This window comes from Triturus cristatus, chromosome 3_2 (genome assembly GCF_964204655.1).
Source record: "Triturus cristatus chromosome 3_2, aTriCri1.1, whole genome shotgun sequence".
Classification (NCBI taxonomy): Eukaryota; Metazoa; Chordata; class Amphibia; order Caudata; family Salamandridae; genus Triturus; species Triturus cristatus.
In genome coordinates, this window is record NC_140584.1 from 431395843 (window position 1) to 431540021 (window position 144179).

Below are 144179 nucleotides of genomic sequence, written 5' to 3' on the forward strand. Positions count from 1 at the left end.
AATGTATATCAATCTTGGCCAGTAACAACCTCTGTTCTTAAAGTACAGGGAAAAGTACTACACACAGCTCAAACAATGTCCCTCTGCCCTGACAAGTGCAGCATGGTTCAACATTCTCATCAGCTCAAGAGATAGGTGAGAGGTTCCCTTACCAACGCAGCTGGGGAGAACTGGCCTGTGACTGATAGGTTACCGGACCCGTGTGCAAGAACAAGTAGGTGTGCCATTAGGGGCACGGGTGAGGGTTCAGGGTTGTGACTCCCCTCATGGCTCATTCCTACTATGGTGTAAGGGGATGCAGGGGGCCTGCCCTCGTATCTGGAAAGCAATTTTAGAGAGCAATTGTGCACCCCTGAGTACTGTAGCTTGCTCTTTGTCATATCAACACTGAGGCCACACACTTGCTTTTCTGGCATCTGTGTTGAAATCCAAACTTCAGCAGAGGATGCAGGATAACATACCAGAAGGAATGGGAGCCTGAAATCGCTGTCTACCTATTTTTTACAATCACAGGCATCATCCCTTTGAGGCCTGCAGTGTAGATAGAAGCATGCTCGTAGCTGCTGACAATATAACTTCATCTTCTACGCACCTTTCTGACTGTCCGGACTCCAGAGCTAAAATGGTGTACAGCAACTCCAGCATTACCTCGTGCAGAACAGACACCACAAATCGAGTCTGCGCAGTGTGTCTTAAGTCATGATGACAAAGTGCACAGCCTCGCTAACTTGCCTTCCTGCATGCAAGTGTCTATGATTTGGGAAAGGGTGGTGTGTTGAGCCACCCGGCCACTGCAATACATTGTAGCGCAGCCAGCAACCTGGGCCGGGCGCGGACCAGGGAGTATATAATAAAAGGTGACGTCAGCGCACGTGGCTGACTGCACGAACCGAGCAACTGACTAGACGTCCTTTATTTGGCTCCGCCGTCAGCAGTTAGGTCTCCCCGGCCCCACACCCCTAGAAGTCGGTTGAAACCCTGGCCGCATGTCCTAGGGATTGCCCCGAGTCCCCCTTAGGTTAACCGAGTCCCTTGGGGGCATTACATTGGCGACGAGGTAAGAGCGGACCCCGCGGGCTGCCGCGGGGTGTGCACGGGGGCAGGCTTTTCACCTGTTGCTGGGCAGAAGTTGCCTGTGCCTACTTGGGAGGATGCGTGGCGTGGCCTAGCGCAGCCGAAGTGGCGTAGTTATCTTACCCCGCGGCCTGATCAGCGACTACTCCGGTGGGGTAGTGTGTTTTGGCTGGAGGCCAGGAGTTCCCAGCGGTGATGCCGGACTCTCTGGACAGAGTTGTTGCCTCGGGAGCGGGGGTGGCGGGAACCCGGCCTGGTCGCATCGCCGCGAAGGCCCTACCAGAATTCAGCCAATTGGCAGACCCCGCGACAGTGGCTCCGCGCTGGCGGATGTGTTTGGGGCAGCTCGAAAACTACTTGGTTGCCACGTGGAAGACAGATAATTCAGTAAAGCGGTCACTGCTGCTGTTGATGGGTGGCGATGAATTGTATGACCTGTTCCAGGATTTGCCCAACACTGGTGACCGTGATGACTATGAGAAGGCGATCTGGGCCCTGAATCAAGCAAAACAATGGGACGACGAGTCCATAGACATGTTCTTCACAAGGCTGAGGAAATTGGCCAGCACCTGTGTGGGTGTTGACCGTCAGTTCGAGCCTAGAGCCCAGCTGATAGTGGGGTGAAAATCCATAGAGCTCCGCAAGTTGATCCTGCAGCAGCCGGGGATCACGTTGGCTGATATTTTGGTTTTGGGACGGTCGCATGAGTTGGCTGACATGAGGACTGGTGAGATGGAAGTGGCGCTGGTGGAGAGGTAAAGGGGGGACCCAGCTGATGTTCCCGACGCCCGTCAAGGAAGAGAGTCGAGGTGCTTAAGAAGGGATATGGCCGAGATGTTGGAGTTAACGCTAAACGATAGGTGAGGCGCAAGAAGCGTGAATGTTGAAACTGTGGCATGGGAGCGCATGCACCGAGAGTGTGTCCTGCACAAGGGAGACAGTGCCTCAAATGAAACAAATATGGACACTTTGCCAAGGTGTGCCAGAGTGGGGCACAGCAGGGTGGAGGTAAGCCTCAGGGACGGAGGGCTCCCGAAGAGTGCAAAGGCGGTGACGGAGGAGGATGACCTGAGCGTCCTGTGTCAGCAGCTGCCAGTCACTGAGGATGATGAGGACAATGTGTTTGTCATTTCCCACATCAGGGGGATTAACACTGCCAAGAGATCACCCCTTACGTGCCAGGTGGGGATTGGGGAGTCGTGTGTTTGGGCCCTGATCGACACAGGAGCGTCAGTAAACATCCTGGATGCTGATCAATATAAGAGGCTCAATCCGAGGCTTCGGCTGATGCCGACCGCAGTTAGAATCCTCACGTACGGAGGAACCAATCCGATTCCGTTGCAGGGAGTTATTGATGCGGAGGTCAAGTACAAGGACAGGATCACCCACACTCGATTCTATGTCATCAGGCTGAGTCGCTGATAAGTTGCCACACAGCTGAGGATCTGGGGTTGGTGACGTTCGCGAGACACATCCACCAGTCGCAGGCTGACCGGATTCTTGCTGAGTTCCTCGAGCTCTTCCGGGGGTTGGGTTGCCTGAAGGGAGTGGAAGTTCGGCTGCATGTGGAGGAGACTGTTCTACCGGTGGCGCTTCGCCATCGAAGTGTGCCGTTCCATCTCCGACCACTGGTGGAAGCAGAGTTGAACCGCCTGGAACGGGACGGTGTGATCGAAAGGGTTTGAGGTCCCACTGGTTATAGCACCCAAACCCAAGCAGCCAGGGGCCATTAGGCTGTGCGTAGACATGAGACTACCCAACAAGGCCATCCGCAGGGAGAGGCACATCAACCCGACCATTGACGAGATTGTCACCGACCTCAATGGCACACAGTGGTTTTCAAAAGTGGACTTGAATTCTGGGTACCATCAACTGATGCTAGCAGAGGAAAGCTGATACATTACCACGTTTTCTACACACGTGGGGCTGCGACGGTTCAAGAGACTGAGTTTCGGGGTATCATCGGCGGCGGAATTGTTTCAAAAAGCAGAACGACAGGCGCTATTGGGCCTCGTGGGTGTTCTTAACGTCAGCGATGACATCCTGACATACTCGAAGTCGCTTGAGGAACACCGTGTGAGGTTGAGAGCGGCTCTTCAGAGACTGGGGGAACAAGGCTTAACCCTGCATCGCAACAAGTGTGATTTCTATGCTACGGAGGTCGAGTTCTTTGGCTATCGATTCTCAGCCCGAGGATTGCAGGTGGACCCGGCTAAGGAGGAGGCCATCAGGACAGCAGCGATTCCCCAAACGGCCTCCGAAGTGCAAAGTTTTCTGGGAATGGCCAACTACTGTGGCCGGTTCATTCCCCATCTGGCCACCATCTCGGAACCTCTCCGGTGGCTCTCCAAAAAGAATGTACCATGGCAGTGGTCCGACAAGGAAGCACAAGCGTTCGCCAACGTCAAGAAGGCTCTACTAAAAGGTGCAACGTGGCATATTTTCGGCCTGGAGCGGCCACCGAACTTATAGTGGATGCGAGCCCGGTAGGATTGGGAACCGTACTGCTACAGAGGACAGATCACGATGAGTGGGTGACTATAGCCTACGCCAGCCGGGCCCTCACAGTGGTGGAGACCCGTTATGCTCAGATTGAGAGAGAAGCCTTGGCCATAAGATGGGCGTGTCAACACTTCCACATATACCTGTGTGGGCATGAGTTCACTGTGGTGACAGATCACAAGCCGCTGGTACCTCTCTTCGCGGGCACGGCCAGGAATGGGCCTCCAGACATTGAGAGGTGGGCTGTCCAGAGCCAGCAATACCGTTTTGAAGTGGTTTACCACCCTGGGGCGAGCAACCCAGCTGATTATTTGTCACAGCACCCTCTAGTGCCGAGTTGTGTCCAGGGGCAAGAGGTGGATGAAGGAGCCGAGGTATTCGTAAGGCAATTGGTGGAGGAGGCACGCCCTCAAGCCATGCTCTTAGAGGACATCAAGGAAGCGTCGCTGCAGGATGAGTGTCTACAGGAGATTGCTCGCACACTACGTGACCATCAGTGGTAGTGGTTCCTAAGGGGAAATAACAGAAGAGCGGCCGACGACAAGGAGTATTGGGAAGGTCTCTGGAGGTGCCGAGGGGAGCTGAGTGCGTCAGGAGACGGCATCATCTTACGGGGCTCACGATTTATAATACCAGCAGCGCTGCAGGCCAGACCGTTGATCTGGTGCATCAGGGACACCAAGGAATAGAGAAGACCAAGGCCTGCCTGAGAGCGAAAGTATGGTTTCCGGGCATGGATCGGCTTGTAGAGGAGAAAGTACGGAAGTGCCATGCCTGCCTGGTGATGGGAGCTGACCCTCTCCGGAAGCGCCGATCATAATGGAAAGGCCGAGCCTATCGCCATGGGCGCGAGTACGTTTGGATTTTGGAAGCTTTCCAGATGGGCGGCAAATGGCCGTGTTTGTTGACAGTCATTCGAAGTTTCCGGTTGTGGAAGTGGTCATGTCGACGGCTTTTGAATACATCCAGCCGGTATGGGAGAAAACTTCTGCATTGCTTGGGAAGCCGGAGGAACTCCGAACAAACAATGGGCCGCCGTTCCATGGACAGGAGTTCTGTGATTTTCTCGCTAGGCATGGTAGACGACATCGGAAGATAACACCACAATGGTTCAAGGCGAATGGAGATGTGGAACGGGTTATGAGAACATTAAATAAAGCATTGAGGATTGGGGTAACTCAAGGCACCAACCTGGAATCCTGTTTGCACCAATTTCTAAGTGCCTACAGTCTGACGCCGCACTGCACGACTAAATGCGCGCCCATTAACCTCCTGATGAAAAGAGCAGTTAGGGATGGTATACCGAGCAGTGAAGCTTGGACTCCTGTGGTTCTGGACGTGGAGTGGTCCCAGGCTCGCCGACGAGTTAACAATGAGCGAGCCAGCAGGAAAAGAGGGGCTCGATGGGACGACATCCAGGTAGGTGACTATGTGTTGGGAAAAGACCGACACCCAGAATCTACGTTCCACACACCGTTGGAGCATGAGCTCTGGAAGGCAGTGAAGGTACAAGGAACTCTCATTGTGGCGGAGAAAGGAGATCAGCGGATTACCCGGAACATGTCCTGGTTCAAAAAGGCTTTTGGTCCTAGTGAGGCAGTGTCAGAGTCCGAGAGAGAGCTGTGGGACGAAGCAGATGCCAAAGTGCCGTTGGAAGGGAGCCCGTTGATCGAGGCCACCCCCGAAGGACAGGGAGGTGTGTCCGAACGAAGTACCTCTGACCACGGCGGTGACCGTCATCACCCGGAAGCCGAAAGCCGCGAGGACCAGAGCAGGCACACTCCCTATGGGTTGCGCAGCAATCCGGATCCGAGTTCCAGGTTGAGAGGCTTCCTATGCTAAGGGCGGCGGGATGAAACAGTGGACATTCGGATTGCCAGGAAGATGCCTCTTGATGCTGTTTATGTAAGTGACTTTAATGACTTCCTATGTTGTTTGGTTGGTCTACATTTATAGGTTGGATGGGATGTAGTGAGCCACCCGGCCACTGCAATACATTGTAGCGCAGTCAACTCCCTTGGCCGGGCGTGGACCAGGGAGTATATAATAAAAGGTGATGTCAGCTCACGTGGCTGACAGCACGAACCGAGCAACTGAGTAGACGTCCTTTATTTGGCTCCGCCATCAGTAGTTAGGCCTCCCCGGCCCCACACCCCTAGAAGTCGGTTGAAGCCCCGACCGCATGTCCTAGGGATTGCCCCGAGTCCCCCTTAGGTTAACCGAGTCCCTTGGGGGCATTACAGGTGGGACCACTAGGCTTTCGACTCCCTGAGTTATGTGGGGGCTTAGCACTACAGGTCTTGAGTTGAAAATGCCCTGGGCTAAGTTTACCTCTATGTCATCAGGGGGTGGAGACTGGTCCTTCATGTTTGGTCTTTGCCGAACTGATGACCTCACAGGTATCAGGGCGTTGAGATTGTCAACCCGGCAAACACCCTAGCCCTAGGGAGCAAGTAGGGTAAGCGAAAGTGCCGGCCTGTGTCGCGTCACACTGCACACGCTAGTTTCAACCTCACAGACAGGAACAACAGTTAGTCTGGTCGTGAGTGGCAGACAGTGCTCCTATGTTTTGCTTTTATTTTTACTGAGAATGTAAAGGGGGCGGAGCCCCGACGCCCTCCTGCAGAAACCACCCCTGCTCTTAGACCTTTCAGAACACTGTATAGGCCTTACAGGAATAGTCCATAGCTGCTTCTCCTCCTATTTCCTAAACAGATCTCAAAGAGTCAAGCTTAATGTCTCTTTATCTCAGTCCACGCCGATCACACTAGGGGTCCCACAGGGATCATCTCTTTCGCCCACCCTCTTCAACCGATTCATGGAACCCCTAAAAGAAATTCTGAGCTCATCAAACATCCATTACTACATGTACGTGGACGATACCCAGCTATACCTAAAAGTATCCTCTCCAGAACACAGCAGTTCCCTCAACAGAGCACTAATGGAAACTCAAAATTGGCTAGCAACCATTCACCTCAAACTAAATACAGAAAAAACTGAGCTCCTTCTAATCACACCACCCAGCTAGGCACTGGTCATCAAAGAATGGTTGAAATGGCTTACAGCCCCCAACTGCACTCCACAAATCATTGACTCTGTAAAATCACTGGGCGTGACTCTTGCTCTTGTCCAGAGTAACGCCTAGTGATTTTCAACATTCAGAAACACACCAGTGCCTCCACCAAAGCAGCAAATCACCAAATGAGTATTTTTAGAAAATTAAAACATTTCCTCCCCCCAATGACTTCAATCATGCAGTACAAGCCCCAGTGATTCCCAGGTTGGATTATGGTAATACAACCCTATCTGGACTTCCTAGGTCCAAACTTGCTCCTCTGAGGTCCTCGCTCAACTCTGCCACTAGACTCCTCACTGGCTCAAAAAGATACAACCATGTCACCCCGGATCTCAAATCCCTCAACTGGCTCCCTTACAAAGCAAGAATCCAGCTAAAAATTGCCTGCATGGTGCATGAAGCCCTCCACCACAATACCCCTAACTAGCTTGTCCAGAAGCTCAAACTCTCTCGTGGCTCCAGAGCACCCAGAAGCTCCAACACCTTTCTTCTCAAACCGGACAGATTCCACAAGAAGAAAACCTATAACCGTGCCATCTCTGGGATAGCCCCAAGAATCTGGAACTCTTTACCTCTTGAAATCATAACAGATCCCTCGATCATATAATTCAAGAAAGAAGCCATAGAATTCCTTATGACCAAATTTTCCCTAGATCCCATGACTCTAGTCTCCTCAGTAACTCACATGATTACTTATCTCTGGCTACCTAATGCGCTCTTCCGTGCAGTACCGACTTTACCCTCCTGCTTCTCAACACTGCCTCGTACTTGCATTGGTGTGAACTATGAGAATATCTTGCTGTTAATGATCCTCTCCAAACATTTTCTTATGCCTATACTCACCTCATAGTCCATGCTTTATCATAAAGTATGATTTGCATTTTCTGCATAAGCACAGCTCCTGGCCACCATCTTGGTATTCTATCTGGTCATAAATGCACATAATGGAATATAAACCTTTCATTGTCCAAAACTTCCACATGCTTTTAGCTCACAACCTCAGTGGTGAGTGCTGTTTTCCATGCTTATTAGTTTTTGCCACCCCCAACCCTGATAGGCTGATTCTGTAAAATCACTAAAAGTGAAAGAGACAGAAGACTTTTGTCTTCCTTACGGTTTGGGAGATGGGTACTCTGTCACAAACATGATGGCTATCCTGCCCGCCTTAGGACATAAGCAAATACGTCTCAAGTTTGTGACAGAGTACCCTTCTGTAAAATTCTAAACCAGACACTACGTCTGCTATGAAAAATTGTGAACATTTGATTTTCGACTAAAAATGGATGCTAAGCAAGGGAATCATTTCATGATAGCTCGTCAATTTAAAGAAGTAAACCAGCAAACCAGACTGAGGCAACATTACTTTGTGTTCAACAATACTAGTGTGCCCTGCTTGCACCCAAAGGCAAGGCGGCTTGATGTACTCTTTGAATTTAAGGACAAAATGTGATGCCTCCAATACTCGCATTATCTCAATTTCACTCCATGTTCCTTTAACAATACATTTTGCTCTAGTTGCGCTGGAGCATCACTATGGCAGAACACAAAAACACAGCTGCAGCTAGCAAAATGTGACTTGTAAAATAGAGGTGCCCTATATAAAGCGCGGCATGCTTTCCTTTAAGGTAAAGTCAGAGCAGCCATGCCGTTTCTTTTAATGTCCCTCAAAGCATTCACACAACTTTATATCACTGCCTCCTGGATAAAGTATTCTGAAGTTGTTTGCTAGACATGACATTGTCACTCAAGTAGGGACCCAATATCGCTAAGAGGACAGGCGCGAGGAAGACACCTTGCAGGATCCGAACCCGTGACCCTGGGTAGGACACAGACGGAGCAGCTGTTTATTAGCCAAATTAGCTATCGTTCCAGCATCTGAATGATGCAAGTGCTGGCGTTCTCTCTCGTGTCTTTGTGAATATCATTCCCTCCAGGTAGCGGGGAACCATCCAGGCATGGAGCGGCTTCAATTAAAACAGCAAACACCATATGCTCAAAGTACTCCCGATTCTCCACTTATTAACTGTGACAAATCCCCTGTACTCTTTGGATTTCAGAGTTTCTCCCATTTCTCCGAACATTATTGGGCTGCTGGAATACCGCTCTTTAGAATCGATGGAAGCTAATATCAGAACCTGTGGACGAGGCATTCTGCAGTGCATGAACTTCCAAGAGGTCTCTTTCTGCCCTTAACCTTGATAAAGTGTGCACAGGAGAGAGCCAGATTGCCTCCAGCACTGTGATTACCATTTGGGGCAGAGAAGGAGGAGGGGCTACCTTGTTAGCTCATCCTGCTTCCACTGCTCAGATGACCCCAGTAGGTGAGAATTCAACCCCTCCAAAGGGTGAGTCCCCTCCTTCTTAGTGCCCTGCCCAACTGCGTCCCTTTCCCCATCAATCATTCCAGTGACAAGATGGTATGGTGCAAAGAAAGGCCGCAGTTTATTAACCTTTATACATCTCGCAACTTTTGGATGGTTATTGATAGACATCCATGTAATGTGTATATCATGTATTATTCTGCAAGCTTGGCATTAGTCCTTTTGACAGCACTTTCTTAGCTCAAGGCGCCTCTTTCAAGCAAGGCCTTTGTGTTGTGCGGTTCCCGGCTTCCCTTTGCACCGAGTTGGGTGGGCGCCCGTTAGGACCGTCCGGGGCTGTAAGTGCCGTTCGCTTGCTCTGGACCCTTGCTGACCACTCGCCTGCTCCTCAGTGCCCCTGATGTGTGGCATCCCAAGGACCCTGTGTGAGCAGCTCATCTACCTCTAGTAATTTCCCCTTTTAGATCTGTTTCTGTGTTTCTTCTGTTCCCCCCTTTTCCCTTCGACCCCGCAGCTGCGGCGTCTGCTTCCTTTTGGCATGGGTGGGTAGGATTACGATATGATTGGGGGGTTCAGTGACTGTAGAGGGGACCTGCACCCCCTTTTAAGCTCCCCAGCCGCTTGCCCCTCTCGCCCGGATTGGGCGTCTAGCGGCTAGCTTGGGGGTGACCCTTCCGTTTGTCCCCTTTTTCACAGGCTTGCGGGGGGTTTCCATCTCCGGGAGGCGTTTGTCACGGGCCCCTATTGTGTCCAGCTTCACCTCCCCAGCCCATACTTCTTCTGCAGTTTAGTATTGCCAGCCCTGAAAACCTATCTTTGGAGGGAGAAGTTATACTGCTACAAAATTTGGATTTGTGTCTTAATGGCGGGCTTGCTATATAGCTTGATGCACACAAGAGGAAGGCTCCCATTTTGTTCAATCTTAGACAATTCCTCTCAAACTGCAATTGAATGCTGACATGATGTGTGATGACATCATGGTGGTATGCAGCTTTACCTAAGTGAATTGAGTGATGACAATTGCCCCACCATCACGATAAAACTTTAGAAGACATTTGTCTGCACTCTGATGAACTAGAAAATGTTTTCTTGAGGAAAATACAATATGTATGAAAGTTGAGATTTATATAATGAGCTATATATGTACTTTTTCTAATTCACCTATTACTTGCCTTAGCTTTCATAATATTGAAAGACAGTTCCACAAGGCTATCCACTGGGTGATCACAACTTGGATCATGAACTTGATTAATTAGTTTTCATTTAATTTGCTTGTTGTAAGAGGATGGCATTATGAGTTGAACTCTTGCTGTTAAAGAATGCACTTCCCTGAAGGTCGCAAGTTTTAATCCAGACAAGACAGATTTAGCTTTCAGTTCTTCGGAGGTTGGGAAATTGTGTAGCACTAAATTAGATAAATCTAACACACTAACCTAGAATATGGGCATCAGTATTAATGTGGTTTCTAGAACTATGTAAGGTCTTGCTTTGTTGTGAACTTGCACTTTCCACAGCACAGTTTAAAATAGTTTTTTACATTCTCCGAACATTACATCAGTTTAGTTTCCTGATACTGTGCTTAGATGTCCATTCAAAGAGATATTGCCCTTATTAAGTGTACAATGCTGATGTTAAATCAGTATGTTTGCTGTTTACAGTTATGTTAATAGTTACAGTATGTTACAGTAATATTTACAATTTGCTGTATTTAATTTGTTGTCTCGAGGAAGATCCTATGACACAAAAAAGATGTATACTATGGTAGACAGAATTATGATGTACTGCGTGATACTGTATGCCAGGTCTGTCAAATACAATGTATTGCATATTTGAGGCCATATCATAGAAAATCAAATTTTTGTTATGATGTCACTTCAAGGAGCACTGTGTTGGTTTACAATTTGTTCACCCTGCTATAAATGTAGTTATATTTTTGTATTGGGTTTATGTATGCTGTATATAAGTTATGAATAAATCATTCCATATATGGTAAATATATTGGAAGTACCTAGTTTACAGAGATATTTTGTTGTTTGGCCAACTTACATGAATATATTACAAGTCGTGATCCCCGTAGAGGCAACCTCTGTCATGTGGTGTACCTTTTTCACGCCCGGACTATAGAATAACCACATTAATCCCTGACCTGATGAGAGACAGGGCAACATTTACAATATGTAAGTGTGTCCCTATTGCAGTAGAAACTAAATCTGACAAGATATTTACTTCATCTGAGATATTCATGAAGCTAACCTCTGAAACGTTTGAGAATTTTTGGGTGCAACATTTTTCACAATACATCCCTATAGATGGTGCCCAAAGAAAATATCTTTTGGAAGACATATGCTCCTTAAACCAGCCTTCTACTTGCATTTTGCTCGATGGCAAAAGTGAATTTTGTCAAATTTAATGAAATGTTCACAAAATGTTCTGAATCAAATCACAATTTGGCACTCTCCTAGTACAAGATAGTTATTGCTAAATAGCTCTCTAGTACATAGCACTCCAAAGCCCTATCTCTTTTACAAACAAACGCCTCGATTGGCTTACATTTCCATTTCCCCATCCTTTTACCAGTTCCCAGAGCCTTTATAATGTTATCATTCTTAAACTCTATTTTGAGGCTTACATGTCTCCTTTCCTTCGCCTGGCTTATTGATCTTGTCTTCCTCCAAGCCTACTTCACAATGGCAAACCTGTCTACACCTGGACAAAGATACTGAACTTCCCAAATTAACTTTATATCAACATTCATAAATTCTAACTCAACTTCAGCTATGCCTGTTGTTTTCGTGGCTATGTTCCAGCTGCCCTTCACACACTTTTTTAATTGTACATAAGCAACATTCTACTTACATACCTTTGCCACAGGGTCTTGGAAAAACACTAAACATCCAGGTAAGGGTGGGATAGTGAGGTGAATGAATGCCAAGGAATGACAGGGTGGTGTTCACAAGCTTACATTTCAGTTCACTGGCTCTGCATGGCATTCGCTATCACAGTCTCCCCAGGAGCACCCAGCAATGAAGGACCCAGGAGGAGGCCTTTGGTGTGTCAGCTCTGCCCCACGTGCATTCGTCTGTCCAGCCTACAATACACCCCCAGCAAAAACAGTAGCACTATTGCACCGCAGATCACTGCTTAGAGCTCTTTGTAAAGAACGCGACCAAAGGAACAACTGAGATTGAAAAGCAAGCCTTGAACCACTTTTCTGAAACAGATGTTTGGCCCACCTGGAACTGTTTCACATTGCAGTGTGGCCATATACTGGAATCAATAATGACTTCAATTCTAAAAGTTACATTATATGCAGGGAAAGGCCTGTGACTGAGGAGCCAGCGTTTATTTGGAAGTCAGGGCACAAGTCGGGGGTACAAGTTGGTAGAGGGCGTCCACCCACTATTTTTACAGGGTGGATGCCGTCCTCCCTGCCAAGAAGTTGGACCTCACTGAAATATACTGAATGTGGCCCGGTGTAATGTTCCGACACTGGGGCACATTAAGCAGCGCCTGCACACTGACTGCTTTCCTCTCTGTGCAGCAACTTGCAGGTGACTTTATTATTTAAAACTGGATTGTGGCCAAAAACAAAGGCCGAAGTTAAGGGGCAATTAGGCCTCCTTTTGTTCGAGTATCCTGACTGGGAGCTCTCTGGAGCCTCACACCTAGATCTAAATGCAGTGGAGGGGAAACAGAGGCACACACCTTGTTATTATGTGACAAGTACTTAAGAGAGGCATGGTTTTGACTTTGTTCAGTCCCTGTATATAAGAGAAATGCATAAACTATAAGAATGTCAGATGTGTTTAACCTCTTCCATGTTCATGACGACTCCCGGCCGTCATGAGTCACAATGGGCGTGTGCGGACGACAGCCGGCAGACATCATGACCACGCCCGCGATTGGAATGTCCAGCACTGCGGCGGAATTTGCGCCACAGTGAAGAGGTTAACACATCTATTCTGGTATTTACACAAATAGCAATTTAAATGTCACAATTTTGTTTTATTTCTTTTATAGCGCTACTCATCCAAATGCAGTGGGAGCGCACTTTACAACATACCTACACATGTACATTGGCAATACATCATATGTGTGTAAACCAATGACCAGGATGTGTTACATAAGGCTTAGTGAGTGTCACAATGTGTAGGATTAAAGTCCTTCAAAGCTCACTGTGCTATATTAGAAGGATTACAATTTATGAACTGCAATTAACAAAAGGATCTCTGTTTTGAAAGCAGTAACCTACTTACCTATCTACATAAAATGAAAATCGGCCATCTGCATGTTAGATGATGTGCTTTGCAGGAGGCACCTTAAGCTTCTAAACTGGCCTAGATTATAGACAGATCTCTCCAGCACGTGTAAACCTTCAGACTTGTCTTACCATTATTATTGTTCCCTGCGATTTACTGGGCACACAAAGAAATCCACAGCAGGTGCCTTAACCCCAGAAGATATTTTAAAAATCAGACTTTGCAACCAATTACGTAGAACAGATTTACTGCCATGTATATATATAATATATAAATTGAGGCACAAATTTGTGTTGGAGTTGCATCACATTTTTTGGCACAACCCAAATGCAAAATCTCATTTGTTAACTCTCATAATGTGCTCAAATGTACTCATCGTAGACCTGATAAATATGTGTGGGTTATTAAGATCTCATGTCCCTTCTTGTGATATCACTTCCTGTGAGGTCATTCCTTGTGATGCTACTACCTGTGTTGTCACTTCCTATGATGTAGTGCCATGATGTCACACGACATGATGTTACTTGCATACTTCCTCACTTGGTTAGTCCCCCCACTTCTTTTTTTAAGACTTGTGCCCTATTGGAAGTGATCGGGGTTAAGACGTGGCAACACAAGTGGTGCCCTCCATTAAAATAAAGCAACTTTAAAACATGTTTCAACTTTCAAGACAGCTTTTGAAACATTTCAACCCGCCTTAGAAACACATTTTATTACCTTTCCAGATTTTATTAATGAAGAATGTTACCACCTTCAGAGAAGAGTTCGTAAACCAACAGGGAACCGGCAGCCAGCCAATCGGCATCAGCCAAAATCGACTCCTGGCCCCGAGTCAGCTGGGGAGGAGCCCTAGGGGATCTGATGCAACTGACCTAAGGAGCATTTGATCTATAAGGGTAATGACCAAGCTGACCCTGATTTGAATATACATTCATTTCACAATATAAAGTTGATCGTCCCTTTATACATAGCATTGCTATGCCATAGTCAAAATACACTTTAGCCAACGGCGGTATGCATCACAATTACCTAAAACAAATAACACCACACAGATTATGTTGGGGGATTTTTTGTTGTAGGTTTATTGAGCACGTGGTCTCAAGCAGTCGCCACCGGGCGCCCCTCCCCCATGCAAAAAGGCGCAAACACAATCAACCAAAGCAGTCTAATAGGCCCCTCGGCAGCGTCTGATCTGAAGAAGCGGGCTAAGCGGCGAACTCCTCAAAACACGTCTTCATTAAACCCTCCACCGACTCCCTGCCTGGCTGTCACCTGAAAGCACGAGCTGATGGCTTGGTTTAGCAATCACCTGCAGAAGAATGGACGTCCTGGGGAGCACTTAAGTGCCAAGCGCCATCACTCAGAGTTAATGCCATGTGACCCGCTGCCATTGCCTGCTACACCTCCCCTTATTTATGGGTCAGAGAGGAAGCCTTCTCCTTAGAGGTTGTGAAGCTGAAAAAGGTCATTAACCGCATGATGGTAAAATACTGCAAGCGCGGCACATAACATGGAAAGACATGTCTATTGCGAACAGCAGAGCGCCCGAACAACGGGGAGACTGTCCAATGGAACGCAAAGCGCGAGCCATGCTGCACACGTGGGCCTTCATTAGGAGTAGATGGGTGTTTTGTACAATATTTGTTGCTTCTGATAAATGACGATACGTGGTGCGATTTACTTATTCGGAGCCTCAAACAGACCGTATTACAAGTTTGCACTTGCTGCACCAAAATCTGGCTGTTCTGCTACCCAGCCCTGTTTTCACGATAAATATTGGCAGGTTTCACCTGCGGTAATTTATACTGGGATGCGATCTTTATCGCTCCCAGTATTTACTGGGTGTGATAAAATAACCCAAACTCTGAGGGGCAGATTTACAAGCCCCTTGTGACACTTTTACGCCGCCGTTGGGTCACAAAATGTCACTTTTGTGACGCAGCGGCGTCGTAAACAATGCGCCACGTTGCAACATGTTTACAACGTGACGCATCCAGGGAGATGCGTCATGTTGTAAAGCCCTGAATCACATTATACCTGTGTCAGGTATAATGTATGCAGGGTGGGCGTTCCGACGCAAGAAAGCCTCGTTGTAAGTGACGCAGTGAAATAAATAAGATTTCACCGCGTCATTTCTACGGCGCCACTGCGTCAAAATCTTACGCTTGCTTCAAGCAGGCGTAAGGTGTGATGCTGCACAATAGGAGTAGGTATTCCTCAGCATTGCTGGAGTTATGTTGTGCTTGCGACACAACTCCAGCAATGCGTTACCTTTACGCCAACAGATGCGTGACGCATCTGTTAATCCTTGCGCCACAGTGCGCTGCATTGTAAATGCGACGCATCCATGGTGGCACAAGGGTTTTTTGGCGTGACGCAATTAAATTGACGCATCTCTGCTAAAGATGCGTCAGTTCCTGTAAATCTGCCCCATAATTGCGATATGTGTAATAATATTTTTTTTCCGCACCTATCGTAATTCGTCGGGCCATTTGTAATCATTGTACAACCTCACTCAATACAATAAATGTTACCTACACAGGGGTACTGTGGGCCATAGAGCAGGTGCAGCAAATGAGCCCCCTGACTGCTACAGTCTTGAAACTGTGGATAGAAAAATACAACAATAACCAGGGTTCACGGGACCCTCAAGCCTATGGGCTCCTATGACACGGCACTTGCAACAGCATTGATATTCACTGAACCATTCCAGGGAAAGCGCTCCAATATCGCCTCAAGACACTTTCTAACTTAATTTTTCAGACTACTTAGCTGTTTAATCAAATATAGATAAACATAAAACATAAAACAAGCATTGGCAAAGTCAATAGATATGGCCTATGAGAGCACTTTTGGCTTTGGCAATTTTTTTTAGCCATGTTGTATACTAGAGTGGCTGCTGTTTGAGCATGGCTACAAGCTAGTGGTGTGGGGTACCGTAGAGTGGGGTGGCGGTGGAATTGGGTGGAGTAGAGTAGATTAGGGTGGGTTGTATTGTAGTGGGGTAGAATGTGGTAGAGTGGAGTGGGGTAGAGTGTGTTAGAGTGGAGTAAATTGAGGTTGACTGGGGTAGAGTGGAGTAGATTGGAGTGGGGTAGAATGGGGAAGAGTGTAGTTGGTTTGAGGGGGAGATGGGGTAGATTCTAGTGGAGTTGAGTGGGGTAGTTTGGAGTTGGGTAGATTGGAGTGGAGTGGAGAGGTGTAGATTGTAGTTGAGTGGGGTAAAATGGGATACATTGAGGTAGATTAAAGTGGAGTGGGGTAGATTGGAGTGGGCTACATTGGGGTGCAGTGGGGTAGACTGAGGTAGATTGGAGTGGAGTGGGGTAGATTGGTGTGGAGTGAAGTACAGTAGATTAGAGTGGAGTGGAGTAGAGTGGGGTAGATTTGGTAGATTGGGTGAAAAGGGCAAGGGTAGAGTGAGATAGATTGGGTTGGATTAGGGAAGAGTGGAATGGGGTAGATTGGAGTGGAGTGGGGTTGGTTTAAGTGGAGTGAGATGAATTGAAATGGAGTGGATTGGGGTAAATTGTGGTTGAGTGGGGTAGAGAGGACTGTGGTAGATTGGGATGGAAATGGGTGGGGTAGATTGAAGTGCGTAGATTGGGGTGAGTTTGAGTGGGGTAGATTGGAGTGGACTGAGGCAGATTGGAGTGGGGTAGATTGGAATGGGGTTCAATGGGGTGGGGTAGAGTGGGTAGGTAGATTGAGTGAGGTAGAGTGAGGTGAGGTAGATTAGAGTGGGGTGGAGGGAGGAAGATTGTATTGGGATTGAGGCAGATTGGGATTGATTAAAGTGCAGTGGGGTAGATTGGGGTGTAGTGTGGTAGAATGGAGTGTAGTGGGGTAGATTGGGATGGATTGGTGTGGAGTGGGGTAGAATGGAGGTTAGTGTGAGTGGGATGGATGATTGGGGTAGATTGGGATGGAGTAGTGTAGATTGGAGTGTTTATGTTTTAAACTGACACATACTTTGTATGCACAAGAGAAAAGGCACAGTCTACAAACATACACAGTCACACAGACAGCTTCAATATTCTATGTCATCTGTTTGGTGCTATAAATCAGTGGCGGCTCTTCCGCTAAGGCGGAGGAGCGACACCCACTGCTTTTTTTGCAGTGAAAGAAAAAGAAAAGAAGATGTTAATAACTCGCGTTATTATCATTTTATTTTCTCCAACTTTCACCCACAGCTTTGTGTGAGGGGGTAAGGGCAGGGGAGGAGTGGTTGCACCCTCTTAAAGTGTGCAATGACTGCTTGCACGGCCCTCTTGGGCGGCCCAAAAAAGTCATGCGCACTTCGCATGTTCTCCATGCAGGCTGCATCGCAGCCTACGTGGAGGACATGTCCAGGCATCCAGTTAGCGTCTGAGTGCCGACAAATGGTGCTTAAACCAATCACAATGCTGCTAAGGCAGCATTGTGATTGGCTGACTGGGAACCTGAGTGTGCTTTCTGTGGCTGATTCCGAGCGAGCGAGGACTACGAGGAGAGACTGATGAGGAAGTGGCAATAAGGTATGGTTTTAGTTTACATTTTTCTTAGCTGCATCCTTTGGATCCTTCCCACCTCCCGCATCTTACCCCCAACCTCACGCATCCTCCCCCCTCCAGCTCCCACCCATTACCTCAGTTCGGTGCCTGCCGAACCTGCTATAAATGAAAGCGCCAAACTGTAAAACAAAGTCATAAAGTGCTTTAATAGTCCATGCCATTTGTTTGGTGATGTAAAAGAAAGTGCTGAATTCTAAAACAAATTCAGGTAACAACAAACAAACCTTCAGGATGGAAGTTACAAGCAACCTAAATTGCAGCCTGGAAGTGGAAATGATGGCTAGAAAAATGAAAACATGTAACCCGAACCACAGCACAAGCAGCTGAAGGACACAAATCAAATGAAATCATTTAATACTTGGTTCATGCTCCGGGGAAAAAAAAGAAGTGATGTGAGGCATATGGTGGCAAATTAATTAATTAAGAGTCAGCTAAAAAGAATGACAATCAATCCAGCAAATGGTTAGTAATGGGCGGAATCCAAGCCTTTTATGGTATGCAATAACTCTAGCAGCAACAGCGCATGTGGGCTGCTTGGCAAGACCTAAAAATACTTAATTTAAAACCATATCACTTAGTCACTTTGATCAGTAAAACAATGTGACAGAGGAAGCTTATTTAAATAGGCTTCAAAAAGTCTCTCTGTGGTGTTAGGGGTGAATTAGTGCATGAACTCAGAAAAGCTGGCGGGGCTAGGTCCATGCGAACTGTTAGACCTGGCATTCTTGGTATGTTTCCCCTGACATTTTGCCTCTACCGCCTATGTTTTTGATGCTGTGCTGGATTTCGTTTTTGCTGGCTTAGATACTTTGGGCACTTTGCCACTGCTGTTCAGTGTCAAAGTGCAAGTGCTCCCTGTGTATATTATGGATGTGATTGGTTCTCCATGATTGGCATATTTGTTTTACCAGTAAGGACCCTAGTAAAGTGCACTGAGTGTGCCAGGGCTGGTAATCCAAGTGCTACTAGTGGGCTTGCAACACTGATTGTGCCACCCACATGAGTAGCCCTAAAGAGAGGTCTCAGGCCTGCCACTGCAGTGCCTGCATGCAGTTTGTTAGCTGCCATGTCACCCTGGCAAGTGCACCCACTTGCCAGGCCCTACCCTTCCCTTTCTGTGCACATAGGACACCCCTATAGTAGGCCCAAGGTACCCTTCTGGGCAGGGTGCACTGTATGTGAAAGGTAGGACATGTACTGATGTGTGTAACATGTCCTGATAGTGAAATACTGCCAATTTCGTTTTTCACTATTGAAAGACCATCTTGCCCATAGGACAGAATGGGGAATGTTGTGTAACATTTTACCAGCATACCTTCCCATAGGGATATGATGGATAGATGGAGTTTAGTATGCCTGAACTCAAAATTTAACAACACACCTTTTAGTGGAGGTGGTTTTTAAATTGCTTGTTAGAAAACAGCACTTTTAGAAAGTGGCTGTTTTTTTGTTCAACCTTCCTGTGGGCCTCTGCCTGTTTGGGGATTGACTGTTTGGCTTTGGAAGTGACAGGGGCTGGGGAAGTGCCATGGCCCGTGAGGCTGGGTGAGTCAACACTAGGCTGAATAGACCAATCTGCATTTGGAGTGGTGGGGGGAGTAGCACCTGTACCTCACTGGGGCTGTGCCTGCCCACCACAAAAGACTGGCCCCACCTCCTACGGTGTGTCTGAGGACCCAAGCCCTCACTGACAAAGGAAGAAGTTGTGTACTTGCAGAGTGTGCCCAGAACTGGTTTGGACCGGGTTCAGAACCCCTTATACAAAAAGAACAAAGACATTTTGGGGTATAAATATTGGAGCTGAAACTCCTGAATTTTAGATCATCCTGGAATAAAGAGGAACCTTTGCCAAGAAGAAGAGTGGGAAAAACTGAGAAGAAGGACTGCCCTTGCTGTGTGTTCTGGGGCTGACCTGCAGTTGCTATTCTGCTAAGGGAATGAGAAGGACTTTGCTGTGTGCTGTGTCCCCTGCTTGAAGAAGATCTCAGAGGGTCTGAGGAGAGCTGGCCTCATGTTGTGGAAACTCAGGAACACCAAAGTTTCCAAAATCCTCGTTAGGACGCTGTGTGCGTGTGTCTGGGCACAGTTTGTAACCTTTGTGAAGCCTACATTGCTCAAGAGTGCTTCGCTCCCCAAGATCGTCCCTATGACGCTGTGGGTGTGTGTCCACACATGGCTCGTCACCTCCGAGAAACTTGCATATCTTGAAATTGCTTTGTTACCCACAAGCAACTCTGTAAAGCTGTGCTTGGGTGTCGGTGCACAGCTTCCCAAAGGTACAGCTGCAAAGTGGCCTTTGTGAAGTTTGAAGAAGCCGCGATCCCGAGTCATCAGCAAGATCGTGATCGCCAGAAGAAGGAGCCGGGCAGAAGCATGATCAGCTGGGAGGCGGCGCCTGGCAACCGGGACACCTCCGACGCTCAGCCGCCCAGGAGGACGTCAACTTCGCCACCGAGTGTGCGAGGCTGCGCTCCAACCAGGAAGGAGCTGCCCCACTCCCCTGTGCAACATGGGGAGGATCGGCGAGCCGGAGTCCTGAGGAGCCTCAAGCCGGTGCCCATCTCGTCTCCCAGGTAATGCTCAGAGCTGCGCGCTCGAGCCGCCACGTGGGGTGCTGCTGGGGAATTGTTTGGGATCTTATCCTGATTATGGCCCGTACCGGCATAATGGAGAGTTGCGGTACTGGGGCCCCTTTTCTCCTGACACTGTTATTTGAGCATCTGGGGGCATATTTCTTTGGTAACTGACCCCAGAGTCGGCACGAACCGTCCGATAAACAGAGGGGGCACCGCACAGCGGTGGAAGGGAGATCGGTGCCTATGAGATTACAAATTGCTTAAGAAAATACGGAATCTACACGGTTATTTTTTTGCATAATAACCTTCTCAAAGACATTTTATGGAAAAACTCTAATGGTGTATGTTGGATGTATTTTGTCATTTGGGTCTTGTCAAGTTTAGATAAAGATACCTTTATTTTTCTAAACTGGTGTGGTGTCCATTTGTGTTGTTATCACTGTGCTACTGTGAGTGTTGGTACAAATACTTTACACATTGCCTTGGGGATAATCCTGTCTGCTCGTGACAAGCTACCAAGGGGTTGTGCAGGGGTTATCTAGAGTGTGTTTCCCCCTTACCCTGACTAGAAGCAAGGGTCCCTTTTTGGTCAAAGGTACCTACCTCTGCCAACTAGAGACCCCCAGTTCTAACACTAACCAACCGAAAAAGCCTGTCTTGATAAACAAAGGCAAATGACTCAATTCACAGGGAGATCCAAAGCAGAGCCCAAGAACTGATCTGGAGATGGATTTAGGCCCAGATCTCTGTACTGGGGTGAATGTATGACATTGTTCTGCATTCTGTCCATCATCAATTCTTTTTGCATTTGGCACCCCAAGTGGGGCGGGTATGCTCAGACGTGAGTCCTGTGCTCTCCATGCCACTGGAATCAAGCTATCCTGGCTGAAGAGGGGTAAAACCCTGAAACCGGTCCTAGGATGGTTGTTTCCTGTCCAGGGAGGACCTGGCCTGGCAGTTCGGGCTGCACTGTTCCCATGGGGCACAGGGTCAAGACTGATTTGCATATGGCTGGATCCAAACTGGAATGGCATGGTGGGCAAAAAAATGATGGATTTAGGCCCGGATTTCTGTACAGGGGTGAATGTATGACATTGTTCTGCATTCTGTCCATCAACAGTTCTTTTTGCATTTGTCACACCGAGTAGGACGGGTATGCTCAGACGTGAGTCCCGTGCTCTCCATGCCACTGGAATCAAACTATCCTGGCTGAAGAGGGGTGAAACCCCGAAACTGGTTCTAGGATGCTTGTTTCCAGTCCAGGGAGGAACTGGCCTGGCAGTTCGGGCTGGACTGTTCCCATAGGGCACAGGGTCAAGACTGATTTGCATATGGCTGGGTCCAAACTAGAATGGCATGGTGAGCATAAAAACAATGGATTTAGGCCCAGATCTCTGTACTGGGTGAATGTATGACAGTGTTCTGCATTCTGTCCATCAACAGTTCTTTTTGCTGGAGAAGCACTGGGCAGAACTATCAAAATAAATGTTGCAACTAAAGACATTTACAATTTTGATAGCTCTTTAAAATTCGAACAGGTATAATTTTGTAAACAATTGTTTTTTCAGTAGATTAGATTAATTTATTGCAGCATGGACATTTATTATACTCCTAAATATAAATACACAATGATTCAAGAATAATTCCCCCTCTCACAAAACTTTTACCAGCTTATTGAGTGCATGATATGCACAAGAACTGTGTACCATATAAAATGTTCATGAGCTAATAATATTGACTCAAGAAGTAACAACACCTATCATAATTGAATAGCAAAACATTCTCAAACTAATAAATAAACTACATTCATAGTAGTCTCTTTCATAGGGGCATATTTACAAGGAGGCGATAATAAATTATCGCCTCCTCCATTTAATGAGATGCAAAGTGGGCGTTCCTGACCTGACATGATAGTAGAAATGTCTATCATCAAGCCACACGCTATGAAGCATAGCGGCAGGAAAAGTAGCGCTACTTTCCTTACGCCTGCTACAGGACTGATTTAGTCATGATATCCTATGGAAGGTGGATATCATGGCTAAGTTTGTGAGTCCCTATCAACAAGCTAACGTGAGATTATCGCTGGGTTTCCAGCGATAATCTCACATTAGGCAGTTAGCGTGAGGATTTTTATCGCTTTTGAGATAAGCGTTGCTAATAGCACGCTATCTCAGCAATAAAAATCCACGCTAGCCGGCGATAATTATCCTAGCGCTAAGTGCGCTTAGAGATAATTATCGCCTGTTGTTGTTGATATGCCCCATAGTGTTTAAGGCAATATGATAATCTGTAATCTCATCTGTAAAGCCATTTATGACTGTTGGAATTGCATCTGTGACATCAAAGGGGAGGTCATGAGCTTTGCATTTGGTGTGCAAATTATAGTTTGCATGCCTGATGTGAGAGTTATGGATTGATGTCCTAACCTTTACTTGAGAATTTCAGCATTTCATTGATATATAGATTTATTTTCCTAACCCGCAATCCTATGTATAGGTTTATTCCTTCATCTAGGCAAATACAAGCAATTCCACAGTGTCAATATAACAACGTTTATAGATAGATAGACGGACAGACAGACAGACAGACAGACAGACAGACTGACTGACTGACTGACTGACTGACTAATGGTGTATGTACCTTGGTTGCTTTAAGAGATTTGCTTCTTCCCACTACCATGTTATTAAGCACTGTGACCTAAAACAAGAAAATAACACCTCCAGGCCACTGATACATTACACCAAAATGCATCCCGCATAGGATCACAGCAATACACAACATTCTTTCTACCATACACCCCACATAGTGTAGGTTGATTCCTGTGTGGATAAATGCTTCAGCTACCCACATAGGGAGTAGTAAAAGCCATAAAACTACTACAAGACAATAGACAAATACGTAGATCTATATGCACAAGTAAGTATATTCTGTGAAGTACATTCTGAACTGAAGCTAATCCCACATGTTACAATGAAGTAAAGGAGGGTACGGTGAAATTGAATTTCAGAAGCAAATACATGCTTTCTGATTGCATTTATGCCCACAGCAGTGGATATACTTCAGAAAGTGTTGAGTTACTTTGTTTTGCAACATGCGTTGTGGAGGTAAGTGATGACAGGCACATGGAGATCAAGACTTAGACCTGGGAATGTAATCGAGGGATAAACAGACATTCAATGGAAACAACCTTCCGCTCAGTAAAGACTCTAGTAAGTAAATAGAATTTCTTAAACTGTTGAAAGTGTTGGATCGCAAATACAGGCCAGTGAAGTGAATCATCATTTGCATTAAATAGAAAAACAACTTTTTGTTATTGGTGTAGTGTTCAAGCAACTTGTAGGCCAAAGGAATGTATTCTAAACTGAGCTACCATACCTTTTCCACTTCAGAGGGCAGATGGTAAAACCACAGGGCCTGATTCAAAAAGGTAAACCTTGACCAAAAGTCTAAGGGCCTGATTCAGGAAAGTAAACTTAGACCATAAATCTAAGCTTAGACCTAAACTCTAACTTTACTACTACTAAAGTAAGACTTTTGGTCTAAGTTTAGATCAAAAGTCTAACTTAGACCAAAAGTCTAACTTTGCTACTACTAAAGTTAGACTTTAGGTCTAAACTTGAACTTTAGGTCTTAACTTAGAATTTTGGTCTAAGTTTACCTTTGTGAATCAGGACCACAGATTTTACGTTGCTGTTGTTTAAAGAAAATGGCTTTTAGCACTGATGTGCCAAGACTATAAAGAAAATGCACTTGAGAGTTGAGTCTGAGCCAAGTTACCCTCCTGCTGATTTGACTCTAGGCCTTGATGGGTCATGTGGAAGGGGTTGCCTCACATATATAACTCTTGTGGCGTGAGAACCTCACAGATATTCCTAAAAAGCCAGTGCCGGTTTTTCCAGGCCCACTTCTTACCTCAGTGGTCAGAGTCAACAGCTCTGGACTAATTGACACTTGCATTACCTTCTTAGGCTCCCAATGTGATAGTGGCAGAAGGAGCTGTCTTTCCTTTCGGCACTGAGGGAGTAGTGTGGCATGCTGTGGATGCTTCATCTAATAGTCTCCAAAGAAGTGGTCAAGAACAGGACTGGTTTTTGATTACACCAATATGAGCTCCAATGTTTCTTTACTGATCAGGTTCTGGTAAGGTAGGGGAAGAAAGAAGCATACCCCTTTAATGTTTCAGAAAGGGGCCATTGACACAGGGACGTGTGTGCGAGTGAAGGTCTGAGGGAGAGCGTTCCATTATACAAAGGGAGAAATGTTTCATCAACAGCCCCACTAAAAATAAAGAGGGCTGTAAAGTACAGATTGAGTCACCCCCTTGAGGCATTGGCCTTTACATAGGCTTCCACTTTCAGAAGAGACATGAATAGGCAGCCGCCGATGAAGAAGGCCCTAAAGGGCCAGAGCCATAACCTGGTGGAGGCCCAGGACAAGTCAGGGGAAGAGACAGGGAAGACACTAAAATGGCACATGTACAGCGTGCCAAGAAGAGAATCCCTGGGACAGGGCGACGAGAATCCCTGGGACAGGGCCAATCTTGTGCTCACTCTTATTGGTGGTGAAAGTCACCACCAATGAGAGTGAGCACAAGATTGGCCAAGAGAGGTTGGCAACATAAAAATAAGCCAATCCCAAGGCAGGGTTGCAGATGAAGGGATCGCCAAAGGCAAACCCTGCATAAACGACCAGCGTGGCAGTTCCTAACCACCTCACTTTCCTGGAAGGAAATTGGTGAAGAAGATCGAGAACACACCAGAACCAGCAACTTGTAAACACTAGCTACTCTGTGATTGGTCATAAGAGTCAAAGGGGATGATACTCTCTGTAATTGGTCAGCTGTTGAAATCTTTAAATTGATCAATGGCAGTCTTATATTCTTTCGATATGTTGGATAAAGTCTGGATTCAAAGCAACCACTCCACCCCCTCTGTCTCATGAGAGAGCCTGAACAAACATGGAAGGTGAGCTCGGACAGGCAGACGTACTCTCAATCAACATAAATGACATGGACAGCTTCATACAGCTGGTCAAAGAAGGACAGCAGCAAGCTTTGAAGGGAACTCTCCCCACCCCTTCACTCCCCTCCCACCACCCACAGCCCAAGAAGCACAATCAAGCCTGGCACAAAGAGGGGATGCCAGGAAAATGCCTAATGGTGCTACAGAGAAGACAGCACAGGTGGAGGAGACAGAGGCCAGCAAGCCAAACAAGTATTGGCATAGCCAATTGGTCTTGGCTTTTGGACCTTATAAGTCTTTAGCCGTGTTGCATATTCTCCTGGGTGCTGTGCTGCCAAGGATTAAAGAGCTATACAATTACTGCACACTGGGTCATGCAGTGTGATTCAGGAATACATGCTTGCCTCAGGAAACATTTATGGACACATTCTAAGGCTTTTTAATGCACAGACAGAAAGACAAGTGCCTCGATGCAAGTCAACAGCGCTAGTGCATTCTGTGTGCGACTGCAACACTAGGAAGGAGGTGTGGCACAGCGGTCAGGGCAGCTGACTCCGGAACACAGGGGCTCCCGGTTCGATCGCTGACAGTAAGTCAGCCCAGCACCATGTGACTCTGGGCAATAGCTCGCTTAATCTTCCCGACGGCCCCCCACGACGCCTTCGGGTGATTGTTCTAGCTTTACGAATACTGCATTTACATTTATTTTATTTAACTGCCTGAAGAATCAGTGTCAGGTGAAAGTTATGCTTAACACAACAAGATGAAAGATTTAACACACCTTCTGATGTAAACTATGCACTGAGTTTACAAAAGTCCAATTGTTTGAGCAGTGCGTGAACCTTGCCATATATGCATTCACCTTATGCCAAAATGAAGAGGAAGTTAGAGGATAACCTGGGGTCATCCTCCTAACTAAATTTACATCAAAATATGGGAACCCAGCTTTTTGAAAAATCTGAAAAAACTCTCCACTTGATGAAAAATTGTGATTTTTCTTTGGAAAACCCTCACCCACCAGGGTTACCCCTTGGTGGCATGCTTCATCATCGGCTTCATCCCGCTCCACTATGGAAAGGAGCATGCTGTGACCTACGGAATTACGCGGGAGCACTTTGGTTGGCTATACAATTATAAAGAACTGGTGTTAAAAAGTGTGGGGCTGTGGTGCAGGAGTATATCTTTAAAAATACCTGGCTAGTAGGTGTACTCAATTTATTCTGACCTCTTGTCGGTATGGTTTAAAGAGGGGGAAGATTTAGGAAATAGATTTCAATGCTCCTAAATTCCTTAAGGGTCAACATGTTTCAAGCTGTACCCCTATTAGCAATGTAGCAAAAAAACCTTAGTGAAGAGTAAAGGCGTGTAAATGCAGGGCCGGACTGGGACAGAAAATAGGCCCAGGGCAACACATTTAAAGTGGTATCCATTAGCAAATTAGAGCAGTGTTTAGCTTGTTGAAGTGTTTTGCAATGTATGAACGACTGCATGGGGTTAAGCTTGCAGCAGGCACTGTTTGTGGTAATATATTTTGGGAAATTAACATTAGTCGCTATGTCTAGCGCTTCCATAGAAGCAAATGCAAATGATAAAAGCCAAATTAGTCATGACTGGGTATTCTAGATGGGCTAAATGCATTCTAGTTGAAAAGCTGCAGGCCTCCAAATGTAACACCAAAGAATGCTCTATCACTGGTAAAATCCAAAATATTCTCCAAAGAAAGACTTAAAACATCCTCATTTAAGCCAAAAGGCGAGCGCAACCTGAACCTCCCGGGCTGTCGAAAAACAATCAGGTCACATAATGACCGTAAGAACACAAAATGGTGCCCCCTACCCGATGCAGTCAAGGAGATGGCATTGGAGCTGTGATCAGATGGACGCTAGCAAAGCTACTCTGTGATTGGTCAAAAGAGGCAAAGGGGATGATCCTCTCTGTAATTGGTCAGCTGTTCAAACCTTTGAAATGATCAATGGCCGTCTAATATTCTTTCAATATGTTGGATAAAGTCTTATGCAAAATAGTTTCAGGCAGAGAGAAAACTAGAGCAAGTGGGACCATTTGACAATAAATCATGAAGTCCTAGGAAATAATGGTTCTTTTGGACAAACTGACTACTCATATCTGAATTGGTTCCCAAAATATGTTTAGGAATGAAAGCGAGCAGTAATGTTTCATGCCCCCCAGCAGCAGACTGTGCATGGGTTTAGCAGGGAGAAGGTGGGCCGTTGCGAGACAGGAGCTACATGTGAATAGGAACTTGCCATCTGCATTTGTGCCATGCTGAAGGGGCAAAGAGAGCAGAGGGCATGGCTTTCAGCCCGCACAGCCGTCGCACAATGTTATTGCGCTCAGAACAGCAAACAGATAAGGGAGCCAGTGAAACCAAGTGCTCTCATCAATAGCACTGTTATACAAAGATAAAAGGGTGCAGGTAATGGGGGGTGCTCATTGGGAGGGAATAACCAGTAGAAAAGCGGAACAAATATGAAAGATTAACCACTTGGAAGCAAGTGTTTTTTAAAGAGCATTCGAAGAAACAAATGAAAAGCAATGGGCTGGCTGTAAACCCACAAAGTATATACAACATGAATCGAAGGCTCGACCTAAAAAATGGAGATGCAAGCTAAAAGAAAAGGGGCTGCCAAAGGGAAGGAGCATGAAGAGAATGCCATGATGTCTGTAGCCAGCATGGTGATGGCTGTAACCAAATAGGTCTGGGCAAAATTTAAATTAAGCTGATATGTTTCACGTAATTTCAGGAATTTTGTGTTACACTTGTTACATGGATTTCCTATCTGTTAAGCCACTCTGCATAATAATGTGCAGTTCACTGTAATAGGTTATAGCAAAAGGGTCATATATGGTAAAAGTGTAGAGCTTGCACATGAACAACCGAACGTGGATGGCTTTTTTACACAGGGCTTTTTTTTAAATGCATCCTTTAGGCAAAATTGGTGCATGACACATTTTGCACTAAAATGATAGCTCAAAATTATGGATTTGCATATCACATAATTCTGCGTATTTTTGTGTAATTAAACCAAAGCAAATTATGCAAATTTTCCACAATCCCAAAATCCCAAAGATCAACATGCAAATGCTGAGCAAATAAGTACAATTCTTTTAGAAGTCACTTGGGGGACATTGGTTCGGGGGCACAAGGGAGAAGCCCAGGGGCAACCTGGAGATGGTATGCTTGCAAGGCAACAACACAAATACACAGGCCAGATTACCATTGCTTGCATCGGACCCCACCGAGCAAGCAGGCCTAGGTATGGGGACACTGGAGGCAACATCTCAGCTGCAACAGGTGCTCCAATTCTGCTAGGCAGAGCTTCTCACCAACAGGGGCAAACCCCACAGCATCATGGCAGGGTAACAGTGTACAAATTGCTCCACCGGGACCAACACAGACATGGCAAGGAAACACAAAGGCCAAACAAAAATGCAAGAGCTAACACAGCAATGGGGCTGCCCTATAGAACAGGACAATCACGGGAACAACATGCATGAGATCCTCGTTAGTCATCTATTGGGGGGGGGGGAAGGAAACATGTCTAGCACTGTCAGTGAAGGGACGAATATGGAAGAAAGAGTTCACTGACATCTTGCCACTACTCCACTCCAGTTAGTGGGTTTTTATTTATTGAACCTTGAAAAGAAAGAGGAGGAGGAAAAAAAGAAAGGAGGATGAGAAAAGAAAGATACATTGACAACTGGCTTAAACCTTCTGGTTAATGGCTTTTATAATTGTTGAGAAATTCCTGCTGTCTGCTGCACATCTTTGATTACATGAGTACAGGATACACGAGTTGCAGAGAATGTATGGGGGTAATGTATGGCTCCAATATGACCAGGGTTTCTACTTAAAAAAAAGCAGACATAGCCTACAATTGAATAGGATTAAAAGGATGGTGTGAGGTTTATGCATAAGGTGGCAGCGGCAAGTCTGACTAGTCCATTCACAACAAAAGAAAACAAAAAAGGTTTTAAGGGTTCAGCAAACAGAAATGGCCATGGGGGTGAGGAGCGCAAATAGAACAAACGGGTGAATGCCATTTGCTATAAATCTGAGAAGGGGAAATACTCATGGGAGCAGCCTGCAAGTTTTAGGTACAAACGTGAGGGGGGCACTCAGGAAGCGAGTGCTGTAAGGCAAACAGTAATTGAGAAATAAAATAATACAAGAAAGTAGGCACCAGAGCCACCCACCAAAAACAACTAATTATACTACACAGAAGCAAAAATGGTGCAGGATGGCAAAGATTCAAAATAGCAATGACACCGGTAGACAAGGTCAGATTGGGATAGCTTCTGAAAACTTTTCATTGAAGAAAAGAGATTAATGTAATTCTAGAGAGTTTTGATGAAAGTTTTCCCATTCCATTTGAAGCTCCCGCAAGGAGCAAGCACAGCTCCAACCTAAAATCAGCACAGGAACACATGACGATGGTCATGGAAAATGTTAACAAAGAGCTAACGCTAGATGGCCCCATTCATGGAGGTGCCCTTATCAAACTTTGGGGCATATTATCAAGGGCCATATCGCCGCTTTTCCGGCACTTTTTGTCGATAAAGCGGCGATATTTTCATCGCACTATTAGGAAGCCTGCGCTAACATGCGTTAGCGCAAGCTTTCAGACGTTAGCTTCCGCTTTTTCTATCGCCTTGCATGTCAGCAATATTTATCGCTAATGACATGCAAGGTAGGCGTTCCTAACCAGAATTACACGTTAAAAGTCGCTAAGATTACATCGCTGTATTATCAAAGTTGTGCCGCGATAAAAAAAGCCGCGTTAAGTCCCGCAGATCGCAGGATTTTAACACCTAATAAAAACCTTACTAACAATGGTGCTACATGGAGGTAGATAAGGCAGACTAGCCCTGATCTCCATCTGAGGATCCACAGGGACTAAAAACGTACAGGTTATGCTGCATTATTAGTCCCTTAGCATGTAGGTGCATGTAAACCAGCTACAGCGTATTTCTGCTAAGGTGCTGTTGTGTTGTGTTGTAAGGGGGTACATTGCACTACGAGAAACACAACACCCCATCACATCACAGGGGCTCACAATGTCATTCTCCCAGTGTCCCCGGTGTTCCCTGTGCAGAGTGGCCATGTTAACTGTGGGATTTGCAGACACTCCATGGGTCAGATTGCCGTTAGCTGAAATGATATCGCCGCTATCGCTCTTTTCCCAAGCTATTGCAGTAATGTGTACCGCATGTTCACGGGAGTTATCGCGTTCTTTCCCAGCCACTATCGCATGTTACTGATGTGTTGATAATACATCGATAACAATGCGATAAGTTTCCGGGAAAGCAGGGCCAGCTTTAGGGCGGTGCGACCGGTGCCACTGCACCGGGTGCTGACTTTTCATGGGGGCGCCTGTTTTCTAGTTTATATTCTGTTTAAAAGCACCCACTGCAGCGTTCCTGACGTCCAGCAAATTTCAACCCACAATAAAAATGCCAAGCCTACTCCCGTGATTGATGTTCTTCCTGGAAACAGAAAGAAGTTTTGTCTAGTGGAAGTTTTGAATGGGGGATGTTTTGATTCATCATAAGGTAGTGCAGAGGGTTAAAATGCCTGCTGCAAAGAATGTGTATCATGCAAATCGCGAAGTGAAAATAATGGAAATAGGTCAAGGGGTTACTGCTTTTGTCGAAGACTTTGTTTTGTTACTTGTAGTTAATAAGTTAAAATACTAATAAAAAACAGTGAGCTGTTAACTGTCATCAAATAACTGCAATGCAGACTTCAAGTATAGATTAGAGTGTATTGATTTTTTCCCCAGACTTTCAATATTCTAATGTTGTACAAAGTGTTGATTTGGGTGGAAAACAATTCCAATTACTATAATCTCCAACCATGGTCTTACGTTTTAAATTCGGAGTTTGTGTTTCTCCAGACCAAGCCCTCCTAAACTTTGCTACCTACCAGAATGGATGACATATAAATTCTACCAGTCTGTCTTATGTAAAGTTTCCTATACATTGACTTACACACATATGATTGAGTAACCTGTGTACAATGTAAAGTACTATGACACCCTTCACTTTTATGAGTGACACTATAAAACTAATTAAATGCATCTAAGTGAGAGTGGTTATGGTGACATAAGGGGTAGTGGTAGTGCGGGAATTAGTTGTGCAGGTGGTCATGTGGGGGCGCCAAAAACATTGTCGCACAGGGCGCCACCAGTGCTAAAGCCGGCCCTGCGGGAAAGTATGCGATACAAAAAATGACGATACCTTGCGAAGGCGATCTTTATCGCCATTACTAGATAATATGCCCCTTTGTTGTTTCCCCATCAAAAGTTTTCCCAAAAAAGGAACCAGGCCGTTTCAGGCTAATACATACCTGTCCTTCCCTGACAGCAACTCAGTAAATGATGGCCCAAAGCAAAGAACTGTTCTGTTGTTTGATGATGTAATAGATGTGGTGCAGTCGGCTTGCAAACGCTCCCTAAAGGCAGCAGCCAACACAGAATCAGCATTCAGGTTGCTGATGGTGCATCCAGTTTCAACCTGCAATCCTTCATATTTAAGAGACATTACTTTGTCAATAAATACATGCCCATGGGCTGCTCAGTCTCATGAGCCTATGCCAAGATGTTCAGAACCTTCCTTGACTGAACGGAATTAAAGACACACCCAGAAGGAGGGGTACTACATTAACTGGATTACTTCCTCCTAGTAGAAGAGCCAGGCTCACAACAATGCAAGGACATACTGAAGGCGTATACCAGCCTGACGAGCACACTGGAGGTCCCGCCGGCATAGAAAAAGACATAGGGCACAAAAAAACCGGGCCACTGTTCCTAGAAGGCTTTGCAGATTACCAGAGAAGGTCAACAAGCTGCACACATGCAAGACAACCTCTGTGTCAAAGAGAAAGCAACCTGGACCAGATAAAATAGCTGCTGGGAAACCTAATTCCACCATCAAGGCTCAAACGCTTAACCTTCAGAGAAAGAGCCTAGGGCCTTAATCGTTAAGCCACACATGCTTCTTAACTGCTGCTCAAAACATAAGTATAACATTTGAACCAAACAGTTCAATACATTGATAGTTTGCAATCTCGAACCAAACAGTTCAATACATTGATAGTTTGAAATCTCGAACCAAACAGTTCGATACATCGATAGTTTGAAATCTCAAACCAAACACTTCAATACATTGATATTTTGAAATCTCGAACCAAACAGTTCGATACATCGATAGTTTGAAATCCTTAATTGAAGAAACCATTACATTAAGAATCTGTCTCTGTCTGTCTTCCATCCCAAGACAGAAACACAGGAAGAGAGAGAGGGAACAAAAGTTATTTTAGCCTTCGGTTAATAGTATGTTTAAAATTATATATTTTTCGACAAATTGAAAAGAAAAATGTATTTCCCAATCCAAACTTACAAGATCATCATTCATTATTTAATTTAAAAATGTTTCTTATTTTAGCTGCCTAGAATTTGAAAATGCACATGACCATAGATCTCCAAGAAAACAAATCTCGACATTGAGAGTCTATGAGACTAACCACTAGGCCATACATTACCCTTAAGTGTTGACCTCAAAACATGAGTATAAAATACGAAGCAAACATTTTGATTTATTGACAGTTTGAAGTCCTTGATTTAACAAGCCATTGCATTGTGAATCTCTCTAGCTCCGTTCTTCCATCCCGTGTGATGGAATAGAGAGGGAGAGAGAGAGAGAAAGGAAGAGAGAGAGAGATTGAAAGAAAGAGAACGCGAGAGGGATCAACAGTTTTTTTAGCCTTTGGTGAATGCTCTACTTAAAATGAGATATTTTGGAAAAAGTGAAAAGAAAATATGGGGCATATTATCAAGAACGGCGTCAAAATTATCGCCACTTTAGCGGCAGGAAACTGCCGCTAAAGCGGCGATAATGGGCTCGATAATATCCCCTTGAGAATTCCAATAGAAGCCCATGTTCTGGTGTGAACATGGGCTTCTATTAGAATTCTCAAGGGCATATTATCAAGCTCATAATTGCCACTTTAGCGGCAATAATTTTAACGTCGTTCAATTACACGAAGACTCAAAGCACATCACTTCTTTCATCACTCCAGAAGGAGCTTTTCAATTTAAACGCATGCCATTTGGTTTGGCATCTGCTTCAGCTGTCTTCTAAAGAGTGATGCAATCTATTTTAACAGGTTTAAAAAATGTAGTTGTCTCTCAAGATGATGTGTTGGTGTGGGGGAGTGATGAAAACAATCATGATTTAATCCTGGAAGAGGTTCTCATCAGACTATCTGAAGCTGGTCTCACGATTGCCTTAGAAAAATGCAAATTCGGGGTCAATGAAGTGGAGTATCTTGGTCACACTTTGTCGTGCGAGGGAGTGAAACCAAAACGTAGTTTGGTTGAAGCCATTGAAAAGGCTCCTGCCCCAAGAGATAGAGATCAACTCTTATTCCACTATTGAAAAGGAGGCTCTAGCATGTTGGTGGGGCATACAGTATTTCAGAACATTTGTTTGGGGAACCAAGTTCCAGTTGCATACCGATCACAAGCCTTTGATCTAGTCTCCACAAGAGGTGCAAGCAAAGCCACTCCTAGAATTGCAAAATGGTTATACCGTCTGCAAGAATATGTCTTTGAGGTAAAATATATTCCAGGTGTAAGGAATGTAAATGCGGATTGCATATCTAGACTACCATTAGAAAGCACACACGAAGAGGAAGATGATGAATGGATGGTTGCTGAAATAAAGGATGTTTGTACTGCTATCAGCGAGGTTGAGTGGAAGGAAGCCATGGAAGAAGATGCTGTATTAAACAAAGTTATAAACGTTTTAAGTTGTGAACAAGGATGGAAATCGCACAAAGATTTAAATTCTTTCAAATTGATATGGTCTGAGTTGAACGTGATAGAAGGTCTACTTAGAAGAGGTAGCAGATTGGTGGTACCTGAGAAATTAAGAAATAGATTACTTAACATCATGCATGTAGGGCATGGTGGAATGTCAGCTATGAAAAGGAAGATCAGGGTGGATTTTTGGTGGCCCGGTATGGATGTTCAGATTGAGCGTTTTGTTCGAGATTGCATGGCTTGTGCATGTAGCGATAAGACTCACTCTTCTCAAGAAACTTTCATAAATTCCTCACCCATGCCTAAAGGTTCCTGGAATAAATTAGCCATCGATATATGTGGACCTTTTGATATTTAGAATGCATCGGAGAGATTTGCCATAGTTATGGTGGATTAATTTTCCAAGTGGCCAGAAGTTGCTTTTGTTAAGGAGGTTAAGTCTACAAGTGTTATTTCATTTTCAGAAGGGAAGGTTGCCCCACTGAAGTTGTTACTGATAATGGACCCCAATTCATATCTGATGAATTTGAGATTTTTCTGAGGATGTGGGGAATTAAACACACTACCACACCAGTTTATCATCCAAGGGGAAATGGGTTGGTGGAACGTTTCAACAGAGTATTGGTTGAATGCATCCAATTGGCATGCAGAAACAAGGAGATGTGGAGGCAGTGTGTCAAGGACATGTTGTGGTCGTACCGCACAACTCCACATTCGGTGACAAAGGAAACACCTTTTTCCTTACTTAAGGGAAGGATTCCTTGTTCTGTGGCTGTGCCACCATGGATAAATAGAGCTGGAATATACAATGCAAACTTAGAGGAGGTGCGGGATAGAGTAGAAAAATATCAAAAAGCTTATTGTGATCGCTTTAACAAAAACATTGTGAAGCCGAAACGCTGTTTCATGCAAGGTATGTTTGTGAGAGTATTTGTTGGAGATAAGGCAAAAAAAGGGTCATTCTAAATGGTCTCCTCTCAAAAAGATTATTGTGGTTAAGGGTAACAGTGTAAAGCTGGATGACGGGAATTGGTGGAACACTTGGAAGGTATCACCATGCTCTGACACTGAAGTTGCCATGTCTCCTAATATCCGACAAAATATTACTGCATGCAGAGTTAACTCTGATCCTGTTAGATTGCCTGTTGCTAAGGTCAGAACAAATTTGAAACGACAATGTACAGTGCCTACAAGATACAAAGATTACATATGTACATAGTTTTTTTATTTTTCATTCAATATTTTAATGGGGGAGATGTGTTGTATTCTGCATAGCTCACTTTGTTGTTAGTTACCATAGCTTTCTCATGATGACATGGAACACTGCGGTTCCTTGGCAACCATCTATCTGATTGTAAACTGGAACGTGGGAAGATGAGTTGTAGTTGGACCTGTGAGCAGTTGTGTCCCAGGGGTCTGTTCCTTACCACTGAATAAATTCCAGTTCTTCAGGAAGTGTGTGTTACCTTCTTCACAAAAATTTCTTTTCCGACATTAGCAAATATTCTACATGAGAACTACACACTCTAAAGTAAAGATTCTTCTGCATCAGCAGTGTTAAACGCAACATGTGCATGAATCATTATGACATGTAGGACTCGTGCAAAGTGTGCGTTCCTTTTGAGTCCCAGGTATCATTTGCATCTAGTTTTTAATGACATGTAAATAGTGGGCAGTTTTGAGCTGCATCAAAGACAGAGAGTGAGAGAGAGAGAGTGACAGGAAGAGAGAGATATAGAGAGAGAAGGTGAAAGAAAGAGTACAAACATTTTTCTTTATTCTTTGTTAAATTATATAATTAATATATTTCTGGACACAGTGAAAAAAAGTGTTTTTGCCAATCAAAAAGAATGCCATCACCATTCATTATATAACTTAAAAGTTCTAGTTTTTGTAACTGCCCAGAATTCGAAGAAACACATGGCCTCGCATGAATGTTGTGCTGCAAGATATAAGTATAACATTCAAACCAAACATTTTGATGTATTGATAGTTTGAAATCCTTGATTTGAGAAACCATTGTATTGTGTTAATCTCTCTCTCTCCCTCCCTCAGTTTTCCACCCCAGATTGGGACAGAAGTCAACGTTTTACTTTGTGTAGCTGCCCAGATTTTGAAAAAGCACATGTCTGTTGCAACCTCAATTCTCGAATCGTCAATTTTCAGATTGAGAGTCTAGGACCTGAACCGCAGCACCACTAATATGACTCTTTTAAGTTGCTCCTCATAACATAAGTGTAATATTCATAGCCAACATTTTTATACATTGGCAATTTAAAATGTTTGGTTTGAGAAATTATAGCATTGTGAATCTCTCTCCCTCTCTGTCTTCCATCCCAGAATGGGATGGAAGACCGAGAGAGAGAGATAGAAAGAGAGAGATTGACAGATAAATAAAGAGATACAGGAGAATCCCCAAGACCCAACTCTTAACCTCTGGAGTGAGAATCTAGAACTTACACCACTAAGCCACTCACAACTTTTAAGTGTAGCCTCTCAAAACATAAGTAGAACAATCAACCAAACATTTTGAAACATTGATATTTGAAAGCCTTTATTTGAGAAACTATTCCATTGTGAATCTCTCACTCTCTCTGCCTTCCATTCCAAAATGGAATTTAAGACAGGGAGAGAGAGACAGACAGACAGAGAGACAGAAAGATAGAAATTTTGAATGAGAGATAAAGAGCTAGAGAGCGAGAGAGAAGAAACACATTTTTAGCCTATGTTGAAAGATGTACATAAAATTAGGGAATTCTGGAGAAAGAGAAAAGACAAAAAAGTTTGCCGATCAAAAAGAACGAGGTCCCCCCATTCCTCATATAACGTAAAAGCTTTACTTTTTGTAGCTGCCCAGAAATTGTACATGACCATTGAGACTGCAAGACTGAAACCCTTAGCATTCAGAGTGAGAGCATAGGACTTTAACTACTAGACCTCACATGAAGATTGATTGATGTGCCTTAAAACATCTGCATTCCAAACATTTTGATACATTATTAGTTTTATATCCTTGATTTGAGAAGCCAATCCATAGTGAATCTCTCTCTCTCTCTGCCTGCCATCCCGAATGGGATGGAAGAGAGAGAGAGAAAGAAAGAAAGAGAGAACGAAAGAGAGAAAAACATATTTTTAGCTTTTGGTGAATGATATACATAAAATGAGATATTTTGGGACTAAATGTAATGAAAAATATATTTGTCAATCAAAAAAGAACAAGCTCACCATTCATTATTTAACTTAAAAGTTTAATTTTTTGTAGCTACTAAGAATTTGAAAAAGCGCACGATCATTGAGACCCCAATACGCAAATCCCTATCCATCAGAGACAGAGACTAGAACCTTAACCACTTGACCACACATTTCGGCTTTTCCTCAAAACATAAGTATAACATTTGAATCAAACATCTTGATACATTGATCGTTTGAAATCCTTGATTGGAGAAACCGTAGCATTGTGAATCAGAATGGGATGGAAGATAGACAGAGGGCAAGAGAGAGACATGAAGAGAGAGATTAAAAGAGAGATAAAGAAATAGAGAGAGATAGAGATTGAGAAGAAAAATTTTCTTAGCCTTTGGTTAAAGATATACAAAACATGAGATATTTTTTCGACGAAGGGAAAAAAGTATATTATTAAAAAGAATTAGATCACGATTCAATATATAACTTTTTTTATGTTTTACTTTTTGCAGCTGCCCAGAATTCGAAAATGCTCATGATCATTGAGACACCAAGATTAGAATTTTTAACTTAAGATTGAGAGCAAGGACCCTAACTACTAACCCACACATGACTTGTGTTTGCTTCTTCTCAAAACATAAATGTAAAATTCCAACCAAACATTTTGATACATTGTTAGATTGACATCCTTGATTTGCGAAATCATTGCATTGTGAATCTCTCTCTCTCTCCCTCTCTCTCTCTCTCTCTTACGTTCCATTAAGACAGTCAGAGAGAGAGAGAGGGAGGAATAGAGACATTGATAGAGAGATACAGAGATAGAAAACGGCGAGATAAGGAGAAAGAGAGTTTTTTTTAATCCTTTGGTGAAGGATATAATTAGAATGAGATATTTTTGGATAAAGTGGAAAGAAAAATGCATTTGCCAATCAAAAGATAAAAATCACCGTTCATTATATAACTTAAAAGTTTTTGTTTTTGAAGCCGCCTAGATTTAAAAAATGGATCTTGACATTAAGACAAAGACTCTAACCTTTCACCTTCAAAGTGAGAGTCTCAGACCTTAACCTCTAGGCCACACATAACTATTGCTCCTCCGAACATAAGTCTAACATTCAAACCAAACATTTTGATACATTAAGAGTTTGACATTCATGATTTGAGAAATCCTTGTATTGTGAATCTCTCTATCTCTCTGACTTCCATCCCAGAATGGGATGATAGACATTGAGAGAGAAACAGACATGAAGTGAGATTAAAAGAAAAGGAGCAAAAGAGAGAAAGAGAACAAAAATTAGATATATTTGAACAAAATGTAGCAAAAAATGTATTTGCTAATCAAAAAGAATTGTTGCATGGATTCTGCTCATGCACAGAACTCTGTGCAGGAAACCAGGACCTCAGTGAATTGCGGTGTACCAAAAACTCGCCTCAGTACCCAGAACCCCTATCCGACTAGCATCAGTGTCTCATTCGCTCTTCATATCATCTCGAAGCAACCAATGATTAGACAACCCAGAACATGCGACTTAGAGTACTCTCAGGAATGGTGGGAATCAGAAATACCTGTTCGTTATTATTCTCATATCAGTCCACAACAAGAGTAATAAGAGACACAGTAAAGTTTAAAACTTTATTTTATAAACTACGTGTCCTAAGATGCAGTACTTTGGCTAACATAAGCAGACAAATGATTGAAAACAAAACCATCAGCATTGTAACAATACCATAGAAAATGAAGGGAGAAATCATATTACAAATGATAGTGGAATACAACCACCCTCCTTTCGCTAGTAAGCTAGTATTATTAAACTAATAGAAGGTCTCTAGGTTTGAATGGGGAACCCCATACCGTAAATATCAGCTTAGGTGAATCAGCTTTGCTCTGTGCCTGGAAAAGTTCTTCTCCAGAATGTCTGTCTAATGCATGCAAACTGCAATATTAAAGGTGCTCGAGTTTCAAATATTTGCAGCTGTGTGCGTGTTATGGCTAGAGTGTGGGCCGATCAACCTGGATTCAAAAGCATACATTGTTTGTTGGCCCTGACTGTTTCTGCACACAATGTTCAGACCAAGGTCGCGGTGCACGTCTAGGGATGTGAACAACAGACCGTTCTCATGTGAAGAAAAGGCAGGCAAGCAGTTTTCATATAATAACATCGATCTGCAGTGTCGTGTGCAAAAGCAGCAAAAGTGGCAAGATGGCGTTTCTAACTTCTAAGACGCTTATGCTAACATAGCAATGTGTGCATCTAAAACTCCGTCTCCACTACAGAATAAGATCACCATTCACTATATTACTTAAAAGTTTCACTTTTTGTAGCTACCCAAAAGTTTAAAATGCACATGGCCATTTAGAAGGAGAGTCTAGTATGTTAGCTACTAGGCCACACCTTATGCATGTGTGCGGTTTCTCAAAAAATAAGTATAACGTTCAACCCAAAAATGTTGATTCATTGCTTGTTTGATAACCTTGATTTATAAAACCATTGCATTGTGAATTCCTCTCTCTCTGTCATCCATACCACAATGGAAGACAGAGACAGATAGCCACAGGAAGAGAGAGATTGAAAGAGATATAAAGAGACAGAGAGGGAGAGAGAGATAAAGAGATAGAGAACAAAAGTATTTTTATCCTTTGGTGAATGACATACTTAAAATTAGATATTTCTGAACAAAGTGAAAAGAAAAATGTATTTGCCAGTCAAAGGGAATGAGATCATTGTGACCCCCAAGAATAGAACGTTTAACCTTCAGAGTGAGAGATTAGGACCTTAACCAGAATGGGATGGAAAACAGAGAGAGAGAGACAGTAAGAGAGAGGATGAAAGAGAGATGGAAAGAGAAAGAGAACAACATGTCTTTTATCCTTTAGTGAATGATAGAATTGAAATGAGATATATTTGTACAAAGTGGAAAGAAAAAAATATTTGTCAATGAAAATGAACTAACTCACCATTTATTCAATAACTTAAAAGTTCTGGGTTTTGAAGTTTCCCAGAATTTAAAGATGCAAATGTCCATTAAGACCCCAAAACGCTAACCCTACACCTGCAGAAGGAGGGTATGGGACATTAACCACTAGGCCACACATGACTCACAATTGTGGTTTCTCAAAACAGATATATTACGTTCAAACACAGTACAGTAAAAGGCCAAGCGCGCTGATATTATTAGATCTTTCAGCAGCGTTTGATACTGTCAGCCATGCACTGCTCTTGGACAGGCTGGCTGGGTTTGGGATAGGAGGGCAGGCTCTTAAATGGCTCACAGCCTTCTTAACAAGAAGAACACAGAAGATCCAGTTGGCAGACCAGGTCTCAGAGGTGGGCATGTTAGTCTGTGGGGTTCCACAGGGGTCAGCACTTTCGCCACTTTTATTTAACCTCTATTTGCAACCACTGATAGAGTCATTGGCGAACATGAAGTGTAAAGTATTTAACTACGCCGACGACACTCAGCTATTGCTGAGTGTCGAAAATACACCTTCGGCGCAATCAGTGGCCCAAGACATCCTACGCTTTACAGTGAACTGGATGTCATCTAACCTGCTGAAGATTAATCCGGACAAAACGGAGGTCCTTGTCATTTCGACCTCTGTTTCCCCCTGGAGCGACTTGTTCTGGCCACAAGAACTAGGCCCTACCCCAAAGCCACGCCCCAATGTTAAGAGTCTGGGGATGAAAATCGATCAAGAACTTTCAATGGCCAATCAAGTCTCCGCTGTAGTCAGCTGCTGCACTAACCTGCTCAGGCAATTACGTAAACTCGCCCCCCTGCTCTCGAGGAACACGCTGCAAACCATTGTCTCAGCCACAATAGTGTCTCGAATAGACTATGGTAACGCGTTGTATCTCGGCCTTCCGAAGAATTCCATCAACCGTCTTCAGGTTATTCTAAATGATGCAGCACGCCTGATCTTTGGAGTGTCGAGGAGGACCCATGCTTCCCCCCTGCTCCATCGTCTACATTGGCTGCCCGCGGTACAGAGAGTGGAGTTTAAAAGCATGTGTATCTGCCACAAAGCAATCCACGGACAGGCGCCAGCCTATATAAAAGAAAGGCTTGAACTTTACGAACCAAAACGTATCCTGCGTTCATCTGGATCTTTTTTACTGTCTCAACCCCGTTTCAAGCTTACAACCAAAGGAGGCAGATCTTTCTCAGTGCAGGCCCCTATCGGTTGGAACAAACTACCAGAGGTGCTTCGTAGAGAGCCTAATCTTCTCCGCTTTCGGAAGTCTTTGAAGACTCTACTCTTCAAAGACGCTTTCCCGCTTCTATAGGCGACGGCTGTCCTGAGACCTATACACCTTCCTCCATCTTTGTTTCTGTACTTGGTCAGTAGCGCTTTGAGACCTGTCGGTGAGTTGGCGCGATATAAAACACAGTTACAATTACAATTACAATTACAACCAAACATTTTGACACATTGATAGTTTGAAATCCTTGTTTTGAGAAACCATTGTGTTGTAAGGTGGAATATTATGTGGAGAGGCCGTACTAGGCAATATTCTCACAATACACAGTGATGACCCTTGGATTCAACAGCAATAATCCTTAGCTCAGTCCTGGTTGTGTGGCAAAGAGCAGGGAGGCATTGCTGGAGGAACATATCTAAAGCATTTTATGGTACTGCGGTTCATACGTAATTGAGACGACTCAAAAGAAATCCAACACTAATTCATAAAAAATAGAGTTATTTTTATATGAATATAGACAACAAAATGAACTTTGTATCCTACATGCAACCGGAGTTGTGGCTTTTTAAAGAGTTAAATATAAATGAAGTAAATCTGTCAAACTGGCCACATTGAAATGAATGAGGGGAAATACAGGTGGCACTTATCACTTGCAGGGTGAATTCAAACATACCCTCTTGTGGATAAGGTCATGCACGTCCATAGACCAAGTTCCAACAGTCTTTACTTTGTACCTTGCCCAGGGAATCTGGGTGCGGAGGTGACTTGGCTGTCCTTGGGACTAAACAGGATCCGCTGGAGCTGTTAAACTTGCAGCACTTGACAAAACCACACTTGTAGATGGAGTTCCACTCTACCTACAGAAAGTAGAGGCCATTAGGGTCCTAGGACCCGGGTTCAACAGCAGGATTTCTTCTACCTTGCTCAGTGGCTCCAGGTGCCGAGGTAGCTGGCAGCTGTCAATCACCAAGGCAGGTCACCCCAAAGATCCTTTACCACACAATCTACAACTACACCTTCAGGATGCAGGGACATAGCAAGGGGTCGTTGCCAACGTTGGTCACTGTGAGGTGTTCTCAGGCTGGAGATGTCCTTCAAGGGGTTGATCACCCGACTGGAGATCACCCAGCATTGGCTGCGGCAAATGTAGTCCACGGTTACTTTGGCAGCTGGAGGTCCACAGGAGTGAAGTAGAAACTTGAAGCTTGGTGAAAGCTTAGCTACCACTCTGGGCTTGCAAAACACCACTTCTCTCCGGGCTCACTCTCGACAGGCACAGGAGGTTGCAATTCTTGTCATCGAGCACATCAATTTTCATGCGGCTTGCAGGAAACTTGTCCCACCAATCCCAGGGAGTCTGCTTTGGCTTCTGTTGTCCACTTGATTTCCTCTTCCTGGGAGCAAAGAGTTTTTTCCATGGACACACGTTGAACACTTGGTTCCAGTATATGGGCTCTTGAATGCACTTAAATGTCCTATCTTTGCACTGCGAAAGAGTCTAAAGTCCTGTCGTCGGTGACGGCGTCTTCTTGGTGCCTCTTTTCAGATTCAAAGTCAGAATGAGGTTCTAGTATCAGGGGAGCTTCTGAAATCTTAGTTTAGGGGGCATTAAGGGCGTGAGGATCAGTGACCAATGGGCTACTGGACCCTGCAGCTAGCTTACCCCTGAGGTGACAAAAATGCACATGACCATTGAGAACCAACCCTCAAACCATTAACATTCAGAGCAAGCCTCTAGGACCTTAACCACTAGGCTACACATGACTCCAAACTGTAGCCCCTCAAAACATATGTACAACATGCAAACCAAACAGTTTTTATACATTGACAGTTTGAAAACCTTAATTTGACAAACCACAGAATTTCAAACCTCCTTTCTCTGTCTTCCATCCTAGAAGAGAGAGAGAGATAGAAAGAAAGAGAGAGAGAGAGAGAGAGAGAGAGAGAGAGAGAGAGAGAGAGAGAGAAAGAGATTGAAAAAGAGTTAAAAAGATAGAGAGACACGGCAAGAGAGAGCAAGAACAAAAAGTTTTGTTACCCTTTGTTTAATGTTATACTTAACATTAGATATTTTTTAACAAAGTGAAAAGGAAAACGTATTTGACAATCAAAAAGAACGAGCGCTCCATGCATTTTTCTAACTTAAAGGTTTGATTTTTCGTAGCCTCCCAGAGTTTCAAAATTCATGAGACCATTGAGACCCCAATATTATGACATTTAACTTTCAGAGTCAGCGTCTCAGGACTTAACAATTAGACCACCCAAGACTTGAGACTGTATTTGCACAAAACATAAGTATAACATGCAAACTAAACATTTTGATACATTGATAGATTGAAATCCTGAATTTCATCAACCATTGCATTGTGAATCTCTCTCTCACTGTCCATCACAGCATGGGATGGGATGGAATGGAATGGAGTGGGATAGAAAACAGGGAGAGAGAGAGAAATAGGAAGAGAGAGGGAGAGGGAACAAAGTTTAAAAAAAAATCTTTTGGTGAAGGAGATACTTATACTGAGAAGTTATACTGGAAAGAAAAATCCAATTGCGATTCAAGAAGAATGAGATCACCATTCATTATATAACTTAAAAAATGTAGGTTTTGTGGCTCCCCAGAATTTGAAAATGCATGTGACCATTCAGAAGCCAAGACTCAAACTCTTCACTATCAGAGTGATAGGCTAGGACCTTAACCAATAGACAACACATGACTTCTATCTGTATCTCATCAAAACATAGGCATAACATGCGGACCAAACAATTTGATACCTTAATAGTTTGAAATCCTTGATTTAAGGAACCATTGCATTATGAATCTCTCTATCTCTGTCTTTCATCCCAGAATAGGATAGAAGACAGAGGAAGAGAGAGAGAGTGGCTGTGCGGAAGAGAACAAACATTTGTTTAATCCTTTTGTAAATGATATAATTAAAAAACGATAATTTTTGACAAAGTGGAAGGACAAATGTATTTGTTAATCAAAAGGAAAGAGATTACCATTCATTATTTAACTTAAAAGAGCTACTTTTTGTAGCTTCCCAGAATTTTGAAAGGGACATGACCATTGAGGCCCGAGACTCAAACCCTCATCTTTCTGCATTAAAGTTTAATACTTTACCCACTAGTCCACACATGGCCATTGAATGTTTTTCCTCAAAACATAAGTGAAACATTTGTAGCAAACATTTTCATACATTGCCAGTTTGAAATTCTTGATTTGAGAAACCATTGCATTTTACATCTCTCTCTCTCTCTCTCTCTCTGTCTTCTATACCAAAATTAATTGGAATACAGAGTGAGGTAGAGACAGGAACAGAAAGATTGAAAGAGAGATAGAGCGACAGATGGTGAGAGAAAGGGAGAGGACGAGAGCAGACTTTTTAATATCCTTTAGTGAATGATATACTTAAAATTAGAAATTTTTTAAGCAAATAAAAATGAATTTGCCAATTAAAAAGAACTAGATCACCATTCGTTAGATGATTTAAAAGTTTTCCTTTTATAGCTGCCCAAAATTTGAAAATGACTATCACTATTGAGACAACAGGGTTAGAATAACTAACCTCCAGAATGAGGGATTAGGACCTTAACCACTAGACAACAGGAGACTCAGGAGTGTAATTGTTCAAAACATAAGTATAACATTCAAACCAAAAATGTTGATACTTTCATAGTTTGAAATCCTTCATTTGAAAAACCATTGCTTTGTGAATCTTTTTTTCTGTATTCCATCCCAAAATGGGATGTACGACAGAGCGAGAGAGAGAGAGAGATAGAAAGAGAGATATGAATAAAGCGAGGCACAGAGAAAGAGAACATAAGTTTGTTTTTCAACCTTTTGGGAATGATATAATTAAAACGAGATATTTTTGGAAAAGTGGAAAGAAAAATGTATTTGCCAATCAAAAAGAACACAAACCCCATTCATTATATATCTCAAAATTATAACTTTTTGCTGCTGCCCAGAATTTGAAGACGCACATGATCATTGCGACCCAAAGACTAAAATCCTTATCATTCAGAGTGAGAGTGAGAGTCAAGGACCTCTATACATAAAATGAGATATTTTTGGACTGGGAGAAAAGAAAAATATATTAGCTACTCAAAAAGAGCTGCTCAGAATTTGAAAATACACAGGACCAATGACACCCCCAAGATTAAAACATTTGCCTTCCTACAGAGTGAGAATCGAAGACCTTAACCACTAGGCAACACATGACTTGTGACAGCTGCTTCTCAAAACATAAATGCAAAATTCAAACCAACCATTGATAGTTTGAAATCCTTGATTTGAGAAACCATTGCATTGTAAATCTCTATCTCTCTCTGTCTTCCATCCCAGAATGGGATGGGGGGAGCGAGAGGAAGAGAGAGAGAGAGAGAGAGAGAGAGAGAGAGAGAGAGAGAGAGAGAGAGAGAGAGAGAGAGAGAGAGAGAGAGACATTGAAAGAGATGGAGAGAGAGAGAGACATTGAAAGAGATGGAGAGAGAGAAGGTGAAAAAAGAGAACAATTGTTTTTTATCCTTTTGTGAATTATACATATAATTAAAATTTGATATTTTTGGACAAAGTGGAAATATCTCTGAATGGCATGGAAGACAGACAAAGAGAGAAAGAGACAGGAAAAGAGTGATAGAGAGCAAGAGATAGAGAGAAAAAAGGTTTTCTTAAACTTTTGTTAAAGTTATACATAAAATGACATATTTTTGGACACAGAGAACATTTTCCAATCGAAAGGAACAATATGATTATATAACTTAAAAGATGTACTTTTTGTCATTGCACAGAATTTGGAAATGCACATGAACATTGATACCCCAAGTCTCAAGGCCATAACGTTTAGAGTTTCAGTCTAAGACCTTAACAGCTAGCCTACACAGGAGTCCTGACTGCTGCTCTTCAAAACGCAACATGCAAACCAAACAGTTCCGCACACTGCAGTTTGAAATCATTGATTTGTCAAATGTTAGGAACCGGACTTCTATGGAGATGCCCCTGCCCCCACTTTTTGCCCCATTTTAGACTGCTAAATGCTGTTTTTTGACTCTGATAGTGCACTGTAACCTGCTAACCAGACCCCTGTGCAGGTGCTCTTTCCTCTGAAAGGGATGTGAGTTTGTGCACCCAATTGTCAAGGTGCTTTGCCCCCTGATAATTCCTTAGTATATGGTACAAGTGGTACCCAGGGTAAGGTTGGTAAAGGGGTCACCAGGGTTGCAGCACTGTATTGTGTCACCCTGGGTGACCCAAATAAAAGTGTGTCTGTAGGTCCGCCCTTACAGTCCTGCATGAGCAGATTGTATGCTCGAAAGTGACTCCTCAAACACCACGTGCTGCAGAGCCACACCACTAATAAGTAAGTCACTCTTAACATTATCCTGCTAGGTCCAGGAGGTAGGGTCTATTATATTAAAGGTATGGATATATATGTTTATACATTTATATGCCGACAGTAACCCTGTTAAGCAAGGAAGGTTTTACTGTAAGTGACTGGCGGCCAATAGAGAAATATGGGCTGGCTACCGAGAAAACTCAAGGTAGCCAGCTCCATTATCGAACTACCGAATTGTGGTGTGTTTGGTGATTTAACGCTGTGCTTTTTCACCCCAACATGATTCTCATGTTGAGGGTGAGCTGGCATGCACTGGGGTACCACCCTGCTTGGGTGGTTTCCCCAAGTTGATTGCCACCAAAGACAAGAGTTTGCCCTCCTGCTGGTCATTCTAGCAGGTCCACAGGATGGGAGGCAAAGAAACTGGGCAGGGCGACGGTCACACCACGACCCTCACGACCCTCCCAGAATGGGATGGAAGATAGACAGAGAGCAAGAGAGAGACATAAAGAGAGAGATTAAAAGAGAGATAAAGAAATAGAGCGAGATAGAGATTGAGAAGAAAAGTTCTCTTAGCCTTTGGTTAAAGATATACAAAACATGAGATTTTTCAACGAAGGGAAAGAAAATATATTATTAAAAAGAATTAGATCACGATTCAATATATAACAATTTTTATGTTTTACTTTTAGCAGCTGCCCAGAATTCGAAAATGCTCATGATCATTGAGAAACCAAGATTAGAACTTTTAACTTAAGATTGAGAGCAAGGACCCTAACTACTAACCCACACATGACTTGTGTTTGCTTCTTCTCAAAACATAAATGTAAAATTTAAACCAGACATTTAGATACATTGTTAGATTGACATCCTTGATATGAGAAATCATTGCATTGTGAATCTCTCTCTCTCACTCTCTTTCTCTCTCTCTCTCTCTCTCTTACGTTCCATTAAGACAGACAGAGAGAAAGAGAGGGAGGAATAGAGACATTGAAAGAGAGATACAGAGATAGACGGCGGCGAGATAAGGAGAAAGAGAGTTTTTAAAATCCTTTGGTGAAGGATATAATTAGAATTAGATATTTTTGGATAAAGTGGAAAGAAAAATGCATTTGCCAATCAAAAGATCAAAATCACCGTTCATTATATAACTTAAAAGTTTTATTTTTGAAGCCGCCTAGATTTTCAAAATGGATCTTCACATTAAGACAAAGACTCTAACCTTTTACCTTCAAAGTGAGAGTCTCAGACCTTAACCTCTAGGCCACACATAACTATGGCTCCTCCGAACATAAGTATAACATTCAAACCAAACATTTTGATACATTAAGAGTGATTTAACGCCGTGCTTTTTCACCCCAACATGATTCTCATGTTGAGGGTGAGCTGGCATGCACTGGGATACCACCCTGCTTGGGTGTTTTTTTCCAAGTTGATTGCCACCAAAGACAAGAGTTTGCCCTCCTGCTGGTCATTCTAGTAGGTCCACAGGATGGTAGGCAAAGGAACTGGGCAGGGCGACGGTCACACCATGACCCTCACAGGGTGGCTAGTGAAAGCGTAATCAAGGCAGTGAGCCTAAAAGGCTTCACCGTACTTGATATGCAACTAACTTGTCCCCTAATAGAGGACAAAGCCCTTCCCGCCCTGTCCAACCTGACAAGTGGGAAAATTAGTTATTAAGGAGTCATACACCTCCAAAAGGCTAGCCACACCATTAGAGTGGGCTATGAGGTCTGTACAGGCAAGGAAGGGTTCTGCCATGTTGGCAGACCCTGAAATAGAGGACGCTAGGCAAAAAGGTGATGTAGCCGCAGGGACCAGTAACCTCATGCCCTTAACACCTCCTAAACCTAGATTCTAGAGGCTCCCCTGGCATCAGAATCTCAGTTCTGACTTTGAATCTGAGAATAGCCATAAAGGAGATGCTGTCACCGACAACAGGACCGTGAACTCCGCCACAGTGTGAAGAAAGGACACTTAAGTGTCCAAAGAGACCATATACCAGAACCGTGTGTTCAACGTGTGTCTGTGGTGAAAACTCATTACTCTCTGCAAGAGCGACTCCAGTGGATGCCAGAAACCAAAGCAGACTCCCTTGGATTGGTGGGATCAGTCCCCTCTAAGCTGTAGTATAATCAACATGCGGCGTGACACCGCTAGGCCTGTAGATAGCGAGCCTGAAGAGAAATGGTGTCCTGCAAGACCAGAGTGGTAGCTAAACTTTCTCCGCGTTTTAAGCCGCTACTCCACTCCTGTTGACCTCCAGCTGCCAAAGTAACCGTGGACTATATTTGCCGCAGCCAAGGCTTTGTAATCGCCAGTTGGGTGAGCGAACCCTTAAAGGTCATCTTCAGCCTGAGAGCCCCTCACAGCAACAGCAACTGATGTCCTCAATGACCCCACTGCTGTTTTCCTGCATCCTGAAGTCTGAGTTGTCAAGTGCGTGGCAAAGCATCTGAGGTGCAACCTGCCCATGGTGATTGACAGGGTCCAGCTACCTCTGCATCCCGAGCCGCTGTGCAAGGTAGAAGAAATCCAACTGTTGAACTCAGGTCCGAGGACCCCAAAGGCCTCTATTCTCCGTGAGTAGAGTGGAACTCCACCTGCAAGAGTGGTTTTGTCAAGTGCTGCTAGTTTGACAGCTGCCGCAGATCCCATTTAGTGCCAAGGTCAGCCAAGTCACATCAGCATCCGGACTCCCTGGTCAAAGTAACGAAGTAGCAACTGTTGGAACTTGGTCTAGGGACTCTCATGATCTTATCCACAAGAGGGTTCATTGGAACTCACCCTGTAAGTGAACGAGTGTCACTTGTGTTTTCCCCCCATTGACTTTAATGGGACTAGTTTGAAAGATTTACCATGTTTATTTTTGAACACTGCAAAAATTCCCAACTCCGGTTGTATGTATGGTACAAAGTTTGTTTTGGTTCCTATATTAATATTGGAATACACTCTATTTTTATTAATTGGTGTCAAGGTTTATTTCAAGTCGTGTCACTTACTTATTGGCAATGTTGGTACAGTGAAATGCTTAACACATGTTCCTCTGGCTATGCCTGACTGCTCTGTGCCACCCTATCAGGACTGAACTAGGGCTGCTAGGGCTGAATCTGAGGTCCTCTTTTATGTATTGTGTTAGTATTACATGATAAGGCCCATCAGCCATATCACATAATGCTTCCACCTTACGTTAAGAAACCATTGCATTGTGAACCTCTCTCTCTCTCTGTCTTTTATCCCAGAATGGGATGGGAGACAGAGAGAGATAGAGACAGACAGGAAGAGAGAGATTGAAAGGGGGATAAAGAGATAGAGAGAGGGCAAGAGAGCGAGGTAGAACAAAATGTTTTATCCTTTAGTGAATGATATACTTAAAATGATATTTTTCTTAACAAAATGAAAAGAAAAATCCATTTCCAAGACAAAAAGAATGAAATCACCAATCATTATATAACAAACATTTTCTTTTCCACCATCCCAGGATGGCTAGTGAAAGAGTAATCAAGGCGGTGAGCATCAAAGACTTTACCGCCATTGATATATAAAGAACTTGTCCCCCAGTGGAGGACAAAGCCCTTCATGTGCCTCATGCACATTCACATGCAGGCAGGAGGGAAAAGAAGCCAGTAGGGAGGCATACACCCCTCAAAGGATTGTGATACCTTTATGGTGGGAAAATAAGTCTGTACAGCCAAGGAAGCGTTTTGCCATTTTGAAAAGCCCTGAAAGTAGAGAGTTCTGAGTAGAAAGGTGATGTAAACACACAGGAAGTTGTCACCGTAGGAACGGGCTAGTCACAGGGACTAGTAGGCCAAATTGTCACTGTCTTTCACACCCTTCACACCCCCTACACTAGGATTTAAGGGGCTCCCCTGGCACCAGAACCTTAGCTCTGCATAAGAACAAAGAAGGATGCCAAGAAGCAAGTGATCACCGACAACAGGATTTGAACTTAGCCGCAAATCTCGAGAGGGTTAATTAATTCCCTGTGGCATCATATACTGGAACTACGCAAATGACTTATGTCCATGACTGAAACTTGACTCTCCCTGCAGAGGGACTCCTGTGGACTGTAGAAATCAAGCTAGACTCCCCTGGAATGGTGGGACCAGTCCCGTGCAAACTGCAGGTACATCGACGTGCTCATTCAGAAGAATTGTCATCCACTGGGCCCGTCAAGAGATAACCCGAAGTGGTGAAATGCGTGTTGGGAGTTGTAGTTGAGGTAACACCAAGTTTCAAGCCACTTTCTCACTCCCTTGGACCTCTAATTGCCCAAAAAACTTTGGATTACCTTTGCGGCAACCATGGCTTGTTGTCACCAGTCCGGTAACCTTTCCCTTAAGTGACATCTACAGCAAGAAGGCACTTCACAGCACCTGCGACTCACATTGGCAACGACCCCGCAACTGTGTTTCTGCATCCTCAAACTGGGGAGGTCAACATTGTGGTAAAAGCATCTTAGGCTCAGTGACTGACAGCTGAAGCTACCTCTTCACCCGGAGTCACCAAGCAAGGTAGAAGAAATGCATCTGTTGAACCTGGGTCCTGGGACCCCAAAGACCTCTACTCTCCAAGGCTAGACTGTACTTCAACTCCTAAGTGACCGATTGTCAATTGTTGCATTTTTTACTGCTCTCATTCAAAGTGATTGACAGCTCGAAGCTACCTCTGCACCTGGACTCACCAAGCAAGGTAAAAGTGAGCTGGCTGTTGAACCCTGGTCCTGGGACCCCAAAGACCTCAACCCTGCTAGGGTGAGAAGTAATTCAAGTGACCTTTTGTCATGAGAGTTCTTTTCCCCTTTGATCGCAATGTTAAAAGCCCTGATTTAAAGTCCGCTGACAGTTCAGAAGTTAACTTTGCACCGTGGTCCCCGAACAGAGTGCAAGTAATTTGACTGTGGAAACCTGGTCCTGGGGCCCCAAAGCCACTACCGCGAGAGGGTACAAAGTAACTCTACCCCTAAGTGATCATTTTGTCACTAGAAGCATTTCCCATTGACAGTAATGGTAATTGTCTGGTGTATGTTATGCATTTATTTTCTAGTGGCTTGAAAATTCATTAGTCTGGTTATTTGTATGATAAAAAGATTGCTTTGGTGTCTAAATTTATATAAAAATATGCTCTATTTTTATAAATTGATTTCAGATTTCTTTCGAGTCATTGCCACACTACCTGGACTGAGCTACAGAGCTAAGTTAGTGAATCCAAGGATCATCTCTGTGTAATGTGTGTAATTTCTTTCGAGTCATTGCCACACTACCAGGACTGAGCTAAGGAGCTTAGTTAGTGAATCCAAGGATCATCTCTGTGTAATGTGGGAATGTTGCATGGTAAGGCCTCAAGCCTTACCACAAAATATTCCAACTTGCTACACAATGGTTTCTGAAATAAAGGATTTTAAACTATCGGTGTCTCAAAATGTTTGGTTCAAATGTCATGAGCATGACATTTGTTCGGTTTGAATGTCATGCTTATGATTGGAATAGTCACAGTCATGAGGTATGTGGGGCCTAGAGGTTAAGGTTGCAGGCTCTCACTCTGACGATGACTGGTTAGAGTCTTGGGGTCTCAATGGTCATGTGGATTTTTTAAATTCTGGGCAGCTTAATAAATTAAAACGTTTAAGTTATATAACAAATGGTGAGTTAGGCAATTTTCATTGGCAACTGTATTTTTCTTTCTGCTTTGTAAAACAATATCGAATTTTAATCATATTATTTACGAAAGGATAAAAAAAAGGTTTGTTCTCTCTCTCTCTCTCTCTTTTGCTCTCTCTCTCTCTCTCGCTCCCATCCCGGCAGAGAGAGAGGGAGTCTCAATGCAATGGTTTCTCGAACCAAGGATGACTAACTAATAATGTATCCACCAGAATGGAATGGAAGACAGAGAGATAGAGAAAGAGAGAGAGAGAGAGAGAGAGAGAGAGAGAGAGAGAGGGAGAGAGAGAGACATAGGAAGAGAGAGACTGAAAGAGAGATACAGAGGCGAAGAGAGAGAGGGCGAGAGAAAGGGAGAGAGAGAGGACACATTTTCTTTTATCCTTTAATGAATTATGTAGTTAAAATGAGATATTTTTGGACAAAATGGAAAGAAATATGTATTTGCCAATCAAAAAGTACGAGATCAGCATTCATTCTATAATTTAAAGCTTTTACTTTATGAAGCTGTCCATTATTGGAAAAATTACATGACCATTGAAACCCCTAGATTCAAACCTCAAATTTCACAGTGGGAGTCTAAGACCTTAGCCGCTAGGCCACACATGACCCTCAACTGGTGCCTTTCAAAATTTAAGTAACACTCAAACCAAACATTTCCACACAGTGACAGTTTGATATCCTTGATTTGACAAACTATTGCATCTTGACTATCTCTCTTTGTCTTCCATCCAAAAATGGGATGGAAAGAAGAGAGAGAGAGAGAGAGAGACAAATACGTGACATGAACGTGCACTTAGCACATGTTTCTTGTGTGGTATACCAACATTAAAATAAGTGTTGCCCTTGACATTATTACTGAAGTGCATTCAATGTAGGATTAGTACATGTATTCATGCTGTGCGCCTTAACTGTATTAAATAAGATATTAATAAACTATCTTTACTTCGTGGACATGTACTCATCATAAAAAGGATATCAATTTACATAATGTGTACATTAATGCAATTAGTGCCCAGTGAAAATCATTTACTGCGAAGCCATTTAATGAATTTTTTGAGTGCTTTGCTTTAACATGCTGTAGTTTGTGTAGTTATGATTATACTGTTAGAAAACTGTATTTGTTTGATTCCAGTACTTCTTATACAATCAATTTATATATAGAACACACTTGTATAAAATGCCATGAAGTCACAAAACACTATTCAAGATGACCGACAGGTGACTATGAAAATGTTAAGTTTAAATGGAAGCGTTGGTAGGGTAATAAAAGAAAATTGTGTTTTACAAAATCAGAGATATTTATTATTCTGTTTGTTAGCCAGGTAAAAAGGCGGATCTTGATTTTCTTTTTTTGTGTGTGTTTTAAGGCTATATGTCATACTATGACATAGATATAAGGCACATACATTTTTCATGTGTTTTTATTGCTTTGCAGAATCTAAAGTTATAACCTTAGCAGAATTGGTTCACAGTAGTGAAATGGATGTTTCTCAGAGTACTGTTCATAATGATATGAAAATACATATGTTTTGCTGCTTTTGACAGCCCTTTATGTGCTACCAAATCACCGATATGCTGTTTCGTCTGTTGATGTTTTTCACATAGGTATATTAATATTGTTATTGGAGATATGTTCAACATTTCAAAATGTATTTTCTGCCTTTTATGCACAGTAGTGATGCATATTTTTAGGTTGAGCGTGAGGTGGCGTGCAAGCGCTCCTCTGCGAAGAACTGTGGTAGTTCAGTATGGAGAGAAGCTTTGCCCACTCCCCCGCCCTTATTTTTCATTGGCTTGTATGTTTATCCCTTGTAAATGCTGTCTTCTGATTCATTATTTTGAGTTATCTTTTGCTTAAGTATGCAAATTCTACCCTGTTAGGTGATTTTAACCTTCATTTAGAAGGCAGAAGTGATCCAGGTACAGACAACTTTCTTCAAACTTTAGAACTTCTCTCGCTGCACCAACTGGTGAAGGGCCCAACCCATCTCGCAGGTCATACCTTAGTTGGGGTCTGTTCTACTCTGGCCTGGTTATCGGCCGATACCCACGCCCCTCAGTTGTGGTCTGACCACTTTTTTGTCCCCCTTATACTCGGAATTCCGCAGAAGATCCAATCTGACAAGTCACCTATTGAATCTCAACAAGGGCAAAAATGGGCACAAATAGCTGGTAATCCTAAACTAGCTACTTTGGCACAGTCCAATATCCCGGCTCTGACAGGGAACACAGAGCGTGATTCACGTCTCTTCCAGTCTTGGATAGCGAATGTATGTAATGAACTTTCTCCTCAGGAGAAGACGAGCAAGCACAAGAAATCAAAAAAAAAACAGAAGGCCCCCTGGTTTACGCCCGCATTGGCGCAAGCACACTTGATATGTAAACAACACAAGCGGCAATGGAGAAAGTTGTATAACGCTGAACAAAAAACAGTGTTTAAAGAAAGTAAAAAGCTCTATCATCGTCAGATTAAATTGGCTAAAAAAGAATACTTCACTAACAAAATAAATGAAGCTAATCAAGATCAGAAAATAATTTTTTCGGTAGTGAAGTCATTCACAAACCCTAAAGCACAAGAGAAAGAGCTTCCTGCCTCACAGATACTGTGTCATAATATTTCTTTGTTTTTTGAGGAAAAAAATCCCAAAAATTCAAAAATAATTTCTTGTATCCCCTTGTGATTTTACGTCTGACCCTGTTAAAAAAATCGGTACCTGCTCTATCGATATCTTCGAACCAGTTTCATTGGAGCAGTCACATGCGGCCACAGGTGATTGCAAATCAGGCTCTCCGTTGGATGCCTGCCCCCGATGATTCTTCATAGAATCATAGATATGGTTAATCCAATCATAAATCATATAGTTAATTCATCCTTAAGAACAGGCATCGTCCCAGATGAGTGGAAGCTGGCGCTGGTAAAACCGTTAAAAAAGAAACAAAATATTGATTCTTCGGTACTGTCAAACTTCCGCCCTATTTCTTTATTGCCCCTACTTGGTAAAATAATGGAGAAGTTCGTCCATAAGGAACTAACTAACTTTATTGAAAAGCATCATCTCCTTCACCCACAACAATCGGGTTTTCGTCCAAAGCATTCCACTGAATCGGCGCTCTTGGAAATTACGGATATTTTAAAAATGATTGCTGACAAAGGAAGGAAAGCGTTCTTGATTCTTTTAGATTTGTCGGCTGCGTTCGATACCATTTCACACAAAATTCTGTTGAAGCGTCTCGCATGCAGTGGCATCTCGGGCGCTGTGTTGGAATGGATCAAATCATTTTTCTCTAACCGCAGACAAGCGGTTACTTTGGGTACGTTCCTCTCAGCAGAACGCAACCTAACAGCAGGGGTCCCGCAGGGATCTTCATTGATCCCATTATTGTTTAATATATACATGACCCCGCTCATCTCCCTGATTGGATCATTTGGGATAGAAGTCACTTCATATGCAGACGATAACCAGATGATCCTTTCAATAGATAATACCACCACAGATGCTGAGTTTAATTTTAAAAGTTGCCTATCTGCTGTTCTCCAGTGGATGAGGAATAACCACCTTAGATGCAACGTGGACAAAACAGAAATCCTTCCGATAGGGAAAGACGTCCTCTTCCAGCCATCTAAATGGTGGCCTGAGGGAACTACTCCCCCGCCTGATGTGGTGAAGGTGGTCAAGAATTTGGGGGTACAATTTGATGCAACACTCTCCTTCTTGCCACATGCCTCAGTGGTAGCAGGGACTTGCTTCAGTCTCATCAAGTCACTAAAAAAATTTTTTAACTTTCTCCCACTGGATGCAAGGAAATCGGTGCCAGTAGCTTTGATTCGCTCGCAGTTGGATTATTGTAATAGCCTTCTTGCGGGAGTCAATAAAGCTATTTTAAAGAAACTACAGGTGGTTCAACACGCGACTGTGAAGTTAGTGCTCAAACTCCCACGAAAATCTTCAGCCTCCGCAGCATGAAATCGTCTTCATTGGCTCCCAGTGCACAAGAGAATCCTCTTCAAAATTCTCTTGATCACCTACAGAGCCAGGCTCAACTTGGGACCCAAGTATCTTGCAGCACGGTTTGCTCCATATACCACGACAAGATCTCTCAGGTCATCCTCAGCGAATCTACTCAAACTCCCCACTTTTCGATATAAATTGAAATGAGGGAAGACAGTGGCCTTTCTTGGGGCCAAAGCTTGGAATTTGCTTCCATGTCATCTAAGGCTATTTAATTCAGAACTCTTTTTAGAAAGGCCCTGAAGACTTAGGTTTTTAGTGCCCCAGATGAAGCATGCCTAGCTCTTATCTAATATCTTGATGGCCCTCTCTCACCTCCAAACCAAAGTAGGGCCAGGATACTCCTCGCGGAGTGACAGATGCGCTTTATAAGTACCTAATCAAATCAAATTATGAGGTTTGTTAGTCCCGCCTTAGTACAGCCATGTTGTCATTTGTAGCCTCCCATGGCCACTGGCCCCTTTACTTGGATGTTACACGGTTTGTGTAATATTTGTTTATTGAGCCGGGACAACGGCGTAGGCCTCACAGAGCAAGGTGTCACGGCTCCGTGGTGTCTTCCTCTCCTGTGACGCCAACGGTTTGGGGCGGCTGGAGCGAGAGGACTTTTAGATGCTGTGCGCTGAGCTCCACGGCATTCTGGAGGAGACAGAGGCCGTCTTCCAGCTGCTGGACACCGACCACGACGGGGCCATCACCTTCCAGGAATTCACCATGGGCTTCCACTGGACCCGGTGCTCACCCTGGCTGCAGAGAGGTGGCTCGGGGGCCGACGTGAGGCGAGCCGGCGGACAAGCACGGAGGAGACCCCTTTAACCCGGCTTGTTTAACTGGGTATTTGTATTTTTTTCCATTTCATGCAGCACACCAAGCATCCTCTTCTAGACCATACGTTTCCTTGGTCATTGTCGTTTGACCGCCCCATTTTTTCAAAGCAGTTCAGCGCCCTAAACTCTAAGTAGCTATAGTTAAGTAAAAGCATCAGATTGCTTGCTTTGGCTATCACTCCCTCCATGGCGCATTTTTGCCAGTTGCCTTGGATGTAATGAAGTTTGCAGTCTTAGTTTGGCAAGTAGTCACGTTAGAATAGATGTCTAATTATATTGTAAACTTCATGGAATCAGTGTAATGGAACACTTAAAAGTACATTTCTCCGAAGTTGCAAAAATTGCTTTAAAGTCCATTTCATCCAAAATCTCCTACTCTTTCACAATATGCCTTTGGTAAATTTCTGTTTCACCCTCCTTACTTTAAGTTGCACAATCTTTGTTGCAGCCTGTTTTTTCTTCATATTGACCCTTTCCATTTTAATACTGCATCACTTTTCATTCAGTGTACAGATATCCTTGTCAGTGTACAGATAACCTATATAAAAGGCCCTGGGTTTCATGTTATGGTGACGTTTTATACTTCACCCTGAGCACATAAGTTATAATCTTGTTTTGAAAATATTTGTTGATAGCCCTGGCTGTTTTCTTTCAGACTTGGGTGTTTTTCTTGCTCCAGCAGGCCTAATGAGACACACTTGTGATCAGATTTGGCATGCTATCAGTTGCTTTCCTGCATGGAGCAATTTCATGGGTATGTGGAAACTGCAGGCTAATAAAACAAGCATTTGCAATGCAACAGGTCTTGCATTTACGCGAGTTTGAGCTATTGGCATTGTAAATGACAATGCCTTTTATTTATGTTTTGGTTTTTGAAACATAACTTAAACGCATTGTCATTTACAATACCAATAGCTTAAACTCGCGTAAATGCGAGACCTATTGCATTGCAAATGCGTGTTTAAATAGGTAGCATATGATTTCATGCATAGTCACTTGAAGGTCAGAGCCCTTGACCCAAAATGGTAGGTCCTGGAATAGTGCAAAGGATGTATATTTGTAATAGTAAAATTGTTTTTGCAAGGTGAGGTATCATTGGAAAGGTCATTGTCTGATCTCACAGGTCATGTGGTCAAATTTAATTAAAATAAAAAATGTGCACTTTGACCTCTAAAAAACACCTTTATTAAACTTTTTTTTGTTTTTATTCTGTTTCCCTTGGATCAGTTTCTGCAAGTGTGAAATTATTAGACTTCACATAAAAAGTACTATCTTTTTCCTCGTTCAAATGTTTGGAGAGGTCATAATATTTGACCTTTGACCTCTAATTGCACTTATTGTAATCGTTCCATAGTGGTTATTCCATTATGGATAGATAATTTTTTGACGAGTGTTGCAGCTTTTGAATCATCATGATTGGTGAGGGCATCATGTGCCAAAGCAAGTGATCACTGACAACAGGATTTGACCTTAGCCACAAATCTCGAGATGGGTTACTTAATTCCCTGTGGCATCATATACTGGAATTACGGGAATGACTTATGTCCATGACTGAAACTTGACTCTCCCTGTAATAGGGACTTGTGTGGACTTTAGAAATCAAGCCAGACTCCCCTCGACTGGTGGGACCAGTCTCCAGCAAACTTCAGGTACATCACCGTGCTCATCTAGAAGAATTGCAGCTTTTGAATCATCATGCTAAGTATTTACTTTTTTCTTGATTAAATTGGTGAGGGGGTCATGTGCCAAAGCAAGTGATCACCGAAAACAGGATTTGAATGTAGTAGCAAATCTCGACATGGGTTACTTAATTCCCTGGGGCATCATATACTGGAACACCTTTGACTTCTATTTTCACTTTTTAAGTCCTTCATGGTCATTAATCCATTACTGCTAGATCATTTGTTACAAGTGAGGCATTATTGGAATTGTCATGATGAGTACTTGCATCATATTTCCCTATTGTGTTGAAGGAGGTTATGCTTTTTGACCTTTGCCCTCTAATTATACTTGTTTAGGTGTTTCAAGGTTGTCATTGCACTACCCTTGTATCATTTGGTGCTAGTGTTACATTGTAATTTTCTTGATAAATTATTTGCATTTACATTGGACCTTTGACCTCTAATTACACTTAAGTCTTTCAAGGTCATTAATCCATTATGGTTGGATTCCTCTTGCACAAAGACAATTCCACCTACAATGCAGGCAAGGGTGCCTGTGTAGGCACTAGGCTGCACATAGTGCGCCAGCTCAAGGAAAGGACAGGAATGCATCTTAAAATGTTAAAAACAGTGCATTCCCTCAATTCCTTTTCATGCAGCGTAGGCAGAAATGTCTAAGTATATGAGGAAGAAAGTGATATTGGCATGTGTCTTTAGGGAAAAGAAAATCCAACGCAAGCCAGTCCTACTAATGTCGACCTCTAGCCTAGCAGATGATGTGACTGTACAGACCAGATCTGGGAAGCCAATCATCAAACCTCAAATCATTCTACATTACATCAAAGGAATGGGTGTGGCAGATGTAAGCACATGCTAAATATATGAATTTGCAGCTGAAAGTTCTCACACAGATATTGATCCAAGGTTTAGCGTAATCTGATTGATGTGTCAATCATAAGTGCTTAAGAATGACAACTTTTCTAGTAAGCATGAAGTAAAGTTTCAATTCTATGAAGGACACTGAGGTGAGGTTTATGTTCTACTTTCTTTTATTTCCATTCCAGAAGTCATCAACAATAACACTTTAAAAACTAGCTTTCCCAAGATGGACAGGGAAAGGTCAACACAAATCAACCAATCAACAGTTCAGGATGTCCATAAAGGTAGGAGTCGCCTGAATAGCTTCCTCTTTCTTTACTGTGACAGGATCACATCCATAATTTTCCGTTAGTCTGCTTTGGAACCATTCGAACCTGAAACAATCCAGTGAGAAGACCAATGAAACTGAACCTTCTAGCCTTCATCAAGAGAAACTGTTACAGACCATGCAGAAACCAAACGGTGTGATAGTTATGAACTTCTATAGTGGAGATGCTCACAGTAGAACAAATGACAGCAATTGGTAAGAAGAAACAACCAAAGACACAAGTGCCTTACAAAAGGCAAGAAATAATGCTGTCAAACAAGATCCAAATCCTGTACATTCTCCTGGGGTCTCAGGAACCTTGTGAGGTAATAATCCTAGCCTCTGTGTCCTTAATAGGATGGAAAATTTCCTTCATGCTTACTAGGACATTTTTCATTCTCTGTCAGGACCAGAGGTGAGGATTAGGCTCATTCAAAGTTTGTTCGCCACCAAAGACTCCATAGCTACAACTGGTTTAAAATAGACCCACTTGAACATGGAGTCTGAAGACCAATCTACTGCATTATTAATGTCTTCAAGACGAGCCCCTGGGGAAAAGGATTTTGAGGCCATTGCACCTCTGACAGAATGGGCTCTGAATTGCGAGACATTAATGCCCACCTCTTTCTTGACCAGCAGATCCCATAAACTATGGTGGGAGGAGTGACCGCTTTGAAAGGTTTCCTGAGGGATAATACCAATGGACGTTAGCCAGGTGAACAGAGTTCTTCTATCATGCTTTCATAAGCCTTGAGGCACAGTACCACACACAACTTGGGGGCTTTGTCAAAAGCTGGATTAGACACCACTTTGGAGATCGACTTTGTACATCTAAAGATGTGGAAGGTGATCCCCTGTGAGGTAAAAACCCTTCCCGAGATGTCCAAGGCCCTCAAGTCCGACACTCTCCCCTTTGACACTAGACATGGTAAGTTTCACTGACAATTCCTTGCAGGACAAGTGCTTATTCTGTTGCCAAGATCAGAAAATGTATAAGGCTTTTTTAACATCCCATAAGGTTGAGTACTTGGTTTCCGGTGGCAGTGCCAACTGTATTCGTCTCATCAGTTTACACATCAATGGATGTTCACCCATTGAAGCACCTTATATGGGGATGTGGCCTGCAGAAATTGCTGACCTATAAGAATTGATTGTACGATACTCCAATCCTTGGAATGCCAAGGAAGCTAATAAATTAATGAGAGGGACCACTTCATATCCCATGGGATCTTGCTAGTTTCGAAGACACAAACCAACAAATCTGGCCCGTGGGGACTCATAGCACTTGTTGTTTCCTTCTGCCTATGCTGCTGACAGCATTATTTCAGCATCTTGTGAAAGACCGGGGAGTCTCCAGCATTGCTGGAAATCTACCGGCCTTTGAGAGGCATGTGTCCTTGGAGGGCTAGAAGGTGAGGATTGCCCAGAGAATTCCGAAGGAGCTACGGTACGCAGGGTAGAAGTATTGGAAAATCCCAAGAAAGTCTCAGAAGCACCAGAAACCATACTTGAGACCTCCAGTATGGCTTGATCAAGGCAACCTTCACCTTTTGTCTTCAAACATGATCATGGCAAATGGGGTAAAGGCATAGCCTGTCCCCAAAAGCCAATCCTGAAGAAAGGCGTCTGTTGAAGTCACTAGGGGATCCGGCTTCCAGTACCTGGGAAGCTGATGATCTAGCCTGGAAGCAAAGAGATCCACTCTGAAGAGACCCCACAGGTAGTCCAGCCTCTGGAAGACTGAGGGGTTTAACTGCCATTGACTCGTATCCAACCATGCTCTGGAGCACCAGTCTGCTACCACATTGGATGCTCCAGAGAGGTACTCACTTTGTGAGACAGGCAGATGGTCCGACACTCCTTGGCCAGATCTGCTAAGACTTTAGACTTGGTACACCCTAGATAGTTTATGTGGCGTACTGGTGAAACATTGTCCATTTTGAGGAGGACGCTGTAGTCCACCCTTTCTTTTGTCCAACACTTGTTGGTGAATGACTCCGCCATCAGCTTCAAGCAATTGATGTAGAGCTGCTGCTCATCTGAGGACCATTTTCCTCCTGTAAAGGAGTCCCCGCAGCAGGATCTCCAGCCAGACTTGCTGACATCAGACTTAATAACTACATCCAGCTTGGACCGAATATGGCTCCAGCCACCTACCTTGACTTTCTCTGTAAGCAGGATCTGCTCTGAATATTGGAGACCCCTGCAGAAGTGAAAGGCTTTGGAGGGCCTTGTAATGAAGGAGCCCAGAAAGATCGCCTTTATAGAGGAGGATAGGAGACACGCAATCCTGGCAACTTGTTTGGGAAAGGTTGTGGCTCTAGACAATGTCATCCTCAACTCTGTGCGAAATTTGGCTGCCTTCCGAGAGAGGAGGCTTAAGGTCTTTGCCACAGAATCTATGGCAAACGCAAGGAATGTCATCTGCCTGACCGGAACCAGAAGCGGTTTTCACTTGTTGACCTCAAAACCTAAACTCTGCAGCAAATCCACTGCTGTTTGTAACTGTTACACCAGACATGTTGGGCACTCGTCCAAAAGGAGGAAGCCATCCAAGTAAATTATGAGGCGAAACCCTCAAGCCCTGTGAGATCCCACCACCAGTTTGAGAACCTTGGTGAAACACCAGGGAGCTGAGGATAGTTGAAATGGAAGAGTTATGAACTCGTACATCTGGTCCCGCACCTGAACTGCAGGAATCTGCAGTGGGGAAGAAAGATGGTGACTGCTAAATACATATCCTTCAAGTCCAAACTCACCAAATAATAATTTTCCCTCGTCGTCTTGTGTCGAGTCCCCGCCACCCCACCGCTCTTACCTGCACGAGCAGCTCCTGCCTGAGACCTTGGCCTCCTGAAGCACAACTAAGATCTTTGTTAGAGGGTCACACTTGTCCAATAGCTTATCCTGGCATAATTTCCAGGATATAGCTAAGCCCTTTTTGGGGTCCCTAATATAATTCTGTAAGAAGGGGGCCATATGGGAAATCTATCTCTGGGGTAATTTTAGCCTTGTCCAAGAGAGACGGACAAGGGCCTTATACTCTAAGGCAAGCCCTGATTTCTTTCTTTAGGGGCTTCCTAAGGCGGCCTGCCACAAACTTAATGACCTTGTCGGAAGGGGCCCATTCAGCCGAGCAGGGGTGCAAAAGGTCCTCCAGGGCTAGCATGTCTGCAGAGTCCTCATTATCACCATCTAAGGGCACTGAGAGAGCGGAGGCCAACAAGGGCCACCAGGGCTTGGCCTCATCATTAGAGTCACCATGGGAATCATCATCATCTGCGCCAAGGCCGTGGTGTGGGGGGGTAGATTGGCTGATGTCAGCAAAGGAGTCAGGTGATCTTGGGGCAGAATGGACAGAAAGGCCTTCTGAAGGTGCTCGAAGGCGCTCAAATCCATTCCGGGGGCACTTAGGCACACGTATAAATGAGGAGAAGTCCCCCTGCACCCGGTGAGCATCATCCAGCGTGGAGTGGGTGCCCGAGCAGGTATAAGCCATTTCCATCAAGCAGTGCTGAACGGGCCATATGGCAGCCTCTATTGCTTGATTAAAGGAGGCATCTACTGCCTCACAAACGTCATCATCCGGGGAAGGACCAGCACAGACTCTTCTTCTGTATAATCCTCCTCCATGACCCACTAGATTCTGAGCAAGGTCAGGGCACAGTGCCTCTACCAGGCAGGGGTTATATGCAGAAAAAAGCAGGTTTACCTGCCACCCCATTAGGTTCAGCTATATGCAGAGAGCAGAAGAACCTGCCGCACACTTTAGGTTCAGTTCACTCTGGCTGAAGTGTATGATATAATTGTATAGCAGCCAAGGCTGAATTTGGCAACTGGTGACAGTATAACTTTTGTGCATGTTTAGCGCGAAGCAAACAGGACTCTGCCCTTGGGCTGACTCACCCTATGGAATGCGAGAGTGTCAGTATGCCTGGGCTTTGCCCCTGAACAGTCGGGGAGGTGCTTGAGGAGCGCTGAGGCAGCACTCGTGTGACCACTGTGTGAACTAGCACGAAGTAGATAACTGCTGCTATGTAACACGGGCATCAGGCTGTTCGATAAAAGTACAGACCCATTTGGAAAAAGGCATCTGAGCCTTCCAGGCGGCTCAGGTAAGCACGGGCTCTGTGGGGACTTAAGCTCTTCAGTTGCACCAAACTGATTTATGTGTGCAATCTGCAGAGCAATGAGACACACACTAGCACTCTCATGCCCTCTGGTGGCAGGCGGTCTCAACACACTCATGCGGTCTTTAGGCTTACAAGGTGCCGTGATTGGAGCGCAGTTACCATACAAGCACAACACATCAATTAGAAGAATACATTTATACCGAGTATTGTAAAGACCACTTAACTTCTGGAAGCAGTAAAAGAAAGAAGAAGCTATTCGGGGAAGCCTACCTTTATGGACATCCTGGACAGTTGATTGGTTGACCTGTGTTGACCTTTCCCTGTGCATCTTGGGAAAGTTACTTTTTAAAATTTTTTGTTGAAGTCTGATCGAATGGAAATAAAAGCAAGTAGAGCATAATCCTTGCCTCCGGTCCTGCCATAGAAATGTATTAACTGAATTCTGAGCCATGCAATGTCCAGAGTTGCCACAGTTTTAGAGTGAGTGTTGTAGAGGCACTTTGTCTCGGACAGGATGGGGTCTCTCAAGAACAAATATCTACGACACCACTACTTTCTCCTTGCACTAAGGAGCATGGCTTTGCACTGTTGCCTGTGCAAAAGGAGAGAGACTGTGCTGTGTGCCCTGACAGGAGTCAGCTTTGGGAAAGAAAAATGTCCTGCCACTGGTGTCCTGTGTCTAAAGTAGGGGTTCATGAGAAATGTTACACCCAGTTAAGTCTCTGATTGATCAGGAGGAAGAAAACTAGCTTTGTATTGCCTTATGTTTTTGTTAGTAAGTTCCATAATATTTTACATCATCAGTACTATATTAGTAAGTAATTAATTCAGTGTTAATAGATTATTATTTTTAGTTACAGGTTGAGCAAGTAACGGGCTGTAATGAATGTTATTAAAAATTTTAAATTAAAAAATCTCAAGAAATAAAAATGTCGAAAAGTTATTCATTTTTTTGTTCACTCTTTAGAGTACAAACCTGTTGAATTATATATGCAAATAATTTTTGAGTAGCTTTTACATGAATGTGTCTCATATTACAAATGAAGTAAGATTGACGATTCAGTTTTGTCACATGGTATCTGAGATTATGATACTGAATCTAAGTCTTCCACGAAAAACACATCATATTAAAGCGAAAATAAATGCATACCTAGATGCATACGCGCATAACACTTCTAAAGCAATGGATGACAGTAGGGTCCCACCCGAAGACAGAGCCCTGGATAACGCATTGAAGGAACTAACAGCACACAGAATAACAATGATTCCAACAAAATCATCAACAGCTATCCTGTCAATTAAAACAGACATTGTTTCCTTTAACGCACCCTTTAAGGGTACCGAAGGCAGACTGGATCGTGTGACAAAACAGATCATTGCCTCGATCGACTGGAAGCAGAACCACTGACTGGTATATGATAAAAAAAGATTGTGGAGCTCAAAGACAGACACAGCAAAGACAACCTATGCTTCCCTAAAGTGCCCTAGAACCACCAGAAAAGTTCTGATGTTATCCTTACCCATTTCATACAGAGTATCAAAGATTTTATGTTTGATTTTCCTCTAGAGTTCCAACAAGCTCACATGATCTGATCCAGACTTATGACAAGTATGGTAGGGCCAAGTTCAGATATATATTTTTTTTCCTCTGACACCAACATGTGCACATGATCATTACAGAAGCAAAGAAACGGGGGGACTATGAACAATGCATAATATTCACCTTCAATGAATTCTCACAGGAAACATTGCTTAGACGCAAATGAAACTATGGCCCTGTCTCTAGAAGATGGATATCCAATTTGACATTCAAGACCCTAAATCAATGTTAATCTGTCAATAAAATATGACGACCCGGGCCAGATGAAAAGTTTCTTGGCCTCACTGTTTGACACAGACATGGATGCTTCTAATGGACAAGAAAACCTATACCAACACCCTACCCAACATGACAGTTCACACTCTGATCAGTCAGTAGATGAACTGAACTAGCTGGAAAAAGTATCTAGGCAATGTTCCATTAGAAACAAATCAAAGCAACAGCAAATTCCTCTTCCATCCAGAGACAAGTCATGATTGTAGCTGAGACCCTCATATTATGATGAAGGAGATGCTGCACCTTGATGATTTGGATTTATCAAACACTGCCTTGGAAGGGTACTAACCAATGAAACCTATTCCCTTGAAAGTACCTTAGCAGCCTCCCTGACCACTGTGCATGGGCATTCTCTGTATTACAAAAAGGGTGAAAACGTGGGAAGACTATTGGCCATACAATAGAGACAGCAGGTGGCCTGCATTATATTTCTGAAAATGAAAACACTCAGGATATCTGTCTGCACACACTATGAAAAACCAATACATGTTTTGTGACTTTTATAAAGCCCAGTCTACCCCTCGGAGTGCCAGAATATACAATTTGAAGAAGACAAGTTCATGCTTCAAACCAATAGCTGATGCATGATCACATGCACATTCTGGAGAACAAAATCACTAAAGATGAAATTGGGAAAGTGACAGAGTTCTTACCTCACTGTAAGGTCACAGGGATCAATGGATAATCAATGAAATTGTACAATGTTGTCTCCTATGAATATATGATTTAGAGCCTGAATGACCAGTTAGATAAAATCCAGGCTACATAGGTTATATTTGTGGTGGATCTCTGAGGTCCCACTTTTTCTAGTTGTACCATGAATATTGTGTAAGGTACCCTCTATTGGACTTTAAGTGCCACCTGCCTACTCAGTTGGTGGATGGCTCACGAAGGTTGGTAAATCAGCTTAATATGAAATTTGGACACCCAGCACATAGACCTGGTTAAATGCAAACCATGAACCTACAAACTGGCCCTAGGTTAAACATGTGTAGTTTACACTTGTTGAAGCTCCTGGTTCACCTAGAAGGAGAAAAAGAGGAAGAGTGTGTGTATAATCTGTCCCTGAACTGAAAATACTTGGCACAACCACGAGAAACAAATGAGAGCGAGGTTGCCTTAAGCGAACTGTACAAAGTGGTGCTGTGGGGCTCCTGCCAGTGAAAACACCTCTGTGAGGATATTAGCTCAAGGAAAGCTGCAAACCATGAACCTACAAACTGTCACTAGGCTAAAAATGTGTAGTTGATGGTTGTCAAAGTTCTTGGACGACCTCGAAAAGAAAAGAGAGAGTGGAAACAAACAATCCCTGTATTAAACATCATTGGTACAATCAGGAGAAATAAAACGAGAATGAGGGTGTCTTGAACCAAATTTGGTATTGTGAGTCTCCTGCCAGCAAAAGTACCTCAGTGAGGGCGTAAGAGGAAGGCAAATTGCAAAGAATGAATCAATACACTGACCCTAAGCTAATTATATGTCTATGTTACCAAGGTTACTGGTCCTCCTGCAAAACATGTATGCCTATAACTTTATACTATGCTAGTCATGTTGAAAGAGAGGGAATAGATTTGGATTCCAGGAAAATATACCAAGAGGCTTTTTTGTGGGCTTCCCAGGAGGTCCACAGATTTGGTATACCTTCTAGTCACAGTCTTACCTTAGTGACACCTCTTTGTCGAAAGCCAACAGACTTGCCTGTACAGCAACATGTTTTTTCATGTTCTTCTTTGCTACTCTCCAGCACAGCCATCATCATCTCAGTACTGTTTCCACCATGTGAAGAAAAAAGATATGGATAGCTGTAGAAATAAATCTAAATCTGAATGTGTTGTTGAGGTGGCAAATGCTTGGAGTCATAGATGCTGAGATCCTACTGCAGATAATTATACTGAAGAGACAGGATTGTGACAGAAGTTAAGTTGCCATTTTCACTCATTCTAGTCCCAAATATGAAAGCATTTGTAACCCTTCTAAAACCCCTATATGTTACTTGTATGCTGTTGGAAGTGGATGTCCCTGTCGCTTACCGCCGCCATTAAATGCTGGAGGCTTGCGTCCCCGACCCCTCGCTTCAACGTTTGGCTGAGTAAGGACACCATGTGAGATAGCCCTGCTCACCCCCTTAGTAGTTTGGCACGAGCAGCCAGGCTTATCTCCAAGGCACGAGTGTTCAGTATGTGCAACCACGCTCACAGTAACCCCATGATGTCACCACAAATAGACTCCACACGAGTATTGATAAAATGAGTATAATCTTTATATAAGAAATTATACGATATGACTACAAAATCAACATATAAGAATGGGTAGTATTCTTTCCGGTGGGTTGGTAGGTTCTAATCCCAACCGCCGCTTCTAACCAACAGTTAAACTTAATTCTAACCATTTCCCAAAAGGTTGGGCAAGTCGTATTGCTAGAATCACACACGTTGCAAAAGGAAACAATACTGCAATAAGTAATGATATTCTCTTATACTGTGAAACAGAGAAACAATGCCATACGTAGCGCCACAGTCATGTACTTTGCAATTGAAGGAATAATGCAATGCGTGTCACCACCAGCATGCCCTGTACCAGGAAGAAACACAGCAATGCGTTACGCTACAATCCTGTACGGTGCAATGAAGAAATATTACACTGCGCCACGTTATACTCAGATACTGTGCACTGAAAAAATAATGCAATGCGCCACGTTACAATCAGGTAATATGCAAGGGAGAAATAACGCAGTGCGTAGCGCACCAAGCATAAAGTTTGTCAGGCACAAATGAGTTCAGGCATCATACGGCAGTTCGATAGTTCGTTAGCAGGAATAATGCAAAGTGTAATACGACAGTTTTACGTGCTCCGTTAACAGTGCCCCCGTTATGGATCAAATGATGATACACAAAGTACTGTTTCCCACTCTGGCCCCACTACTGCCCCGCCTTGGGTCAGCACGGGCCGGGATCCGAGCCGAAGCAACGGCTCGTGCAGCTGACTGAACCGGGAGGCCGAGAGAGTGTCCCTCCGGGCCCGCACCCCACCCCAGGTATTGATCCATGTTACCTGGGGGGGCGCGATCCCACTCTGCTCCCCAACGCCAGCGACTTGGGCCTTGATCCAGAACTCCGTCACAGGCTGTGGCGGGCTCTGGCCGGCGGGTCAGCTTTCCCGTGGCTGCTGGTCTTGGTCGCTGCACTTTGACTCCCAGGGCCCAATGACTTGGCCCTCACTCCGGCGGTCTCAGGCCTCCTCGAGATCCTCCCTCAGCACTGTGGAGACTTTACTTCAATTCGGTGCAGACCCTAACCAGGCACTCCTCACCAGCACCTCCGGTTGCACTTCAACACACACACCGCACATCCGAGACTCACCTCTTCTCTGCTGCTCACAATGATCCGGCGCAAATTCACCAATGCTCCGCTTGCACCTCAACACGCACTCTGCATGTTCGAGCCTCTACTCTTCTCCCGGTGCACGTGATGTCCAGGTGCTCTTCAATAACGCCCTGGCTGCACCATGACACACACACTGCGCGTCCGAGTCTCACTTCTTCTTTTGGAGCCTATGAGGCCCAGGCGCTCTTCACCAATACCCGGGCTGCACCACAACATGCACCCTGCATATCCAAGACTCACTTCTTCCGTTGGTGCACACGAAGTCCAGGCGCTCTTCACCAACGCCCTGGCTGCACCATGACAGGAATACTGTGCGTCCGAGTCTCGCTTTCTTTGGTGCACACGAGGCCCAGGCACTCTTTACCAACACCCGGACTGCACAATGACATGCACCCTTGCGCGTCCGAGTCTTGCCCCGTCTCCTCGTGCACACCACGACCAGACACTCCTCACCAACACCTTGGCCTGCACCACGAGACGCACTCTGCACATCTGAAACTTAGCTTACTACTGCGTGCCCACGATCACAAGGCACCACTTCTGAGGGTCTCAAGCGGCAAAAAGCACGCGCACACCGCGTTGCTTGGGACTTCTCCGGAAACTTTTATGATCCTGTATTTCCAAACAGGGAGCCAGCTCACCTCGGGCCCTTGGGGTTACAAGACACAGCACAAAGCACAGTCTTCTTCAAGCAGGGGGACCCAGTCCCTCCAAGCACAGTCCCAACAGCCTCTTCCTTAGTTAGAACAGCAAACTGCAGACCAGCCCCAGATCACAAAGCAAGGATTGGTCTATCCACCACAGTCTCTTCAGTTGTTCCTTCTTTAGCAGAGGTTCCTCTTGACCACAGAATGGGTCCAATCCTTTTCATTCTCAATCTATATCTGTTTCATTCCCACATTCAGGGGTTTCAGCTCTCATAGTTATACCCCTTAATGTCTTAGAAGTTTGTATGTGCTATGGGGTCCTTGACCCCTCCCTAAATCAGTTCTGGGTGTCTCCCTCACAGTGTCACCTCTCTCCCTCTGATACTGGGGGTCTGGATCCTTAATCACTCAGCAGGAGATGGGTCAATTGGTTTATAGCACCAGCCCAGGCCTTTTCACCTCCCGGGCTTCTCCTTTGCCCTACTCTCCAGATGCAGGGCAGCCTGCATTTTGACCCTCCCTGGGTCAAGGCCTCTCCCAGCTCCTCTCACCTTTCAGTTCCAGACAGACAATCCACATTTCAGAAACACACAGAAATGCTCAGAGCACAAACTCAGCCACTTTCTAAAAGAGTGTTTTATAAACACACAGTGACAAAACCACCTTCACATAAAGATGCATTATGACACTGTGAGTTCATACATACTAAACTTCACCTCTCCATTATAAACTGACAGGAAGCTAGGCTAACAAACACAACACCCAGTCTCCCCCATTCTGTCCTATGGGCAGAATGGCCTTTCAGCAGTAAAAACGAAACATAGAGTTTTTCACTGCCAGACCATAACACACACCTCAGTTTATGTTCTGCCTTTTACCCACACTGCACCCTGCCCAGGGGTTACCTGGGACCTACCACAGGAGTGCCCATGCGTGTGTAAAAGGGAAAGTCAGGCCTGACAATTAGTTGCACTTGTCAGGACAACCTGCTAACTTAGCATTCTGCGCGCAGGCCCTACACTGAAGGCCTGAGTTCCCTTCTCTGCGCACACTTGCATTACTAGCCCCTGCACACATAGTGCACATCACTAAGGACTTTTACTAGTAAGGCAGACATACCAATCATGGCCAACCAATCACCATTACATTTTAAACAGGGAACTCCTGCACTTTGACAGCAATGGCAAAGTAGCCTAAGCATCTAAATGCAAAGATGGTAGAGGTAAAAAGTCTGCGGTAATCACGCCAAGATAGGCAAGGTCTAACATATGCCATGTCTATGTTTCTGAAGTTGTGTTTGGTTAAGTTAAATAATTCAGGGTGGTTGCTTTGTAAACTGGTGAGAGGAGGACAGGGATTATCCACCACTCGGTGCTGCCAATTATGAACTGTAGGCCCAGCCAGCGAACAGTCCAGACTGACAAAAGGTACTGAGTCACTGTGAGCCCATGGGAGGAAGGAACAATTGTCTTTATGGGGTACTGGAAAAACTAATTTGGGAGCCCCCTCAAAGTCTGCTCCCCGAGATTCCTCTTGGAGAGACATGGGCCAATGAGCCTAATCACTTAAGTTAGGTCCACAGAGAATAGTTCATACAGCTCCATAGGTTACAGTAGGTAGTGAATTATCAGGGAACAATTAAGTATGATGCCCTTTGATGATTTTTATGTTGATTGCAATGTATGCCAGTATTAATGTACTTATGTACTTTTCTTTTTCAAACTAAAGCCTTAGCTGGACAGTGATATATTATTTGTTATACATTGTTTTTTTAGTGTGGAGCCTGTTACTCCACACCATCTCACTGAGAAAACCTTGGATTACTAATCTTTGCCACTCTGAGAGTCAAGTGCTTAAGTGGTGTACTTTCTGCTCAGTTATTCATTCAATAGTAGGGCTAAGCCCAGGAACACCAACGGTAAGTGTAGGATTGTTGCATGTACTACATGGCGAATGGAACAAAAGTAGTCATACCTTTCTCAATTATATTTAACTTGAAGTTGTACTTCAATTGCAGAATGCATCCAAGTAATTTTTCGTGGGTATGCAGCTGCCATGCTCATACCCTGTCTACACACTGTGTCGAATTTTCAGAGCTGCATGCAATCTTAGTAAACCTCATGGTCAGGGTTTTGAGCTTGTAGAGAGCTTGTCACATTACTAACTCTGGCACTTTGACAACAGTCCCTGGCTCAGTTGGTAGATTTACTCTCACTACTGGGGAAATTCAGCTCCAACAGTCAGAATTCCTTGATCCAGAGATCAACAACCTGGGAGGGTATCCACTGAATGAGAATGCAGTATACCACAATGAGAATTCCAAGCTCCTGGACTCGGTTTTCCAGGCGTCCATGCGGTATTCCCGCTAGCCAGTGGCCCAGATCTTAGTGAGTGGGAAGCTAGGGTAATAGAGCAAAGGCTGGGGGATCCCATAGCAAAGATGGTTGGTGCCTCAGGAATCGACGCGGTGCCTACTCGCGCTCCGTGCGTAGCGTCGGCTGTCCCAAGTCTTGGTTCGCAATTCTGATGCTCCACCGGGGTTGCCACTGGCTGGCAACCAATTAGAGCCAAGCTTGTGCTCGGGAGTTAGGCTCCGCCAACATATGCACTTATCCAATCACTCCGCCAATCCCCAAGCAGTTATAAATTCACCATAAACTCTCCTTGGAGTACTCTAATCACCCTTCCTTGATGTCCCAACTAGATTTCCCACTTAAGCACAGGACTAATACTCCATATAGAAATTGCGGGGGTATCATTACATTATAATCTTTCAACAGTGGTCTGTGGAACATTTGCCCGTAGATACGGTTACCTTTTCTCAACCCATACACTGATGTAAGAGCTTTCTAGGCCTCCAAGTGCGTGTCCCATTTCAGTGACTTTTCAAACCAGACACCAAGATATTTATACTCGTTCACATTTTCCAATTTGGTTGGGCCTAGGTACCAATTAAACCTCTGGTCTCTCTTTACAAAGCACAGGATTTTGATTTTGTCCATATTTACAGTCATTTGCTTAGCCGCACAATATTCATTAAAGGCAAACAACTTCCTCTGGAGGCCCATCTCTGTCTGGTCAAGAATTACGAGATCGTCGGCCTACAGTAGGCAGGAAAGTTGTTTCCCATTCATTTTTGGGCTGGCACCTCTATCCACCGCCAATATAGATGGCATATCTGCCAAGTATATGGCGAAGAGTAGAGGGGCCAAAACACAACCCTGTCTTAGACCATTGTTGATCAATAATTTCGGAGTCAATGCCCCGGCCGTAACCTTAATGACTTGGGCCCAGTTATAAATATGTAACTCCTGGATGACAGCCAGGAGCCCTTCCAGGATACCATATTTCCTTAGGGTCTCCCAGAGGCATCTCCGGCCCACCCGGTTGAAAGCCACGCAGAAGTCGACAAAGCAGCAGCACAGCTTTCCTCGCTGCTTCATAGACTTCCGCTCCACTTCCCATAGGCTGAAGCAGTGGTCTACGGTAGAGTGCCCTTCCTTAAAAACCACTTGTTCCGCCAGCACGATCGACCGCTGTTCCACCCAATCCTTCAGGCTGCCCATGATTATTTTGGCGAAGATTTTTTCTCCGATGTCCAGTAAGTTGATCAATCTTTAATTCTTCGGGGCTTTCCTATCTCCCTTCTTATGGATAGGTCTAATTACTGCCCTGTTCCACTTCTCTGGAATTTGGCCAGAGTCCAGTATGGCCAAGAACATAGAGGATAACAATTTCGTCCACCAGTTTAGCTGGAATTTAATGATAATGGCCGGGAGATTGTCAGGTCCCACAGCATGGGTTAAAGTTAGATTTGTAATAGTGTCTTTTACCTTTTCTACTGTAAAAAGAGTTTTTAAGTCTTCCACTTCCCCTCTCTAGAGATGAATATTTCTTTCAGCAGCCACTACACTTGCCCTGTATAGTTCGCCTAGGTACTCTTCCCATGCTGATTCTTCCACTACGCAGGGCATAGCCCCCAGGGACTGTCCAGATGCTTCCTGAATCAGTTTCCAGAGCTTTCGTTTGTTTTTTGCTTTGATTGTTTCCAGAGTAGCCCAGCATTTCTCTTTAAAATACCTCTTCTGATTCCTGACTAAAATCTTATATACTGTCGTTAGTTGGATCAGATTTGCTTGTCCTCCCTGGCAATACTTTGTTCTTAACCATCTTCTTTATTCTCTCCTTATTAATCTTTTCTTAATCATACATTTCCCAATAAACCAACTTGGCTGTCTTCATTGCATTGATTGCATATCATTAGGACGAACATTCATACTTTTTAATTCTACTCTAAGGCATTGTACGACTCCTTCTATCCTTTCCTCAAACCAAGCCACATCCTTAGCCCTTGCGTTTTCCAATTTTATCTTCTGTTGAAAGCTGACCAACTTTTCAATGTATTCCTCTGTCAGTCTTGTTGTCAGGCGTTTGGGATACTCTAAATGTTGGGGGAGTACTATTTCATGAGGGCTTATCAGCCCCCTAGCAAGTTCTAAGTGCAGGACATTGTGATCGCTGCCCTCACTCTGAGTTACCTGGAACCCTTTTATAAGAGCGAAATTCCAAGCATGAACAAACACATAGTCAATAGGGCAGAGTTGGGTGCCTAACCTGGAGGTCTGTTTGGCAGGGCAGTCTTTAAACCACCTCCCATTTAAGCAGAACAACCCCTTTAACCCCAAGTATTTCACAAGCTTTGCATCCTGACTGGAGGTGGCACAATTTGGGAAAACCGCTGTCGCTCTATTATTTGAACTCAAATGATCTTTAAACCAGGCATCTTGTTTTTTTGGGTTCGGTTTATGATTGAAGTCTCCCATTACAATGATCATTTCATTCATAAATTTTTCACACAATGTATCCAAATCTTCTTTGAAATGCCCCATTTCCACCTCGTACTCATGGGACCCCCATTGTATGTAAACTTTCACGATTACAAGGTGTGCACACTGGCTTTCCGTACCCAGCAGGGATACTTTACAGACCAAAAACCATTTGCATGTCACTTTTACTGCATCACCTTTTTCACAATCCTAGTTGAGGTGAGTGTCATGATCCTTCTGTCTGGATGACCAAACCTCTTTTTCCTAGCGGGCCTATGCAGTTGGGCAAAATCAGGAGTATTGTCGCATAGCCAAGTTTCCTGTAAGCAAATGATCTTTGCTCCCTGGGCTAGTTGTTTTATACTTTTGACTTTTGTCTCCCCTCCTAGCCTAGTTACATTCCAAGAAATTAATTTCAAGCTATGAGACACCCCTATTCCCTAATCCATATCACTAAGTTGTCATGCTCATACACTGTCTACACACTGTGTAGACTCCGTAAGACTTTCAAATGGATCCCCTCCGACTGCAGAAAGACCGTCACCCACGCACTCGTTACCAGCAGACTGGACTACGGCAACGCCCTCTATGCCGGAATCAACAAAACTCTTCTATGTAAGCTCCAAACCATCCAGAACACCGCAGCCAGGCTCGTCCTAGGGACACAGTGCAACGAACACATGACCCACCACCTATAAAGCCTCCACTGGCTTCCCGTCGAGAAGAGGGTCACCTTCAAACTCCTCACACACACCTACAAATCCCTCAACAATATCGGACCCAAATACCTCCATGACCTAGTATGTTTCCACGTACCCAAGAGAAACCTCTGCTCCGCCGACCTCGCCCTGGCAGATGTCCCCCGCATCCGCAGAAGCAGATCCGGCGGGAGAGCTTTCTCCTACATCGCAGCCAAAACCTGGAACGATCCCCCGATCAACATCAGATGATCCCCAACCCTCCACACATTCAGGAAGGACCTCAAGACATGGCTCTTCGACTGACCTGGAGCTGCTTCCCCTCCAGCACCTTGAGACCCTCACAGGTGAGTAGTGCGCTCTACAAACCACTGATTGATTGATTGATTGTGTTGAATTTTCAGAGCTGCGTGCAACCTTAGTAAACCTCATGGCCAGGGTTTTGAGCTTGTTGAGAGCTCTTCACATTACTAACTCTGGCACTCATGGTTTTCACCATTTTGTCAACAGTCCCTGGCTCAGTTGGTTGATTCACTCTCACTACTGGGCAAATTCAGCTGTAGCATCAGGCAGTAAAATCGGTGACTGATGGCACAGGCCATGCACTGGTGCACAGCTTCACATAGAAAAAGTAACTTTGCAGCAGTACCGTCCCTAGTGGTTTCTGTAAGGGGATCATTGCAAGATGATGAAACATGGTTTTGTCAGATATTTACCCTCTAGACACCGAGATTATTTGTCATTGGGGAAGTCTCCAATGAGAATAACTGAAGTATTGGAACCCAGGGTTGGCAGTTATAGTTAGCTTGGCTAACTATAACTCGCTCTCCCTGCAATGCACTGCTTATGACCTCAGATATTACATTACTCATGACGTAGGCGGTGACATCACTGGTGTCATCACTGGTGACATCACTGATGACATCTCAAATGACATCACTGATGATATCATCCACAGAATCACTGATGATATATATATATATACATTCATAGAAAAAACCAAATGTTACAGGGACATTATAGTTAGGCTGACATTTTATTTGCACAAAACCAGAGAAATTCAGCTGTTATAGTTAGGTCAGCTAACTATAACTGACGCCCATGTAATGCACTGCTGATGTCGTCACATATTATATCACTCAAAACATGTGATGTGAAACAGACGTATTCTAGTATGTGTAGGCTTCTACATGTATTCTGGCATGTGTTGTGCATCTGATGACTAACTTCGAATCTTTGTAGTTTATCATACAGGTGAACAAATATTATCAGTTCTACTAGAGTACTGAGTCACAAAAGTAGAAATTGATTATCTATGTATGTGTCTGAGAAGCCCTTGGATAGAGAGTTCAATACACACCAGTGCTGTATAATGACGAGTAAATAAAAGCAGTTTTATTGGTCTATGCAATGTTGTGAAAACTAAGGGACATATGTACAAGCCCCTATCTCAGTGTGGGAGGGTATGCTCAGACGTGAGTCCCTTGCTCATTGCACCATCAGGATTCAGGCAAGCCGGGCCGACGAAGGCTGTGATGCCAGAAACCGGTCCCCGGAAGCTTGTTTCCTTCCCAGTATAAGAATTGGCTTGGTAGTTTGGTTTGCCCTGTTCCCATCATGCACTGGGACAGGTACAGACTAATTTGCATGTAGCCAGGTTCTGAGCTGGGATGGTGCAGTGAGCTAAAAAATGGTGATGGATTAAAACCATGATCTCTTGACTTGGTAAGAGTATTCTGCATCATTCAGAAACTCTGTCCATCACCACCCCCTTTTTCCCAAATCGATTTTATCCACACTCAGTGTGGGAGGGTATGCTCAGACGTGAGTCCCATGCTCATTGCACCATCAGGATTCAGGCAAGCCGGGCCGACGAAGGCTGTGATGCCAGAAACCGGTCCCCGGAAGCTTGTTTCCTTCCCAGTATAAGAATTGGCTTGGTAGTTTGGTTTGCCCTGTTCCCATCATGCACTGGGACAGGTACAGACTAATTTGCATGTAGCCAGGTTCTGAGCTGGGATGGTGCAGTGAGCTAAAAAACGGTGATGGATTAAAACCATGATCTCTTGACTTGGTAAGAGTATTCTGCATCATTCAGAAACTCTGTCCATCACCACCCCCTTTTTCCCAAATCGATTTTATCCACACTCAGTGTGGGAGGGTATGCTCAGACGTGAGTCCCTTCCTCATTGCACCATCAAGATTCAGGCAAGCCGGGCCGACGAAGGCTGTGATGCCAGAAACCGGTCCCCGGAAGCTTGTTTCCTTCCCAGTATAAGAATTGGCTTGGTAGTTTGGTTTGCCCTGTTCCCATCATGCACTGGGACAGGTACAGACTAATTTGCATGTAGCCAGGTTCTGAGCTGGGATGGTGCAGTGAGCTAAAAATCGGTGATGGATTAAAACCATGATCTCTTGACTTGGTAAGAGTATTCTGCATCATTCAGAAACTCTGTCCATCACCACCCCCTTTTTCCCAAATCGATTTTATCCACACTCAGTGTGGGAGGGTATGCTCAGACGTGAGTCCCTTGCTCATTGCACCATCAGGATTCAGGCAAGCCGGGCCGACGAAGGCTGTGATGCCAGAAACCGGTCCCCGGAAGCTTGTTTCCTTCCCAGTATAAGAATTGGCTTGGTAGTTTGGTTTGCCCTGTTCCCATCATGCACTGGGACAGGTACAGACTAATTTGCATGTAGCCAGGTTCTGAGCTGGGATGGTGCAGTGAGCTAAAAAACAGTGATGGATTAAAACCATGATCTCTTGACTTGGTAAGAGTATTCTGCATCATTCAGAAACTCTGTCCATCACCACCCCCTTTTTCCCAAATCGATTTTATCCACACCCAGTGTGGGAGGGTATGCTCAGACGTGAGTCCCTTGCTCATTGCACCATCAGGATTCAGGCAAGCCGGGCCGACGAAGGCTGTGATGCCAGAAACCGGTCCCCGGAAGCTTGTTTCCTTCCCAGTATAAGAATTGGCTTGGTAGTTTGGTTTGCCCTGTTCCCATCATGCACTGGGACGGGTACAGACTAATTTGCATGTAGCCAGGTTCTGAGCTCGGATGGTGCAGTGAGCTAAAAAACGGTGATGGATTAAAACCATGATCTCTTGACTTGGTAAGAGTATTCTGCATCATTCAGAAACTCTGTCCATCACCACCCCCTTTTTCCCAAATCGATTTTATCCACACTCAGTGTGGGAGGGTATGCTCAGACGTGAGTCCCATGCTCATTGCACCATCAGGATTCAGGCAAGCCGGGCCGACGAAGGCTGTGATGCCAGAAACCGGTCCCCGGAAGCTTGTTTCCTTCCCAGTATAAGAATTGGCTTGGTAGTTTGGTTTGACCTGTTCCCATCATGCACTGGGACAGGTACAGACTAATTTGCATGTAGCCAGGTTCTGAGCTGGGATGGTGCAGTGAGCTAAAAAACGGTGATGGATTAAAACCATGATCTCTTGACTTGGTAAGAGTATTCTGCATCATTCAGAAACTCTGTCCATCACCACCCCCTTTTTCCCAAATCGATTTTATCCACACTCAGTGTGGGAGGGTATGCTCAGACGTGAGTCCCTTGCTCATTGCACCATCAGGATTCAGGCAAGCCGGGCCGACGAAGGCTGTGATGCCAGAAACCGGTCCCCGGAAGCTTGTTCCCTTCCCAGTATAAGAATTGGCTTGGTAGTTTGGTTTGCCCTGTTCCCTTCATGCACTGGGACAGGTACAGACTAATTTGCATGTAGCCAGGTTCTGAGCTGGGATGGTGCAGTGAGCTAAAAATCGGTGATGGATTAAAACCATGATCTCTTGACTTGGTAAGAGTATTCTGCATCATTCAGAAACTCTGTCCATCACCACCCCCTTTTTCCCAAATCGATTTTATCCACACCCAGTGTGGGAGGGTATGCTCAGACGTGAGTCCCTTGCTCATTGCACCATCAAGATTCAGGCAAGCCGGGCCGACGAAGGCTGTGATGCCAGAAACCGGTCCCCGGAAGCTTGTTTCCTTCCCAGTATAAGAATTGGCTTGGTAGTTTGGTTTGCCCTGTTCCCATCATGCACTGGGACAGGTACAGACTAATTTGCATGTAGCCAGGTTCTGAGCTGGGATGGTGCAGTGAGCTAAAAAACGGTGATGGATTAAAACCATGATCTCTTGACTTGGTAAGAGTATTCTGCATCATTCAGAAACTCTGTCCATCACCACCCCCTTTTTCCCAAATCAAGCCCCTATCTCCACCACAACGTCACTTTTACCGATGTTGTGTTGGAGATAGGGGCTGCGCCTTATGTACAAGGCAGGGTTAAGCCACTTAATGTGGCTTAATGCTGCGTTGTACATAAGGCCCTCTTTCACGCTATGCTTAGCGTGAAAGGGGCATGCAGTGGGTGTTGTGGTGGGTGCTCCACCTCAACACCCATTGTATTTGACGCTGCCCCCTATGTACAAGGGTGGCATACATAGAAGGCAGCGCCAAAAATAAGACCAGGAAAACCCTGGTCTTAAGTTGGTGAATCGAGGTGAAATGCATTAGTTCTCCTCGTTTTTGCATTTTCCATGTGTGCTGCGTTGTGCAGCACACATGGAAAAAGCAAAATGCCATGGTTTGTTTACGTGTAGGAAGGTGTCCTTTCCTGTACATAAACAAACCTTCAAAAAACACATGAAAGTGACAGAATGGCATTTTATGATTGTTTATGTGCAGGAAGGGACACCTTCCTACACATAAAATATCCTCCCCTGCACGCAGAGTGCAAGGGTGGCTATGCTGGCGCTAATTTGCTAAACTTAGCGCCATCGCTGGGGGCAACGCAAGGCTGCACCACATTCTTGTAAATATGGTGCAGCCTCTGTTTCAGATGTGGCGGAGTGTGTCATTAAGCCAAGGAAGCTAACGACACGCTCCGCCATTTCCTTGTACATATACCCCTAAATGTGATACTGCTCCTCAGAAATATGATGATACTTTTCAAATACTCTAAAGGATGAGCATTATTTATATTAGAAAAAAACATATAATTACATTTTAAAGATTTTCTAGGTTATCATGCAGATTGTATTATGTATTTAGATACATCATTCAGTAAATCTATTTTAGAGTAGTAATATCCTAAAGAGCCTTAAAACAGTTTTCAAGCTTCAACAGAAGCTACTATATGGAGAACAAGAAAACCTGTTATTTAATGATAATATATTAGAGAAATTATAATATTATAATTTTAGGAACATAAAATAAATTTAGAATTACATAACATTCTCAGTTTCCCTTTTTTGCTGTTCTCAGATTGCACATAACTTCACCATACGCAGTGTTTCAATGTACCATCATCATTGAACAGTGGGGAAAAAAAATCAAACTGATAGTAGAAAAAAAACAAATCAGCATAGAACATCATTATCAATATGTGTAGCTATGTGTTCTCCTTTCTATACTTTTTTAATCAGTTCTTTCATCTACATTAACTCTATTATTTATCACAAATACATTTCACAAAACATATAATCTCATTCACATCTGGTGCAATATGGACAACAAATATATAAACTATTTGCTTTTAAAAACAATTTTCCAAATGTAATATCAGTTAAGGCCAATATTAATTAAAACACTAAATATAAAGACTAATAGTTTGTAGTTCTATCTCCTTTCTGTTGACATCTTCCCCAATAGGCTGAATGATGTACTCAAAGCTTTGGCTGCAGAAATAACATATCAGAATATAGTAATTGAAAAGACAATCTAGCTTTGAATTCCAGGTGGGAATCAGTGCAAAGCGTCCATCCCCAGTTACACTTTAAATTAACAGTATAGTGCCCAGATGCTGTAGTAGGACCATCACGGAAAATAATACCCACTGTTGTAAAAGTTATTCCTGAAATAGAAATTTGACTCCCTTTAAAATTTTATTTTTTTCCCAACTCTCTTCCAATTGCTCTACAGAGTTGTAACATTAAAATTAGGTATTTTAAAAATCTTTCTATATGTAATGTAGACAACATCTCTGATCTACAATGTGAACATGTCCTATTCTGATTTGCTGTTTTTATCAATTTGTTAAAAGGTACTGACTTGCAGTCTGGTATTGTTAAGTATAGGAATCGTTCTGCTTGTATTTGAGTGGTAGAAGTAAATGAACACTGTTCACAATTATGGTCCCATCTTTAACTTTTAGTTCTGTGACTTTTCCATGATTTCATGATGAAGATGTGGGAAATGAAAAGAACATTCAGAATCACATTCGCATAACAGTTGATACCTGGACTATTTTCCAACTGGTATACTACAATGTCATCAACACTTTTCACTTTTTTTTTCTTTACACATTCAACTTTGTCTTCAATTGCTTTTTTTTTTTTTAACCTCAGTTCAATGGTTTACATATTTCCATTTTGGACACACTATGGGGTATATTAGCAAGACCGGCGTTATAGAATTCCAATAGAAGCCCAGGTTAGATGTTCTGCACCTCTAACCTGGGCTTCTATTGGAATTCTATAACGCATATTAGCAAGCCCATTATCGCAGTTTTAGCGGCAGTTTCCTGCCGCTAAAACAGCGATACTTTTATCACCGGTCTTGCTAATATGCCCCCATATGTTTCTTATATAAGGGATATTCACCTAAATGAGGAGCATAAAGTCTTCTTAAATGATTGTACTCTCTTACACAATTTGCATCAGCACTTACCTTTATCTCATCAAAACCTGTCAAATACAAACCAGACGATTTTCTTACTCGAGACAATGCAACATATGCAATTCCCTCTTCGAACACCGTACTTTCAATATTTACAAAAGCTCTGTCTATAGTTAAACCTTGAGATTTATGAATAATTATTGCATATGCTAGAGACAGAGGAAACTGTTGTCTGTGAACATACAAGTCTTTTACAAGCAAAAAGCGTAGCTTTAATTTCTACAATTTGTTGTGTTTCCAATTTGAAAAGTTGTTGATTAAACGTAGAACACTCTTGCAGTGTAGGCATTAGACAAACTATAGACTAGTTTTTTACAAGTTTATTGTGCATTACGTCAGCTGCTGGTTTTCCAGTTTTAAACAACTTCCTTAGTAGCCGACTTGCTAAAGCTTGTTTACCATGTTCCGTCAAGACACCAATTCTTATTTCTTTAAGAATATTTCCATAATTATTTTCACCTCCTTGTCGCATATTCTTAGCAAGTTGTTTATATTCAAAGTTTAACCAAATATTTACATTCCCAATACTTTCCAAAGATTTCTTTGTGTCATCATGAAGAAGTGTTTTAAAAACAGGTTGTCCTTTAACAGGAGTAAGTTGTAGTAGGTCTCCAAATACGATTAAATGTTTTCCTCCAAACAGAACATTGTAATCTGTTTTTAACCCCTTGTGTGCCCCGCCCTTTCCCCGCCCTGTGCCGGGCGTTGAATTAGCGGGCGGGGTTCATGACGAGATAGTCTCGTCATGGGCACAGCGCAACTGCGCTCCATGACGAGACAATCTCGTCATGGGCACTGAAGGGGTTAAAATCTGTTGCATTCTCAAGTGTACAAAGGCAAGCATTAAGTTTTAGACCATGCTCACCGCATCAATGATTAAAAGTTTCATTTTCTTCAGTACTCTTGAGACTGCATAACAAGCTTCTCCAGATAACTTCTGATATTCTCATTTATTATCGTGTTCAACAGGTAGCATAGGTAATCGATGTAAAGTAATACCTTTAATGTTGTGTGCTGCTAATCCAGTTGGAGCTGTTACGACACAAGATAAATGTGATTCTGTAGTTTTGTGTAGATAATTGGTCAAAACTTTAATTAAAAAATGTTTTCCTGGTCCAGTTTGACCACTGATGTACAAAAGAATAGGTTTAAATGATGAACATTGGCATTCTTTTTTTCACGCAGCAAACCATGTTGTACCTGTTGTTTGACTTGTAGAAATATTTCTTTTTGTTCAATATTTAGTTGTTCTTCTAACATTTCAAGCTGGATAATATCTTGTTGTGCTTGTTACCTTGCAGTTTCTACCTTATTCGTGGCTATTGCTGCTTCATTTTCAATGATTGGTTGTCCCAGTGGATTTGACTCAGTGGTCCAGAACGTTGACTGCTTTGTGAATTTTCTCTAGCTATTTCAGCTGCAATCGTACTTTCTTGCTCAACTTCATCATTTAACATTTGTAGATAAGTTGGGAAAAGTGTGCACTGAATGCTGTCTTTAGTTGCATTTAAAGAATATTCAGAGCAGTCAAAATCTCAAATTATTTCTGTTTCACTACGCCAAGGCTTGAACAAGTGCTAAATAGAAAAATTCTCTCTTATCTGGACTTTTGCAACTGAGTTTTCTGTGGGTACTTAGATTTCCTTTGGCATGTTTCACTAAACGTTCATCACATCCAATTACTGCATAGTTTCTTTTTTTATATTTTCTCGAACATTCTTTTTAAACTTATAGTTCTGATGTATAACATACAGACATGGGTTTTGCAGATGTCGACTCCTTTTGGGATAGTATGTATCAACATATTAGTTTTAACAATATCAGTACTTTCTGGTTCATACTGTGCTAAGTATTCGATTTCGTTTAGAGATTTCAATGCTTTATTTCATGTGGAGGCACCTAGACTTACCCAAATGATTCCTCTTGACTTTGACTATAAACTTGCTGATCTAAATCGATCCGAACATTCATAGGATCCAATCTCCCTATGGGAAATCCTTTTCAAGCTGAAGCTCTACAATTTCTTGCTAAGACTCTTCTCTGCTGAAATTTCTTCACACATTTCTTTCATCTCTGTCTTTTTAAATTTTGTAATATATGATGTATCATAGCGAGCAACTGCAATTGAATTATCTGCAACATACTGAATATCCATGTTTGAATTCCCCATTTTCAAAATAACTAAATTGTAGTCTTTATTGTACTTTGGAGCTTCTGTTTTTTTCAAGTTATATGTATTCTTGGGGGATTTCAAAGTTATTGTATGTCTTACTGCTGACAAAAAACTATTTACTCTTCCTTTAGAAATTATAGGACGTGGGAATCCAAAACGACATTTTGTATAAAATTTCCATTTCCATTTGTATTTTCATCGGTAGTATTATCCACATCGATGACTTTGAAAGCTTAACCCCTTCGCTGCGGCGTGAATTCCACCGCGGCGCTGGGGGGGTGCGGGGTGAGCACGGCGCCGCCATGCTCATGACGGAACCACGCCATCATGAGTCACGGGCGAGCTGTGCTCATGACGGCGTGGTTCCGTCACGACTCCGCCCACTCTCTATTTCGCCCGCACAGGCGGGGAATCAGTGCCGCGTGGGAGGAGCGGCCGCAGCATGACGGAACCACGCCGTCATGAGCACACGCCGCCGGTGGCTCATGACGGCGTGGTTCCGTCATGAGCACGCAAGGGGTTAAAACCTTTTGTCTCAAGCTCTTTTCTCCTCCATCTCTTGGAATGGCAGATGTAACATACTGTTTGATAAAAGACAAAACAGTTTCATCATTATCTGTTCCAAATTTTGGTGCATTCTTTATCCATAATAGCATGTGTAAATGAGTAGCACCTCTGGCTTGGTACTCTTTTCACCAAAAGAAATAAGTTACCTCTCCAAGAGGTGGAATATTTTTATTGCCGATAAAGGACACGATACTTTAAAACCTATGGTTAAAATACTTACACACATTTACAGGATCCAAGGAACAGTGTTCTCCAGCTGTCTTCAATTCTATGGGCCCGATTCCCAAAAGTAATCTGAGACAAAATCCTAACTTTACGACTTTCAGTAGTCACCGAAGGCATTTAGGAATACTAAAGTAACTTTACGACTTTCAGTAGTCACAGAAGGCTTTTAGGAGTACTAAAGCTAGGATTATGTCTCAGATTACTTTTGGGAATCTGGCCCTATGTTTTTAACATTTGAATTTGCATCTCTTAGAAATTCAAGTAAATCTTCCCCCACATACTCAGCACAGGTAAGTGCTACAAACCATGAAGATGTACCTAAATTTCTTAACATGTATTTAAGTTCACCATGACAATGATACAAATATTCGTTGGTACCATGTTGATACGCCATCAAATTAATTAACTGAGATTCTGAACTTGCCAGATTTTTCGACTCTTTGTTGGTACACCATTTACTAGAATAACTACTGGCTCATTTTCCTCTATGGCTACACCAACAGTATCAATGTTTTTCTTAAAATCTTTAAGGTAAGTACACAACTCTTCCTTTCAGACCTCTTTGTAAACCAGTTTTAGGCTCCATACGAGCTAAGGCCTGAAATGGGTGCACAGATTGAATAAGAATACACTCATATGCATTTAAGTCTGCCAGTTCCTGAGGAATAGGTACCAACTCCAAGTTGTTATGCACTGCTCTAGCTGACATTTTGTTTTCTTCTAATTTATTGTAACAGGATTTACAAATAACTTGATCACTAGCAAACTCAAACTGACCTTCTACCAACAAATAAACATAAATTGTTGCCACTTATCAGTGCTTTCCTTTTCACTTTTTCAGTATAAATCAATCTTCCTAGTATGACTTCTATAGTGAATAAGTTGACAACAAATACAAATATAGTTTGGTTTTCCAGACAAACTATGTTAAACTTTATAATTTCTTCTGCAAACTCTTCAATACCAATCTCTTTCTTGTGTTCCTCAACACCTACACTTATAAAACTCTTGGTTTTTCTACACTCGTCTTTTGAACCAAAAAAACAAATTTGTATATCATCACAAACTTTCAGTACATCTGATACAGAACTGTGCAAAACAACAGAATTTATCTCACTTAAATATAATGAGGAGTTTTTACATAGTAAAGTCTCCTTGCTAACGTCCACATTTTGGAGTACGTCTGCCTGTGTGATTGAAAGACAGAGCAGAAGTGAGAACATTTGTCCACCTGAAGGAGAAGCTACCAGATTTCTAAGCTAGCATCTTCAGATGCATAACACGTGTGAGAATACATGTACATGTAGATACCCGCCTCACTCACGAGAGCACGCAGACCTTTAAACTTGACAGACTGCAGTTCTCATTTCAGACACCTATATCTATATAGCCTACTTTGAGTGTACCTTTCCTCAGACTCATACGAAGTACCCTAATTACTAATCCCTCTACCAACATGTATTAAACCTCACATTTCTGTTGCAGCTTCACTTTTCACTGACTGCTCAGAATATTGGACCTACCAAATTTAAAACAGCAATCCATCCCATGGTACTGTTGTAACTCTCACCATGTTTCTGAAGGCATGCATGCATGTGTCTGGGCCTTTTGCTAGTGACATGATACATAAAAATAAACATACAAATAGTTGAATACCTGTGTTTCAGACCGGACACTATTTAAATTTGTGTAAAAGAAAGTGTATGTATTCCCTTCTGATCATAATACAGGGCACGTCGGTACAGAGTTATATAGACTAGGATATAGTTTAATACATCTGCTAACATGGTTTAAACATCACTGTTCTCTGCTACTTTCATTAAACAATCAGGAAGATTGCCCCAGGGAGGTGGTGATCCTCTGGGCTGCAGGGGGCCTCGTGGCCCCCCCATTTAATGACTAAAGCCCCAAAGAGGTGGCAGTCCCTGGGGCTGCGTGGGTGCGGTAGAAAATCCCCAAGCCTTTTTATTTTTTTATTTTTAAAAAGCCCCGGGGAAATGCACAGTATTTCACTATCAGGACCTGTAAAACCTACTACCACATGTCCTACCTTTCACATACACTCTACCTTGCCCATGGGGCTACCTTGGGCCTACCTTAGGGGTGTCTGACATGTAAGAAAAGAGAAGGTTAGGGCCACAGGTCAACATGGCAAAATAAATTGCACGCAGACACTGCAGTGGCAGGTCTGAGACACCTTCGAAAAGCTACTTGTGTGAGTGGCGAGTGGCACAACCAGTGCTGCAAGCCCACTAATAGCATTTGAGTTACAGGTGCTGGGCACACACAGTGCACTGTACTAGGGACTTGCTAGTAAATCAAATGTACCAATCATGGAAAACCAATCACAGCACGATTTACAGTGGGAGCACTTGCATTTTGGAACTGAATAGCAGTGATGAAGTGCACAGAGGCACTAAACCAGCAAAAATGAAGCCCAGAATTCCATCAAAAACAGGAGATCAGAAGGCAAAAAGACAGGGGAAACACGCCAAAGGATTCCAGGACTAACAACAGGAGACCCTCAAATACATTACAGACAACATCCCTCTAATATCCTTCAGAACCACGAACACCCTAACAATGCCATGGAATTAAGTCAAACCACACCTCAGAAAACCTGACAATGCATACAGATATCTTCTAAACTCCAAAAGGCACAATCACAAGTCTATTGTAAAGCCTCAAAATGCTCATCCATGCTGTAGCCATTCTCCCAAAAGCCAATGTAAAAAGTCCCACGGACTGTCTCAAATGTCCCTTCAGAGACAACCAACCCCGTTCAGAAAAATATATCCCTCATGCATGTTATCAATGCCCTAAAGCACCTTCTCGGTGCCCCAATGGTGCTCAAAAAACCCTCAGATGCACTAAAGAAATCCCACATTCGAAAGGCAACTCTAACATGATCAAAACACCCCTCAGGCAATCTTGTACTTTGAGGCACCATCACATCCCACTCAAGATACGCTCACAACTGACCCAAAGTGCCCTCAAATTGTCTCTCACATAGCCTCAACAGCCCAGACAACCCCATACTAGCACTAAAGACAGTCAGAATATGCCTCAATACCACCAAATTACCTTATAGAACAGTAATGAACCCTCCCACAATACGCACCTGTACAGCCCAACAGTGCTGCTAGACACTCTCCCAAAGCCAACAACATAATGTCCTACAGAAAGGCACAAAATTCCTTCTAGATACACCCATCAACTGTACAATATTATAGAAACTCATATCTGTCCTTCAAGTGACATAAATATAGTTTGACAACTTAACCAAGCCCACAAACATGTCGGAACCACTCCCAGACACACATACAACACCCTTCAGACAAAGACACACACCATCACACACTATCTTAACAAAGGCTCCCTGTTTTCCGTTTTCACTAATTTTTACAGATAAATACAGACAGAAAACCATTTATGTTCTTGTCTGTATTATTTTTAAATGTGGATAAAAACTGAAATTTGGTGCTTCTTGAGTGATTCTAAATGCACTTTGCTGTCACTGCCAGGCCAATAACTGTGTGGATTGATAGGTAAGGGACTTAAAAAAAGGAATTTTAGTAAAGAGACTTAAACAGCAGTGGATATGCACAAGGCTGTAACTTAAATGTGCATATTTTCATATAAGTGCATTGATTTATCTTCTGCGGGTGTTCATATCCCTGAAACCTGGCAGGCATTCAAGCATGACTGAATATTTATTGGGTAAATAAATGTGGAAATATACCAGTTTCAGCTTTATTTCTTTTACAAAACCCTTAATAAATATGGATATATATATGGAAGGAAATGTCAAAAAATAAATACCATAAAACCGGGAGCCCTAATCATAACACACTACAGACACATTCACAATGACCCAGATACTGCCCGCAGACAACCACAGGACATGAACGGCCCGGTCTCCACTTTATTTTCTTTCCTTCCACCTCTTGCCAGCTGAAGGTAGTAACTGTATTTAAACACATTGGCTCATCTGGAGTCCAGGTGCGTCTGTAACTCCCCGCAATTCATTGTTTCTGATGTGTCCATGCCAGCCCTGAAGAAAACCAAGCAATTAATTTGCAGTAGTCAGCAGAGTGCGAGCACGTGGAAAAGCATTTCTTACAATGTGAGTATCAAATCTCTCAGAATGGATATTGTCACCCCCAATGAGCGTCTAGACATATGTGATATTTTGATGAGGAGCTGTCATCCAAAAGAACAGACTAACAGCATTGTTTTTGGAAAAGACCAATGATCTTTATAACTAGTGTAAACCAATTTTCCTCAAAGTGAAAACATAGAAACACACTGTGAGGGTTCATCTGACTGCACTCGGTGATGGCAAACGAAACTTCATGCATTTTGAAAATTAAATACAATCAACTCATTTGAAAAGCTCACACTGCCGCTGGAATTCCAAAACTAGTGACACAAATTTTACAAATGGATTGCTTGCATATAATTTTTAAAATGCCCTGTTATTATTTTTTCTGCTACTCTTGCGAATTATTTTAGAGCTTACATAGCCTACCTTGGTCTCCAACATTTCTTTGTGTGTCTTTTTCTTTCTCACCCTAAGTGTGCCAGTTATGCCCAGACATGGGTCCTGGGCTCACTGTGCCACTGGAATCAAGCTATCCTGGCTGAAGAGGGTTGAAACCCTGAAACCGGTTCTAGGATGCTTGTTTTCGGTCCAGGGAGGACCTTGCTTGGCAGTTCAGGCTGGACTGTTTCCATGAGGCACAGGGTCAAGACTGATTTGCGTATGGCCAGGTCTAAACTGGGGTGGCATGGTGAGCAAAGGAATAATGGATTTAACCCAGATCTCTTGACTGGGGGTGAATGTTTTGATATGTTCTGCATTCCGTGCATCAATTGTGTGTCTTTTGATTTCTTTGCTCAACAGCATGAGACCCGGCCTGGGGTTATCATCTGGTCAGGCCCAACAGCGAAACAAGTGATTTACTGTCTCTGGACAGAAAAGTATAGCGGAACAGGTCTCACACAAATAGCTGTTTGAAAGCCCTTTTGGTGGTTTTTGTGCATGAGTATGCAAAAAGAGGGAAACAGAGCTGATCAAGGGATGAATGGGCACAATGCTCCAATTTCATTTTCAGCTTGTGTTCAATAGAACCTTGTTATTTGGTCCAGCCCAACAAAAGGAAGCACTGAGGTTGTGGCATGTAAAAAATGGTTTTATTACTTGCAGACAAGTAGAGCAGGTACCACTGCCTACGGGCCATGAGACCCAACACACACTTCTTCTACGACCCAAAATCTGCGGTATCAATACTACTGTGGCTCGGTCAGGAAGCAGCATCTGTCAAAGAGGTTGGTAACCCCCCCCCCCCCCCCACAAGACAGACTCTCAGGCAACTGCTGCCTTCCTGCATCTCCATAGTATATGCAGAACCCCCTGCATGGCACAGGTTGCCCGGTAAGAGCTCCGTGAAGGAGGACAGTGCCTGTTGGTTATTAAAGGTACAACACTGTTGCATGTACATACTAGACAAGAGCAAAGGCTTAGAAGGGTAAATTGAAAAAATTACTGACTTAAACAAAGACCTGAAAGATTTAAAAGCAGACGGTGCCTGGGAAGTGATAAAGGCTTTTTAACTCTTAGTAATTGGTTAGGTAAATTAAGTAATGGGCTAGTGATTTCTATTTTAGGACCACTAGTGGCAATCTTGTACATAATGCTGATGATATTAACAATGAAATACTGTAGGTTAAAAAAGGACAAATGAAGGGAGAAAAGAACAAGAACTGATCTTGAATTGGAAGACGAACAATGTAAATATTATGACGAAATGAAAATTTTTGAGTCTAGAAGAAAAAGTTTAAAGACAACAAAATGATGCTTTGTGATCGCCATCAGATGGGGACTGTAAGAGTGTGAATATCAATTATACCTTACACAACATACATACTAGATTTTACACTGATAACACCATGTGCACATTGTTCACACTGATGATCATAGAAACAGAGAAAACGTTGAGTTATCGGCACTGTGAAGGCATGCTTAAATAGGTAGAAATTGTAGCATTAATAAATTAATGGATTGAAGAAGTTAAAGTAATCAAATATCTTACTTTATTAGCAATGAATGTTATGAAAATTATGAGAATTTAGCATTGATGATTGACTAAATGGAAAGGAGTTTTAATAAACATGTTTTTGGTGGAATTCTTAAAAAGTGGTAGATGTCTGAAATTTTAGGTATGAATATTTATAATAGTATACAATGTTTGTGTCTAGAAACAAATTTCAGTTAATGTTTATATTTATTGTACATGTTGCTACTTTTGAAAATTGTATGAGTAGGTAATACTTAGGATCATTTAGTTCCTTTATAATAATCACTGACAATACTACTGTTACTGCCTCAAATATGAAACAATTGATTTACTTTAGTATGGTTTTAATAATAATAAGTTGAATGCAAAAAGAAAATGATTTTAATGCATTGAAATCTCCTGCTTAGATTGCACAAAATTCATAGCCTAACAAAATTAACTTTGACGTGTTTCCTTCAAATGTTGCTTTAACTGTTCCTGCCTAATGTTGCAATTCAACTAGGAATGAAGTCATACTACCATGTGTATGATTTGGTGACAACTCGAACTATGTACAGACCCCATGGTCTGCAACATTGTTAATTTCCTCTATCGACAGCCTGTAAAAATTGACAAGCCAGTTGTTTCTCATGAGATGCATGGAAAAATATGCCAAAGTATCAAACAATTGTGCCTTATGAGTAAATGTGTGACCCCACGACGAACTGACCATTGTGGGATGATGACTTGTTACTAGCAGCGTCATAAAGCCTATAGGAAGGAAGACCCCAAAGGGGGAGTGGCAGAAGAGTTTTCCCTTTCACCTTCCCAGAGAGATGGAGAGAGGTGAGTACCAACGCTATTTTTATTTTTGAGAGGATATTGCTTTTAGTAACTCTTTTTCCTGCGATTTAGGAACCACCCTTTTTTTTTTTTAAACTTTATTTTATCTATTTTGCACGTGAACACACAGCATTTCGTACATGTAGGACATTGGGCACACACCATATCCAAGAACAATACAAAGCAGATAGGAAATAAACGCAAGCAGGCATTGACAATGCGGACCCAATCCATGGAGCAAGCTTGTACAGTCATCTCTTGATATTCACAAGGCCCTCCGTACATAACCTTCCCCTGTCAGAGCCCCCCATACCATGCAGCACAAGGAGGACAGGGATGCAGTCCGATGGTATGAAGTGTCTGGAGCACCTCATTGCAAAAAAAAAAAAAAAAAGGGGGGGGGTACCCTCCCCCATTTGGTTGTCAGCACTTGGGAATTTATACAGCATGTGATTATGTAGGTGACCCAACCGCACCAGCACTCTCCTCGATGTAGGTGGTAAGAGTTCAGAATATGTATTTAGTTGTTCCTGACAATAAATAAGATCACGTAACCAATCCTTAAACTTTGGGGCCCTTCCCCTGCCCCATCTACATGCAACTTGCCGTTTAGCAAGCAGGAAGGCGAGTGCCACGAACTTACGGCACGCAGCTTGTATAGGCTCTACGTACCCTAGGAGGGCAAGGACAGGTGAGGGTACAATCTCTGAATTAATCATTAAGGAGAGTGCTTCAAAGATCTGGCTCCAATAGCGGCTCACTGCCTCACACGCCCATGGCAGATGAAGAAAATCCGCCATAGGGGCGCGACACCTATCGCATCTGTCATCGTCACGGAGGCGGTATCGACAGAGCCGAGCCAGGGTGTAGTATACTCTGTGGATGTATTTGTAGTTTATTATTCTGAGTCTACTACTTGAGGAGATACGTTCCGTCTGCTGCAGGCAGAGCTCCCACTGCTTGTCTGTCAAGGGAACCTGTAGTTCCTGGTCCCAGTGCACCCTGGCCGCCAGTGGCGGGGCAACTACAAGTGTGTGTACCGACCTATAGATCTTGGAGACTAGCTTCGCAGGGGCCTCGTCCGTAAGGATACGCTGTAAGGGAGCTACAGCTGGGGGCTCATTCGGGAAGTCAGGCGTTAATGCCCTAATCCCCTGCCGGAGCCTGAGGTATAAAAAAAACCTCCAGGGGAGAAGGATGGATAGCGCCACATAGATGCTCCATAGTGCGGAACGTACCATTGTGGTACAGGTCTCCCCATGTCGTAACGTTCAGAGAGCTAGACCATTTCCGAAACCCCCCCTCCTGCAACAGGGGCATGCTTGGATGATAGACAAGGGGTAGAGGTGGCGCATACATCATGGCAGACTTCAACTTGGCGTTGATTCGATTCCACGCCGTCACTGTACTCGTCACTGTCGTGGGCATTACATCCTTCCCCTGCAGTGGGATATACAAGGCGCCCTCTATTGGGACCGGGTGTGCAAGCCAATGTTCAGCAGCCAGTTGAGGCATATATCTTGGTTGGCGTATCCAGAAATAAGCATAGTGGGCCTGTGCTGCTTGGAAGTATAGCTCAAAATCAGGGACGCCAAACCCGCCCTGAATGTAGGGCCTAGTGAGGACCTCCCATTTGAGTCGAGGTGACCTCCCACCCCAAACCAGTCTGATGAGCTCTGAACGGAGGTGCCGGAAGAAAAAACTACCCGGATAAAAGGGGATATTCAGAAACAAATACAGCAATTGAGGCAATATTACCATTTTAATCAATGAGGCTCTTCCCGCCATCGAAAGGGGGAGCGTTATCCATCTGGTAATGCAAGCAGAGATACGAGTCATCGTCGTTCCATAATTGGCTCGCATTAATTCATCTTTGCCTTTTTCTATGTGGATACCTAGGTATTTAAAGTCTCCCTCGCTCCAGGCGAGGGGGTAGTCCAGCACGAAACGCTCAGTAGCTGCCGTAAGAGGGAAGATCCGCGATTTGTTCCAATTAATCTGAATCCCCGAGAGCCTGCCAAAGCGGATGAATTCTCTAAGAATCGGGTTGAGATTACTGCTGGGGTCTCGTATATACAGAGTAATATCGTCCGCGTACATAGAGATTAAAATCTGCCTTTGAAAGCACCGCAATGCCGTTTCTTTATGATGTTGCCGCAGCTTTGCTGCAAGCGGCTCCATGGCTATAGCGAATAGAAGAGGCGACAAGGGACAGCCTTGTCGAGTACCTCTGGAGATGGGGAATGCCGCGGAAAGAGTGCCATTGATCAGCACCGTGGCCCTAGGAGACGTATACAAAAGTCTAATCCATGAGATGAAGATGAGGGGGAACCCCATACGCTCCAATATTTTAAAGACATAATCCCACTCCAGGGAATCAAAAGCTTTCGAGGCATCCAAGAAGACGGCAGCCATAGGCAGGTCATCGTGTACCGAATTGAGGATCGAGAAGAAAGTGCGCAGGGTATGGGAAGTTGACCTGCCTGGCACAAACCCTGCCTGGTCAGGTAAGATCAGGTTGGGGAGGAGCAGGTTGATACGAGTAGCAATTAATTTCGCAAGAATTTTCACATCACAATTGAGCAATGAGAGGGGTCTGTAGGAGTCACATTTATCCGCAGGTTTCCCGGGTTTAAGTAAGGACGTAATGAGGGCCATGCGCATAGACGGGGGTAAATGGCCCGTCTCCAGGGCGTCTTCGTACACCTCGCGCAAGACAGGTGCCATAAAATCTATGTAAGTTTTATAGAATTCTATTGGTATCCCGTCTAGGCCTGTAGCCCTGCCCGATCGCATGTGCATGATAGCCTCTCGCACCTCGTCCAATGTAAAAGGGGTGCTCAGAAATTCCCTTTGAGCGTCACTAAGCCACCCTAGGGACACATCCTCCAGGTATTCCTGTAAGTGCAAGTCCCCTAATCTAGTCGACGTGTACAGCTGATGATAATGTTCCACAAACGCATTAAGGATATGCGTGGTGTCTCTGTAGACCTCCCCCTCCATACCCGCAATTTCGAAAATGGCGGTAGGAGGTCGCATCAATCGTATCGTCGCTGCCAGAGCTTTCCCCGGCCGCTCTCCCTCCCCATAGCGTCGGGCAACCCAATGTTTACCTCGAAAGTTCGTCTCTCTAGTGGCCTCGCTTGTATATTCTGACAGCTTTTCGCGTATATGTGCTAGTGTAGAATCATCAGGTCCGTCAGCCAGAGACGTCTCCAATGACTTAAGATCTTTTTCCAGGGCTTGCAAGCGCGTCAGTATACTTTTCAGTACACTGGAGCCTTTGGCGATGCAGATGCCCCTTAGAGTCACTTTAAATGCGTCCCATATAGTTTCCACATCCCGCACAGAGTCCTTGTTACGCTTAAAAAATTCTAGACACTCTTCCCGCAGTTCCTCTTGAAACACAGCATCGAGCAGCATCCGCGGCTGCAGACGCCAGGCAGTCAAGGGGTGGCCAAGGTCAGCAGCTCGCAGCGTGACGCGAACTGGCGAATGATCCGAGAACGTTCTCGATAGATGCTGCGCTCCAGTCAGTGCCGTATAGAAGGGAGGAGAAATGAAGACATAATCCAACCGGGCCCAGGATCTTGCCTGCGCCGTGTAATGCGTGCCTTCCCGCTTATCAGGATGGAGGCATCTCCATGTGTCAATCAGGTTGTGCTCAGCTAGTATTTCAGATAACAGCGTACGCGCTTTGGTATAGTGATGTGGGGCCGGATGAGATCTGTCCTTCAGTGGATCTAGAGTGGTATTACAGTCCCCTCCCCAGATGAGTCGCCTCGGGCCTATGCCTATGATGGTCGCATTGAGGTGTGCAAAATATTGCGGATCATCTATGTTGGGGCCATAGCAGCAGACCAGGGCAACCGCCACGCCCCCCAACCTACCCCACAGCAGGCAGTACCTCCCCTGAGCATCACTTTTCGTGCCCTCCATAACGAAGGGTGTTCCCTTTTTTACCAAGATCGCCGTTCCCCTAGAGTATGAGGAGTAGGAGGAAAACAATGCGCATGTCGCCCACCGACAGGCAAAAGTGTGATTAGCCTCGATCAGGTCGAAAGTGCGTCTCCTGAAGGAAGGCTACGTGGATAGCATGACGATCCAGATAAGAGAGTATCTGCGGTTTTTGCCTGGGGTCCCCCAAGCCTCTTACGTTCCAAGTTAATATATTTAAATCAGTTTCTGCTCTAACCATGTGTGCAGCGAAAGGAATCATGTTGCACCAGCATGTCACTCCGCAACTCGTTAATCGATGTGTACGTGCGGGAACACTGCATCACTTGTAGCCTGATGCAACAGTGTACCCCTCGTCCCTCTGCTCTGCATGTAGCGCTGCTCGATCGTTCGTGAGTGTGTGCATGCATCCCATGTAATGGGAGGTGCTCTCCCTGCATTTCCCCAGCATACAGACACGTAAAATCCCAATATAGTAATGCTGTGAACAAAATGGTGTCAAACAAAAAGATAACATTGTAAAACATCCCCATCCCCCTATCCCTAACCCACGAGACCCCTACAGAGCAACCTGTATCCGTCTCCATAGTACACCCATCATTCCTTGAAAACAAAGCAATCAAACAGAACACAGTACAACGGGTCCCGCCCAACCACTCCATGATAAAGTCCCAGCGTAATACAGGTCTTGCAATAACCCGAGACACATCTAGGGCCCATCTTCTCCTAAAATACCTCAAGTACTGACTTACAAATATAATCTGCAAAACATTTACATGACAGTTCCTTATTGCCAATCTAGGCGCAGTTATTTCAAAGACTTCAAAAATATTGGAGGGGACATGAAGCATCCTAAAGATCTCGAACCCACCTCCAACCCACTGAAGCTTCCCCAACTTGCCAGAATCCCCACCCCACCCCCCACCCAAAAACCCCCTCAAAAAGCTCAACATGAGCAACAGAGTCATTACGTTTAGTGGGGTACACCCCATGAGGTACATCTAGAGGGCACCCGTAGCCACTCCCCACATCCAGCCCCCTCCCAACAGCGGGGAAGAGAAACGGGGGGGGTGGTGCCTGGAATACGTTACCGACCACTGTCCTAGATCCGGCCATAGCAGTCTCGTACACTGAAACGCCGTCACAGCTGCGTATCCATCAGGTGTGCCGTCGTGTCGCCAACACTGCCACAGGCCACCAGTGCGGCGGGCAACTGACAAAGAGTTGTGGCTCCCCGACTAGCAATTATCCGCAGGGTCGTCTGCATCACTTTCGTGTCTCACATTTCGCATAGTTTTAAGAGTCTTCAGAAAATCTTCCACTTGTTGCGGATTGGTAAAGAAATGCTGCTTCGCTTGGTGAGTGACTCTCAGCTTTGCTGGGTATAATAATGCGTAATCAATTTGCAGGGTCCGCAGTTTCTTTCTGACCTCGAGAAATTTTCGCCTCTGCTCCTGCACAATAGGTGTAAAGTCTGGGTAGAGAGTGAAGTTGACCCCATCACATGAAAGCGTCTGATTCGTGCGCGCGGCACGCAGCGCAGCATCCCGATCGCGATAGTTTAAAAGCCAGGCAATTATGGGCCGTGGTGGAGCGCCAGGTTTGGGCCGCAGTCCAAGGGAGCGGTTTGCTCTCTCGACGATGAACTGCTTAGAAAGCGCTTCAACTCCAACTGAAGCAAGGAGTATCTTTTCTACGTAGTCTTCCATGCGCCCTGTATTGGTGGACTCTGGCACACCTACCACGCGTATGTTGTTCCGCCGGCTGCGGGCTTCCAACGCCTCATTCTTTGCAGCTATGACCCTTAATACATTATCCATCCTCGTGAGCTGCGCAGCATGTGAAACAGAGGTGTCCTCGTTATCAGATATCCTCCTTTCCGCTTCAGTGATACGTTCCTCATGCAGGTCAATTTTCTGCACGAATGCGTCCACTCTTGACGACAACCGATCTACTTTATCTACTATAGTAGCAAACCCCTGCCTCATTTCCTGCATTAGCTGTCGCAAGTCCGCTGTCGGGGGGTCAGCACTTGCACCATCTTCTGGCGAGTCATTAGATCTTCCCGCTTCCTGGGCACTCCGCGCACCCTTCTTTGCCGCTGGGACCTCGAACGACAGTTTAGGCTGTCGGCTGTCTTGTTTACCCATCGTGGGCTGAAAACGTGGGGCCGCAGCAGCAGACAAGAAGGCGGGTTACTGGTTCCGCGCAGGCGGAGAGGTGGTCAGTGATTCCAGATGGAGCACAGCGCATCCACAGCAGGAGCCAACAGCTACTAGTAGGCTCCAAGCCAGTATCCGCAGGCCAGAAGTGCAGGCAGGGAGGGAGGCAGCCACCACCGCCGTCCCCCGAGGAACGCGCGCCAGCTATGGTCTTCCCACGGCAGCAACTGAGCCCCACCATACAAGGGGCAGCGGGACCGGCAGCAATCAGCAGCATCCACCAGCAGGCGAAAGGAGGCCAGCACCTCCGGGGCCCCCACGTCCCAGGCAGACACCCAGCCACAGGAGCGTCACCTCCGTAAAGTTGCGCAGTGTTGGGGTCACAGAACGCAACGCGCGCTACCAAGACACTTATGTATTATCACTTGCCGCACCGCAAGTGGAAGCGTGCACTCTCACCGCAGGGCCCTCGCAGCGTGATGTTGTATCAGGCCTCTTCCCTACAAGACCCCCATGTCACGCCGCTACTGGAGGCCTCCGGCCGGCTCGTCCGCTGATGGCTGATCTGAGTGGTGGGTTCCTCCGGGGCACTACATCTGGCAAGCCACAGCCTCCAGAACGGCACCACGATGCGCAGGTAAGGACTCCGTCATATCTCGTCCTCGGGCACGGAGGGGGGGGGGGGGGCGGCACCTTCACTCGGCCCCCAAGTCGCCACGGCGGCTAAGCACCCCTCCCCCGTGTCCCGCAATGGTCAGCAGGCAGCCATAGAAGCGTACGTCGCGCACCCGGAGTCCTCCGCCACACTGGGTCGTTGCACCCGGAAGACCCGCTCTCACCTGCGGAGGGGTGTGGGGGGGGCCGTACCTCGATCAACGCCCTGTGCCGTCTCCATGCCCTCCGCGTCCCGCAGCAACTCCTCCGCCAGGGCACCTCAGTCGCAGACCGCCGCCTGGGCCCGCAAGCCTCGTTGTGCGCCCCGAGCTGGCGTACTTCACACGCCCGATACCTCGCTCCGCCTGCTCGCAGCCCAGCGCCCGCTCCGCATCCGGACGTTGCTATCTTCCCCGCAACTGGTCACACAGGCTTCAGACTTCCACCGAGGCGCCACTCCGGTGCCAGCCGCCGCCCAACGTGGTTTTCGCCGGAGGATCAGTAGATTAATGAGGATAAATGCAGGATTATTCTTCCAGGCGGCAGGAGCCTCACATCAGTGCGGCCATTCTGCTTGTGCGCCCTCTAGCGCCCCCAGGAACCACCCTTTTTGGCTCATATTAATGGGCAATCTTTATTAATGAATGTACCTGCCAAACTCTTGTGGACTGTCTGGTGAGCTACAAGATTTGCTCTTTTATCCTTTAGCTTATGTCTTTAGACCTGCTCTTAGAAGACTTTAAACTTGAGTCTTTTTGCCCTGATACCTTAGATATTTATTTTTTTAAATCCTGTCAAGAGAGCGAATCATCTTGCTACCTTTAATGGTGAAAGGAATCTGTTAACCATCCTCTTCTGGATCTGAAATCAGACCGACGGGGATACAGAGAGAGAGAGAGAGAGAGAGAGAGAGAGAGAGAGATAGAGAGATGAAGAGATGAAGAGATATAGCATGTGAGAGAGAGAGTGAAAAACAGAAGTTATTTTTGCCTTTGGAGAATGATATACTTAGAAAGTAAAATAATACATTTTTGAGGACAAAGTGAAATGAAAGATGAATTTGTCAATCAAAAAGAATGAGATCTTCATTCTTTATATGGCTTAAACAGTCTAGTTTTTGTAGTTGCTCAGGGCACAGGGCCAATGAGGCACCAAGACTCAACCCTTAACTTTCAAAGTGAGAATCTAGGACCTTAACCACTAGGTCACACGTGACTCTCAACTGTTGTGCCTCAAAGCATATGTGTAACTTTCGAACCATACATTGAGAGTTTTAAATACTTGATTTGAGAAACCATTGCATTCTGAATCTCTCTCTCTCTGTCTTCCATCCCAGAATGGAAGTTAAGACAGCGAGAGAGAGAGAGAGAGACAGGAAGACAGAGACTAAAAGAGAGATACAGAGAGGGTGAGAGAAAGAGAACAAAAGTTGTTTTATCCTTTGGTGAATTATTTACTTAAAATGAGATATTTTTTGACAAAGTCAAAAGAAAAATGTATTTGCCAAACAAAACGAATGAGATTACAATTTACTGTACATCTTCAGAGTGACAGACTAGAACATTAGCCACTAGGCTCCCCATGACTCATGTCTGTGTTTCCGCAGAACACAAGTATAACATTCAAACAAAACATTTTGATACATTGATATTTTCAAATCCTGGATTTGAGACACCATTGCATTGTGAATCTCTCTCATTTTCATCATGACAGAATGGGATGGAAGACAGAGAGAGAGAGAGAGAGAGAGGGAGAGAGAGAGAGAGAGAGAGAGAGAGAGAGAGAGAGAGAACTTTGTTTAGCCTTTGGTGAATGATATACTTCAAAAGATATATTTTTGGACAAAGTGAAAAGAAAAATATATTTGCTATTTAATTAGAATGAGATCAGCATTCATTACATGACTTAGAACTTTTAGTTTTTGTAGCTGCCCAGAACTTGAAAATGCACATGGCCAATGAGTCTCCAAGACTCAACCCTTAGCCTTCAGAACGAGAGTCTCGGACCTTCAACACTAAGCCACATGTGACTCTCAATGGATGATTTTTCAAAACATATGTATAACTTTCGAGCCATACATTTTCATACATTGATAGTTTTAAATCCTTGATTTGTGAAACCATTGCATTGTGAATCTCTCTCTCTGCGTCTTCCATCCCAGAATGGAAGTTAAGACGAACAGAGAAAGAGAGAGAGGGAGACAGGGCGAGAGAGATTAAAAGAGGAATACAGTCATGGAGAGAGAGAGAAGGCAAGAGAAAGAGAAAAAAGATTTTATTTTGTCCTTTGGCGAATGATATACTTAAAATGAGATATTGTTAGACAAAGTAGAAAGACATATGTATTTACCAATTAAAAAGAATAAGATTACCATTTATTATATAATTTAAAACCTTTCCCTATTGTAGCTGCCCAGAATTTGAAAATGCACATTGAGACCCCAAGATTAGAGTGTTTAACCTTCCGAGAGTGAGTCTAAGATGTTAAACTCTACACCACACATGATTTGCACTCCGTTTCCTCAAAGCATAAGTATTGCATTTGATCCAAACGTTTTGCTACCTCAATAGTTTAATAATCCTTGATTTGAGAAACCATTGCATTGAGGAGCTCTTGCACTCTCCTCCACCGCAGAAGGGGATGGAGGAGAGAGAGGGTGAGAGAAGCAAGACAGAGAGAGAGAAGGAGAGAGAGAGAGAGAGAGAGAGAGAGAGAGAGAGAGAGAGAGAGAGAGAGAGAGGTGATGAGAAAGCTTGAAAGAGAGCTACAGAGATGGAGAAAGAGAGAGAGGGAGAGAAAGAGAACAATAGTTTTTTCTATCAGTTGGTGAATGATATACTTACAAAATTTGATATTTTGGGACAAAGTGGAAAGAGAAACATATTTGCCAATCAAAAATAATGAGATCATAATATAAATTAAACTTTTTTCTTATTGTAGCTGCCCGGTTTTTAAAAATGCTTATGACTATTGAGACCCCAATATTAAAACATTTAAACTTCATAGTCGAAGTCTTGGACCATAACCACTACAGCATCCATTGCTCATGACTGCATTTTAATCACACATTTTGATACGTTGATAGGTTGAAATTCTTCATTTGAAAAACCATTGTATTGTGAATCTCCCTCTCTCTGTTTTCCATCATAGAGGGGGATGGAAGACAGAGAGATGAAGTATTTTTAGCCTATGGTGACTGATATACTTAAAATGAGATATTTATGGACAAAATGAAAAAAAAATGTACTTGCCAATCAAAAAGAACGAGATCAGCATTCATTATATATCTTAAATATTTTAGTTTTTGTAGCTGCGAATAATGTGAATGCACATGAACAATGAGACACCACGACTCAAACCTTAACCTTCAGAGTGAAAGTCTAGGACCTTAACCACTAGTCCACAAATCACAAATCGCAACTACTGTTTCTCAATCAATCAATCAATCAAGGTACTTGTTAAGTGCGCTACTTACCCGTGAGGGTCTCAAGGCGCTGAGGAGGGGGGTGCTGCTACTGCTCGAAGAGCCAGGTCTTGAGGAGTCTTCTGAAGGCAAGTAGATCTTGGGTCTGCCGTAGGTGGGTTGGGAGGGTGTGTCAGGTCTTGGCAGCGAGGTAGGAGAAGGATCTGCCGCTGTAGGTCATTCGTTGGATGCGGGGGACAGCTGCGAGGGCGCGGCTGGCGGAGCAGAGCTGGCGAGTGGGGGTGTATAAGCTGAGTCTGCTGTTCAGGTAGGCTGGTCCGTCGTTGTGGAGTGCTTTGTGTGCGTGGGTGAGGAGCTTGAAGGTGATCCTCTTGTCGATGGGGAGCCAGTGCAGATCTCTCAGGAGGGGGGTGATGTGGCTGCGGTGGGGGGCGTTGACGATCAGTCGGGCGGAGGCGTTTTGGGTGCATTGTAGACGCCATAGGTGTTTGGCTGGGATTCCTGCGTAGAGTGCGTTGCCGTAGTCCAGTCTGCTGCTGACGAGGGCCTGTGTCACTGTTCTTCTTGTTTCGGTCCGGATCCACTTGTAGATCCGGCGGAGCGTGCGTATGGTGTTGTAGCAGGAGGAGGAGATGGCGTTGACCTGTTTGGACATGGAGAGGAAGGAGTCGAGGATGAATCCTAGGTTGCGTGCGTTGTAGTGGGTGTCGGTGCAGTCCCCAGTGTGGTCGGCAACCTGGAGTCGTCCCAGGCTGAGGGGGAGGGTCCGAGGATGAGGACCTCCGTCTTGTCCGAGTTCAGTTTCAGACGGCTGCTCCTCATCCAGTCGGCGATGGCCTTCATTCCCTCGTGGATGTTGGTTTTGGCGGTGTGCGGGTCCTTTTATATGTATAACTTCTGAACCATACGTTTTCATACATTGATATTTTTAAATCTTTGTTTTGAGAAACCGTTGCATTGTGAATCTCTCTCTCTCCTTCTTCCATCCCAAAATGGAATGGAAGACAGAGAGAGAGAGAGAGAGAGAGAGAGAGAGAGAGAGAGAGAGAGAGAGAGCGAGAGAGAGAGATTAAAAGAGAGATACAGCGATAGAGAGGGAGATGGCGAGAGAAAGCAAACTCATTTTTTTTTAATCCTTTGGTGAATTATATAATTAAAATTGGATTTGTTTGCACCAAGTGGAAAGAAAAATGTATTTGCCAATCAAAAAGCTTGTGATCACCATTCATTATATATATAACTTAAAGGTTTTCAGTATTGTAGCTACCTAGAATGCAAAAAATACATATTGGGACCCCAAGATTACACATTTTAACATTCAGAGTGTGAATATAGAGAGAGAAAAAGAGAGAGAAAGAGAGAGAGGGATTTATATATATATATATATATAGATATATTTATATCTATTTATATATATATAGAGAGAGAGAGCGAGAGAGAGAGAAAGAAAGAGAGAGACAAGAATAGAGAATTAAAAGAGAGGTACAGTGATGGAGAGAGAGAGGGCGAGAGAAAGAGAGAGTTACCGCAAAAAATGTTTTCCAGTTGGTAAGTGATATATATGAAATGAGATATTTTTGTATAAAGTGAACAGAAAAGTGTATTTGCGGATCAAAAGCAACCATATCAGCATTCATTATAGAAGTTAAAAGTTTTAGTTTTTGAGGAAGTTTTCCACAACACTCGAGACCTGACGCGCGAAGGAGGAAGATAATTTAGGGGTACTGCACCACCCGAAAAGGGATTTATTACCCATGAAGACACTGGAACAGGACACCATACTTCTTGCTACTTAAAAGTCACACCAGTTTGGAAAGCACAACCCTGATGAAGTCCATAGAGGACCAAACGCGTTAGCTGGGCAGACTGGAAAATTTAATGTATTGAAAAATCAAAAAAAGTTGGACACTGGATGCATTCTTAAGACTCCTGACAATTGAATCTCACTTCTTGTTCATCATTGTTATATTTGTTAACATTGGATTGCCTAAATTTGGGCTGGAAACAAAACAATATAGTGGACGCACCTTTTCTAATTGTTGTGATGTGAATTGAATAGTTATGGCTTCTAGTCAGTGGGGCCATGAATATTTGAGCGTGGGATCACTGATGATATTTAGTACAATACACTTGTGCAATGGTAGGGCCCACAATGCTTTTGCTTATCTTTAGTATATGTTATAGTTTTTGTAGCTGCCCAGAATTTGAAAATGTACATGAACATTGAATTTTCAATTATAGGCCATTTATCCTTCATAGGGACAGTCTAGGACCTTATCCACTAGAACATACATGGCTCATGACTGTGGATTCTGAAAGTATTATATATTTTATTCAAAGAAAACATTTTGATACATTGATAGTTTGAAATCCTTGATTTGAGAAAGCATTTCGAGAGGTGCAAAGTGCTAGTTCCATGAGTGATGAGCAATGATGTCTTTTAATTTTTATATGTCACTGTCTTGGCTCGTGGCAGTGACAATTTGCTCTAGAGACATGGCATCTGGTGTGCTTGATTTCACAATAAAATTGAGATAGGCCTCCATTGTCTGAGATGGAGTACCAGGACACTGCAATGGCACTCTTGAAAAATAACCAACAGGATTCTGATCTTTCCCTGGATGATGGAGAATTAAATAATTGTATTCTTGTAACCTCAAACTCCAACATTCAATTTGAGGAGGCATTTGGGATCGCCAAATATCGTCGACAGTGCCTGATGATCAGTCACTACTGTAAAGGGCTTCCTGTACAAGAACACATAGAAATATTCACAGGCCCAGACCACCGCCAAACTTTCTTTCTCAGGTTGCGAATAAGCACGTTCTGTTTGTGACATGCTTTTGCTGGCATATGCCATGATATATCTGCGGGCATTCAGTTGTCTGCTGTGCTGTGCCAGGACTGCACCTAACCCAACAGGGCTAGTGTCAACTACAATCTCTGTTTGAAGTTTGGGATCAAAGTAAACCATTTCACTGGCATTCTCAATAGCTTGTTTGATTTTTTGGAAGCTCTTCTCACATCCATGTGACCAATATAAAGACACATTCTTTTTCGTCAGTTCTCGTAACAGTGCACTGACCGTATCAAAGTCACGTATGTATCTAGAACAGTAATTGGCCATTATAAGAAATTATTGTAACATAGAAATGTCCTGTGGGGGACTGGCAGTAGAGAACCCTTGCACTTTAGCCGGAACAGGTTTCATTCCCCATTGGTTAATACATGGCCAAAGAATTTCAAGTTTTTCTTGTAGAATTCGCATTTAAACCTGCTTCATTCTGCAACTGATACACTGTATAAGAGCTCTGTCATGCTCTTTACTGTGGGGCTCCAAGAACTAATGTCATTGCTATAGTTAAATGCATTTGCTACAGGTTATATGATACGTCTAATGATTTCTTGGAAATGATCTGCAGCCCAATATGCATACAAATGTTTGTATTGTACTTGGATGTTTCTTCAAGCTCCAATTGGTGATATCCTTCATTTATGTTCAATTGAGAAAAGAACTTTGCACCATTCAGATGAGTTACCATATCAGCAATGTGCAGACCTGAATGTCTCTCTTACTCAATCACCTTTTTAGCCTGACACATAGCCGTACAGCTCCTTCACTGTCTTACAGGCACAAATACAATGAGAAAAAATACGGTGTTGAACCAGTGGAGAGATCAATTATGTCATGTTTAAGTAATAAGTTAAGTTCCTTTTTAACCGTCTCTTGCAAGTGGAACTCTGTGCAATAGCACAAACATCCTTAACTTTGCTTTCATTGTTTTCAGTTTCTCTAACCCGTGAAATAATGAAGAAAATTGACTTCCAAATTTGTGATGGGCATTCATGTTATAGTTTACTGATATCAGTCCCATATCAGCAACAGAGTTGGAACTCAGCAAACTGGCACTTGAGGCTGTTCCTTGAATCACATGAATAGGTGCTTTTACCACAGTTTACTTATGTTTCATTGTAGCTACTAATGAACCTTGACTCTTTAAGGGTATTGAGGCAGTTCATGTATATACTTTAGTCTTTGACTTTGTGAGTTGGGGTAATGGAGATAACTTATGATTCTTCTCCTCAGGCATGATATTTATCAAAGCACCACTGTCAATCATGAATGATATTGAACACCCATTTATCTTTAGAGTGATCCCGTTATCTTTTTCATGACCGAAACCTGGCTTCATGATGAGGCTGTTGTGGAACTGAACTTAGCGATCCCTCCAGAATACTCTATTTTTACTCATAATCGTAATTCCATGGGTGGGGGTATTGCAGTGATAGTTAAATCATGCTACCCTTGTATCTGGAAAAAATTAGTTATGGATGGGTGTGAGAGTGCTCATTATTGTATTACGGTAAATCATCACCTTACCTTCTCTGGGCTTCTGATTTACAGATCCCCTGGCAATGACCTCACCTTCAGAAAAGCTCTTCCTGAAATAGTGAGCTCTCTTGCGGTTGGATCGGCCAATTTTACTGTCCTTGGCGATCTCAACCTCCACTTTGACCTCTGCCACACCCCCGCTATCAGTAGTACTCTTGCAGATTTAGAGGCGCTGCAGTTAAGTCAGGTGGTCGCCCACCCCACGCATGTGGGTGGGCATATTCTGGACCCCATTTTTACCAACCTGCCAATGGCTAATGTTTTGCCGCCGATGCCGGTAGCTTGGTCAGACCATTTTTTAGTGGAATTAAACCTTGTGATCTGAAATCCTCCTCTTAAGAACCTTGATAGATCTATTTTCAAACGTCCTTGGAAGAAACTTAAGCTTGAGGATTTTTTTCGGGTTCTCAGCGAGTACCCGCTGGGCCCTTTCAACGACGTCGAATCTGGCTATGATCTTTTCTGTGATTGGGTTACCTGGGCACATGACTCCCTGATCCCTGCTAAGTGGAGTAAAAGTCGGTCCTCGGAACCCAGTCCATGGTTTGATAGTGCACTACTGCTCTTAAAAAAATCATGTAAACATGCGGAAAGAGACTGGCGTAAAACCTATGATATCGAGAAGAAAATACTGTACCTCGCTAAAACAAAAATCTACCATAGAGCCATATGTAGAGCTCGTGCAGCCTACTATTCCCAGGAGTTCAAACGCAGCCCTAATCCTGCAAAGTTGATTTTTAAAGTTCTTAAAGATCTAACCGCTAAAAGAGCTTCAGCAGATGAGATATGCTCAGTGTCCCATTGTGATGAGCTTGCCACCTTTTTTTTGGAAAAGATACATACTGTCTATCGCTCTTTTCCTACTATCATCCCTCAGTGTGAGGACCTGAGGTTGAATTCTACTGCTAATGTGTCTTTGGCCACACTTCCTGAAATCTCTGAGGTAGAGTTTGATAGGCTCTCGGCTAAAGTTAAATCCGGGTCCCCTGCCGACCCGCTTAGACTGCTTTATGTTTCCCCCCTGTGCGCCAACTTATCAATCTTTCGCTGTCTTCAGGGATGGTACCTGCTAAGTGGAAACAAGCCTATGTCACTCCTATCCTGAAGAAACCTGCCTTGGACCCTCTCAAACTGGAGAACTATCGCCCGATCTCTCTTCTCCCATGGGCCGCTAAGGTTGCGGAGGCCCATGTTAATGGAATCTTAACTCAACATCTCTAGATTGCTAATATCCTGGATTCCTCCCAGAATGGTTTTCGGGCAGGCCATAGCACGGAGACTGCTCTCCTTGCGATGACGGAACATCTGCGCTCCATACTTGATTCCGGCCAAACTGCGGCACTGGTGTTACTTGACCTTAGTGCTGCGTTTGACACGGTCTCACACGTGATACTATTGCAGCGTCTGGGGGAAGCAGGTGTCTCTGGCTTGGCACTTGACTGGTTTCGGTCATTTGTAGCAGGTCGCTCATTCCGGGTCGCTACACCTCCTTTTGAGTCTAAACCTCATCTCATCGAGCAGGGAGGGCCTCAGGGGTCGGCACTTAGCCCCACGTTGTTCAATCTGTATGTGCAGCCGCTGGCTGCGGTCACCAAGAATTGGGGTCTGACTATGGTTTCCTACGCGGACGACACGCAGCTGGCGGTTGCACTTAATGGGGACTCCGACTCCGAGGCACTTAGGTTCAGGGAGGGTTTGAGGGCAGTGGCCGGTTGGATGACGGCTAACTGTTTACAACTCAATGCCAAGAAAACGGAGGTCCTTATTGTTGGTAAGCTGAGCAACCTCTGGGGTGCTCAGTGGTGACCCCCAGAGCTGGGTCCAGCCCCCATCCCGGTACCCGAGGTTAAAAACTTGGGTGTCTGGCTGGATCCCGCCCTGAGTTTTCGTGGACACACTAAAAAAGTTGCTGCTACTTGCTTTGGTATCCTGCGTGGGCTTAGGCCAGCCCTGACATTTTTTGATGCCCCCACTAGACAGCTGATAATTCAGGCCACCATACTCTCCCGGCTTGAATATGCGAGTTCGCTCCTGTTGGGGGCCAATCAGGCGGAAGTTATCCAGATGCAGCACATACAGAATGCGGCTGCCAGAGCCTTGGTGGGCTTACCTAGGTTTTGCTTTACTAAGGAAACTATCCGGAAACTCCATTGGCTGCCTATGGCTCAAAGGATTGAGTTTAAGACACTTTGTCTCTCCTTCAAGATTCTTAAGTTGTCTTCTCCTCTGATTTTAGAGCATCTTCTTACTCCCTATGTCCCCTCTCGTTCTCTGAGGTCATTGGATCAAAATCTAGCAGCAGTTCCACGGTTTAAGCGCTGCAGAGCGGGAGGGCGCTCCTTCCGCTATCTGGCGGCCAGGCTTTGGAACTCATTACCTGCCCATATGCGTGCCCTGGATGATTTGCTTACGTTCAGGAGGGCTATTAAAACTTATCTTTTCCCCCCTGGATTTTAATTATACTGTATAGGACCTTTTTTCTTGCCCCGCTGCTTCTTTTCTTTGGTTTTCTCCTTTTCTGTCTATGTTTCTTCTTCTGCCAGTCAGAGCGCCTGGACGCCCCTTTGCTGGGGCAGCTGTGCGCTATAGAAGAATGGTTAACATAACATAACATAACATCTTTAGACAACATTTGAATGTTTGTGATTCTTTCATGTCGATTTTTCTTTACTTTGAAATGTTCCCCACATCTTACTAGTCCCATGTGTGCATGCATTTCTGATGTAAAAATCAACATTGCATAATTGTCACTTTCACTAGAGACTGATACAGAGGAACTCTTGGTCGATGATTTAGATGAAGATTGACTTAGTTTGGTGTCGATTTGTCTCAGTTAGTGTGACCGTTTGGCCTTGTGGGAGCGTGTCAAACATTGCTGAGGTAGTATGCGGTCGGCCATTTTGTCTTCATGCTGTGATGTACTTACTTTTCTCTTCACCTTGCAAGTTGTCATGAAATAGCCTGCTTTACCACGGCTGATGCATATTTGTCCCATTGTGGTACATGTGCCTTTGTGTGGAAATGACAGTCCACATCTGTAGCACGTTTTGTTCTTCTGTGGAGAAATCACATTGTGTCCCTCACCCTTATATGACTTACTCTTCATGCTCATGACTGACACACTCCTAAAGATACTTTATAATCATTTAATCATCTTTTTCATCTATTGCATCTATGAAACCGTCAAAAGTCTCTATCCAGGAGTCCATCTATTGCCAATGTTGTGTTTCTTGGCAGTATCAAATGCAGATGGTGGTTTTAAAAATGCTGTAGCAGAATACATGTTGGTGGCCAGTAGTGGTCTCTGAAGCACATCTTGTGGAACTCGCTCAGGCAGAGCCTCTCTAACACCTTGTGATGTGCTGGCTTCAGGGTCAGCTTTAATGACTATTGGAGTCTGAATCCCACCCTGGCTCTCCATCAGAGCTCCTTGCTTGAGGGCAGTCTAGGGAGTTGTTCTGGGTGCCTATGTGACAGCTTTGGTGGTGGGAAGTGCAGCTGTCAAACACAACCCCTGTGCCCCTCCTTCTGGGGCCACTCCACTTTACATGGTAGAACAATGATTTGTTAATGGTTTTGGTAAGTAGATATGACCTTGTATGCCACTAGTTCATGAAAACATCTAAAGTTATGATATTTTTTAACTTTGTGCTTCAATGTTTCTTCACAAACACCTGGTTAATCTCTGCTTCATGGCACGTGAATTTCAGTTTAATTTGCAATTCTTTCATAACCTGATTGTGGCCACCTTTAACAATATTTCTCCCTTTAGCATAAGACATTGATTTGCGAAATGGCGCAGTACCTTTTATTTATGGCTGGTTCATACACTTCCTGGCCACGAGACGTATTTATTTATTTTATGGGATTCATAGCGCGCACAGCTACTCAATAGAGTGTCCCGTCGCTTTATTTATCCTCAAGCATTTTGCACAGGCTAGTGCTGCACTGAGACTCCACCAGTGCCAGCACTTCGACTGTGGCACACGTTAGCACACACGAGCAGTTTGCAGGACATTTGCAAACTCTCAGGAAGGGTGGTTTCAGTGTACAGGCTTTATATCTCCTATCTCGTTGGCAGCTGTTGTGTCCTGCCAGCCCCAGGTACTTGCCAGTACCACACCACATATGGAGAGTAGTTGTACACATTTTTTATTCTGCTGTGTGTAAGTCAGAACTCAACATTCTATGCCTGTCTTCAACTCATCCCTCAAAGGCTTACACACAGGCCTACAGTGTTCTGTGAGCATTCCTTTATTTACAAGACACTACAACCACTAGGCCACACATGACTCTTGAGTATTGTTTTTCAAAATATACATTTAACATCTTCATAAATCATGTATATATATTGTCATTTGGAAATCCTTGATTTGAGAAAGCGTTGCATTGTGAATCCCTCTCTCTAAGACAGAAAGAAAGAGAGACAGGAAAAGAGCCATTGAATGAGAAATAGAGAGATAGAAGGAGATATATGAGGAGAGAAATAACAAATTTATTTGAGCCTTTGGTGGATGAAATACTTAAAACAAGATATTTTTGGACAAAGTGAAACTAAAAATGCATTTTGCAATCAAAATTGCCTATTTCATCATTCATTATATAACTTAAAAGTTATACATAATTTAAAAGTGCACATGACAACTGCTACTTCAAGACTCAAACCTCTAACCTTGAGGGTGAGAAGCTAGAACCTTCACTGCAAGGCCACACATGATTCCTGACTGTCATGAAGATCTGGGGGTATTATATGATATGGCTGTGGGGCCTTATTGTGGACTACACTATAAAAAACTGTATGGTATCCAGTTAGGTACGTTTGTATCACCTTTGCCCAACCCTTTGGCTTTTAGCATCAAGGCTTGACAAAGGAACTTAGTACAAAGCACTTAACAACACCATTCAACAAATTAAGAAAGTCACAAAACAAGAAAGAGATGCAACAATTTATACAAATAGAGCATATTCTTATGAATTTTTAGAGATCTTGATGATCAAAATTCACTGGAGCATTCCGGAGGTACAGATTTTTTAAGAGATAAATTATTTTAAATGTGACTGCAAACAAGCATTGATCAGCAAAAATGACAGGACGTTCGCTATTGACTATAAAGGAGTGGTCCTAATGCTGAGAAAAAGATGCTCATGGATGCTTCGGTTGAGGTGAGGTCATCAGGAGTGCCTTTGTGGTAAGTCCCCGGTCCACAAGTGGTATGGGGCAACTTTGGCCACAGAGGTCAGGGTCCCTTGAAGTCCTCTATGTTGCAGTTGCTGACCAGCTGATGCTCTGCTACTAGCCTCCTTGCACCATAGTTGAGGCATAATCCTTTGGTCGGGGCTGGCGTCCTTCTTGGTTGGTGAATCCGGCCTGTGTGACAACACTCCTGGGCCCAGCGGACTCGGGTGCAACTGTTGGCAATCAAAGATCAGTCAGTTTACACTCCTGGCGGCAGGAAGTGGCAAAACGTCTGCGGTGGCTACCAACTTGCCAGTTTGGGCTTCTTCAGCTCTTGTGTCCCTGGATCTGGTTCCAGGGGATCAGCTGACGGATCATTAGAGTCACTGCTTTGATCTGAAGCTGGGAATCAACTTTTCCCTGGGTCAGGAGCTGCAGGTACAGTCCATAATTTTTCTAGCAGTGCTTCCCATGGTGCAGCCTCTCCCTGTGCAGTTTTAAGGGCAGCAGGGCAGTACCTCTTCATTCCTTTCTTCAAATCCAATGCAATCTGGTGAGCAGGGGCTGGGGGTGCCATATTTATCCCAGGAAAGTGCCCTGAGGGTAGCATGCCATCAATAGGCAATGGGCTACTGAGCTACCTCCCTTTTGGTGAAGTGTTTCCTGCAATGTGCACTATTCTAGCCACTCTCAAAATGTTAGGACCCTTCCTCTGTTGTTAGGAGCTTGATAGTCCATCCTAGAGGTGTGGCTACCTGTGAGCTACGTAGCAAAGGGTAAACTGGTTTGGGGATATGTTTTCCCTCTCTATCCTTGTCTCAAATTGTCTGCAGGAAAAAAAGGCATCCTGCTCGGGTGTGTTGTCAGAGTCTGCCCTTCAAAGGCGGCTTTCCTTTTGAAGCTCACCTTTTGGCCTAACACCACGAGTAGCCTTCCTGGGGAAGGAGGTCACACCTCACTCTGTGGCAACTGCCATTGTTCCTAAACCTGGGAGTCATTCACACATCTCCCTAGGTGGGCAGAAGCTGTCTTTGTGCTAAGGCCTTTGTGAGGCCACTGGACTAGCTGGGCACATAGTGACAACTTTATAAAAGCTGCAGAATATTAATTATGACAGTAAATTCGACGTGGACATCAGGCCAGGTTTACTGTCACAATTAATGTAATACTTTGTAGTACGCTGTTGGGTAGTCCCATTCAGAAGGCTGGTAATCCTGTGTTAGCCAATGGCGGCTACTAACATTTCCCAGGAAAATGACAATTTCTAAGTGTTTCTGCTAAGACATATGCAAATATATGTCTTACTTCTCAATATATTGCTACTTACCATAGGCTTTCCTTAGAGGAGTTGTATTTGTAGGGTTAAGAGAATGGTGTCTTTGCTATTGGTTTTAATAGCAAAGTCAACCTAGCAGTGTACACACCGCTCTTCCAGTCTGCAGTGGCAGGTTGGGAGCCTTTTTGCCTCACTCCGGGTAGCAGAACCAGTGTAGCAGCACTGGGTGGATACTGTCTCTTACATGCACTTGACCATTGAGACCCCAAGACTCGAATCCTTAACCTTCAGAGTAAGAGTCTAGAACCTTAACTACTAGGCCACACATTACTCTTGACTGCAGCAACCTTTTGGATGTATTATATGATATGGCTGTCGGGCCTTATGCTCTCTGTCTCTCTCACTCTCTTGGCTCAAAGACAGAGTGAGAGAGAGATTTACAATGCAATGGTTTCTCACATCAAGGATTTCAAAATATCAATGTATCAAAATGTGTGGTTCAAATGTTAAACTTATGTTTTGAGGACCAACATTTTGTTGCATGTTCAGGGTCACCAGGCGTCTAGTATGTTTGACCAAAGGCCTCTGTAAGAAGGACCACCATCTGAGGCTAGGCATGAGAGTCAAGCGAAACGTGCAGATATTGCAAACATTTCTGGTCCAGTTTACTGAATCCCTGATATGGAGACATAGGAGTTGGAACTATACACAGATGGTGCAGGAGTCAAGGATTGTGGTATGCTGTTCGGCTCTGCATGGTGTGTATAAGAATGGCCTCAAACATGGAGGGTGAGGTATTTGATTGAGAATTTCACTCTGCTAGAGTTGTTCCCTATTGTGGAAGCATTGAATATTTGGAAGCTAAGGAACAGGATGATTACTTCATGGCCAAACATGTATGCGGTTACCAGCTTTTTAACGCACGCGTGACAAAGGGACCATGGGTGCATCAGTTATTGAGGAATCTGACAGAGAATGCAACTATGTCCTATCTCATTTCCAGCCCAAGAGATTCAGACAGGTCCATGCGGCAGACCACCTGAAAATACTATTCTCTGGGGAATTATGGACACTAGAAGAGAAGGACTATACTGACTGGTAGAAAACTCTGGAAACAAAGCTGGGGACCACTGCCACTAGCACTTCCAATATCATGACATTATCATGTCTTTGCATGTGCAAAAGTATTGCATGTTTTACTCTGTACATGTGTGTGCAGGGTTGTAGCCACGGGGAGCACCTGAGGGCCAGGCAAGCCCATATTAATCTTTGCCCCCTCAAATGACAAAGGCAGTTGGCACAGTATTTATTGATCATTCATATTAAACTTAGTTTAGCTAAATAAGTTACATTCGCATTTGAATTCATACAGTTTAATAAAAAGTTTTTAAAAACATGCTTGCGGTCATAAGGCGAATAAGCAATAATATTGTCTTTTTCACCCTATTGCATTTGCTGCATGGTCAAAAAGTGAATCTATTTATCAGGATATGCCTTCTGACAAATAGCTGTTTACTCCTTTAAATTAGATGTTTATTTTTCTTTCGTTGACTGAAAAGGTAGAGGATTTTATAAAGTGAAGTATGTGGCCATCTCTCTGTTTACAAGCAAGGCCACTAGAATTATGCAGCAGGGGAGGACAAAATATGTGGAAAGTGTGACTGAATAATGCATCAAGAAAACACATGTTATGTGGCTTAATGTGGCAAACTTTATGATTGTATTCATTCAAAGTACCAGTTCCACATCTAAATACAGCTATAAGTAAGTGAAAAGTGACCAGTCAACCTTTGTGAAGGACCTTCCAATGTGCAGCAGCACGTGTTGCAGTATTTTTAGTAACTTTTGATCCATTTGAGTTAGAAACAATTATTTTGATAAAATCTGCAGATTGTGCAGCAGATGGTGGATTATGAGGCACATGCTGCAAATTCATAACTATGCGGAAAATGCCAAAGCCACAGAATTACATAACCCTAGTGGCCCTGCATTCAGGGAGTGAGAAAAGAAAGACTATAGGATATTAATTTGTTTATAATACACAAAAAATGTAAATACTTGTAAATGAACTGTACAAATATTTCAACATATATAAGCAGTTAGGAAAACACAAATGAAGCACATTTTTCTTTGTTATTCTGAAGTGTGATGGAAAGAAAGATTTTAAAAGGATCAAAACAAATCTTGGTGATTCACAAAGGATTAATATTGCAAATATTCAATTATGTTTTATTGCAGCATTTGTATAGCTCTTACTACACCTATGTGTGGCATTGAACCACTTACATACATGGGCAGCAAACTATGCCATATAGGATGGGGTGTGGTTGGTAAGATGTGTATTTGTTTTGTTATTCTATGTGGGAAGTGCGTACAAGTTGTGCAAATTGACCACTGAGGTGCGGTTATCGTTTTATGGGATGCAGATCGTAGCAGTGTGGTGGATAATGTGTGAGAGACACAGACATGTAGTTTATGGTTTTTTCAGTATACTGGCACCTATTGATGAGGTCATTATTTGGTATTTCTAATGGTTATATTCTGCTTAGATAGCTACAGCACTAGGTTGTCCAATTAGAAATGTTGTATGTAGTTGTGGGCCTGAGCTGGAATGGTTCAAGGGAAAGAGAAATGGGAGATCTCCTGGGATGTGCATTGCTACGATCATCGCATATCTGAGTGTCATTGTGAGATGTAAATAGGCGGCCATAGTGAATATATATTTGGGACCTTTTGTCATGGACAAGATCAAAGTCCTACGAATGACCTACAGTGTGTGACAGATCCCTTCAGTTATTCCATGCCTGTTCATTTCAAGATGGCAGATTTATTGGCTGCACAGTACTGGTGATAGACAACCCTCTTAGCAGATATGTCTTATGTCAATGTAAGAGGTGTAAGTTAGAGTTGGCTGCCAAACTCTAAGTGTTATGGTATTAGCATTAGTGTGGGCCAGAAATGTTATATATGAAATTAAATAACTATAACATTTCGACAAACCATAGGTCAGCTACCTGAACTTAACTGGCTATTGAAAGTAGCATGCTGGTTGGGTTGTTTCCAATCTGTGGATTATAAACTGAAGATTGAGCTTGAGAGTGTGACTGTCTATCAGGGTTCTGTTGCCGGAATGTGTGGTGGTGTAGTTGTCTTGGAAAAAGCCATATTTTCAACAGTCTTCTGAAGTGAATGCTCCTGTATGCTTTGAATGCTAGCTGACAGTCAGTTCAAGAGCTTAGCGACTTGAACTGAAAAAGCAGTGCCTCCTAAGGATTGCTAATGGTAAGGTGGTATGATGATAAGTGGTGAAAGCCTGGAGTACAGTGTCCTTTTCTGTTTTCAATGCTTGAAATTAGCTTCTGGGCATAGCAATTGCTTTCTTTGTAGGCTCTGTGGATAATAAAAAGTGTGTTAAACATTGTTCTTATGGCTATAGGTAGCATGTGAAGTGATTGCAAGACTCGAGTCATGTGTTCACTTAGGTGAAGGTGTTGAAGGAATCTTATAGCAGCATTTTAGATGTGTTGTATTTTATGTATTATGAATGTGGGTGAGAAAAGGTATAGGCGGATGGATGGTGATTACAAGTGTGAGGATGGCTTGCAGTTTCTGTTGGTATGCAAGGTAAGGGAGGATGCAACGTAGTGTTTTTATTGTAAAGACAAAAATCTGTTTGACATAGTAACTTGGTAGCAAACATAGATCTGTATCCATTGTTATCATATGTTTCTAAATGCTCCTAATATTGTTGGAGGGGCCTCATGTTCCTTAGGCCACATGGCGGTAGGCTGCTATTTTAGACATTGGCTGCTGATAATAATCTCTGTCTTTGGGGTAGTTTGCTTTACATGCTTATTTGACATCCATGTGTTTATGGCCCAAAGACAGTCCTCACATTTTAAACTGTAGAGGTCTTCCAGACCATCCATTTTTTAAATGATTTGGGAGTCATTTGCATAGTTGCAATAGGTGGGCCTGGATGGTTTACACAGGTTTGGTAAGGGGGTTAAATAGATGTTGAATAACGGAGAGGATATGATAGGCCATATGTATGTCAAACAAGAATTAGCTGTGTGAAACGATTGCCCAACTGTACATGACATTGAACAATGCTGTTCTTAATCCATTACGTTTCTTGACCCTTCCTGTTTCTGATACATATGTGGTTGGCACTACCTAAATCTAACAAACATTCAGAAGCATTCACCGAGCAGGAAATTTCAAGATTCCAAGAGTCATCACAAGTCAGGTACGACTTACAGTTGACGGATATTGCTCCAGCCTACAGCGTGCCTAGAGGCACTGGTCTGTTGTGAAATATAGCCCGGTGAGATAATGTATCTCCTCTAGAGATCTTTATTTTGTTTGCAGGAGGCAGAAGACAGATTGTTTATTAGGTTAGTGTGCCTGCTGCAGAGGTCTGCAAATATGCAAATGTCCTAACTAGCAGTAGTGTGAATCTGAAATGGCACACTATAGACTCCATGTCATAAATGGTTGTTATAACAAGCTATCTTTCAAAAACACTTTATTATCTACATAACCCTGTCAGGGTAAACATGCTCAAAATTAATCTCCTTGGACCAAACTTTGTGGAAACCATAATCAGGGCGTCTGAGGCTGAAAACATTTGTATTATATTATATTTTAAATTATAATTATAAGACAACCATGCAGAACATCTACTAAAATGTTTTGATTTCTATATATTGTAATATGATATCTGTGTAGTATGAATCGCTTTTTGAAATTTATTGACTTCTGGAAATTCTGTTTTATTTGAATCTAATTTATGGCCATAGCAAACACATTGCTATTATGAGATCCTATGTAATTAGTGTCATAAATGCATAATACTTGGTGAACATTTGCGGTAGAGTTTTGTATTGAGAGAAGTATGGGAATGCTGGGCGGTAAAAACTCGTTGGATGCTTACATATGCTTTACAGATACAGAAGCAGCACAGAGAGACAGAAATTAACAGATGGGGAGCAAATGGAGAAATTTTGAGAGAGACAAAAGGTGAGAATGAGAGCAAGTTCCACGTGGAGAAAAAGGTGATTGGAGATTTTAAGTGGAATTTATACCTTATCATGTTTTGGCTAATGCACTGGCCCAATGTGTTGCAAAGTACAATTTTCCACTATATTTTCCAAAAGGGATCACCATGTAAGATCCGAAAATCACCTTGCATGGTGGACTTTAAAGTCCTAATTTGGTCAAACAATTGTTACTTGTTCCACATTGCATTTAGGAAATTTCTTAACAATGGCACCCCCTTGTTATTTGTTATTATATGCTCTTGGGGAGAAGTGCTGACGCCTTCTCTTTTAATACATATCAGCCATGCCGCTGGAAATCACAGCCTACTTGCTGAAAAGTCCAAGTACCATTAAGGAGGTGATTTGGCTTTCTAGTGTACATTTAAATATGCAAGTCTATTAACTGTTTCATAACACGAAGCTTGACTTTCATCTGCATCTGAAGTAATACCAAACAATCCCTCTTTATGTAAATATTTTCCATTTCTAGCATACATTGGAGGCTTCCAGGCTTTCTGCATTCACCACTTTGAAATGTGCATGTTTGTTCAAGCAATGTTAGCTACATAGAGGATGTTTCCTTGAGAAGTCTTTGCAAAAAGTCTAGTACATTTGAAAGAGTGGAGAATGCCCATAATTCCAGAAGTGGAGGACATGGTTGCATCAAAATTGGAACAGCAGGATGCTAGATGCCAACTATGAAACCACCCACTCAGAGCTTTAGAGGCAGTGCTACTGCCTGTCTATTTATGGCTCCTCTAATTGGAAATGGAACTAACACCCTACATCAGGTCTCAAATTGACCCATACTATGCTCACACAATCACCTAACCTTTACCTTGCCTACCTGCCTTCCTGGTCGATGTCTAACAAAGCTCTCTTTTTGTTCAACACCTTTTGCACAACCTGCCTGTAATTATGAGGGGTGTATGCCAATGTAAGAGTCTTCTTCAAGTTCATGCCTTTGTGACTGGTGCTTATGATCAAAGGAAATTGAACTATCCATATTTTGTCACAACCTTATAGTGAAATTCATTATGGGACCTTCCCATCTGTCGCTGTAAAATTAAATCTAAATGCTATTTAGTTTCTACCATTGTTATAGCTCTAAAATGTTTAAAACACACTGTTCGCCACAAATTTCTCAAAATGTCCCTGGTGGATAAGCCACAAGCGTTCAGTAAAGTTATTTTAAATTAGTGGAAAATTAAACTAAACCTTCACTTAGAAGGTTGTGCGGAATTAGGAAGCACCATACTTTACAAAGCAGATGAAGTTTCCTAACTTGACATGAGGTAAGAGTTATCCCTCCGGGCCTTCCAGGTGTGATGATTTCATTTTATTTGTGTTTTTGTTTTAGGTTTTGATACCAGAATATTTACTATGCTATATCTTAAACATCCATATTACAGACATACATAAAGCATCATGCAAAATTTCGGGAGGACCCTGGGTAGCTCCCAGTCCCCAGATATGGAACAGCTCCCCACCCAAAGAGAGTGAACTACCCATAGTTCTTTAACTGTGTTTTTCATACTTTAAAAAGAAAATGTATTTGTATTTTCGCATGGTATCAAGACTTTTTTACATTTGTCATATCAACTTTCATATATTCCATCTCTAAACTTCAGACATATTCTTATTTCTATATTGCAGCATAATTTTTCTTTGAGCTCTCACTATGAAACATATATATCACATGCTATTCGTGCCATTTTAACAACAAGAAGACATTCACCCTCCCTCCCTGTTGTTGTGTCAATTCACAGGAAGAAAAAAACATATCCATCTTTCCATAGTTATATTTACGTACACATTGCATTCTCTATTTACAGATCATCTGCCCATTCCCTTTGTGTCTGTCTCCGCCCGTCCTTCCCCAGTCAACTCCTCATCCGTGGTAGTTTTTTTTTGCATCTGCCATCATGAGGGTCCAGACTTGCGCATCCTCTTCTACCTTATCATCCCTCCTGACTCTTTTCATTCGACCAAATTCTGCAGTTGCCCATTCTTTCAGGTCTTTTAACCATCCCAGCATTGTGGGGGATCCGAGCTGAGCCATCCATTTTCTATTCTTCTCTTTTTTACCCTGCACTAGCCCTAATAGGATAAACTTTCTGCTGAGCTTTTGGATTTAGGCGTAGGGAGCAATCCAATTATTACAACTTTTATTGTGGTTGATGTTTTACACCCTGTGGCAGTTTGTACATGGTCTATTACCTTCTCCCAGTATTGTGTCAGTGCTGGGAAGTTCCATATCATATGAATGAAAAGTGTGTTTGGTTGTATACACCTAGGGCACTTGTTTGCGCGGTCCGGATATATTCTGTGTAGTACCCGCTGGGTTAAATATGTCTGGTGTATAAAGTTATATTGCATAAGTTTAAACCTCGCATTTGAGCTTACCCATTTAACTCCCTCGTGTATTTTCTCCCATTCTTCATTTGTCAGAGGTTCATCTATTGTTCCATTCCATTGTGCCTGGACTGGGAGGAGTTTTTGGGGAATATCATCTCTTAATGCTCTGTATAAATGTGAGACCAATCTCCGGCCTCCAGCTAGGCTAAGTAGCACCTGTAAGACCAATGTGATTGGCCGTTCCTGTGGGAATGCAGGACATATTTCCCGTTCTACTGTAGACTTCTTCGCCTATTGCAAGTATTGCCCTTTTCCTAATTCAAATGTTTTCTTGGCTTCTTCCTTCATTATGAATTGCTCATTACTGTATAAATCTCCCATTATTTGGCAGCCTCTTTCCACCCATTTTTTAACGGACATTGACTCTGCTATCTTTTTGAAGGGTTTCACAACCCATAGTGGCATATCAGAGGCATAGGGTGCACGTGAGACTACTTTCTGTATTGCTATTTCCCATACCGCCGCTACATGTTGTATAATATATGGATACGATTCGGGCACTCCAGTCCCCATCATAAGGAGCTCAGGTACGGTGGTCCTTCCATATGTGCCTGACAATAGTTGTTTCTGCAAATTATTGTCTTCATCCACCCAATGCACTGCATGTTGAAGCTGTGTGGCAATGTAATATAAAATCTAGGCATGGAACCTCCATTCCTCCAGCCTCCCATTTTTGTTGGAGAGTATTGAGTTTTACTTGTTTCCTCTTGTTCCCCCACAACAATTCTACTAAAAGACGTTCTAATTGTGTAAAGTATGATGTGGGATTATGTACAATGAGTTCTGCAGGGTATAAAAGCACCTTGGTAATACGACCATTTTTATTAGCGCAATTCTACCCATCAGGGAAAGTGAAAGCTCGTTCCAGAATTAAATAGAATTGCTAATACCTTCCACTGTTCTCCTTGGATTGTTGTCTGGATAGGCGGTGAGTGTATGTATTAATCTGATCCCCAGGTATCTAACTCCCTCCAACACTCACATCATCCCTACATTGGGCAAAGCATTATCTGGTTTCACTGTTGATCTCCCCATACGGAACAGTTTTAATTTTCCGGGTTTAAGATGGAGCCAGGATATCGCTCCAAACTTCTCAAGTTCTATAAGAAGGGCTGGTACCACTATGTTCAGCTGGCGTATATACACCAGTGTATCATCTGCGTACATAGAGACCACATGGTTAGCGTCCCCCAATTGAATTCCCCATCGTCCCAGCTTTTCCCTTAGTGTAACAGCTAGGGGTTCCATTGCAATGGCAAATATAAGTGGGGATAAGGGACAGCCCTGTCGGGTGCCTTTCCTTAGCCCAAATTGTTCTGATACTGGGCCTCGCAGTCTCACTCTGGCTGTTGGATTGGTGTATATTATTTCAATACATTGTATAAATCCCTGTCCCAGCCCCAGTTTTTCCAGGGTCGCCCATACATATTCCCAGTCAATAGAGTCGAATGCCTGTTCGATGTCTAATAATGCCAATGCAGAGCTCTAATCTTTTATACTTGGAGCATGCCACACATGTGCTAATCTACGTAGGTTATTTGTAGTATTCCACTTAGGTATAAACCCAGCGTGGTCAGGGTGGATAAGTTGAGGCATATAGGGCAGTAATCGGGACGCCATTATCCCACTTAGTATCTTGGCATCTTGGTTTAGTAGGGGTATCGGTCTATTGGAAATCTGCAGTAGAGGATTTTTATCTGGTTTAAGGATCATAGTCACCACCGCCTCCTGCATGGTTTTTGGTAGTGATATTTTAGTTAGGGTCTCGTTGAATACTTCCAATAAGTGGTCAGCTATCAGTGGGATGAACTGCTGGTAGAACTCCGCCGGTGGCCCGTCACTTCCAGTGCATTTCTCTGTTTTTAGTTTTTTGATGGCTGTTAGTATTTCTTCTTTGAGATCGGCGCCTCGAGGTCCTCAGCGTCTGCTCTCTCTAATGTGAGCAGTTCTGTTTTATTCAGGAACTCCTGCAGTGCTTGATGGGGTAGGTGAAGCGTATTTGTGCATGTCGACTCTAAGTGTAGTGCGAGTTCTCTCAAGATACCCCTCTGTGTACAAAAGGTGTCCCCGTCTTTGTGTTGGGGTTATAGTATCGGTGCGGTCGGTCTGTCTTTTCTAATTAGTCTTGCAAGAAATGCACCAGTTCGATCCCCTTCCATATGTAGTCGCTGTCTATATGCTGTGTATGTACATTCTTCTAGTCTGGACCATGATTCTAGTAATTCCTCTTGGACTTTGTTCCATTCAGTCATGTGTGCTGGGATTATGTGCATGCTTTCCTCTAGCTTCTTCAGCTGCTTTTCTTGTGTTTTTATATCTTTTTTTAATTGTCATCTTACACCATATGTGGTCCTCATGCACATTCTCCTAATGAACACCTTCATAGCTTCCCACGCCATTGATTTATTGGCTGTTGAAGCCCAATTTTCCTCAAAAAAGTGGTTTATGGCCTCGGATACCACCGATGCATAAGGTGGATCTGTGATCGCTTCAGCTCGGAGCTGCCAGAGCGGGATGGCGGGTTAGCTCTCCCCACTCTTCAGTGTTAATAATAATGGGGCGTGATCAGATAGGTATCAGGGTAGCCCTGAAGCGGCTGACAGCTCGGGTGTACGGTATCAGTGATCTATGCGACTATGGGGTATATGTACAAGTACTGCCGCTGACTAACGCTAACGCTAGTTTGCAACAGTTTTCTTAATGCGGCCTATCACCAAAAACTATCGCCCTGTTACCAATGTATTTACGATATGTCGCTACAAGCCGCTAGTTTCAGGTAGCCGTGGTGAAAACTGCTGTTAATACTAGTGTGAAGGAGATACAAATTCTGCCGTTAGCGGGCATAAACAGACGAAAGGCCCATGAGCTGCAAAAAAACTCAACTTAGTCAGCCCAACGTGACTTTTTGTTGCCCCTAGAGGCAAAAACAGCCTATAAGTCTACCTCTAATTAAAAGTAGGAAACAAAACCAATGGAATGCAGAATGGACCAGCCAGGGCCAGGTGCAGCACAGATCAACAACCCCCTGAGCCGTCCAACAGCCAAGATGACCAGCCAGAATCAGCCAGAGTCACAGGGGAAGAGGAAATTCAGGGCTACAAACAGAAAAAGAGGCGCATCCCTGGGCAAAACCAGTGATGCCTCACTTATCATTGTGCACTCCTTGCAAAACCATAGCATCCAAAACCTTGAAAGCGCAGACAGTCCCCGGGGCCTGGAGGCATCGTTGGACCTGCGTCTTGACCCGGAGTGGGATGCGGAGGTGCTCTGGTGTTGCTGGGCCGTGGTGGTAGACATTGAGGCATCGCAAATAGCCTTACCTGGTGGTGAAGTCTGGCAGGTCGCATGGAGACACATTGCTGACCTGTGTTAGGAGACCGCCTGGTACTCCTTGGAGCTGTGAACGGTAGAGGTGCTCCTGCGCACCAACATAGGGAGGTCTGCATCGCATACCACGACCACCACAGCACTGGGGTGCATGGAGGAAATTACCAATGGTGGGCTGCGCCTCTCTGCATCTCAGGCCGGAGGATGTTGTGCTGGCCGGATGCTGCGGAGGGTGAGGCCCCTGAGCTGTGCCAAACTTGTGCGGCAGGAGCTCTGCAACTTCACGCCTAAGGGGACCCTGTTGCATCACCTGAATCGGGAGGTTCCCCAGCAGACTCGGCAGTGACTGCTGTACCCAGGCTGGTGAAATCCCACCTGGCTGAGGCTCCTGCTGGCTGAGTCACAGATTTGGAGAGAGTGCAGTGGATTGTGCCATGGTGTCAATGTCCAGGTGAGGAGAATCTGGGAGGAACAATAACAATGCCACATTGCAGTGTTGTGATTGGCTTAGGGGAGGGGGCCTGGCTGCCTTCTTCCTGTTCCTGGAAGCAGACTCAGGAGAGCAGGAGCACAGAAGACGCGGGTCTTGGCCCTAAGGTAAGAATATTATCAAAATATATTTACAACCCCTGCTCCCCCCGCATTGCCGCCCCCCTCCAGTGTCCTTTTCCATGTTTCCCGCCTCCCAGCTGTCCAGTCCCTCGGCACCACTACTTAATGGCAGCCACTGCGGGCATGTGCAGTGGGCATACAACTAGTGCGCCAAAGGCAAGCCCGTCTGCGTACGTCCATACCTGGACCGCGCCGAACACCACGGACCCTTTCTATCAGACACTCCACCACTACAACACCTGCACCCTCCTCGCCATCAAACCTAGACACCACACCGCCTGCCATCTAGCAACACAGTAGAATTATCTTGCACCCTGCACCTGTCAAAACTGCAAATGCACCTTCTGCCACATCAGCACACCAGCATCTCCTGCCACCCAGCCGACCAACAGCGCAGCCGACAGGCTCAACTGCATCCTTCTCAATGTGTGGTCCCTCCACAACCACGCAACAGAAATCTGGGACCTCCTCAACGCCACCTCTTCAGACATCGCCTTCTTCATGGAAACCTGGACCAACCTCTGCTCCAGATGAGACATCGCCATCACCATCCATGACGGCTACAAATTCACCAACACGGACCACCACGAGCGGTCAGGAGAAGGAATTGCCATTGTCTAAAAAAGCACACTCCGACTGACCACGCATACTAATGACCCAACAGTGACCATGGAACACCTCCACTTCCACATCAGGACCAACCCCAACACCACCCTCCACGGCACCCTCATCTACAGGCCCCCAGGGCCATGAACCCCCATTCACCAATGACATTGTATACCTCATCGCACCCCAGGCTCTCCCATCCACCGACTACATCCTCTGAGACCTCAAGTTCCACCTGGACAACCCCAGTGACCAGAACACCACCCTCCTCCTGGGGAACCTCACCAACATCAGACTCAAGCTGCTAGTTTCCGCACCAGCCCACATAGCCTGACACACGCTCGAGCCTGTCTTCTCCACCAGCGGGAGCTTCAACTACAGCCATACCGCAGGAATCTCCTGTACCGACCATCATTGAAACCATCACGCCTTCACCATGCCCACCGTAGACCATCACCATCTGCCCCCCGTTGCAGCTGGATCAGGGCCACCAAAGAACTTCCTGTCAACTCCCTCAGCACCATCACTCCTCCAATGCTTACGGATGCCAACACAACAGCGCGCAACCTCCACTGATGGATCTCCAATTGCGCCAACACACTGGCACCCCTCAAGAAAAGACCATGGAAACAACACTCCAAGAAGGCCAACTAATTCACTTCCGCCCTCTGCTAGTCCAGCCCCACCTGCAGACATGTCGAGAAGAGATGGAGCCACAACATCAATCAAATCTGCAACACAGTCACCCTTGCACAATGGCGCAAGGGTGCCTGGGTTGGCGTATGGCAGCCATTGTGCGCAAATGTAGGGTCTTGACGTACTTGCAGCGTGATTCTTGCACCACGTTGCGTCGTATTTGCAAACTGACACATCTAGGCATATGCTTGACCTTGAGAAGCCCTGTGCCACATTATACCTGCATCAGGTATGATTAGGCTTTCCTGTTTTCAGTTTCTATTTTTGGTAAATTCTGGTGGGGTTTTTTCAGTTTTTTCAAAACCTTAAAAAAAAAGTGGTTGTCAGTGGTTACACATTTTCGCACCATTAAAAACAACAAAAACAGTGTTTTTCTGGTGTTTATGGAATTTTAATTTAATTTTAATTATTGCTTGCTTTGTGCACTGATAGTACATGTGTATAGATAGCGTGTGCACAGGGTATATGAGGTCCAAATACATTTTACTGCACCATAATGGACTACAAAGTCAATAGCATTCTTCATTAACTCTGAAGATTGTAAAGATGCTTTCAGCATACCATCTAGCAAGTGACAAGGATCTCTTACAGGGAAGAACTTCAGCCCAGGTATCGATTATGACAGACCATCATACAACTGTTTCACATACGTAGCTGAATTACTGCAAATACAAACAATATCACTCCAATCTTTATTGAACTTGGTAGGAAATGTTTTCAGCAGCATCCCAAGTGACAATGCGTTCCATTTTTACCAAATGTCTGGTGTCATGTTTTCACCACTAACCCAGATGCTTGGTGAGAACATTCTTTTCACATATATCTGTCACTACAACTTGCAATGAATGTTTAAAGCTTGTGGTGTTTGGCAATTCACTTGCAATCAATACTGACTCACTAGAAAAGGGGGCTGATGTATCAAAGGATTTCACCCATTCTCTGTCTGTGATGGTACATATTAGGAAGGATTCTTATGAAAGCAGCCATTTTATCTATCAGTGAAATCAAATGTAGTCAAAATATCAAATATGATTTTGATATTTCCCAATTCTCTGCAGTTTATAAAATAACTAAATAAGACCTTAAACATGCTTCTAAACACTGCATCTTTAGACCAAAGACCACAAAAATGAAAAAAGCAGAAGGAAGAAGAGACAATGTTTTAGTGACAACCCTAAACAACAAAACACAAGCAGAATATTGTTAGCCCAGCCTTTCTTGATGCTACCTTGTATAACAAAGTTACATTGTATTGGCCCCTTCAGGAAGAAATAAAAATGTCTCTTTCACTCATCTTTTCCTTTCTTTGAATGGCACTTAGTTTGTGGTTGCAAAGGTGTTTTTTCAGTCTTTATATGTTTACACCAGTGATGGCTATTTTCCTTTCAGTGGGTTTTTATCAGTTATTATAGGTTTAAACCTACAACCAGATAGCCTAGTTATGATGTATGCAGCTTGGGCATTCCCACCCAACAAAACCTCATAGGAGTGGCACAGTGAAATCCATCAGATTTCACTGCAACAATTGTAGGACGCCACTGCATCAATACCTTACGCCAGCCTCATGGCAGGCATAAGGGTGAGACATTGCCACAGGGGTAGGCTGGCCCCATGCATTGCTGGAGTTGCGTCCTGCTTGTGACACAACTGCAGCAATGCATGACTTTAGTGTCAGGATTTTAGACATATCTATCATTAATTACGACATAGAGCGCCGTACAGTGAATCCATGGTTACAGAAGAACGGTGCAGTAAAAAGTGCTGCAATGCTGTTTTGTCGCAGTGATGCAACACTTTTCATGAATGAGGCCCAGGGATGCACCCTATCTTATTGATAGTGCGTATTCCTGCCCTGTAGTTTTGTTACAGGGCAAAACTGCAACATTCCTTGCAGCGCTGTCCAGCACCAAAACCTTCTGAAATGAGCCCCCAAGTGTTTGCACAATGTTTAAGACCAGCTCTTTTCTAGTATTAAAAAACTGCCTCTAACCGAAGTTAGAGGCAGTTTTTTTGGTTGTGCACCATACAAGGAATTCCTTGTAATATCGCAAAATGGATTTAGAGGAAGTTTTTGCACGCAAACGCCTACCTTGCATCTCATTTTTGTAAAGGTCCGATAACAGAAGTGGCGATCCTAAAAATTCACGTTTACGCCGGAAAACTGCAGCTAACTGCGGTTAGCGGCAACTTGTATATACGATGACAAAAAAACAGTCACTGTATCGTAAAAATAATTTACGCTACTGCAGCGTTAACTCCTTGGACATATGCCCCTAAATGTATTAGCTGCTGGGGTTTAACATGCGAATATTTGTTTAGCGGATTCCTGGCTTTCCATTTGTCCCTTAACTGCGTACCCAGCATTAATGTTGTCAGCGATGCTGTCATTCTGGGTTTTGTATTACTCCTAGGGGGCTCCCTATCTAGTACTGCATCAAAGACACAGTTGAAATCCGCTGTGAGGATGATCTCTGCGCCCGCACATGGTGTTGCCACTTTCATAATTGATGGGAAGAAGTCGGACAGTCCGAGTTTGGGGCATAGTCATTTATAAACATAGTTCTCTTCCCTCCCGTTGTCCGTGTAATATAACGTATCTCCCCTCAGGATCCAGAACATGGTGTAAGTGCTGGAAGAGGATCTCAGGTGCCACCCATATGAGTGTTCCCCATGCGAATCCTGAATATGTGGTAGCATAGAGCTGTCCCCTCGATCTCTTGCACACACTAGCGATCGTGCCCCCCCCCTGATATGGGTCTCTTGAGACAGGCTGTTGCGGCTTTATATCGTTTCAGGAATGCATGTGTCCGGCGTCTTTTTTCTAAGCCCGCAATAACCTGAACATTCCAGCAAATTAACTTCCGAACTTGTGCAGCCATTTTCTTCCACCTCCCTCCACCCGCTCTCCTCCTGAATGCCTATTTCCTCTGACCAGATTCTCTGGGTTTGAGTTTTGAGAATGAATTTTTGGACACAACAATATGAACTTCCCCAAACCTGAAACAACATGTTCAACAGAACTTTCCCTTCTCCCCCTCCTCCCCGTGGATAGTCATGTGTTTTTCTCTTCCGTTGTTAGAACTAAAACAAAATTCAGCACACACAGCCCCATTACCCCCCACCCGAAAATTATTTAGTGTTGGAGTCCATGACATTGGTTTTCCTGTTCAGTTACCTTTACAGTTATCTAACGTTGGTTCCCTTGTCTGAGTTCCTGTATTTGGTTGCTGTGCTAGTGAGCTGGTTACCGCGGGGTGCGAAATTACTCCTCAAGCTCCCCAGGTAAAGTCCAGCTTCTGTTAGGGGAAGTGCTTCCCCTCGGCCGCCCAGCTCCATCTTAAGATTGTTTCTTATATATGTTTTGCCCTTAACTCTCCCTTCTTACATATATAAACCCCACCCCAGTGTATACATGTTGTTAATCACTTATCTGCACATGTCCCATTTGCTCTCCTTATTCTGTTCATTCATGTCCGCTCCCCGAGCCTCCATGAGGCTGTATTTTAAATTCAGGCCTCTGAGTCTCCATTTCACCGCAATGAAGGTTTTCCTCTACGCTTTGTGCATTGTCCTGGTATGTGGAGATGGGATGTCCCTCGTAAAGGAGTGGACCTCTGTTACGCGTGGCTTGCAGGATGACGTCACGGTCCCTGTAATTGAAGAATCTGATACCTCAGGGAGGTGCTCCCGGCCTGGGAGGGGGGACTAGCGTCTTGTGTGCTCTTTCAACATAAAAAAAACCTTTGAAAGTCTATTGGGGGCTATTTCTTTGGTGATCCAGTCTTCCAAGAAAAATTCAGTTGGGTGGCCTTCTGCCTTTTCTGGTAAAACCAATGAATCGAAGGTTATTCTGTCTCGATCGTCCTTCCAATTGAATCTGTCATTCTTAAAAAACACTTAATTAAGGAGTACAGCCTAGTGCAATGATTTTTAGTGCTCAGGGTTTTGCTGCCAATTTAGGGAAACACTTATGATGCTTAGACACTTTGGAGGTTCTAGATTCAGCCTCTAAAATATGTTAAACGTATGCCTGCTTCTCCAAATTTCTGTTTTGCAAGCAACTTCAATGGTGATGCAGGTGTTCCCAGCCAAAGATCCTGAGCTTGCTTATGAGACGCTCAACAGAAGAAGTAATAGGGACTCACAACAGCACAGTGGGGAGTGATCTGTGGTGATGAGTTTGCATTTCCACAGTTGATCTTTCAGCGATGGACAACACATTTGCTGTTTACAGAGCTCAGAGATGGCAAATCTGTCTTGTAAAAATCTATATTACTAAAAAAGAATATACTGATAAACGTATGGGCCCTGAATTTGCAGTCATTTGTCAGGATGCCAGGTATTATCTGGTGACTCAGTGGACTACTGATTGGCCTTATGGTCACAGGTTAAAATCTAGGCGGATCTACTCGGCCTTGTATTATTCAGAATTTTCTAAAATGAGTACCATGGAGTTGGGTTACAATGTACATCTGATATTCAGCACCACAGGGGTGAATGTGTTTTTTATAGATATACATGATAAGTGGATGAGGCACTATGTGGTTTTCAGGTGGGTGGGAGACTTAATGGAAGAAAATACAGTATGTGTTCTTCCAGTGTGTATGTTTTCTTCCAGACAGTGTGGTTTGGAGAAGGTATGGCTTAATGTCAGGTAGGGGGTTATGGATGTTTCAAAATAGCAGGCCAGGTATAGTGTTGTGTTTGGCAAAATATAAACCAGATAAGAAACAGTTTGTAGATTGGGGTGGCAGGACAACCATCTATGCAATATTTTGCCGATGGGTGGGTCACAGGATATTGAGGAATTGGGCTCTGTTTATGGGTCGGTGTGTCATATTACATCCAGGAATGGGAATGAACAAGGATGAGGGAGCGGCAAGATGCTAAAGATTTCTCCTTGCGATATTATGCACACTGACTGTTTTGTTGGGGTTGGATATAGGATGCCAGGTCACAACTTATTTGGGGGATTGGAGAGAGACATGTAAGCTGCCTGTGGTATATTGCTGTCAGTGATGACATGAACAAAGTATGGCTGTGCTCAACTTGGTGGTGACATTAAAATGTTACCACAAAGAGGCATTCAACAAAATACTCTGTCATTGGGGGTGTATCTGGGGTTGGGTTGTTTTGCTGTTGTCAGTGTTACAGGTTCCAGGTATTGTTGGGAAAAAGGGGTGCAATGTTACAAAATAAACCAGTTGCGTACTTCAATTGTGTAATGTTGATAATTTATACCACAATGTCGTGGAGGACCTACACTTCATATGAATAAATTCCCCCTTTTTATGTCACTCCCAAGACAGTGCATGGTCTGTCTGTTGTGAGACATATTTTTAGCTTACAATTAGCTTTGTGTTTGCCTATTCATTACCATTGGTTGGCTGTATTGTCACTTACATTCTCTTGCTTCTTATTCGTCAACATTCATGGGCGTTCTTTCTTCATCGGTGTTTGTCCCTCCCCTGGACCAAGGACTCATTACTTGTGTTCTTCCACAGCTCATATTGCTGGTGCTACTTTCTCTTTTTGATTAAGCACTGTATGAGAGTGCATTTGTTTTCCACTGTCTGCCTCGTGTACGTTGTGTTCTCCTTTCTCACCAGTAAGTTTCAACCCTCCAACAATCCCTCACTCAGTTGTGGTCTTTGCTTCCTCACCACCCACCTCCCCCTTCTGATGTAGTTCTTGGTCCCCTAACCCCCTTTCTTATCCCTGTGCTTCACCACCTACACCTGCCAACCTTCTGTTGTCTGCTTCCCTCCTCATCATCAGTTGCCCCTTTGCTTTCCCATTCCCATCAGCCCAGCCTCGATTTTCCATTTGCTTCCCCACTTTCGCCCGCCCACCTTCCATTGTCTGCGTGCTTCCCCATTACCTCCCACCCACCCTCCATTTTCCGTGTTCATGGCCATATCCCTAGGTTGCTCATGTGCTTTCCCATCCCTCGCCTTCTGTTTTCTGTGGTCTTCCCTGTCCGTGCTTGTCTCTCACTTATCCTTCTCTCCCCCACTTGCATGCTTCTCTACCACCCTGCCTTCGTTCATATTACCTTGTCCACCGCCTGCTTCCTACCACAACCAATGCTTCCTTTTTTTTTTTTTAAAGTGCATTAGTACTATATCCAAAAGGCACATTAGTGGCAAATCAAAAAAGGGCATGTTGCATTATTTTGCTTTTACTAATCCATCTCAGATTGGTAAATAAAAAGAAAAAAATACTTGCCATATTTTAGAAGTGCTCACATTAGTGATGGCACGAACCTACAAGATGACGGCATACCGCTTTTTTTACATTTTTTCCAGCCATGTTGCTCAACAGCTGTGCTGCCATAAAGCATTGGTAAAATCATTAACAATGCCAATAGTTCTCATAGAGGAGACCTACTGGTTCTGCCAATGCTTGTTTTCTGGGCCTGCTTCTCTCCCATCAGCAGCACTCGCAAGCCTTCCATGACCACTCTTGAGTAACTCATTCAGAACAGGTTTTTTCCTTTGCATTTTTGAGACTTGTAGTCCTGCTTATCCCATAAAACATTCCAGCTCCTGTGCAAATCAAAAAATAGGGGTGTACTAAATTTGTGCAATTTGCTTTGTTGCAATTGCTTGAACTTTTGGGAAATCAATCGCTCAGCAATTTATTTTCTTGTGAAATGGGTCTTTGCATCAATTTTTAATGCAAAAATGCACTTCTTGCTTAAAAAGTGCAAAAACACTGTGAACAACAGCCACTTGCATTCTGTTGTTGGGTGTGTTTGCGGTCAATTTTCACCATAAATGGCACTGCGTAACGCAAAATTCCCAAAATAACATTAACTACACCATCGTAATCTACATTTTGTCCAGGCCTACCAAAAACCTGGACTAGATCAGCTTCTCACACATACACCTGGGATGCTTTAGACCTCTACATCAGCAGTGGCTAAGAGGGAATTCGAACTGGTGAGCTGCTGGTCTATGGTTTACATTGGAAGAGGCGTGGAGATGTGAGGGCGTAGAGATGTAAACTGCTCAAGACACTCTTAGGGAGGAAAAAGCACTGAACAGCTGAGAAAACACTAGGAGGCATTGCTTTATAATGTAGGCCTCGCTAAAACTCACACCAAGCGGTTCTGCCGTCACACTGCTGGACCAGTTCAATGGCGGCTCCGCCGCTAAGGCAGAGGAGCGTCGCCCCACTGCTTTCGGAGCAGTGTAAAAGGAAAAATAAAAGAAGTTATTATCATTTTATTTTTAGTGGCGCGCCTAGGCTCCCATAGTCACAGGGAAAGGAGTGGTGGCTGCACCTTAAGTGCAAATGACAGTTTGGCTGGCTGTCTCGGGCCGGCCAAACAGTCATGCACACTTTGCATGGTCTCCATCCGCTGTATTACACAGCCTGAGTGGTGAACATGCACAGGATGTCAATCCCCATCTGTGCATCGATCCACGGCGCTCAGACCAATGACGACGCTGCTGTCATGGTGTCAGCAGCGTCGTGATTGGCTTAGGGGTGCCTGGGAGTGTGGTTGCCACCAGGAGCCAGGGGAGCAGTAGGACGGTGAAGAGGCTTGGGCTGGTGACCGGGTGGCGACAAGCAGGTAAGTCTTTTTTTTTTATAAACCCCCTCACCGCTTCTGACCCCCATCACAGATCCCTGCCAGCCGCCACTGGACCTGTGATAGACAGGAAACAGGAACATCTCCTCCCGAGAGAAACATGGGTAAACATTAGCCACTTCTGTGCTCCTGCAAGTCCTCCCACCAAAAATCTGAACAATTGGAAACATATTTTATTACATTTTCATGAAAAGAAAGCAGCTGCTCTCAGCCACCTCTGATTTTGATGTGGGTGTCTTGGAACAAAGGAAGGGGAAGGAACTCAAAAAGGATTAATGTTGATAATTACATAATTGCGTGTTTGGGAAATGTGAGCGAGTGAGCAGTGAGAAAGAATTAATCTGTATTAACTTTGATAAAAGGAGAAATGGGGAATTATGAAGCAATACTTTAGCAGGTTGGTTCTTTCGCACTACATCTTCTGACAAAGAACCACCTTCAATTCTTCATTTGCTGGAAATCTCACCCTAGAAGCCAGGATTTCCAAAAGTTCAAAGTGGAGCTGCAGCCAGTCCATTTCCCACCCTCCAGAAGACTTTGGAGCAGCGTAATTTTGGCTCCACCCATACACATCACAAAGATGCAATATATATGTGCACCCAGCACAAGGTAATCTATGTGCCCTAACGTTATTAATGTAAAACGTTGCACTCAAATACTGAAGTGTATTTACTGTAGAATTAAAATTTATATACACTATGCGCCTTAATCTTATTAAATGACATGTATTCATTAGATGGGTGATAAAACCATCCTTACACTAGTAATATGTGATCACTTAAGAAAACAAGAAAGATTTAGTTAATGTGTGCAGTAATGTTTTCATATTTGCATTTATAATATAGTTCCTAGTCGCATTTATACAGGTGTACTCAAAGTTATTTCACCTTTATCCAAAGTCTAACATGAATCTAATGTACTGATTTTCTCTATTCATTTGTAGTTGTATGTGCACGGACATATTAATTGTGCACCATTGATTTACTTCATTAAGCTACCATGACTTGGCCTGTATTTCCTTTCTATGTGAGTTGCTGTTTTCCATGTTCTGCTTGCGTGCCTTATCCTTGCAAGTACAGTCACAAGTTTGAGACTAGATGTGATCCAGCAATGGACCAACCCTCCTACCATTGCTATCCGGTGGGCCTTTTTCGCTGATGGAGAGGTAAAGGAGTTAGCATTTAATCAATCAATTTCAATTAACAGTGCAATCCATTTGGCTACACAATACAGACCAGGAATCAGTGACTTTAGTTAAAACAGTTTAAATTACAAGTTAGCAGTCAGGTTAAGGTAAACAAATTTCAATACCATGCTGTAAAGATGCACAAAAACAAATGGATAACCCAACCTCCAAAAGACTTCAGTCACAGCAATACAAAAGACCAATAGCAGGATGTGCTGCTCAGTGAAGAGTTTCTAGTTCTTTCTTCTATACATGAGTAGAGTCTAAGATCACCTAAATGAAAGTCCAAACCAAGAAGGATGTTTTAGAACCTAAAGAATCTAAAAAACGAGGGAAATGCAGAAAAATAGGAAAATGCGGGGTAGTGCGTGAAGAAAAGGAAAGGTGTCAGCATTTCATATGCTTGGCCAAGAGTCTTCTTGGGATCAGGGAATAAGTGCATAAACCACAGTCAGCAAAGAGTCAAAGGGGACAATCATAGAGGTCTGCAACTTTCAAAGTCCAAAGGATAGTGTCCTGATATCAGACAGTGTGAACACTAGTTATTTCCATCAGAATCTCCAAAATAACCCCCCTTTGTTCACATCATTGGGGGTCAATTGTTTTTCCGTTCTCATATTGTCAGATGAAACATTGACAATTTCTCCCAGTCCAAACATGGGAATGGTATCTTCCTTGATTATCTGGAATTTTGTGCAATATTACTAAATGGAAACTTTCAGTTGATGCTCTGTCTCTTTCTTGTCGAGGTCCTTTTCTCAGGCTCTCGCTCTATCACTAGACCAGTGTTATATATATTCTTAACTAACAAGGAAAAGACATGCAAGCAGAAAATGCAAAACAGTAAAAGAAATATGTGCCTAGTCCTGAATAATTAGCGTATTAAATCAATGGTGAACATTCAATATATGTGTGCACATTTAACCACAAAAGAATAAAACTGTCAGTGCATTAGATTCAAGTTAAATATCATGAAGGTAAATAATTGTGAGTATACCTCTCCAAATATGACTAAGAACTACATTATAAATGCAAATATAAAACATTAGTGCACACATTACATAAATCCTTGTTGTTTCTAAAGTAAATTTTAACAGTGTAAGGATGATTTCTATCACATTTCCAAGACTAGAATTCATTTTAGTCCTGTTAAGGCACACTGTGTATAAACTCCTCTGATTCTACAGTGAATGTACTTCAGGAATATGTCAAAAGGCATCACGTTACATTAATAATATTAGGGCAGACTAAACATGTAGTGCTAAGTGCACATATGTATTGTGTATTTGTGACATATAAAGGTGGAGCTAAGATTAGGATGTTCCAGATCTAACACTGTATTAGTGATAGAAAGAGGGTGTGAGAAGCAGACCTCGACAAAGAACATGGAGAGCCAGAGTGACAACTGACATTGTCATAGATTTGCGAGGAGTCACAGGTATCCAAGGATAGTATCATTCACAGGTTTGGCCTGGAAGAATCTGCTAATGTTGCAACTCACAACATGAGAATGGACAGGACAATAAAGCCCCTGATGACATGAGCAAAGGAGTGTTCCTTTGGATACTCTTGTTTTAATAACTGGTGTTTACACTGTCTGATGTCAGAGCACTTTCCTTTTGACTTTGAGAGGTGCAGACCTCTGTGTGTACCTCTTTTTGACTCTTTGCTGAGTGTGGCATAGACTAACACTTATACCCCTGTCTGCAGAAGAGTCTTGACTGAGTTTCTGCAATGCTGACACCTTCCCAAATTTCCTTATTTTCAGCAATTTTCCCAACTTCTGAGATCCTATAGATTCCTGAGTCTTTGTTGGTTCAGATCCTCGATTAGATGACTTTAGACCATACTCATCTTTAGACTAGAAGATCAGAGACTCTTCTCAGAGCACCAAGTCCTTCTACTTATCTTCTGTTTTGCTGTGACTGAACTACTTGTTGTTTTTATACTACGATGCCTGAACTTCTTCTGAAGGTTGAGTTAATGTGTTTTGAGCCTGTATCATTACAGTATGGTTTTAAGATTCATTTACCTTAACTTGACTGCAAACTTGTTAAAAAAAACCTTTAACTTTATTTATTGATTCCTGGTCCTTATTATGTAGCCAAATGGTTAACACTGTAAAATGAAATTGTTTGATTAATGCAAACTCCCTTCACCTCTCAGTAGACAAGAAACGCCCATCAGATAATTAATGGGGAGAGGGTTGGCCCGGCACTGGATCAACTTCCACAGTTCTCCTTAGTAGCCTTTTCCTGCTGTCCTACAATGCCCCAATTGACATTTCCTTCAAACTTCAGCTTTCCACTTCACAAGTTGCTATGTTTTTGACAACGTGAATTCAGACACCCCTAGTATTAACTATTTCTAGGCACATTTTATTTCTCTGGAAAATTGGGTGAAATTCATGATCTTTACACTTTGCAAAGTTGAAAGTTTTTAACTTTCTTTCTAATTACACCTCGAGCAAAGCAATTCCTTCCTGACCATTTATGTGAGAAAACTTGCCATCAAATATTCTATGTAATGTATTTGTAAAGCACACTATCACCCACAAGGGTGTGCACCTAGCCATGTCTATGGTGGTTAATTAATTGAAAAGCCAGGTCTTCAGCTTCTTGTGGAATTCAAGAAGAGTGTATGAGGATCTGATGTGGAGTGGGAGGGCGTTTCATGCTTTAAGAGCTTTGTAAGAGAAAAACTGTCCTCCTGATCTGGTTCTGTGCATGCAAGGGATTTGTCTGAGCAGGAGTCCTGCGGAGCAGAGGTGTCTGGGTGTTTGGTGGAAGGATATGCGACTGTTCAGGTACATGGACCTGAGTTGGTCAGTGCCCTGATTATGTGTGTGAGAGGTACCAGCTCGATGCATTTCAGACGTAACATGCAGTGACAAGTGGTGGGTCGGCCCAGCACCCAGATACCTTTGGAACCAGCGCCAGCCTCCCTGAGTCCAGGAGGGGGGAAAGTGAGCGACCGGCCTGCTGAGGGGACGTGTTTGTCCTGGCTGGGCTCCCAGCATGTGCCCACAGCATTTTTCTGCCTCATCTCTACACCCAAAACAAACTCCACCGAAGCAGCCAGAGCAGAAGTTGGTCCCTGTCTGGGCAGGTGAGCCCTTGTCGCGCTCAGGAACACAGCCAGTGTAGGGCAAGGAACCGAGTGTGGGGCTTACCTACTGCATCACAGCCACACCCAAGGAATCAGGAGCAGCCAGCCGACAACAAGCTACCAAGGTACACAGTGAGTGGAAGAGGCAAAGGTTAGTGGTGGCAGTCAGGAGTGTGGGATTGTGAGGTAGCTGGTTTAGGTCCAGCTACAGGAAGCTTGAGCCACTGGTCCGCAGGTGCGTCCCAGCCAGGATTGGGTGCAGCTTGCGGCCGGTGTGAGCTCTCCTTCGTGAGCCCTTGCCTGCCTCCTACGCCACCTTTGCAGCTGAGCATAAGTTCAGTGCTTCATTCACCTGCACACCAAGGACTGTCAAGCCCTCCCTTGCACAGCACACCAGCACTTTCATTTTGGGACTCCATTCCCCGGGGGGCATAGTGGCAGGAGCCGCCTATGCGATTGTCTTTGCACCAGGAGGCGCATATAGCTGCTCTGGGCTCCCACAGTGCCGGAGCCCTACCTTGCACAGCACGCCAGTACTTTTGTTTGGGGACTCCATTCCCCAGGGGGCATAGTGGCAGGAGCCGCCTACGCACTTGTCTTCATGCCAGGAGGCACATATAGCTGCTCCAGTCTCCTTCCTTGTACAGCACGCCAGCCCTTTCGTTTGGGGACTCTCCAGTGCGAAGCCCTGGCCAAGGGCGGGCCCGTCTGGGCCTGTCAGAGACCGGAAGAGGCTGGGCTGGGCCCCCCCTAACGTGTACAGCGTAGTGACATAAGAGGTCTGGGTCTGATCCATAAGATGGGGAAACAGAAAACGATTACTACAACTAATGGAGGTGAGCCTACAAACACTTTAGACTCCTTTCTTTTAAGAGCAATGACGCACTGGATAAGGAGATTTTATCTGTCGAATGAAGGCTATCTGTAGGGGCAAAGGGTGTGCCTGTTGTTGGGACTGAGTTCCTAAATAAGGAGGACTATACCACGTCAGTAATAGATCCCCTACTTACAAACACAGAGCCTACCACTACTCGATCCAAATGTCTGATCTCCCATATACCCAATGTCTTACCCCCTGGGCCCATCAGAACCCCCCGAAGAAGAAGAAAGGTGGGGGGAGGTCAACAAAAGAAAAAACTGTTACAATCCAAGAATCTAATGTTTTTCATTCATTTTTAAGGACTCTTTGATTTTAAAGATAGAACAGTCAATACCATTTTACTTCAACCATTGATAGATAGACTGTCCAGAATCGAGGCAATATTAAAAACTGTTTGATCTGTAGGGGGGGGGACCTAAAGCATGATAATGCCGGCTGTCATATCAACTGCCCAGTCAACAAGGACTAAGGATACTTGGTAGAAATATGATCTTAGGGGGAATTCCATCAGACCCACCCAGCAATCAGCCACAATTTGTTGCTCAAAATATCAATCCTACGGTCCCGAGACCAACTAGTGACAATAATACTGGTATCTCATCACAAGGAACATCTAAGGACACTACCCTGCCCCCCTAAGACTCAATATAAGACCAGACCAAAAGACTGGACTGGCCAAAAGGGACCCAAATGATAATCACACGAAGTTGGCACTTCCCCCGGCAGCTTGCCCTTATTTCGTAATATTAACAAATGTTCCGAGACTACATAATACCCAAATGGAGACAAGAGAACAATTGATGTCTAAAGCAAGTTACTGGTTTAATCAATTTGTTGGGGGTAAGGAGGCGATGTTGCCATACATCTTAATGGTCAGTAGAATGGGTTGGGTGGTGTACTTGGAGAAATGTATTGAAGGCGATTGTGTGGTGGTTAATTCCAATTCTTCTCAATTGGTTCGGCATTTACTACAGCGACTACCTACTGGCCAAACACCGCCCATACAAATATTTGCCTTACCGTTAGGATATTTTTACAAACCTAACACAGTGATGTTGCGAGGTCAACTATCCCCTGCACTGGATCCGGCTCCCCTCCCCTTGTTTAATCCTCCCCAACACTCTCTGGGTCCGTTTCCTGCCCCCCTTCCCACACATAATAGATTCAATGTACTAACAGACTTCGAGGGTTGCAATTGACACAAACCGAACAGGAGTGTCTCCACTCCTGATCAAAATCCCCCTATACAGGTTCCTGAAACTTATATTCCTGCAATTGAAACATATGATCAGTCCAAACCAATCACATTCATGTCATGGAATATTGTCGGTCTGAGTAGTAAATATTTTGACCCAGATTGGATAAACATTGTAACCATGTATGACCTGATTTGTTTCCAGGAAACATGGGAGGTTGAGCAGACCAACTTGAACGGTTATCATTCATTTCATACCACTGTCCTTCCATCAAGATCAGGCAGAGCTAGGGAAGGGATCTTAACTTTACTACAAAATACTCTACGGGTGGAAGTCATTTTATATTATAATGTTTCCCCCTTTTATCACTTACTATTTAAAAGGTCCAGATGAAGACATTATTGTTTTAGTTACTTTTTATAACAATAATTTTACGGGAGACATGAAAAAGGTTGCAGATCAGTTGGAGATAGATATTAACAATTGCTCCAGTACTTTAAAAGTCCCCCCAAAAATATTGTGGCTGGATGATTTTAATGCACATTGCTTTCCGCTATCAAATTCATCAGCATGTGGTTTTAACAACGATGAAGGGGATCCTCTATATCATTTTAATCATAACCAGAACGGGGAAGCCCTGAACCGACTTCTAGGGATCAACAACTTAGAGCTCTGTAATCCGATTGACATCTTCGCTAGTATGTTGCAAAAAACATTTGGCATACTCTCTGAGGGCACCACAATTGATTATATAATCATAGCGGAACTCCTCAAAAAACTTATCTCTAGTTGTGAGATCAATTATTTAAATGTTAGCGATCACGCTGCAATCACTGGTAAACTGAACTGGGCAGGGACTCATTCGGAACAGATAAGGCACGTCAAACCCACGATAACAAAAACTAATGGGATAACCCTAAAATGGGCTTCAGCAGACAAATCATCCCTTGTTCCAAAACTAATCATAAAGAGTCAGAGGGACATTTTAACGTGCCGAGAATCTGCATCCAATACAACCCAAGTAACCATGGCATTTGAGTCTATACTAACTGAGGGCAGGCACTATCTATTCAGGAATAAAACGATTACCAAAACATCAGGGCCTTGATGGTTTGATCAATCATGTACCAAGTTCCTAACAGCTCTGCATCAGGCCCTGGGGGCAATCCCTGGAAATACAACCCTAGTGAAACAACTTTGCTTCCAATATAATGAGGCCAGAAAGAATAGAATTAGAACCCTAAAGGAAGAAGCGTGGGAACAACTCCACCTAGCCGTGATAGAAAAAAACTCTAAGGATTTTTGGAGTACTATTAACGCCCCCTTCCTCAAACCACCATCAGCACCTACACTGGATTGCAATGTGGACGAAGAATAATGGGTCGTATATTTCACTTGCATATTTGATCCTAATGCAGAGGGGGTGACATCGCAGAATGGACCCATGATCCCTTTCATTGAACCACCACTGATCTTAGATTATTATGAGATCAGAGAAGCCATTACCCTGTGCTCCGTCAACAAAGCACAAGGACAGGATTGTACCACTATAGATTTCTTCATTGATCAGCCAGATTTGTGGCGTCCTGTGCTGACAAATGTTTTTAACACAGTCGCAAAAGTGGGCCCACTGATTCATGGAAGAAATCAATTCTAATACCAATCTACAAGAAGGGAGACAAATCCAAAGCCAAAAATGATAGGCCAATATCATTGTTGGACAGCACAGCCAAACTCATGGGTAGGCTTCTATTGAATCATTTAGAGAAATGGGCAGCCGAAAATAAGGTTTCAATCCCAGTCCAATATGGCTTCAAAAAGTCAATGGGTACCCAAGATCAGTGCCTCAACATAAGTCTATTAATCGCTAAGTATTCCCAATGAAAATCTGGCAGGTTATACTTGCCGTTTATGGATTTATCCGCAGCGTTTGACTGTGTGGCACATGAACACTTATGGAGGATAATGGAGTAAATGGGCATAGATGGGGCTATCATACTTTTTATCAGGCAGCTTTATTCATCAGCCATGGCCTGCGTCATATACGGGCGATAAGGAGAGTGCACCAGGGCATTTCCAATCAATTGAGGAGTCCAGCAGGGTTGCATACTCACCCCATTTCTTTTCTCTATCTACACTAATGGAGTAGAGGCGCCCCTGTCGGACTCAACACCAGACGTCCCTAAAATTAACAACTTTCGCTCCCCTATTCTTCTATATGCTGACGACGCAGTGCTAATTGCCCGCACGGGCCTGGCCCTACAAAGGTTACTAAACATCTATGTGACCTACATGCAAAAATGTGGGTTTAAAACTAATGAGGCAAAGTCTTTCATCCTAATCTCAGGCCGGAAGAACAGGAAGGTCGTAAGCTTTTCTATTTCTGGAAAAAAAATAACCCATACCGATACCTTTTCTTACCGAGGCGTAACATTTGATAGGCAACTACCATGGTCCAAAATGCTCGCTACCAGGGGGTTATCACTTGAGAGAAGAATCATTGCACTCCACTCATTTATCAAAAATTTGAGGGCGAAACCTGTCAACGTGGTTAAAAGGGTCTATGCAGCTAAATCAGTGTCAGTAGCAACCTACAGGGCATGCATCTGGGGTTATACCAGCCAGTCTGCCCTCAATTGCTAGAGGACACCTTTTGGAAAAAACTAGTGGGCCTTCCCGTGAGCTGCTCCAACAATATTACTCACATAGAATTGGAGGTCCCATATTTGACCGATACAATCTCTTTGGCACCAATTATCTTATGGCACTTTATTTGGAGAAGGGAGTCTATTCACAGTACTCAAAATCTAATTGAAGACTGTCTATCCATGGAAAATGTCCTTAGGATCCCATGGATTTCATATATCAAATCTACTCTCTCCTCCTTAGGTTTCAAACGCTTATTTGTTTTCCTAAACAAAAGGCAGATGTCAGATTGCAAACAAATTGTACAAAGGTATCGGAAAAATTATACCTTGAAGGTCCGAAGGCTGAGGAAGGGACAATATAATATTTATATACTGTGACAAACTCATGCCATAGATTGTTTTTAATCAGATTCTGATTTAATTGTATCCCTTGTATGTTGGCACACCCTGCAGGAGTCTATTCTTTAAATGAATTAGCCTTTTGTCCCTGCGATGGTACCTCTGCACAATCACATTTACATATTTGTTTCTTCTGCAAATTTTACAGGGAACCTCACAATAGATTTATTCTGCCCCTGATGCACAAATTTCACTTCAAACAATGTCATGTAGCAATGTTCTTTTTACAATCCTTACCTAATCCTATGGTTTGCTTCTCAGTGGCGTCTTTTTTAACTCAATCATGGAAGATCAGGCTGCTGTATAATACTAACGAATGAATTTTCAACAGTTCTTATTAATTGTTTTTTAATTGTGATTGTTATAAATTTGTTTTATTATCTTTTTTACTGAGGTACATAATTTTCGATTCTGCACTGATTGATTGATGTCTTAAATTGTATTAATCTGTACTTTTATGATCTTATATTATAAGTATCGAATAAAGTAAATTGACTGATTGACCGTGTGTGTGAGAACTTTGAATTGAGCGCATGTATGTATTGCGAGATATTCTAGTTCCCTGAGATGTGGTGCAATGGGAGTTCTGTGTTGGGAGGTGAAGGATTAGTCTAGCTTCTGAGTTCTGGATTGTTTGTAGTCTTCTAATAAGTTGTTTGGTGATCCTGGAGGAGAGGGTGTTCCCAAAGTAAATTTTGCAGATGACTATCGGCATGAGTGACAGTTTTTTAAATGGTGCTTGGAAGATATTTAAACACCTTCCTCAGTATCTCCAGGGTGTTGAAGCAAGATGCAGTGACAGTGTTGACTTGTGTCGCCATGTTCAGTTTGCTGTTGATGATTATTCCAAGATTTCTGGTTGTTGATCTGAGTTCGGCCAGCCACCAGTTGGAGATTCATGGTCAGGCGTTCTTGGCCAAGAGCACTACTTCTTTCTTGCTGGTATTAAGCTTCACAGAGTTGACTTTCATCTAGTTCTTGACTTCTGTCACGCAGACGGTGAACTTATTTCTTGTGTTGGGGGTCTTGTCGAAGAGAAAAAGTATGA